The 131,219-nt window shown below is 35.5% G+C and overlaps 6 protein-coding genes across 6 annotated transcripts; 3 read left to right on the top strand and 3 right to left on the bottom strand.

Moving 5' to 3' along the window:
• Positions 1 to 15,896: 15,896 nt before the first annotated feature.
• On the top strand, positions 15,897 to 38,788 carry LOC138694679 (cytochrome P450 4C1-like). The gene is made up of 13 exons (XM_069818657.1): positions 15,897 to 16,055; positions 19,526 to 19,731; positions 22,951 to 23,057; positions 24,347 to 24,437; positions 25,764 to 25,949; positions 28,064 to 28,133; positions 29,664 to 29,790; positions 32,640 to 32,721; positions 33,017 to 33,126; positions 34,826 to 34,894; positions 36,570 to 36,738; positions 37,207 to 37,386; positions 38,488 to 38,788. The coding sequence occupies exons 2-13, from the start codon at positions 19,545 to 19,547 to the stop codon at positions 38,643 to 38,645; spliced, it is 1,536 nt and encodes a 511-aa protein (XP_069674758.1). The 5' UTR covers positions 15,897 to 16,055; positions 19,526 to 19,544; the 3' UTR covers positions 38,646 to 38,788.
• Positions 38,789 to 39,138: 350 nt separating this feature from the next.
• LOC138694680 (hemolymph lipopolysaccharide-binding protein-like) lies at positions 39,139 to 48,225 on the bottom strand. The gene is made up of 5 exons (XM_069818658.1): positions 48,178 to 48,225; positions 44,109 to 44,278; positions 43,437 to 43,554; positions 39,949 to 40,215; positions 39,139 to 39,411 (listed from the first exon to the last, which is right to left on the bottom strand). The coding sequence occupies exons 2-5, from the start codon at positions 44,274 to 44,276 to the stop codon at positions 39,263 to 39,265; spliced, it is 702 nt and encodes a 233-aa protein (XP_069674759.1). The 5' UTR covers positions 44,277 to 44,278; positions 48,178 to 48,225; the 3' UTR covers positions 39,139 to 39,262.
• A 5,345-nt stretch (positions 48,226 to 53,570) lies between these two features.
• Positions 53,571 to 63,961, top strand: LOC138695308 (hemolymph lipopolysaccharide-binding protein-like). Its single transcript, XM_069819737.1, has 5 exons — positions 53,571 to 53,611; positions 53,812 to 53,975; positions 58,116 to 58,233; positions 60,352 to 60,612; positions 63,718 to 63,961. Exons 2-5 carry the CDS (start codon positions 53,814 to 53,816, stop codon positions 63,864 to 63,866), a joined length of 690 nt encoding a protein of 229 aa, XP_069675838.1. The 5' UTR covers positions 53,571 to 53,611; positions 53,812 to 53,813; the 3' UTR covers positions 63,867 to 63,961.
• Positions 63,962 to 66,402: 2,441 nt separating this feature from the next.
• On the top strand, positions 66,403 to 81,387 carry LOC138694678 (hemolymph lipopolysaccharide-binding protein-like). The gene is made up of 5 exons (XM_069818655.1): positions 66,403 to 66,438; positions 69,579 to 69,748; positions 70,473 to 70,590; positions 72,721 to 72,981; positions 81,062 to 81,387. Exons 2-5 carry the CDS (start codon positions 69,581 to 69,583, stop codon positions 81,208 to 81,210), a joined length of 696 nt encoding a protein of 231 aa, XP_069674756.1. The 5' UTR covers positions 66,403 to 66,438; positions 69,579 to 69,580; the 3' UTR covers positions 81,211 to 81,387.
• A 9,877-nt stretch (positions 81,388 to 91,264) lies between these two features.
• Positions 91,265 to 100,898, bottom strand: LOC138694676 (hemolymph lipopolysaccharide-binding protein-like). Its single transcript, XM_069818653.1, has 5 exons — positions 100,796 to 100,898; positions 99,244 to 99,413; positions 95,609 to 95,726; positions 95,048 to 95,308; positions 91,265 to 91,520 (listed from the first exon to the last, which is right to left on the bottom strand). Exons 2-5 carry the CDS (start codon positions 99,409 to 99,411, stop codon positions 91,372 to 91,374), a joined length of 696 nt encoding a protein of 231 aa, XP_069674754.1. The 5' UTR covers positions 99,412 to 99,413; positions 100,796 to 100,898; the 3' UTR covers positions 91,265 to 91,371.
• Positions 100,899 to 112,429: 11,531 nt separating this feature from the next.
• Positions 112,430 to 129,682, bottom strand: LOC138694677 (hemolymph lipopolysaccharide-binding protein-like). The gene is made up of 5 exons (XM_069818654.1): positions 125,143 to 129,682; positions 122,550 to 122,719; positions 118,803 to 118,920; positions 118,242 to 118,502; positions 112,430 to 114,731 (listed from the first exon to the last, which is right to left on the bottom strand). Exons 2-5 carry the CDS (start codon positions 122,715 to 122,717, stop codon positions 114,583 to 114,585), a joined length of 696 nt encoding a protein of 231 aa, XP_069674755.1. The 5' UTR covers positions 122,718 to 122,719; positions 125,143 to 129,682; the 3' UTR covers positions 112,430 to 114,582.
• Between the last annotated feature and the right edge of the window lie 1,537 nt (positions 129,683 to 131,219).

Genomic DNA, 131,219 nt, shown 5'->3' with positions numbered 1-131,219 from the left:
GGACATGCATGCATCATTCTTTGTTCCACCCGCTCGCCACGTTGAGGCACAGGACATGAGCGGGACCTGAAAAAGAAAAGAGAAAAAACACTAATTACATCACTGAATACACGAAAGTTATGTGAACTCCATTCCATTTTCATTTGAGCACTCACCATATTCCCCCGTCACTTACATTTACACTCCGTCCATAAACTGAGATCCCCAGTCTGGTGGCCTGTAAATTCTACATCAAAATAAATGATTATCAATTGGGGGCGAGAGAAATGTTCGAGGCAACAAGAAAATTCCCCATTAAATCTAATGCAAGAAATTCTAATCCAAAATGGAAATGGGATGAATAAAATAAAGAGACTAAATAAGCTTTTATTTACAGTAATTACAATACAATATATTAGAATACAATTTATGTAATTGTGGTAACGACGAAAAAAAGATCACCAGTTGAATTCTCTTGAAGATATAATTAAGTTGTTCGAAGCTGTCGAGTTACTCTATACTGAAAGAAATACATAAATCAAGTCTATTCAAACATATCACCGACTCATTGCAAATTAAACACGCATGTGATTATAATTCTTATATTAATACTAAATCGAACATTATAAATGTAATATACATAATAAAAAATTTTTCAGGGAATTCTTTATTCAAGTATTCACCCTTGCAAAAAAAATGGGGAATGGGGGAGGGGAACGCCAAGTAATGAAACCCGTAGTTTTCTAAAACTAAAAAATTACACTAAAATCTACAGAAGAACTCTCCGTGCTAGAAGAACTAGCAATACATTTATACTTATTCTATACTGAAAAGAAAAATACACAAAATACCCTCCTATCGTAGTATCTCATTTTAATTATTCACCAAGTACTAAATTACATCCGAATTATCCATTTTTAGTCTGCTAAAAGATATGAAACTAAACTTCTTATTCTAATATTCACTGTTGTGAAACAGAACTTTCACTATAGACTAAAGAAAGAATTCACAAATACATAATTTAAGATATTTCCTACATTAAATGGATTAGTATATGTACTATAAAATACTCAAGTACCAACTCCGTCTATAGGCTGAAAACAGACAACACTAAATGTTATCCAGAGAATTTTAAGAAGGTAGTCTCTATAAAAATACTTTATCCTAACCACTGCTGCTTGCTGAAAGAAAATCTAGAACCTACACTAAATGGTCTTTCCGCATTAACATGCAAGTATGTACTCTATTTACTAACTCTGTCCTAAGGTTCAATTTGAACTAAATAACATTCCCGAATTTAAATACTGTCCCCTTAGACGGACTGCAAAGTTAGTGCCTTAAGTGTTGAAAAGAAATTTAATCTAATATTTATGCAAAATGTTCTCCTGAAACTCTTATGTCCTTTTTCCTTTAAATCTCAAATTTGGCAATGCTGAAGTTTTATTATACTCTAAGTATACTAATACTAAATTTTCGGAATTTATTTTAAATATTTCTCCGCAAGAGACGAGTTCTAACAAGTTAATACTGGTAAAATAATTACGCACCAATATTTATGGCGAGATTATACATACTAAATGCGCTACAGAATTTAAATATTGCTACCTCCATTCATGGGATGATAATTATTTCCAATACCATTTCGCTGAAAAAAAATTACTCTAATACTTGGGCCAAAAATATATTAAATACATTAAATTTATTAAATATCTTATTTAACTATTCCCCATGCGGTAAGAACCGCAAACTTGCAGACTCTATAATAAACAAAAATAATTTTCATTTAATGAGAAGCGCTGAAATTTATTTTAAGGTAGGCCTATGCCTGTATTCCAACTTATCTCCTGTAGTTACTATGCTGAAAAAATGCATTCAAATACGCAAAGAAACCATCACAATGTCATCATTGAGAAGCTAAAATATTTCTAATCTTAAATATGTGATAAAAAAGATAGACTGGCCGTTCTGATGCGAAGTTTCGATGACCACTCTACGTTGGACTGCATGTAGAGGATCCAGGTCGTCTTTCTTGAAGTAATGAGGGCTTCATTACGCAGCACATCGCATACGTCACAGTACAAGAGTTTCAATCTGCCACACACACAGAATGTCTTCAGTGCACAAAAATCCTACTCTTTTCACACATTATTAATCACAAATCAAGCCACAAATTATTACTATAGATTTTAAGTCCATTCATTGACAGTTGTCAGTGACCCCTACGTAATCTAAACATCGAAAAATTGAAGATTTATTCTAGAACAGTTAAATTATTTCAGTTTAGTTACAATTAAGAAAACTTTCCAAATATCACATGAATTTTAACAATATTTACAGTCAAACAAAAACTGTACATCTCCAAATGTCATCGCATTAGTTTCAATAAACTGAAGGGTTTAACCATGTGTAATAAAGATTGAATTATACAGGGTGTAAGAGAGTATACGTGCCATTATTTTAGCCGACTGTTCATGTCATAAGAAAAACTTCAATTTTTTTTAATTGCAATATTTATTTAATTATTAAAGTCTACAATATTAGGCGTTTGACAACGTTGCTGGATAGGAGGAGGGAGTTTACAAGTACACGGCACAGCTCAAGCGGATACAGACATACCGGTACAAAACAGATGCTCTGTTCTAATGCAGGGGCGGACCGTTGTTTACATAAACCGAACAGCAAATACAAACTTTCAACCTCATTAATAGAACTTTATGGTAAATTTCCAATTTATTTAACAATATTGGTCCATTTTTATTGTACGTCTAAAAAATAAATAGTTTACTGCACAAAATCATATGAACTTTTTTTAAATGCAACATTTCATCTCTCCCGCTGCCATAAAGCAGTACCATTTTTAAAGAAATTTCCGTTTGTGTTATTTTGGAAACAAAGTAAGACTTTCTTAGTCTAATAATCGTTGAGAAACTGCTACAAAAGTTGGCCGATTAGGTAACCATCATGGAAAACATTGACGGTACATCTTTTTGCCTCACTTGAATTACGAAGACTGTCTCCATAAATTAATAACATAAATTCCTAAAACTGTGAATGACATTGTAAGTTGTTTATCGAATACCTGGTACCGAACTATCATCCACTCAGCGGTAGAGCTATGGACAGGGAGCTTGAACTCAGCTGACATGTACAGTACGTACGTCTGTGCAGAGTACTGCCTGCTGAACACGTTGCTACGCATCTTACGCCAGAATATTAAATTTAAGCATGCAATTTTGTTTAATTTCACGAAAACTTAACAGAACACAAATATGTATTTAAACTAATATTAACTCTTTGGTAGATATACATAGGCCTACTGATGTAATTGTTTTCGTAATTTTACTAAACGATATAAGCAAATAACGCGAATAAAATAAAAGAAAACTATATAGTTCAATCAAAACTACCCTCCCAGAGACTAATCTTCCCAAATTCCACGTAGTTACTATTCATAGTTCGAAGTTTTACTTCAGTACCTTAAATTTTTTTAGTATTGACACAATTCACATTAATAATTTTTTTATAAAACTAAAATATTACAAACATCAAAATTTACAGTCCATAACTAGTATGAAATTACTTGAGCCTATCCACAACAGTAATAAACCCCCTTTCCACCAGTTTTTAGTTACAACCACTTTTTAAATTACACTTGGGAAAACATTAATCGAAAACTAGTAAATTATGCCATTACAAAATAAAATTTTACAACAGAACTTCCATTGATCACGTTCATACGCAATGTCAAATTCTCCAGAAATTTTAATCTTCAGAGCACATTTAAGAAAATTGTTACAGTGTCCTTCAACGAAAAATTTTGAATCCCGAACATTATACTAGTTTCACACAAAAGTAGATAAAATATTCCTATACCTTCACCTAAAGATGTTCTAAAACCAATCGAGCAGCCGAAAAGCAGGAACGACAGTTTACAACTGACGATTCCAACCGAGAAAGAGGCAATGAAGTGCAGCACTCAGCCTTAAATAGCGCACTCTTTAAGGCGTAGGAATACTTAATAAAATCGTAAAACTTATTAAAAAAAGAATCGTTCCATTAATTAAATCACACGTGTAGTAAGAATGATGTTTAACAAAACACGTCGTTACAATTAATGAAGTTGGTTAATCATAGTAACAATTAATTTAAAATAAATGCGTATTTTGGAATTATTTTTCTTCTCGTACGTGTGTAGCATGCAATCTTCTTTTATTCTCGTCCTCAGAACAATGTTGTAGATATTTATATTTGAAATTAATAAGAAGTAACCAATCTTTTCCCTTGTGTTACATAAATTACACAGAAGCCTTAACAATTCAAAATATAAATTTCTAGACATGTATTTATATAGATGTCTGTGTTCTCTGTTACTAAATGAAGGAATGTATGTATGTACTGTATGACTAATCTGAATAAAGAATACTTATTTCAAACATGTAGCGAAAACATGTAAGAAAGTGATTCGAGATCGAGACTCAGACGAACCTTAGCATATTTCTTTGAAAATATCAATGTATGTTTTTCAAGAATATCGCTTCCATTATAATTCCCACAAGAATCACCTTAATTTGTAAATTTGGAACCACATTCGTCGTCTTTGCATGAGAAACTTAATACATATAATATTTAATAGTAGCAGTAGTAGTAGTAGTAGTAGTAGTAGTAGTAGTAGTAGTAGTAGTAGTAGTAGTAATAATAATAATAATAATAATAATAATAATAATTTATTCCTAGAACAAAGATACATAAGTATTGTTTTGCATAAAAATCACTCTAGTACCTTCCAGAAAGAGTACATATTCGTGTTCAGGGGCGCTTCACAAAATTTTAAGGCAAGTATTTAATTAATTAATAGATTGGAAAGTAAAAAGAGAAAAAGAAAAACATAGACATTACAGTAATTGAAACTTTATATTTTCTGCCTGTTTAAAATAAGGAGCATTAGACATTGAAATTTGGGGAAATTAGCTTTTACCTTGTTATAGAGCCTTGGACCGAAGTTGCTATTATGATTATAAACTACAGTTATGGTACTGTACATTTAGGTTCTGTCAAGCATATGTTGTCTGATCTTTTAGTCCTATATTTGTGTGAATACAAATTAAATATATAATTCGGTTTTTATCTACGAAATTCAATAAGACATTGTTATCAAAATATATACTTTAAATTCAGAATACAACAGTTCTGAGGAATAATCAAGAAACTTTATGAAGATAATATTTTTTTATTGTTTTCTGTTGCAGTATTATTGGCATGAGGGAGTTACAAGAAGCACAACCCCATCCTATAATACCATATTGTAATAAAGCTTGTATTAATGCGAAGTAACTCAGTCGTAAAGTATGAATTTTCTTATATTTAATCAACAATCTATTACATTTTAAACCAATAAAATTATCAGCAACTGACCAGTTCGAGTCCCGGTCAGGCCTGGGATTTCTTCATTGAAAAATGCTAGTGACACTTATGGCGGACAAGCTCGCAGTTGGGGTTTTTCTCGGGGTACTCCCGTTTCCCCTTATTAGATATTTACATAACATTCCGTCATCATTCCATAGCATTCATCGGCTGGCGATGCACGGAGGGAGATGGCTTAGGAACGAGTGGGGTTGCATGCTTGAAATCTGGGTATGCAGCGAATCTTGGTGTAGTCAGTTGATGTGGATTTGGGAATACGCCTAGCTCGAGGCTCAGTGCAATAGATCTTGAAAAATCGCAGTGCTTGGTCGTAGTGTCCTCTTCCCGAAATTCCATTCCATTCTATTCAATTCCAAAAGTTCAACTAGAGATATCCATGATTTTGTACCTTACGTAACAACATTTGTGATTTAGACTTGTAAATCAGGATTCTTTTTATTGTAGAAATTACTGTTGATTGTTACTAAATATACAATCACGGTTCCTATGGTTCCTATTCCCAACGCATATGCAATGCAATGTAAACCGTGGAATGCATAGCCCATGAAGGGCAAATGTGGACTCCTGACTTCACGTTCACATGCTTCAGTAAAGATGAACGATCATCCAGCCAGAACGAGGGTAACGTGTGGTTAGCACAATGATCCCCCCCCCCCCAGCTAGTTTTCGTAACCGGATTTTACAACAGTATCTCTCGCAATTCCCCAAATTAATTACGATGTTGAGTGAGTATTTTCCCATACAATGGCTGAATCTTCATGAAAAAATTCCTTTTCCATGCGGACTAGAATTAGCGAGTGCTAGACATGATTCCTTAGACCAGTGGTATTCAATCTGTGCTACGCGTACCCCCAGGAATACTCTAAGTTGCAGCCACCGGCGTAGCTCAGTCGGTTATAGCGCTTGCCTGCCGATCTGGAGTTGCGCTCGGGTGCGGGTTCGATTCCCGCTTGGGCTGATTACTTGGTTAGGTTTTCCCCAACCGTAAGGCGAAAGTCAGGTAATTAATGTATGGCGAATCCTCGGCCTCATATCGCCAAATACCATCTCGCTATCACCACTCCCATCGACGCTAAATAACCGAGTAGTTGATACCGTTATGGCATAGTTGCGCCCCGCGCTCAAGTGGAAGGCCTAAGCATGGCATAGTTGCGCCCCGAAGAAATCGGATAGCAGAATGGATGGCATAGTTACGCCCTGAGGGGCATAGTACACACGCAAGTGATTGTCATAAAATAAATAAATTACTTAAAAATATTATAGGCCTAGTGGTAGCTGCACTGAAATCAGGTAGCATAATGGAGAGGGCATAGTACACACGGAAGTGATTGTCATAAAATAAATTACTTAAATATATTAGAGTCGTAGCTGCATTTTTTAAGAACATGCATTTGTCTATTTTACCGGTTCTGAATTCCTCGATCACGTGGTTTAAAAAACTGAGTCTTTCACGGTATGTCTTATTATTTCATCGGGGCGCAACTATGCCATGCCCCTTTTTTTCTACCTGATGGGAACGGGGCGCAACTATGCCCACAAAACAGGGACCCTTTTTATCTGCTGCATCTTACCTGACCGTGGGGCGCAACCATGCCCTGCCCGTTGATACAGCGTCGTTAAATAACCAAATAAAAAAACTTTGTGTTGCCTCAAGGGATACACATTTCGTTGACTACTTGTTTAAAAATGCTTACATATTTATTTGATTATACTTGTTGATAATTATTGCAATTTACATATTTTCCTTTTACAATATCCACTCTTGTTTTTTCCTTTCTTCATTAACATTTCATGTAATTAATTACTACTATATTGCATCAATAACTACTATATGCATGTATAGTAATAATAATAATAATAATAACAATAATAATTTAATCGGAGATGTCTCAACGGATACGCATTTCGCTGGCTACTTGTGTAAAAATGCTTACATATTTATTTGATTATACTTGTTGATAATTATTGCAGTTTACATATTTTCCTTTTACAATATCCACTCCTGTTTTTCCTTTCTTCATTAACATTTCATGTAATTAATTACTACTACATTGCATCAATAACTACTGTATGCATGTATAGTAATAATAATAATAATAATTATTATTATTATAATTATAATTATAATTATAATAATAACAATAATAATTTAATCGGAGATGTCTCAACGGATACGCATTTCGCTGGCTACTTGTGTAAAAATGCTTACATATTTATTTGATTATACTTGTTGATAATTATTGCAGTTTACATATTTTCCTTTTACAATATCCACTCCTGATTTTCCTTTCTTCATTAACATTTCATGTAATTAATTACTACTACATTGCATCAATAACTACTGTATGCATGTATAGTAATAATAATAATAATAATAATAATAACAATAATAATTTAATCGGAGATGTCTCAAGGGATATGCATTCGTTGACTACTTGTGAAAAAATGCTTACATATTTATTTGATTATACTTGTTGATAATTATTGCCGTTTACATATTTTCCTTTTACAATATCCACTCCTGTTTTTCCTTTCTTCATTAACATTTCATGTAATTAATTACTACTACATTGCATCAATAACTACTGTATGCATGTACAGTAATAATAATAATAATAATAATAATAATAATAATATTTTATTTTATTCATTGCCTTTTGTTATTAATTTATTATACAGTATAATTGCAATGCAGTTTGGGGTAGAAAGGTAAAATAAATAAATATATATATATATATATATATATATATATATATATTTGGGGATACGCTAGGAAAAAAAATTGAATAGCATTGCCTCAGACCACGACGCTGCTGCACGGGACCAGAACATGTGGCTCGTCGTGCACCCTGTACTGGCGCACTCAGCAGCCTACTCCGCACTTCCGTAGAGCGGCCATCTCCGCGCGTTGCCAGCTGGCATTCGAATGCTATGGAAAGATAATGGGATGGAGATCGGACGGAATGATGCTGATGCTGACATGGGGAAACGGGAGAAACTCAATACAAACCCCAACTGCGACTTTGTCCAACATATGTAGGTGCCACTATAGCTTTTTATTTTTAAAAAATTCTCAGTTCTGATAGGAATTCGAACATGGTGATGTTCCAGACCATGCATGCAATCACAGCAGGGAATTTTGCGTTTGTTTTCTTGTACAGGGACATCATTTTATTTTTACTTCAATTTTTATTGCACCTGTGTTTTTTAACGTACTTCACTCCCTCCCCTTCTACTAGTAAACTTCCAACCGTTCACGACACAGAGCAGAGGGCGCGTAAGCAGTACTGAGTTAGCGAGTATAGTACGTTCCAGAAATATGTTAGCGTTTTCCAGTGACGAAAGAGCTTTCAATATTGAATCATATTTTCGTACAGGTACTGTCGTCCGTTTACCTACGTCGCATCCCGATTTCCCCCACCTGCTTCTGTTCGCCCCTCTGTTAAGTCTAGTAGCTGGGCTATCTTAGCTCTTTTCTGAAAACATTAATTTCTGTTAGGAATTGGACGTCTACGTAATATTATACAAGTGTTTAAAATAACTTAAAAGGGCCTCGTTAAGTAATTAACTGTCACGTCATCCCCCCCCTTTCTACGACCCTGCGACATAACCACTTGAACGGACAATAGATAGCATTTCTGAGTAATTTTTTCTTTTCGGATCGGGCAGAAGTGAAGATTGAATTTACAGTACGTAAGGTATTCTTTTATAGAGTAGGTACGGAATTATTTCAATGACTTACTCGTACGAAGGACGAAACTGGTAATTGGAATTAGGTACAATAGTCTATAGTGCGATAATATGCACAAAAGAAGTGAAGCCTGTATCGAAATGAACGGCCACCATTTTCAAAAATGTGTTTAAATATCCATATTGTGATTATTTTTCAATTTAACTTCATTCTATATATTGTACGCTAATGTGCTGTAACAGTACAATATACACTGCATAATTAATACGTCCGAATGGATAGCTCAATTCGTGAGTAAAAACACTAAGTGTTAATACAGTACTGTATTTTGATTAAACAAAAACCTAATGAAAATTATTAAACTCAAAATTGCGGTATTTCCTAGTTTACATAAATGGATGAACTACTTTTCTTCCCTCCTATACCTAGTAAAGTGATTTGTTTGTATTTTACGCCGGTATCATCGAACTCCAGTCGTGGAAGGGATAGCAAACGGTGTTTCCTGTTTCAATCGTTAATAGAAAGGTATAGCCAGGTTAATATTAAAAATGTTAGTAAAAATAAAATGATGTCCCTGTATTAACTTGAATACTTTTATTTCGCATCTAATCCAGTTGTTGTGTAATTGAAACACGAATAACAAGTTAATCAGTATAATATTTAATATTAGAAATAAATTCTATCACCAATAATAATAATAATAATAATAATAATAATAATGATAATAATAATAATAATAATAATAATAATAATAATAATAAATATATTGGAGCGCGTGGTAGCGCCACGGTTCACGCGTAAGCCGAAATGTCGTGAGTTCAATTCCCGATGGGGTCATGGATTTTTCCATTGATCTAATCTTTCCGGCCGCACTATAGTCTGAGTTTACTCAGCCTTTAACAGAAATGAGTAGGCCTACCAAGGTATTCTTTGGACATAAAGATTGAGGGGAACGGAGGACTGACATCTCTACTGTCATCTAATGCTGATTTTCCGTAGAGGTGGGAGCCTAGTCTCCAGCCAACCTTTGGGCCTCCATGGACTGTAGTGGGCATGACCTTATCTTTAATAATATATTTCCAAAACATTCCCAACACTATGTCGGCGCAGGGAAGAAGTGTTTTCTTTGCGTAATGGCGAATTTAATTCTTCCTTCTTCGGAGTCAACTTTTGGGGTCTCTTCGGCATTTAACAAATAGACACACATCTTATCTTCCTTCTCTCATGCAGAATATCAGTTGTATAAAACAAGAATTACAAAAATATAGTACATAGACTAATAATTTAAATAAATGCCACAGCCTTTCTAATAACCCTCTGTGGGAGATGACAGACTCCCGAGGTTGTCACCAAAGTTCTGTCTACGCCAATGTTCCTCAAATTAAAAATGGTTGCTCCTGCAGTAATTATTGACCTATAATAATAATAATAATAATAATAATAATAATAATAATAATAATTCTTAGCGTGACAACCTATGTGGACGACATAATATTAATGGCCAGAAACCAAAGATGTTTAATTGAAATATATGAACAAATGAAGAACGAATCCCTACAATATGGCCTGGTAATAAATATGCAAGAAACAAAATATATAAAATGTATGAGAAATAAAAATAACCTTGACAATTTACTCATTAATAACGATGAGATTGAACAAATTAATTATTTTAATTATCTACGTCCAATGGGCGGCCGGGTAGCTCAGTTGGTAGAGCAGCTGGCTACGGACTGGAAGGTCCGGGGTTCGATCCCAGGTGGTGACAGGATTTTTTCTCGTTGCCAAACTTTCAGAACGGCCCCAAGGTTCACTCAGCCTTCTATAAAATTGAGTACCGGGTCTTTCCCGGGGGTAAAAAGGCGGTCAGAGCGTGGTGCCGACCACACCACCTCATTCTAGTGCCGAGGTCATGGAAAGCATGGGGCTCTACCTCCATGCCCCCCAAGTGCCTTCATGGCATGTTACGGGGATACCTTTACCTTTTTTTTTTTACCTTTATCTACGTCCAATAGTGAATGGTAATAACTCTATTGGAGAAGAAATCAAAGCAAGAATAGGCTCTTTTTAACTTTTATGTCTAACTTACACACTTTACTTGACTGAAAAATAATCATCTTCGAACTCTGTTACAAGCACAGGCAAAATTACAGATTATATTGGCGACATTTTAAAACACCTTCAGAGTGTCTACAGAGTCTAGTATATACAATCACGAAGCTTGAGTTGTGAGGGTGCTAAGAACAATAGACTGTAGGCTACCGATACTATTTCGCATTGTCTGTAATGAGGCGATATTAGCGATCCTAGTGGTTAGAAACTATCTATGGATGCATATTTACTATGTATTGAGCTTCGTGACTGTATATACTATACTGTGGAATCTACACTAGATTATAATCATAACTGAACTCCTCACGAAAGGTTTACTTTTTAAACAGAACATATGTATACTGTGTCGAGACAACCTGTTAAAATGCAATAAACAATACAAAACCCGCATCCATTAAACTTCGAATAAGCAGAGCTTCCTTCATGCGTCGCGTTTCCTTTTGTATACGAACCTGAAGATACATCAGTAGAGTAAACAGCTGACGTCATCCTGTAGTCAGTGTTTCTTAAACCTGTATTTTATACCAGTACCATTACTTGAATAGCTATCGAAAAAAATAATCGAAATGCAGTATTCTGGACACATTAATTCGCGAATAAAACATTTATTATCTTTGTGTAAAGTTACGTAAAAATCGTGCCTGGAAGTTTCTTCTTTTATCTCAAAAACTCGGATCGTTAATCTCGTTAATGGCATGCAGTCATATGTTCGCAAAGCATGCAATGTGTAAAACTAGAAACTGCTGGCGCGAAAATAATGCCTTCAGTCCTTTAAATTAGAGACGGTAATAAATCTACGACACGGGACGTATTTTCAGAAAATAATAAGAATTTCTATCGTCTCTTAAAAATGCATTGTCCTAGGTGTGATTTCAAACCGCGAACTTCGAACTCAATGATATTACGGTAAATACATTCGAGGGTAACAGTTATCGTGTCATAAAACTTGAAAACTTAGCTTCTATAGGCAGTCGGAGCTAAATGAATAGGCGGAAAAAATTAAAAATGCAAGATGAGACGTTGAAACACAAACTTCGCACGCAGTTACCTTGCCGATTCGGCACGTATTCTGAACGCATCCTCTCAAAAGAACTTATTAAGACATATTTGAAGGCACGTCATGAAAACACCACAGGGAGGGGGAGAGGTGCATCTGACATAAATACAAACTACAGTTTTGTTCTTCAAAGACTCCATTCAATGTCGCGACAGATTTTATTCTTTGGCACTTCATCAATATCCTTTAATTACACACCACTAGACGAACGCCTGCCAACTTAAAAAGTTGGTTCGGATTCCGAGAAGAGGAAAGGGATTCTTTTCTTTGTCGTAACTTCCAGAATGACTCAAGGACACGGAAAATATTGACTTCTTTAAGATGATTTACTCATTATGTTATGTATTTCCAAGAAATTGTTCTTTATCATGTTCTCAATTATATTTCTGTCTGTAGACAACGACAAATTTATAAACTGAAAGAAGTTAATTGAATTCGGAGAAACATTGGAATGTCTAATTCAATTTTATGGAGTAGGAATATTTTGCACAGCACCAAAAATTAATTTTTAAAGAATCGCTACAAAGCACTTTATTACATGGGACAGAAAAATGGAGTGACCAGACTACAAGCCGAGAGATTAATGGTAGTGTAAATGGATTTTTGAAGGAAAATAGCAAGAATTCGAAGAAAAGATACAATAAAAAGTAATAGAATCAGAGAAATTACGCAGATGAACAGAAATATTTTAGAAACAATAGAAGGAAAACATTTGAGTTTGTGTGGACATTTACGGGGGTTAGGTACAGCTTACAGCAGTAACATTTTTTTGGAAATATACAACATTTTTTTTCTCCATTACTGTATCTTGTACAATAATGAAAATTGGTAGGCCTATGTGTAAAACACTGTCCTTCTGCTATATCAGACGTCTCCAAAAGCCTACTCGCGAGTAAGCCCCTGAACGGAACCGAAGCCAGTACGTAATGAGAGCGCTCCGCCTCACCCATCCCCACCTGTACTGTACTCAATGTTTATGCGCAAACGAAGAGCAGTGGCGGACTGTCATTATTATTGTGTTGATCGGAGTGTTCGACCGTTTCACAATGTATTCTAATCATGGACGTAATACATTCAAGGACGAATAGGAAGAGAAATTTTTTTGTGTTTGTGGGCAGAATGTGAAATACTTAATTTGTTCGGAAATTCTTAAGGGTGTGTTAAAATTCAACATGCGACGACAATAATACTCGACTCTTCACAAAGAATATCATACAATTACAGGCATATTGGAACATGTAAAATAATTTATTTTGGGGCTATCTGTATAACTGTTGGTTATACATAATAATCAGTATATTACAATACGTTTGCACTCAGTTTCGCATGACAAACATATAGTTTTTCGTTTAATTTTAGATGAAATGCGTAAACCTACAAATATTTTGATAAATATAAAACAAGAAAATACAAACACAAATCACACACGTGTCCTCCGTCTTAAACAAAAAAAAGCTTCTTGCTAGCTATGTTCTAGCTTGGAATATTGGAAAATCAATGAAGCCCTTTACTTTTATTTTTTTATTGGGTTATTTGCGACGCTGTATCAACATCTAGGTTATTTAGCGTCTGAATGAAATGAAGGTGATAATGCTGGTGAAATGAGTCCGGGGTCCAGCACCGAAAGTTACCTAGCATTTGCTCGCATTGGGTTGAGGGAAAACCCCGGAAAAACCTCAACAAGGTAACTTGCCCCGACAGTGATTCGAACCCAGGCCACCTGGTTTAAGCCCTTTACAGAAGCATCATTTATAAAATCGTGCATACAGGACGTTACGAAAGTACTGTGTCCAGAACAAAGTCAAATTTTAAGAAAATTAAATTGTTTCCAATTACAGTTCAGAGAAGGAATTTCAAGATTGTAAATGCAATTGAATCTGAAGTCGAAATCACAATTAACCAGTTTGTAGTTTACTCACTTGGATTAGACGAAAGCCAGATAGAAATGACAAAGCTCACCTAGCCATTTTCATCCGAGGAGTTAATGAACATTTTACTGTGTCTGAATGTCTTCTAGAAGTAATTACAAAATAAACCTGGAGAAGATCTTTTCCAGGCACTGAAAGGCACCATAGAACAAAAGAAGTTGAATTTGCAATGGCTTGTGTCAATAGCAACAGACGGGGCTCCAGCTTCATAGTATGTCAAAATAATATACAAATGTATGATATTTCTTATTCTTTTGATGTTATTATTTGTAAACATAAGCAGACTGTTCCCGCGATCCCACACTGATCGCTTCTATCTGTTGAGGTACGAGTCTCTCCCCCATCTCTAGCCTTACAGCACACTGTGTTTGGCTGGCAGCATCGAGAGCACAAATGACGAGACGCTTTTTGGAGACCTCTGTGCTATATGAAAAAATATTTTATGATTTAAAAAAACTATTTATATTTATATTTTTTTCAAAATTCCTAACGGTGGTAGTTCACTGTGCAGTGATGAAGCTTTTCCCTCATAACTCATAAACTTGTTAACTTTTTCATGTTCTCTCTCTTTTATTTTATTGCTGAAACTCAGGTTTACAATATCATGCTCTTTCAACTACATTCCTTAATAAATAATATATTTTTTTTTATTTTGTGTTAGAAGAAAATACTGATATTTGACCATTTTTAAATTAATTTATTTTTTATCAGACAATCCATGAAAGGTAGAGAAGTATTCTTGCATCATATTGTAAATATGACATGCATATATGCACACAAAAATTTGATCACAGAATGTTGGATAGTTTTTTAGTTATGTGGGAAACGCTTCATCACTACACAGTGAACTGACTTTTGAAAAAAAAAAATGTAAATAATTTTTTTAAATAGTAAAAATATTTTTTTCATATAGCAGAAGGACAGTCTTTTACACATACTAATTTTCATTATTGTACAAGATACAGTAATGGAGGGGAAAAAATATTGAATATTTCCGAAATTTTACTGCTGTAAGGTGTACTTAACCCCTTAAAACGGATGACTGAGAACAGAATACCATGGAAGATACTGAATTGAACGGCGGAAGGGACAAGAAGAAGGGGTACACCACAAGAATGTTGCTTGGATGGGGTTCGACGAAGCATGCAGAGTAAAGGACTAAGTGATGATGACAGGAAAATTGGACGACAGCAGGTTGGTTTGGGTTGAAGGAGAGCCATTGTAGTGTAATGGAAATGTTTAATTATGGTTCTAATAAAACGATATTTCTAATAAAAAAAAAGATAAATTTAAAAATCGAACTCATTTTTATAAGACATGCTGGAACTTGTAAATTTCTGTTTCAAATACTATGAAGAGTCACCTTCGCTGTACGTTTTAAAACGTGTGATTCTTTCTTTCTTTCCTTCCTTCTTTCTTTCTTTGCCTTGTTTTACCTCCTCATTTGTACCGACTTACAGGTCAATGCGATGTAGGAGAGGACCAAATCTGGATTCTCTCACATTGCGAGCTTCCCTAACATCTGATCAGCCGGGAATCGAACAACGTACACCTGGTTCTGAAGCTCACGCGATATCTTCAGATCAGTCTGTGGCAGTCTGTGTAATACGTAAAATGTTCATTCATAGCTATAATTGTCATTTCATTATTGCAAAGACGTAATTTCGTCCAGGCATTTGATTGGACGAAGGTGCAGTCGATGTAGGAAATTCCTCTTCCTTTTCTGCGCTAGGCAGAGGAACACAAGGTTAAAGGCATTATCCTGCTTCATTTGTGCATTGTCTGGCCAAGGATCATGAGGCAGGGCTGAGATATCACACGGCTTGTCCGCAAGTGGCTGGTGACAAAATTAATTTCACATCTCAAAGTAAGTGGCCATAGAAATAATTTTGTTTAATCTTATTTTATTGTTTTATGTTTAATATACAGTGATATCCATATTTGACTTATTATGTTTTCTTTATCCGAAATAGCTGAAATATTTAAAATTGAGACTCACAGTATTACCAAGAAAGTAGTTTTGATATAATCTCTGTCCGTTCATCCTCCCGCAAGTCTGTCTCTATATAGACCTAATTTGTAGAGATTTTCCTCCGAAATTATTGAAAGGACTCTTGCCTTTATTTTCACTTATATCCAGTTTTCCGTAGCCTATACAAAATAGACATTATATCTAGATTCGCATTGTAAATAATTTCTTCCAATTTTGATAAAGATTATGTAGATAGTCTTTCTTTCTAACATATCACATTTCATTTATTAATCGAACATTTAATAAGAAATGAAATACGCACAGTAAAATTTTTAATATTTACTACCTTTATTAGTCCACCGATGTAACGGTTAGCGCGTCTGACCGTGAAACTAGTCGGCCCAGGTTCAAATCTTGGTTGGAACAATTTACCTGGTTGAGGTTTTCTCCGAAGTTTTCCCTCAACCCATTGAGAACAAATGCTGGGTAACTTTCGGCGTTGAACCCTGGATTCATCTCGCTAGCTTTATCACTGTCATATTACTCAAACGCTAGATAACCATAGCAGTTGATAAAGCGTCGTAAAATAAACAACTAAAATCTATTTTACTGACATTAGGTAGCCTGCCTCCATTCATAGGATTTAAGATTAAATTAACTTTGGGTTAACAGCGTCTTTTTAAGAGTTATTATGGATGAATAGATTTGCGACCTCGAAGTTGGATTCTTGCAGAAGTTTTTCTTCTTGTGGTTGACATTATTTGCTTTAATAACAACAAATTACTTAACACGCACATCAATCTGTTACAAATAAATTCTCTATGATATTCATTCATTCATTCATAGTGTTCTTCTCAAGGGCAGGGCTTTCACTGCAAACCCAGCATTCTCTAGTATTTTCTATTTTCTGCCTTCCTCTTTGTCACCTCATATGATTCTGTGATATGAGAAATAAAACAAAATTAAAAAATTAAATTATGGTAACTTTAATGAACGTAAAAATGTGACCAAACTTGAAATTGGATACTTTTAAGTAGGCCTACAGTATGTATATTGGACGTATTATGAGATTTATAAACAGAACATGACTCTAGAAGGAAGTGAAAAGAATTAGAGAAAGAAGAATTCAAATTATTACATTTGAAAATTGAGAAAGTGATTTCAAACTTTTAAGATGCATAACTAAAAGCGTTACCTCTGATTGAGATTCTGGCTGACGTGTAGACCACATCTATTATCAGGCAGTACATTTAACGTCACGAAATGTGTCGGAAGAACAATTGAAGAGTGGAAAATCTAAAGGAGCTAAGCGCCAAAATTAGAAAAATTGTAATTTTCATATCTAAAGAAGCTATACTCTGTAATTTTGGCGCTTAGCTCCTTTAGTTTTCCAATCTTCTATTTTTTTTATTCATCTGAAGTCTGACTAGTGTAATATGTAACTAGTCAGCAATGTATGTAATGAAAGGGGAAAGGAACTGGCCGCCCTACCCCATTATCGCCTGGCTTAGTTGTCTAGCGTGTGAAGTGGACAGACAGAATAATAAATGAAGTTGTATTGGAAAGACTGGATGAAGAAAGAATTATGCTGAAACTTTGATCAGAGAGAGAACAAGGAATTGGTTAGGTCACTGGCTTGAGAAGAAACTGCCTACTGGAAGGAATGGTGATTTGGAGAAAAGTTTGGGGCAGAAGAAGATATCAGATGATAGACGACATTAAGATATAGGCTATGAATATATGCGGAGACTAAGAGGAAGGCATAAAATAGGAAAGTTTAGATAATGCCCATGGGCAGAATACTTATGTATGTACGTATAAATATATATATATATATATATATATATATATATATATATATATATATATACGCGACTGCAGCCTTCTCCTGATTAGCTTTATTCCCCGCTGAATAACTTTTTCAATTGAAAATGTTTTTAATTAAGTAATAAACTTATATTAATTTACGTGCTTTATAGAGACTGGAAGAAGAGAGAAATATAGAGCGTCAAAGAAGATATCGGTTATCATGGACAGGTGTATGTTGTAGTCGTCCATATTCTGAATGGAGGATTCAGAGTTCGATTCATCCTCTAACATATTAAATGGATCGTCGGGAACTGAATACGTGCCTAAATCCACACCACAATCATTGTTTCGTGATCGCAAACATACTCGATGCATACAAATCACGTTGTTAATAGTCGACAGCCACCTCGATATTCACGCGATATCAGAAGGAAACAACCTTCACTGGTGGTCCTTCCTCTTCCATAATGAATACAAAATAAAATACGTCGTTTTTATGGACTCGGTACTCATTGAAATTTTGAATGGTTTATAATGAAAATAATACATGTGGTCTCTTTATTCGTCATCACCATTATTATGTGGTTTATTATTATTATTATTATTATTATTATTATTATTATAAAATTGGAAAACGTAAATATCACACATCGACATTAATGTGTGACATGATAGTTCTGGTCACATAGTAATCACCATAACTTGCTAACACAATACTAGCTACTGAATCTGAGATACCAGGTTCAAATCCAATAGAGGGCGGTGAATTTTAAGGTTTCCTCTGGGAGGAAAACAAAGATGGATGTCCTGTATCACAGATTTACGGCACATAAATGAATCCTGTTCCTGATAAAGTTCCCCAGAAAAAAAACTGTCGGTCATTTCTAGTCTAAGTTCAATTTCGACACCGAAAAAGTAGGTGAAATTGTCGTGAAATAAAATTATACTACTATAAATTCATATACTGTACCTACTTGTTACTCCGTCTTGACCTTGTGACTAAACTATAAATAACAATAATAATAATAATAATAATAATAATAATAATAACAATAATAACAATACTGGCTTTTAAGGAACCCGGAGGTTCATTGCCGCCCTCACATAAGCCCGCCATTGGTCCCTATCCTGAGCAAGATTAATCCATTCTCTATCATCATATCCCATCTCCCTCAAATCCATTCTAATATTATCTTCCCATCTACGTCTCGGCCTCCCCAAAGGTCTTTTTCCCTCCGGCCTCCCAACTAACACTCTATATGCATTTCTGGATTCGCCCATACGTGCTACATGCCCTGCCCATCTCAAACGTCTGGATTTAATGTTCCTAATTATGTCAGGTGAAGAATACAATGCATGCAGTTCTCTGTTGTGTAACTTTCTCCATTCTCCTGTAACTTCATCCCTCTTAGCCCCAAATATTTTCCTAACCAATAATAATAATAATAATAATAATAATAATAATAATAATAATAATAATAATAAAATAAAAAAATAATAACGTATCTGGGAACTTAAGAGATTTTATCCTTACATCACATCTAATTTCATTCCAGACTTTTTGGTGACGAAGAAATGCTGTCCTTGATTGTTGCTTTGGTGTTAGCCATCTTCTTGCTACTTGTAATTCTCGCCATTGTATTTCCTTATGACTACACATGGATGTTTAGGAAGGCAGACTCTAAGAAGATCGAAATGATTCCCGGACCCAAACCCATGCCATTATTTGGAAACATACTTCTGTTCAACGTTCCAGCTCACCGTACGTATTGTATCTTCCACTTAATAGTTATACGAGCGCTCGGCTTCCGGTCGGAAATACGCGTACCATACATGCTTGCATGGCCAGCGTAAACTCCGTCATTATCTATTTCTAATCTCCTGCACATTCTTAATCATATAATTTTTATTAATAATGGCATGCACAAAATTACATTATTTTATTTCATGGTAAGTACTAACTTGTGTTATAGATAGGGGCCTTACTTTTTAGTAATAGCGATAAGCGCGAAATTTTCCACAATACATTTTTGTTAGGCCTACATTTATCCTTCTAGATACCTAAAAATGCCATATTTAAACAAACTAAAGTAGCGAAATAATGATAAATTGGTGTAATTGTGCGAAATATGTCAATATCCATAAAATATATCCCCTCTACCGCAAAAACTACGAAATATGCACCAAGAGTGTATTCAATATTATTAAAAAAACATGTGTCTTTTGTTTCAGTTCATTTGTCATTCCCTTGATAACGTTAATATTTTTATATTTCCTCTATGTACATTCACTTTTACTATCTCTATGACTATGACTATCGAAAAAAGATCGATTTCTGTAGTACATTATGCACCTGAGGCTATATCCTACTATGATGCAAAGAGGTTGGTCATTGAGATTGTTAATAACTCTCTTTGTGGGTCTCGTAGTGAATATAGTTCATACACGTCTCTCTAGAGATTCTAGAATTGGAAATTTATCGCCTAACATCCTCTTTTTAGAATGACAAAAACCAAAATCATCCCTATCAATTTTAGAGTTGAGGAGTGTAAAAGTGAATATTTAAGTTTTTATGTGAATTGTTTGCAGATACCTAATGTGGACAGTGAGAGGGGATTTTCTGCGTAATACACGAAAATACTCGCTGATTATCGCACAAATCTACGTGCGGACAATGTAGAAAACATGCTTAGTTTATATTATTCTCACAAGTAATACACAGGATCTTTCATAAGTAATTGATCACTCGAAAAATTGACTAATTTTTACCATTTTTGGCTGTGTTATACATCTTCGCTAGTAAGAACCTTTCCCGATGCCGTAACTCGATTTGTTACGCGCTTGCCCACCAGAAGTCTCCACTTTTCCATGTTGAGATGAATGAAACTATCGCTATGAAATTTAAAATTTAGGTACACCACAAATTACGATAAATTGCAATGAACTTACACTAATTATGGCTCAGTTCTCAACATGTCTCCCGCCCCGAAGAATTCATAAGTGCTAGTGACGGACCATCTTGTCGTGCACTCTCGAGAGCATTTCAGAAGTAGCCATCTGTATCGTGCATAATCCTTTTCATTAATTCTCGGATAGTGCGAGGTTTATCTGCAGACACACAAATCCCCATAAAAATAAATCCAGGGGAGTTAAATCTAGAGATCGTGGAGGCCAAGCAATTGGACCTGTGCGACCAATCCGCCTTTTAGGAAACACTTTTTCAAGCAAGGTTCCAACATCCCGTGAAAGCCACTCGTTTGTTAGACCAATGCAAACAAGCGTGGCATAGAAATGGCGCTTTCTGGCGGATACATTTGAATAGTCGACTTGTGGAAGGCAAACGTGTAACTAAATCGAGTGCACGGCATCGGGAAAGGTTCTTACTAGCAAAGATGTACAATACAGCCAAAAATCGTAAAAATTAGTCAATTTTTCGAGTGACCATTTACTTACGAAATATTTCGTATATCAGCAAAAGGAAAAACAAGACTAACAAAAAGTTTTATATTAAACGTAAAATGATACATTTAATTTACAACTTACTTCAAGAAATACCCACTGAAATAGTGGCAGATTTAACATCGAAATCATCAATTTTATTTCAAAGAATACGGTTCTCAGAATTGCTCAAAGGGGTGTTCGTCCGCATTCACATATTCCCGACATATTTTGTTAGAATGTACAAGAATAACCCCGTTACAACATAGACGAATTTAACGAAAATATGAGAATATAAATTACAAGCATTACAGAAATAGAAGTTTTGCGTGCGGATAACAATTGCATCAAAAGCAGTCGGGAATATGTGAATGCAGACGGACACCACTTTGAACATCTCCTGTAACAGAGATTAGCATGCTATTATTAACCAAAGTTACATGAGTAAAAATGTGCGGGACGTTACGTATCGATCATGCCAACCATGCAAACATGCCTGATTCGCGTGTTCCAGGCCGGGAGCTGAATTTAACGCTCTGCACTCTGTATAGGCCTATTACCGCATAGTTAGTAAAAATGATTGAGCGCTCGTTGAGACCTGAAATAGCTGTATGTGCACTGGGTTGGGATCTCGGTTAACAAGTTAACGAATTTGCAGCTATTTCGTTATTTACGCAATACTGTTTCCCAGAAGAAAATCATTGTTCGACGGAAGGGTGTAACGTCTCTTGTTAATAAACAGGCACCTGAGTTCAAATATTCTACTCTAGGGCTATTTCTCTATGTGTATAGAACTTGATATTGATCGGTATTGTTATTGGAAATTATCGGAGGGACAGGGAGTACCTCTAAGCATGTCAAACCAGATAGGCTTTTGTGCAACCCTTATGAAATGAGCTGCCTGCGGATTGTGCTGCACGGCTTAGCTGGCTCCACTACCCGCCGCATTCCTCTTCAGCCATCAAGTTCGTATGCCATATCTCTGGTAGTGTTCTGTCATATCTCATAGATCTACCTGATTTGTCATCATTCTCGTTAGGGGTGAGATCCAGTGGAAGCTTTGGTTCCGCAGAGTCGTATAGAATCAACCATCAGTGCCATCTACTTATTTTTTAACAAACCGCAAATAACATCCACCACGGCGGACGGTCGATTCGGGGCCGGATTAATACAAGTAATGCCTAGTTTTTCAAGACGGATATAATAATAAAAGCGGAATTATGAAGAGTGTTGCTGGAATGAAGAGGGAAAAAAGTCATAATCCCGAGAAAACCCTCACAAATTTTGTTTTGTCCACCATAAATACAATTCCGTCACCGCCGGGATTTGAAGTCGGGCCCACGATAGTGAGACCAGCACTCTATCAACTGAGCTTCCAATTCGTCTGTGTGTAGAGCTTAGGTGATTTCGTGCATTTCCTTAACAGCCGAGCGACATGACATCCACAGCGCTCAATCATTTCATAACTGACTGTACAATATAGGCCTATAACGACTGTAATTTTCTTGAAAGCTTAAATAAATAATGAGGTTATGCATTCCAGAGTTACTCAACGTGCTTCTACGTCTTCATAAAGAGTATTCTTCAACTTTCCGCATATGGGTAATGGGATTTCCTGAAGTTTTTATTACGGACCCGGATGATATAGAGGTGAGTCAACAGGAGTATTTAATCAATATCCTACGTTTCTCTTTTCAAATTTTATTTTTTATAGACTACTATTGTACTGTAACAAAAGTTTATTAAATTCCTTCTATAGAATTTCTTAAAATAGAACACGCGAAAAAATAAAAAAAAAATAAAAATATTTATTTTTAATTGTGCAATATCCGAATATTCAGACATCTGCATCGGTACCAAGTTGAGGGACTACAGCAGTAACGTCAAAGCGCCTGTATTACGTGCTCGTACTACAAGCAATACAAATCCAACAAGTTCTCTTTCAGCAAAATAAAGTACAATTATCGCTGTTAAGGAAATTTAGTGCGGGTACTTGAGAGCACGCAGTCCAGGCGTTTTGATATCCTTGGACTACGCTACGGTGTTTAGTTGCTGGTAGAATCTGCAGCTGCTGGGCCTTTACATTGATAGACGGAGATAACCATGAGTCATAACCATTGACGATACTGTCTACAGAATTCATGAACAGAGAAAATGCCGTTTGGAAAGACATAAAATAGAATCGTTATAAAAATTATTTCTGAAGCGATACAAAAGTTCAGTTCCAATGTGATGTCAAAACACAGGACTTTTCTACAATTGTTTTTACGAAGGAATAAATCAGATTATCGCTTAGCTAGTTAAGTAGTAACTTAAATATGTTTCCAAATAGAGTTTGTTGCAGTTGGTGAAAGAAGCCACCATCTTTTCCGGCAATTCCACGATAAAATTATTATTGTCGGTGAATTTTCCATAAAACAGATTCCTTCAATATACCCCAAACTAAACTTCAAAAGTTGTAAGACTAGGTGAATGCAATTGATAAGAAAAACGTTATACACGGGAGATCATTCGTTCCTCAAGGTGTTTCTGGAGTAAAGCGAGTGCGTTCATGGCCGTGCTGCTGTAAGCTTCCTGTACGATTTCTAAAATATTTCAAGAAAGTCATCTGAAACGTGCTTCAAACTTGGTCCATTTGCACGTCCAAGTCCGTATGAACAGAAATAATACTCAACAATAAAGACTTTTCCCTCTATTGCGAGGACCATAATTACAGCACTAAGCTGAGCATTGAATTTATATTATGACTGAATACTGGATTGCTAGGCAAACATGCGCAGTAGCCAAATGGTAATTTCTGTACTTTTTGAATTGGTGCATGCTGTATATACTAAAATCTGATGTACCAGGCTTTTTCACTTTGATTGATTTATGTTCTTTGAACATCTCAATCTCCTAAGACAAACAACACTAATGTAGTATAATAAATTATGTTTCAGATTATTTTAAGCAGTAGGTCACACATTACAAAAAGTCTCGACTACAACCTCTTGCAACCTTGGCTGGGGACCGGATTACTCACCAGTTCAGGTACGGTATATATTATTATTATTATTATTATTATTATTATTATTATATATTATTTGAACTATGCAGAGTGAACCGTAAGTAATGAAATGACATTAATTTCAGGGGATTATTCTTTTAGATATTTCAAACAGAAAACTTTAATACAATTTTGCTCGTTTTCACTTCCTTTTGGAGTTAAACATTATTTTATAATATGAAACATTTTATAGCGTATTTCGGGAAAGTTATTCATTGAATTCCTAATATTATGCTGTGGCAATCCTGAAAACAATTTACACCGAATATTATAATCCCCTCCTTTTTCCGTTAGTGTAGGATTGCAATAAATATATTTTGTCCTATCTCTTACAATAAAACCCGTTTAAAAATTAGCAATATGTCCTTATATACTACTCTTCAAACCAGTCTATCCTTGTAATTTATATTAAATGTAAATATTTTGTATTGCCTCAACTAGTCATTATTACAACACGAAAAAGAAACTTCTAACTTTTTGTTTATCACTTACAGCAATCCAAAGTTAATAACATGACTTTCTATCCCCATCATCTTAACTACGAATGCAAATTTATATAACTTCTTGAAATGATATTGATTTATAATTCCGAAAAACTTTTTTATGTGGTATTTTACTGTTTAGCTGCAAAATTTTACTTTTTATAAATAATTTTCTTAAGTTTTGAGTTTCTGGATACAACGATATGTACGTCAATTCTTTTTCTGGCTGCAGAAGGGGTAAACAGTATTCCCAACTTTCCCCTTCTGTTCATTAACATCTATATTCCTAACAGCTACTCTAGATCATATATACCCAGATTGGTCGACCTTATAGACATTGACGGTAACAACTTTTATCAGGTTTACTCTGCTGCCATCTAGTTATTACATAAGGAATCACGTCATAACTCCCATTTGAACTGCATTAGCGACTGTACTGCCATCTCGTGTTCGTTTACGGCGGATGGGTGGCGATCCTGGGAGTTGTTCTCTTCAAGGTGCTGCCGATTTTAACATAGGGAAGAACAATCTGTTACATATATGATCTAGGCAGCTACCATATTAAACCCATCTGGTCTCACTTTGAGTTAACCCTTCTATATTCTAAAGAAACTATAGGCCTACCGCTAGCATCATTGCACAATGGACGGAAATACTTCAGAAAAACCGAATCTTCAATATCGTTGTTGTCTAGTTCCTATTTATCCTGAATGTATTTTGTATATCCTTATTTTCAACTTGAAATAACTAACCATTCGTGTAACGATGATTCTTATAATATTATTACAGACTTTTTAAACTGTTACTGGGAATCTTCTTTTGTTGCAGGTGACAAGTGGCAGTCACATAGGAAGATCCTGACACCAGCGTTTCACTTCAAGATCCTTGAAGAATACGTGCAAGTGTTTAATTCGAACAGCAGAGTTCTTATTCAGAAACTTCAAGAAAACGTCGGAAAACCTTTTGTGGATATCAGTTCTTACGTCACAATGTGCACACTGGATATTATCTGCGGTAAAGTACAGTGGGAATATGTTTACTTCATGACTATGGTTTTACAGTTTTTTATTTATTAATATGCATCTACAAGGTGGAAGTGAAATAACACTGCAGGTTTTTAAAGCGAATAGCTTATGTTGCATATAACAAAAAGTGTAATACCGTATTGGTAGGAAGTTCATAGTTTCCTTAGAAAAAATATGTTTTCCCAAATGTTTAACACCCTCTTATTCGGTAACTACTGCAAGTAGGATCGTGATTTTTGTCCATATCGATAGGAGATCTAATAAATAATTATTTATCCCTCTGGTATATTTCAATAACGTGGGCGGTTTTCGTGTAAATTAAAGTTAAAAATTACTAATTTGAAGCCACTGAACATGCGATCAGGTTGCAAAGTTGTAGTCAGAGAAGGATGTTCACCTTATCGCGACAGATCATTTGCTTTTCGTGTAATACCGTAACTTTTCATTGGAGTTCAAACTGTGTAACCTTTATAAGTGCAGGCCACTGGCCTAGCTCAGACAGTAGCGCGTTTGCCTGCTGATGCGAAGTTGCTCTCGGGCGTGGGTTCGATTCCCGCTTGGGATAATTACGTGGTTGGATTTTTCCGAAGTTTTCCTTAACCATAAGGAGAATTTGAGATATTCTATGGTGAATCTTCGACTTCATCTCGCCAAATACAGGTGAACCAGCCAGGGCTAGACTCCTAACCGCACTACGGCGGCTGATTCATATGTAACGACGCTACCATATGCGAGGGATTCGTTCCGCGCTTTTCGGTTAGTACTGCGTAATGATGTACTTACCGAATTCACAATTCATGTTCGAAATGACATCCTTGTGATATATGGCAGGCTGCACATCTCCTGAAGACTGTCTGGATATTTTATTTGATTTCCTCAAGTGAATGTGGGTTATTCGCGTAAACTTTACTTAACCACTGAGGTGGAACCATGCTTCGTCACTATAAAAATTAAGGTTGGGTCAAGTAGTTCATCATACACGGACTGTTGGAACCACTACTAAATCTAAGTCTGCTCTGATAATCGGGTTTAGTTAACTACTGAACTACACGAATTTTATAAGGTTTTAATTTTAATTGTGTCGTACCTCTTATCACTGAAGACTGTGACACCCCTACCTGCTGAGCTACACGGAGGGATGATGTCGTAGGACTTCTCTCTAGTCGGTGGCCAATTTCATCCAACATCTCCTTAGTGAGAACACACTTCACACATGTTCGTTTCTTATCCAATACTGATCCTGTTGTATGGAATTTCTTTACTAAATTGTAAATCATTGCTTTAGAAGGCTTTGGCGAATCAGGGAACGACTTTTGTTACAACTGTTCTCCAAGATTAGTATTTCACAAAGTTGTCGTAAATGAACACTCGTTGTTCAAGGTTATATTTCATATGTAACTAAACACGAAACGTACGCGAGCAAGAGGTCTGATCACTACGATAGCGCAGCAGTTACTATGCATACGCCTTTCCGCTGATGCCGGTCTAGCCTTGTTGACTCACTCTGTACTATCTTGCTATCACCAATTCCATTGATGCTAAGCAACTCAGTAGTTGATACAGAATCTTTTAATAAGCAAGTAAAAAGATCTGAAGTGCAGAGCCTATGAGAGGATCTTCCCTACTGTATGTTTCATAGTATCGAAGTCCTGAGCATAAAGCCTGCAGATAGCTTAGGAGAGACTCATTTTCTAAAGACGTTTTCTGAATTGGCCGTGTCCATAATCATTCCAAATGTTCGCTTTAGTTTTCTTCTGTCCAATCGCAGAAGAGATTTGAGAGGGTTGCGTCACAACTCTTGACAATTTTTCTAATGGATATTCAGACCAAATTTTCTCGTGTTATCTCATGTGTCATTGTTTTGTTGCAGTTCTAGCAGAGATTTGACACTAAACAAATGGTCGTTCATGTTTTAAAATGACACCTACCACATACGTATTATGGGGCACTCTCCATGTGCCTTTTGTATAAAATCTAAGTGTAATGTATAAAATTATTATTTTCCTGAATTGATAATAAATGAAATATTGTAACAGGTAAAATCTGAAGCGAATGTTACACGAGCTTCAATTTCATATGTAATATTGAATTATTCCGTTACAGAAACGGCAATGGGTATAACTGTTAATGCGCAGACTGGAGGACAGACTGATTACATCAAAGCAGTCAAAAGGTTAGAGCAGTGCAGGATCATGTCCTGCTCTTTAAGGACCAGTTGTATATACAGAGTGGAAGTAATATAACTGTGCAAATTTTAACAGCTTATTTCTTCGACAGAGTACAAAAAAAATAATAATAAAATATCATATTAGTCCCAAATGGGTACTTTTCTCTGAAAAAAATTCCCCTAAATGTTAACACTGTTTCACTCCATAAGTACTATCAGTACGATTTTGATTTTTATTCTTATCATTAGAGAAACTGGTAAGGAATGATTTATCCCTTTGCAGATTTTAAATAAAATTGATTGTTTTCTTACAAAATAAATGAAAGTATTAACAAGTATCGTTATTCTAAACTCTATTGCAGTCACCAAGGTACGGAATGCTGCTATTCCGACAGATTGCATGCGTGTATTCGTAGTGAGCTAGCAATGCGCTGTTGCCAAACTACACAGACTTTCAGCCTAATTTTCTAACTAACCATGCACTTAATTACAAAGTGCATAATGGGTTTTTAATATATTTTAATGTATTCTATTGCCATCTTCAATCTGCACAGTTATATCATTTCCACCCTGTATAATTAACCCGAGTTCAAGAAATGAAATTAATATCCAGTCAAACTGAAATTAGAGTTCTGGTTGCATAAAAACTAATCCAAGATAATTTTGCCTTAATGTAAGATCAAATCTAACTGGCGATTTTTCCCAGTTCAAGCTAATTGAACTTACTTTATGGGAAGCTAAATAATCTTTTATAGACATAAATAGAGACTGTTCCTGCAAGTAAAATAATAACTGAAGTTTATTTTGATTGCAGAGAAATGTCTGTATTAATATTTCACTATAATTATGCGCACAATACTTTAATACTATGTTGAAGGCCTATGTGTTGGATTCAAGGTTTGTTATTTCCATATTTTAGGCTTCTTTTTGTTTTCATAACACAACTTCACACTTTTCCAGTCTCTTGGAATTACATTCGTAGAATATTATTATAGTCTGTAGTAATTTGTTTCCGAAAGCTCCTCCTTTTGTCCGGTTGTTACTTTTCATGTCCCTATACCGTAATTGATAATTTATGTTTGAGAACAACTTCAATCAACATCTCTCTCTTTTTTCCCCCCTCCCCCTCCCAATTTCCCCCACTCTAACTCCCCTCTCTCTCACCCTCCTTCATATTTCGCGCAGTTTTCGCATGCTTTTTTGTGATCTTAGACCAGCACTAAACCAAGTTCACATAATCAGAGATCAATGTTACATAACATAATTATATAGAAATAGAACTCAGTTAATTTCCTGATCGTCCTTCAGAAACGAACTCCAATTAGAGATGAATAATTTCAAGGGAAAAATTGTTCGGGCCGGGCATCGATCTCGGAAGCTCTGGCTGAACGCATCAGCGCTCTACCGACTGAGCTACCTAGGAACTCCACTCGGCACGTCTCAATTTTTCCCCTTATATCCACACACCTCGAGTAGGCTGATGAGACGTCAGAAACCCACATCGAGTGTTAATTTGTCACATCTATCTCTCCACAGAATGTCAGAGCTGGTTGTGCATCGTCAGACAGCTCCTTGGTTACACAGACGTTCAGTTTTCAAACTGACACCATCTGGTCGAGAGCAAGGCCGAGTACTGAAGAAACTGCACGGATTCACTGAGCAAGTATGAGCTTAACAAGACATCTCTTCGATAAGAAATATGACCATAACATCCCACAGAAACTATTCGAGCAATTGTAACTCTTGACAGAAATAATTAAATAATTTCACAGCAGTAGTGAAGAACAACTTGTGATAAAAATTATGTTAAAAATGACGAGGTCATGTTTTTTTTTTAGTTATATCTCTATACGTTCGTCTTCTGATAATCAGAAAAGGCTAAGTTTATTTCTATTTATTTGTTAATTTAAATGTCACATAATTGTTTTCAAATTTGTTCTAGTAAATAACAAGGTGATATTAACAACAGACTCATGTCGAGTAGGATGAAGTGAAATTCAAAATAATGTACCTTGCATTTTACGGAACAATTTATGAACAAATAGGTCGAGTAGTGGTAATGACTCTCGATAGAAAAGCAGGCAAAGTTAGATTATTATTATTATTATTATTATTATTATTATTATTATTATTATTATTATTATTATTATTATTATTATTATTATTATTATCCCTGGGAATTTCCACGTATTCCTCGCTGTTACCCATAACTGTTTTTTTTTTTCTTTTACAACAGAGGGCAGTATCTTCAGTCAGTATGCTCACTTATTCGATAGATGGCTCATCAATCACGGAAGACGTTTGATAACACACGGAGTATGATGATCAAGTGTTATCGGCTTTGATAGGAAACTGATTGTGTTGGTATTATATCGTCATTTGCTTAAAGAGACTTGTGAAACTAAAAAAAAACCTAAGTCAGGTTAACCATCACTTGGTATCGAAACCCAGACCTCCCGAATACAAGACAAGCGTGTTAATCACCGCACTACTGTATTGGGAAGTTACTACTACCCACACTCATTTCAGTATCAGTTGCTGGAAATATTCTCTGTCTACATCTGTATTTAACTGGCAACTATTAGATATTATATAACTCATACGGCGAAGTTCATGGGGGTTTATGGAGGAATTTTGTTTCTATATCGATTTTCAATTCTTCTAATTGTACTTATAATGATTTAAGTGCGGCGTATGAAACATCACTAGACTGTGCAGTAACTAAAATTCTCCTGCACATTTAATTACTAATTTTTATGGAGCAGATAGAATACACTGCTGAGAACAATGATTTTAAAGTGCCACACCAGATCGTATAAAAATCACAGCAGTAGCAGATTACATATCACTGTATTCCACTAATCTACGGCGTAATAGAGTACACCGTGTATAAAGGGAACGCTGCTACTAGGCTATGTGAGTAGGATTATAGGATGGAAGTGGTGTAATTGTGCAGATTGAATGGGGCAATAGAATACATTAAAATAAAATAAATACAAAAACATATTATGCGTTTTGTAATTAAGTGCATGGTTAATTATAAAATTAGACTGAAAGTCTGCGTAGTTTGATAGCAGCGCATCGTCTATTTACCTATGAATACACAAAAGCATTCGGCCTCAATAGAAGCATTCCGTCTCTTGGTCACTGCAGTAGAGTTGCCAGAATTCCTAATGGCAGGGAATATTTAGAGTGTTGCCACGACTTACTCACGAAAATCAGGAGAAAACCATAGAAAAAAAACAGGAGATTACAGTAGATTAATTAAACATGAATTTTCTCTTCTTATTATAGTATTAATTACAAAACAGTGTATACTGTAAGAAAGATGATACTGTCTTATTACTATATAGCACATCCCTAACCAATGAAATGAAACAATTTTGCTAAATAGCCTATTACTACTGTCATCTTTACTCAGCGTATGTAAATAAGTCATGCAATTTTGTTTTTACACAGTAATGTCTCATTGACAATGTTTCGCATTAAAATGTATTAATCAGGAGTTTTTTGTTTATTGACAAACGATTGTAGATAGAACGAGATTTATTTTAAAGGTCATATTAAAGACAGTACTGCATTAGCTGCGATTATAACAGACGAAAAATGATCCCTTTTCCTGTTTTTGCATAACTACCAATTAAATTGTTCATAATTTTCCCACTCTGATTTATAATTTTGGGAAGAAATATTTACTCTTTTTCTTGCTGGGACACTTTCAATCATTTTGAAAGATCACTGTGCACGATATGTAACGCAAAAATACCATTACCTACACTTTATTCTCTCACTGTTTCACGTGTTCTTGCTCCTTTAATCATCATTGTGGCAACGCGTTATGAGCAGGGAGACATAACGAGCTAGGAGAATATTCTTACTTCTAGCTCGTTGGGGAGACGAATGAAAACATTATTTGACTTTTGTATAAGATGCAAATGTAAGACATGGTGAATAATATAATATGTAATAAATTTAAAATCCGGGAATAGTACCAGGTGATTGCAGCATGCCAAAAACAAAGGAGAAATTTGGACTTTTGACAAAAAAAAAGAAATAGAGCAGTAGATTCAATGGAAAAACAGGACATCTCCTGCTTAATCAGTAGGTATGGTAACACTGGGGAATAACGGTACATATTCAACATTTGTTTAATTTGCAAGAAAACCGTTCATTTTATTGAAAAACTGCAAGGGATTACTCATTCTTTATCAGTTCCTCTAATGATACGAATAAAAATCAGACTTGTATGGACAGTACTTATCGAGTAAGTCAGTGTTAACATTTAGGGGGATTTTTTCTTTAAAAGATATTAATTTGGGACTAATATGTTATTAGAATTTTTGTTGTACTCTATCCAAGGAATAGTCCGTTAAAATCTGCACAGTTATATTACTTCATCAAATAAATAAGCTTACGTATTGTATGTTTTGAGTTTACTAAGATTTGCAATATTTGAGAATCGTATTCGGCAAACTTACAAAAATATTTAATAAAAATATCACTGTTACACAGGTGATCAAAGAGAGACGGGCAGAATACAGAGCTGGAATTAACAGATTCTCGGTTGTCAACAACGGTTCATACGAAAATTCAGGTAATATTAATCACTGAGATTTCACGCTTATATTACTGTATAATGTTCAATAAAGTAGCTTATTTAGAGAGTTTCGATTACAATAAATTACACTTTCACACCAGTTTCCATTATGAAAGTTTTGAAGTATTGAAAGGGTAGAAACTGTTTTTCAAAAACAAAAGTCCTCTAGTTTTAAGCCCTCAACGATTTTTAAAACTTCTGATACATCTGCAATTTAGTGAAATGTACAGTACATTTAAAAGTTATTTGTAACGAACGACCAATACAGTATTGACTCATTTTATGTGTGCAGGTAAAAGAAAGCATATGACGTTTCTCGACCTGTTGATTGAAGTGTCAGAAAAGGAAGGATTATTGTCGGACACCGATATCAGAGAAGAAGTGGACACCTTCATGTTTGAGGTACCGTAACAACTTTGGGGGAGGGGGAAATGCTACTGTAGCTGCAGACTAAATGTTGTTTCTTACTAGCATTACATAAGTGATCTAGGGTTTTAGTCAACCTTACATGTGGCTGAGAGATTAAATGAAAATATGCCTTGTGTAATACAAAAGTTTGCTTTCCAACCTTCAGTTCACTTGCTGTGTGTTAATAGTGGCCAGCAGGTGCACGTTGGTCTCGTTAAGTGTAAGTTATTCTTTTTTTTACCTTTTGTCCCACCTACCTTCACGATATGGCATAGTTGCGCCCAGCGGTCAATTCGAAGGCCTAGGCATGGCACAGTTGCGCCCCGAAGAAATCAGATAGAAGAATGGACATGGCATAGTTGCGGCCTGAAGAAATCAGGTATCAGAATGGACATGGCATAGTTGCGCCCCGATGGGCATAGTACACACGAGAGTGACTGTCATAAAATAAATAAATCACTTAAACATATGATAGTGGTAGCTGCATTTTTAAGAGCATCTATCTATTTTGCCGCTTCTGAATTCCTCGATCACGTGGTTTAAAAAACGGAGCCTATCGATATCGGTAAGCTATCGATATCGGTAAGCTATCGATATCGGTAAGCTATCGATAATCACTGCATAAACATAGAAACACAGTTAATAAAGTACTGCCAACTTCATGGTGTTCATTTTAATGGTAGGCTATCGATATCACTGCATAAACAGTAGAAAAACAGTCAAAGTACTGCCAACTTCATGGTGTGCATTTTAACGGTGAGTTATCGATAATAACTGCATAAAGAGCAGAAAAACAGTTAACAAAGTACTGTCAACTTCATGGTGCCCATTTTAACGGTATCGATAATGAATATTAAATCGAATAAGAAATCAATGAGGTTGGTTGATTATGAGGCTAGAGTTTCCGTAATGTCTTTTTCTCTACCTATTTCATCGGGGCACAACTATGCCACGCCCCTTTTTTCTACCTGATGGGAACGGGACGCAAGTATGCCCACAAAACAGGGACCCTTTTTTATCTGCTGCATTTTACCTGACCGTGGGGCGCAACCATGCCCTGGCCTTTCCTTCACCCCAGGAATTGTGGAACCGGTTGTGGCTGAATGACAAGTAACAACCGATTCCGCGTGTATTTGCTTCTGTGATCCCTTACGTTTCGTTAAAAAAAATGTAATGAATCGACACCAGCTGATAAACTGATCATAAAACTGTGATATAAGATGACCAGACGTCCCGATTTGGCCGGGGCAATTTCGGTTTTCAGAGTCAAGTCCCTTTGTTTCCGCCAGGTTCGGCCGGGACGCTTGGATATTCCAGTTTTCCCCAAGTCAAATGAAAAGACCAATGATTTGAGATTGTAATACAGAGAGAGGCAGCGAAAAGTTACCGCACTATGCAGGGGACGTCGGGGAACATATTGCCCACAATTCATTGCTCGACTCACGGGTAAACTGTAGCAGCGCAGACGAATGTCAGCGAATCCTCGACCTCATCTCGCCAAATACCATGTCGCTATCACCAATCTCATCAACGCTAACTAACCTAATAGTTGATACAGCGTCGTTAAATAAACAATTAAACAAATTATCTGAAAAAAAATACATGTTATCCGAAACGGCTCCCCACCCTTCAGTTCGATAAACGGAACTTCAATTTAAGTAAAGAAATATGATATAATGATGTTTTCTTTCAGGGTCATGATACAACATCTGCGGCCATCTCGTGGGCCCTTTTCACCCTTGGATCACATCCTGAAATACAGGTAAAGATTATGCTGATATTAACCATAATAATATACTTCGTAACTACCACCGCTTAGGTTGATTGGTTGGACTTTTTTCCATATTTTTTTCTCAACTGTAATCCAAATAAGAGGTACTCTCATGGCAAATTCTCTGTCATATGAATATATCGCAAAAATACAATCTATCACCAATTCTACCGACGCTATACAACTTCGCACTTGATAAACATCGTCAAATAACCGATAGAAATAGAACATTGTAACGTCCTATTAGAGCACGATATTAGAAGTTTTCTTAGTTAATCAAGTTTTAAAAATTCTGAGATAAAGTCTGTAATATAGTCATTATTGGATTTACCTTTTCAAAAAATATCGTCATACGAAGCAGTGTCGGTACGCAGGTACTAAACATTCAGATTATTATTATTATTATTATTATTATTATTATTATTATTATTATTATTATTATTATAACGCAGAATGAATATGGGAAATGCCTGCTACTATTCGGTTGAGAAGCTTTTGTCGTCTAGCCTGCTTTAAAAAAAACTGAGAGTTAAAATTTATAGAACATTTATATTACAGGCTGTTCTGTATGGTTGTGAAACTTGGACTCTCACTTTGAAAGAGGAACAGAGATTAAGGATGTTTGAGAATAAGATTCTTAGGAAAATATTTAGGGCTACGAGGGATGAAGTTACAGAAGAATGGAGAAAGTTACACAACGCAGAACTGCTCACATTGTATCCTTCACCTAACATAATGAAGAAAATTAAATCCAGACGTTTGAGATGGACAGGGTATTTAGCACGTATAAGTGAATCCAGAAATGCATATATAGAGTGTTAGTTGAAAGACCTGAGGGAAAAAGATCTTTGGAGAGGCCAAGACGTAGGTGAGAGGATAAGTATAAAAATGGATTTGAGGAAGGTGGAATATGATGCTAGGCACTGGATTAATCTTGCTCAGGATAGGGACGGATGGAGGACTTATGTGAGGGCGGCAATGAACCTCCGGGTTCTCCAAAAGCCATTTGTAAGTATTATTATTATTATTATTATTATTATTATTATTATTATTCCATCCCATTATAACTAGGCTATATAAATAAAAAAATTATGTGTATAGATATTAGAAGTCTTTATTAAGCATGAATGCGTATAAATTTCTTCCATTTTTTTGCTCTGGATGTCTGGCTAGAGACCTTGTAGAGTGAGGGTGATTGTGAAGTACTGGTGGAATAATTATAATGGCAATGGTGAGGGGAAACGAGAGAACCCCGAGCAAAAAACCCTCGCACCCGTTTTATCCACCACAAATTCCATCAAACAGGGGTCAAACCCTGGTCACCACGGTAGAAGGCAGAGAAGCTAACCAGTCGGCCACGGATATGTGTAGATATAAGCTCAAGTTCTTTTGTAAAGAATCTTGTTCCCAATGGAAAGCGATGAGAATGTAGTGTTGACTGCTTAACATTTCCTAGTGCCAAGAAGATTAATATTTTAATTTTTGTGTATGTATAATTTTTGCTTTCTCTTTTGTAATGATTTAATTGTATGACTGAAACAAACGCGATTATTTTTTATTTTTCTGATGGTGAATTCGAAGTTCCTGTGTTCTTTTAACGCGGAATGTACAGTTGTATAGACTCCCATGTAATATTTGCCTGGACACTAATTTATTCTCTTTGTAGGAAAATGTAATAAGAGAATTGGGTGAAATTTTTGGAGATAGTGAAAGGGAGGCTACATATGAGGATCTCCAGAAAATGAAATATATGGAGCAAGTCATCAAAGAAGCTCTGCGGCTCTATCCCAGTGTTCCAGGCATCTGCAGAAAACTTGACGTGGATGTTAAGCTAAGTATGCTAAACTTTCAATATGCAATTATTTAACAATCAGTTTTTTTTAATATAAGATAATTTATTTGTGTTTATTACAGTACATCACAATTTTGCTAAATTGTTATAGAAATTAAAACATGATCTTGGGTTCATGTCCATTGACAGTCCCAAATTACAAACAAAAGAAAATAACAAATGTACAAGAATGTAAAATATTGATATTCCTATTACACATTGTCTCAAGTCACTACGTATTATTACATTATTGACTTAGGGCCTACCGTTACTGAAATTACGCAGTATAGAATAATATAAATAAAATGTATTTTTAATATGAAATATAACATTATCTTTAAAATTTCTTAGTTCTCCTTCATATATTTTGATTTCAAAAAATGTTTCGAGCTCTGCTTCAAAATATAGGAGACTGGACAATGACACAGGCCGTAGATGAGTTTCACCTGAATACTGTAAACATTTATTTCAGAAAACTACATGATTCCTGCAGGAACGTCTACTCCTATAATTCCATACATCATACATCGGAATCCAGAGATATTTCCCAATCCTGAAGAATTCAACCCTGACCACTTCTTACCAGAAGTAGCTCAAACACGTCACCCGTTTGCCTACATTCCATTCAGCGCGGGTCCCAGAAACTGCATTGGTAAGATATATTTTATATATTTTTATCACATTAATTATTATTATTATTTCACTCTTTTACTTCACTATTAGTACCACATTATATTTTGTCTTTTTAAGTCAGTGAATTTCATAGGATGTACGTAACAGGGTTCTAATCTCGGTCCTCTTAGAAAAAAAATGATCAACTGATTGCTTGAGCAGAGACATTCAGTTCTGGTTCGTTAATATTTCCAAATTTGTTTAATAAATACCTTCCTAGATCTTGTAATGGAGACACCTGTAAGATTAAATCAAAATTACCCTTGATCAGATGTGACATGCAAGGATATCCATTAGCATGTTTGATCGATGTGGGTAAGAAATGGTAAATATTGTCTGAAATCATCTTCTCCAGGTTCTGAGTTTTTTCACACGTAATAAATATATGCCATGGAAGTCATGTTAAAAAATATTATAATACTTGAAATATTAATTCGCCTTCGGCTGAGTTTTAACTCGTGAATCTCGCTTCTATTAACGTTATTTAATAACTTTTAATTCAGTTAAAAAGTTTTAAATTTTAAAGCATAACCAACGAAAAGGGAGTAATAAGAATGGACACTGATCGAAAATCCCTGCTCTGCTTTTTGTGCGCATGCGCTAGGCTACCGTTTTATTACACTTTCAAATGCTAGAGGTCAGTATAATCGAGCACCAGCGAACAGTGGAACAGCGGTGAAACAGCAATCCCTATTCGCTGGAAAGTCGGCTAAGAAGTATTTCTGTTGGTGCGATATGAGCGCCAGTTCTAGGGAAAAAGGCAGAACCTCACGTTTATGCCGGTACAGCTGGTTTGAAGGTCACTGAAATAAATCACTGCAATGTCAAAGATAACCGATGCGAAGTGTCCATACTTATAATCCCCTATACGCTGGCATAACTGTTTTGTACATAAATGTTTGAACTAAAGGAGGTGAAATTGAGAGCTGTGCAATCCATATAAAATGTAGGCCTACTCACTATTTTAAGGAACAATAATAGTGTACTGCACAAAGTTTAATCGCGCAGTTCAATATGCTATTTTATCTAACAGAGTTTTATTAAATTAATATTCTAAAGCTGTTCATTTTGTTTTATTCAGGTCAACGCTTTGCTCTGTTGGAAGAGAAGGCAGTGCTGGCTTCCGTGTTAAGAAAATTTAAAATTCAATCCTTGGACAGAAGGGAAAGCATCGATCTCATGTTACAGTTAATACTAAGACCAAAACATGGCATCAGAGTTAAGTTAACTCCTAGATAAATAACGTTTTTAATGCTACGTTGTCTTTATGTAAACAGAAATATTATGAAGAATTTGTATAAACTGAAGCTACCTTACTTCTCATGATTTCATGGAAAATAATGTATTGTCATGAATAAATAACATTCAATTAAAAAATGTTATATTCTATTTTAGTATTTATTTCGCCTAATCAATTGGTTTTCATTATTCGTCCTGAAAATTAGCCTATGTCTCAATAGTTATTCATTAAACAACGGCCACGAGTGAGCGACGAACTTACATTGTAGTGCACTATCCGGCATCTGAAAGGCGATGTTAGGGGCATAAGAACGTATCTGTATCTTTTCAATATAAGTTGTTCTAATTTCCTAATGTTACCATGAATTTTTTCCTCATACACTCTAATGACAAGAGTTTTAGGCTTGCACAGTGATTGTATTCAGAGTAAACTTTTGGGTATTCGACAATCACTGCAGAAGCCCGAAAACTTGTAACGAAACAAGACAAATAATTATAAAAATCTCTCGATATAGTTTTATTCACGAAAACTCAAGACTTCAGAATGAATTACAACATATGAGCAGAACTGACATTTCATTTTGTTATAATAATTATCTGTGAAAGATAAACAGTAACTATTTCTTACAGAAGAAACTAAATCTATTTGAACAACCTGAGTCCACGTAGTTACCCTCACGAGTTACGGCGCCACAGTTGGCAGTATTTCCAGAATTAGGTTCACCTGGAAGCCACTTCACATATCCTGTCTTATTTATCGGGTCTCCTGAAAAAGTTTAAAATTAATCATGTATCAATATTTTAGAAGAAAAAAGAGGTAGACTATTCCTGATCGAAATATGTATAAAGGAAACCCACATGACAAAGATGTATTGGCAGGTTAAGGAAGAAAATGATTAGAAGTCTTACGTCTGTGCAGAGTACTGCCTGCTGAACACGTTGCCACGTCTCTTACGCCAGAATATTAACAAATTTAAGCATGCATTTTTATTTAATTTCACGAAAACATAATATTAGTTTAAATAAATATTTGTGTGTTCTATTAACTCTTTGCTAGATATAATTACTGATGTAATTCTTTTCGTAATTTTACTAACGATATAAGCAGTATAACTCAAATAAAATAAGAAAAGAAGTATTTTTATGGAAAAATATCAAGATATGACCTTATGTTGTATGGACATTTTTTGATCCTGTAGATCATCCGCGTCGACTGTAGAAAGGACGGCACTTATACCCCTTACATCCTCTATATGTAAAAATTATTTTATTGATTCTTGTTTCGATAAGTTTCGGTACTTACCAGTTACCGTAACAAAGGTTCCTTCCTTGTCGAAGTCATTAATTCCAATATGTAAGTATGTTCCACCGACGCCACTTTCGTCCCACTTCTTTTTAAGGACAGCAAACTCCTTGTCTGAACTAAGAACAAGGAGATGTCCTCCTTCCTTCACACAGATCATCTCAGCATTGTACCATGTGTCAAGGGCCTTATGGAATTTGTAGAGTCCTAAACCAGGTGGCAGCAGCTGTTCATATCCGTCACCAGGTTGCGGTTGCGTCGGTGGAGCTGCACGAAGAAACAAGATAGAATACAGAAACAACTGCATGTGAAATTGCGATTACGAGCAAATAGTCATCAAGATCCTATGATACATGAGTAGTCCGTGACCTTACAAAATATCTTAGGCTTAACTGAAATACGTATTGCTATGTAATATAATATTACCTCAGATACATTTTCATTAGTTTTATCACCCTAACGAGATGGAAATTAATAACGTACACACATTATTTACACCTATTAATTGAACACTTCATCTGTAACTTCAAAGAAATACTAGTATCGGCAAGAAACAAATTTCTACCGTGACGTAAATCCAGTTATGGGACCTAAAAACCATATGATATAAAACAAATTAATGGAGAAAGACTTCCCCTCTAACTTTTGCAAGTAGGCTACATTGTAGGATTGAAGGGGAAAGAAGAATAAACGCATTTCTGAATAACTGTCATGCGAAATCTATCTGCAAGCCGAAATGGACCACATAGGTTTAAGTCCGTGAAGGTGATTCATCTCTTTGCTATCCACTACTTTTATTTGTTTATCCGATGTGGATTTATTCATTATTTATTCATCCAGTTACTTATTTCATTAATTAATATAGCGGAATTTCCACGTAATATAAAGACTGTCGTTTGAAATAACGCATCAGTATACAGAATGTTCCAGGAGTAGGCGTAATAGTAAGTATTTTACGGAGTGATAGCACAGTCTAGTATATACAGTCACGAAGCTCAATACGTAGTAAATATGCATCCATAGATAGTCGCTAGCCACTAGGATCACTAATATCGCCTCATTACAGACAATGCGAAATAGTACCGGCACAACTCAAGCGTCGTGACTGTATATACTAGACTGTGGTAATAGTGTGGACTAATCTGAGTAAAACAAGTTTCTGTAAACATGAGTTCTTTTTTTAATTAAATATCGACCTTAAAGACGGGACCATTTAACTCGTTTAATTCCCATTCATAAATATTAAACAGGGTGGATGGTAATCTCTGCACCAAAATAAAGCTGGTAATAGATCATGAGAAGAGATGAAAAATCTAGATAAGATTTTTCCTTTAACATTCACCGTTTTAGAGGAAATCGTTATGTTTCTGTGGAGCATTTGGCAACATCATGGCTGCTGCAATAAATTTTGCAAGCGCAGCCTGCACTCCTTACCTTCCCCTCCCCCTCTGCTGTACTTTGTTGGTAACACGCTACGTGTGCTGCGTTGCAAAATTTATTTCAACGATTTTCCCTCTTATTATTCAATTTAAATTCATGGCTAAATGGTTTAATTTGCAAAAAAAAAAAAAAAAAAGATTCAAGACAGTTACTGTTCAGATTATTTTTAACGGTGCTTCATGGAAGGAAAAGTGTGATAAAGGTTTTGTTATATTTAACATGTAGAATCACCTCTTAAATTTTGGTGCAGAGGTTATCATTCAGTTTGTATATCCACAAGTAAGGAGACTTGGCACGGGTCCTTGAATTTTGGTTTGTGCGCCCTATATATGCTATGATTATCCAGACAGATGGCCTGGGTGACATTCGTGAATCCGATGCAGACAAGTGGGCTGCTCTGTTTAAGCTCTGAGAGAGGCAAGTACCATTCACAAACGAGTACATGGTAAGCCCTAGGGCTCGGAGACTCAAACTCTTCTTATATCAGCATCGGAAACCTGTACTACCCTAAGACTTCATTCCTGCCTATTTTTAACTAATGTAGATTATAGATGAAGTAAGAGAGAGCTGAAAGTGTTGGTAGAATAAAATAGGAAAATTGGAGTGTCCGAAAAAAACATTTTGCAACATCTGCTTAGGGGTTAGGGTTAGGTTAGGTCATGGTGGCTGCGAGCGGGTTAGGACGACCCTTTGCACGTCGGCCATACTGAGGCCTATTGTGCACCTCGAAGTGTATGGGATGAATGAGAATGAGGGTGTACCAGCCCACCGGCCGCATGTGATCCCTCATCCGCTCACCCATGGGGGTGTCCTACCCTCCGCCGCTCTAAGTTCACACCGCCAAGGTGACCAAGCAGCACAGGATCCATTCCAAGGTGTCAAAGCGCCCTTGGAAGTGCTCATAAGGAATGAATCCTGGCATAAATATTGCGGACGGCTAGGAACTCAGGAAAGGTTGTAGAGAGGACGCCTCCCTCCCGTAAGCGGATGAAAACATGCGTCTTAACCTGAATATGGCTATTGAATGAGATGAGAAAGATGAATGATATGACATGAAAATCTAAATTCTTTTTCTACACGGAAGGGGAAGGGAAAATGGACCACGACAATGAAAATTCCAACCCGGCATTTGCCCAAGTAATTGCGAAAAACCACGGAAAAAAACCACAGTCAGGTTTGTTGATTCGGGAATCGAACCACGGATCTCCCGAATGCAAGTCCAATGCGATACGCAGAGTCAAGTCGCTCGGTTACCATCTGTTTTTTCCAATACAAATTCCATTACGACCTAGCCGGGTTATGATATAGTAGTCAATATGACGCAAAATGACAGCTAAGAAAATACATGGCAAACAAAAGAAAGCGAGACAAGAAATCAACCCTGTGAAACAAGGACCAATCTTTTATTTCCTAGCCAGAAGTGGAATTCAAGTCAATTTAATTAATAGTATTAAGGAAGGATTTGTAAGTTTCATCTTAGATCATATATGTGACAGATTGCTCATCCCTTTGTTAAAATCGGCAGCACTTTGAAGAGAACAACCGCCAGGATCGCCGTAAACGAACACGAGATGGCAGTACAGTCGCTAATGCAATTCAAATGGGAGTTATGACGTAACTCCTTATGTAACAACTAGATGGCAGCATAGTAAACCAGACAAAAGTTGTTACCGTCAAAGCCTATAAGGCAGAGCAATCTGGGTATATATTATCTAGGATTTCATCCACAATGATTCCATCTCTGTGGCAATCAGTAGCTGAGCGGAAAAACGTTGCAAACGACATTTTATTTCCTCTATCAATGTTTTAATATGATCACGTTGCACGTACCTACTCTGTTTTATATTTTAGTGAACTCTGTTGGTTGAAAATGAAAATATAACTTTCAATTTAGACTGTAGAACCTAGGAGGTTGTGGGAAAATGTTAATATGCTGAGTATAAAGCATTTCCTTTTCTGTTTCTGTATAATTTCAATTTGGCGTTTGTAACGTTTTTCCACTCAGCTATTCAATTGCAAAAATAACTATGTTGTTGTTTAAAATTTACCTCTTACTGTAGTCTCTATGTATACTGCTTCGGAGTCTATACAATTCACTGTAGAATGTTCCACGTCCAGTTCAAAAGGGCCCGCATAATTGTAGCTTGACTCATGGTTCAGTTTAATCTGCCTCATATAAAATTATTTACAAAATTATTTGAACTTATTTTTATAAATAACAATATTGGGGCAGCGATTGATCTTATGAGGGCTCAGAAATCGACATAAAACCTACTAAAAATTGTGTGAATTTGAATAGCCCTAGACGTGTATTAGCTTACTGCGTTAAATACTAAGTAGAATAGAAAAATATTTAATATATGAGTCAATACAAATAATTAATCACAAAATGAGATCATAATATAACACTACTCTAAACCGTGATTCTATACTGAACAGTACAAAAAGAAATACTAGTAAGCAGATATTAAATGGTCCAAGGTTCTAAAAATTTAACAAAATAAAAGTCACTTATCTTTCCGCACTCGCAGGATGTGGAACGGAGCGGCAGTGTACAGCGCAGATTCCCACATGCGAGCATGGAAAGATAAAATATATGGTCTACATATATCATATGTACCAAGCTATGAATCTCGTAGGTTGGTATAAGGGGATGCATGTCCATAGTTTGTACAGTTTCGCTCGCCGTAACTAAATGAAGTGTTATTTGACACACTCACCGTTGCAGTCCAGTGACCAGTATCATTACGTTGGCTCAAGATGGTGAGTTTAAGTGGCGTGGAAGGAGGTGCCGTGCACTGTCCTGCTGCTGAAAGTTCGACACACCAACAAAAAAATCCCACAAGCAATAGGCTACATAAAAATATCTTCGAATACTGCCTCTTCATTTCTGAAAACAAATAACTATCAGATTAATAAATATTTATTTTTACCATCACCACTCACATTACTAAAGCCACCGGCTTAGCTCGGGCGGTCCACATCTGTGGAGTAACGGTCAGCGCGTCTGGCCGCGAAACCAGGTGGCCCGGGTTCGAATTCCTGTCGGGGCAAGTTACCTAGTTGAGGTTTTTTCCGGTGTTTTCCCTCAACCCAATACGAGCAAATGCTGGGTAACTTTCGGTGCTGGACCCCGGACTCATTTCACCGGCATTATCACCTTCATATCATTCAGACGCTAAATAACCTAGATGTTGATACAGCGTCGTAAAATAACCCAAGGAAAAAAAAAAGCTCAGGCGACACGCACGTTTCCCTAGTGATCCTGAACTGCTCTCGAGCGTGAGTTCGATTGCCGGTTAGGTTGATTAGGCCTACCTGCTTGGGGTTTTCCAAGGTTTTCCCCAAACGTAAGGCGAATGTCAGGTAATGTATGGGGAATCCTCGGCCTCATCTCGCCAAAGTACCGTCTTGCTAATACAGCGTCGTTAAATGACCGACTGAAAAAGCACCACTTATACAATGACAGATTACAAATTCTAATCGCCCACACAACTGAACGCTGTCAGAAGCTGCTCCCATCGCGATCAGCTGATACTAGATTCAGAGCAACAGTAGATAACCGAGCTTACGCAGGCCTAATGAACGAAAATTAGACTTCACAATACTGTTTTCTATAATTGAGGAAGCCGTGGTTGCTATTTGTAATAATAATAATAATAATAATAATAATAATAATAATAATAATAATAATTTTATTTATTTCGAAGTTCCTCATTGCTGAGGTTTTCCTCGACAAAAAACAGATATAATGAGCAAAAAAAAAAATGCTAATATACTACATCTCAATTCCCAATTTAGATTTATTTAATGATAACATATACATAAAAAACGTTACATGAAAGTACCCCGAAAGAGCAAAGCTCGTGTTCGGGGACAGTTCCGTTTTGATGGAAAGACTTGAAAATGACATACAATTTTACATTGTTCACAAAACATACCTATTTTTTCTGAATTAAAATTTAAGATTCTGATTACACAGATTATACATACCGGTAATTCACAAAAATAGAAATGTCTACTGTTTATAAAATACAATTTAATATTCTTGCACTAAGATCACATTCTTAAGAAGTGTAGATAGAAACATACATAAATATACATACTTTGTAGACAAATACTTAAGAAAAAAGGTCACATAAAGATGATAATAATAAAGTTAGTAATAAATGAGTGAAAAAAGAGATGATGTTGAGATTGGTGATGGATTAATATTAACTTATTATTAGTAGCATAATTAGTACAGATCATGTTGATATAGTAACAAAAGATAAGATAGAAAAAATATACTTAGGATAGAAATAAACTTGTTTTACAATACATAGTACATATAAAACAGGGAAGTCTGTCATATTGTTTAATCCTAGATCTGAAAATTTCATTGCTTAAAGTAGTCAATTATGGATGAAATTTTATTATCGAATTATATAGACGTGGACCATAATTTGTACTGCGTAGTAAAGCAGCAGACGTGAAGCATTTAGGTTCAACTAAATTAAGAATTTTATTTCGTCTTGTATTATGATCATGTGACTGAGCTACAAATTTCATTCTACTTTTGATAGAATTTCATTAAAGAGTATTTATAAATTTGGTCAATTCTAAAAACATTCAATTCGGAATGGATCAAATTTGTAAAGGAACTTTTATTAAGATTGTTTTATCTTCATTTTCCAAAGTTTTCTGTCTGCTGTTATCTTATTCCCTTAAGTCCATGTTTCTGCATACCTCCTTCAGCCTCGTTCGACAGTTCCTTTCCTCTTGTGCTTTCAACCTCCCATGCTAGAACTGCCTTGGCAATCTGCTGTCAGTTATTTTCCTTACATATCCACACCATTCCAATATTTTCTGTTCAATTATTCCCAAAATATTGTTTTTACATCCATACTTTCTCTCATTATGATGTTTTTAAATCTCTCCCTTTATGGTTTCTTGGCTAAGAGCCTCCACACGTCTATTTCCGTAGCGAATAATTTATCCGATATTTCTTATTCAAAATCCACACTTCAACTCCGTACTCAGTCCGCCGAGTTAGCTCTGTGGTAGAGCTCTGCTTCCAGACTAGCCGGCCCGGGTTCGTTTCTCTGTGGGTCTGAAATTTTCATGTAGAATTTCAACCTCGGGACTAGGAGAAATGGCGATATACGAGTACAACTTCTAATCACTTAATTGTTCATAAAAAAAATCAGTGCAGATGAAGAGAAGGCATGTGTCACTGTTGATAGTGATTCATCTGTCGAACGGGGACGTTAAGTCTGACGGGCCCCTTGGTGCTAGTCGACAGGAGTAGGCTACGTGTTGGCACCGGGTTTCCCCTCCACCCTTCCTCAACTTCATCATCATCCTCACCCATATAATTCTCCACAGATACACATATTGCATAGCGTGGCCCGCCGAGCCGAGGTGATATGCAAGTGAAGTAGGCATTAGATACACTCATTCTGTACAACAAACAATAGCGCTCTGCTCGATTTACTTGGATGAAATATTGCTGCTCCATAAAATAGAGTTGAATTTAGCATGACATAATACCACAGTCTAGTATATACAGTCCCGAAGCTCAATACGTAGTAAATATGCAAACATTAGATAGTTGCTCACCACTAGGATCGCTAATATCGCCTCATTACAAGCAATGCAAAATAGTACAGTCACAGTCTATTGTTTCTAGCACCCTCAAAACTCAAGCTTCGTGACTGTATATAGTAGACTGTGATAATACGGTGCTTTCAACTAATTCCTCCACAAGTTAAGTTCATTTCTTAAGGTTCATTTTCGCATGTACGTCCTGAGAAGGATAAAAAGAATGAGAGTGGAACCACAGTCTAATATATACAGTCACGAAGCTCAATACGTAGTAAATATGCATCCATAGATAGTTGTTAACCACTAGGATCGCTACTATCGCCTCATCACAGACAATACGAAATAGTACCTGCACAGTCTATTGTTCCTATTACCCTCATAAACTCAAGCTTCGTGACTGTATATACTAGACTGTGGTGGAACGAAGAGAAAGTTGTATCGCCTTTACAAGCTGGCAGTGCGTTGCGGAGGGAATAGTTGAACGCACCATATTTTCATTCCTTTTCTTTATTCTTTTTCCCTTTCCAGGTTATAACTTCCATTTTTTTTCCACTGCTGACTCCAGGTAGAAAAAGTTTTACACATTTTTAATTTGTACTCCACCTAACTGTAATGTATTTTCCATGTTAGTTTTAGGTACTTCGTTATGCTATTTCAAACCTCACTGTTGATATTTATTTTTTCTAATAATTTCCTGCTCATGTATTGTGAGTCGCAATAATTAATAATAATAATAATAACAATAATAATAATAATAATAATAATAATAATAATAATAATAATAATAATAATAATTCACACTGATCATCTCTGTTCGTCACCACAGTACCTTCCATGCCATCCTTCAATCACATTTCTATGAAAACAAAATGAAGGAAGGTATTAGTGGAATAAAATTTGTAAAATTGAGGGAAAACTCTCATTCTGAAACTCTGTCTATCATGATTAACACTCCAGGAAACAACGAGTATCAAATTCAAGTTCGCATGTGATAACTCCGCGCTCAATCAGTGGGTCATAATTTAACGTGTGATGTAATCTTTGACACTAAAGCCACGCCGTTATTTTCCAAAATATTTCACACGATGACTTGGCTTCGTGTTGCTTTATACGTTGAAGATATTTAAATGAAAGTGGAAAATTATACATTCAAGATTGAAGTATTCTGAGAAAATCTGTTCAAATTTTACACTTTGGGCTTACCGAGCAAAATTGCGAATCACTGAACACTCGACAAGTGGCTCACCAACTAAATTTCAAATGCATTTATTTTAGCTTTAAATTCGCTTATCTGCAATGTGACCAGCCTCCTATCACATTTTTGCACTAGTCGGAAACAAATTGGGTCTTCCGCGGAGTGAGTGTGAATGATACCGGCTATCTCTTAAAACACATGCACGTCACACCCGTCGTTGTATTTAATTTCTAGTCCTACATTCAGGTGAGTGGACACTCTTTGCATAATTAAAAATAAACTGATTAAAAATTATTACCCTCTTGCCTCCGCTCCCAAGGTACATGGGTTCGAGTACTGCCCAAGGCGATGAATGTGAAGTGAAAAAATCGTGCGTAAAGCCTCCCTTGGATAAGATTTAAAGCCGCTGACCCCATGAAATACATTTACTGCAATTCAACGATTCAAGTTTTTATGAATGAAGATGCATAAAGGCAAATCACCAATATAGTAGTTCTCTGTATTACAAGCATGAAAGCTCAGAGGGTGGCACTCATTTCTGTGAGAGACTGTAAATCCCAGGCTGAAAGGAAAATCCATGACCCAATCGGGAATCGAACCCGCGACCTTCCAGATTGCAACGCAACGCCTTAATCGCGACGGGCCCCTTAATTTTCAACACAACTCTTCATAATAGACGTCACTTCGATAACAAGAGTATACAATTACCTATTATTGAGAAAAGTGGAAACAAGTCGATTCATAACTCTATCGAGCAGCACAGGGATAGGTAAACTCTATTTCATTAATATCGTCATATTTCTGAAGTGTTTACGGTCAGTACTTCATTCCCCTCCCACTGCTATGCTAATAGTGTGTGTATGTGTGTGTGTGTGTTTGTCTAATGCCTACCCACTTCACTTAACGTGATTCGTGTTCCATATACTGCGGATAGAGGACAGGACTGTGACCCAAGTTGCACACCACTTCGGCGGGCCACGTTATGCATGATGTGTATTTGTGAAGAGTTAATGTCGTGTACTAGGCGAGTGTATGGCAATGATAATAATAATGGAATGGAATTTATGTGAGGCGGGCACTATGGTCTAGCACTACGACCTGTTACGATCTTTTGAGCTAACCCTCAAGCTAGGCTCATTCCCAAACCCACACCGGCTGACTACACTAATGTTTGCTGCGTACCAAGGTTTCGAGCAGGCAACCCCCTCGTCCTTAGGACTGTCACCTTCTTGCGTCGCCAGCAGGTGATAGAGGAATGCTATGGAATGATGACAAAATTGAGAAGTGGTGACTAAATGATGCAGATGCCCAATATGGGTAAAAACGAGAAAACCCCGAGGAAAACCCCGCCCAGATATAGGCTTAACAACTTTGTTTATTACAGTAGTTATAGCATATACAGTAAATATAAATACCATATTTCAGTATACCATGGCAAAACAAGAGTCATTATTTACTTTTCTTAAAAATAAAAGCAGTAGCCGCCGATGACCGAAATCCTCTGTGAGGCCTGATGTAACTGTTCAAGTAGGCTATCTCCCATACAAAATGTTTATTATTGATGATACTTTATTATGATTGATATTATTATTACTATATTACTATTATTATTATTATTATTATTATTATTATCATCACCACCATCATCATTATTAATGAAAAATAAAATGTCACTCACCAAATAAGTTTCTGTGCTGTGAGTTTGTTTCAGTAACTATTTCATTTTTATAAATGAACGCATATTATGCTCAGCTAAAGAAGCACGTGTTCAAATTCCCTGGGAAAGATTTTTCAGAATACCACACTGTTTTCTCTCTCTCTCTCTCTCTCTCTCTTTCCCTCTCTCCTCCCTCTCTCCCTCCCCCTCCCTTCCTTCCCCCCCCCCTCTCTCTCTCTCTCTCCGACAGCAACAAGCACGATCAACAGAGAATTTTATTTCGCATCATATTACCAAATAACTATTTATGTTGGCCATACCAGGATACATTGAAAGCTCGCGTTTTAAGATCACCTTTCTGAAAAATTGTCAGTGATGGCGTAGATCTGTCTTTATTTAAAATTTCTTTTTTTCTTTCAATATTGTTTCCTTTCGAAAAAGAGTACTCTAACAAAGAATTAATTATAATATGAAGACCATAGAAGAAAAACTAGGTAAGTTACGTTTTACTGTTTTTGCAGGAGAGCAAGCTGAGAGTTTCGAGACCCATTATATTGTGTTGTCTTTGGCTTATCATTCTTCAAATTTCTTTGGACTTCTAAGATTCTTATTCTCTACAGTTAAACTACACAAATCTAGACTACCTGAAATATTACATGACATCTAAAACATGAAATCGATAATTTTGGACTTATCAGGTTTTTCCCCTGTGGTCTTCAATTATCATCATTATTTCTCGCATCTCTTTCGGTTTCTATTTTCCCGAAACACATAAGCACACTGGACACACTCATTACTGTACTACAGGGACATCATTTTATTTTTACTTCAATTTTTATTGTACCTGAGTTTTTTAATGTACTTCACTCCCACCCCTTCTACTAATGAAACGTTCCGGTTACGAGTTAGTAGCTAGTCTCTTCCAACACGTGTGGTGCTGTAGTGTGCTCGAAAAATGCTACGAGGTTGTGAATTTAATTGTAATTGTTAATTTGCGCAATTATTCAACAATGAATGGAAGTGAAAATATAATATATTTTGGACAATTTAGGAAACTCAGTTTACAAGAACAGATTATTGCTATACAGAAGGGAAGGCCAACCCCAACACTACCTGGTCTTACATGTATGCATGTAGGCTAATTTGTAGCATGTTTCATTCAAGAAGATGTCATTTCGTGCTGTTAACTTCTTTCCTCCTCTTAAGAAATATGCAGGAGCCGCCACTGGTCTACGTAATATTATACAACTGTTTAAAATAACTTAAATAAAAGGTCCTCGTTAAGTAATTAACTTCACGTGATTTTCTCTCATTTCTACGACCCTACGACATAACCACTTGGACAATCAGTAGATAATATGTCTGAGTAATTTTATCTTTTCGGATTGGGCAGAGGTGAAGATTGTATTTACAATACGTAAGGTACTCTTTTATAGAGTAGATACAGAATTATTTCAACATGAGTTACTAGTACGAAGAACGAAACTGGTATTTGGGATTAGGTACAATAGTCTATAATATGCACATTAGAACTGAAACCTGTATCGAAATGAACGGCCACCATTTTAAAAAATGTGTTTAAATATCCATATTATTATTATTTTTCAATTTAACTTCATTCTCTATATTGTACGCTAATGTGCTGTAGACAGTATAGCATACACTGTATAAAGAATACGTCCACATGGACAGCTCAGTTCGTGAGTAAAAACACTCATTGTTAATACTGTACTGTATTTTGATTAAACAAAAAATAATGAAAATGATGAAACTCAAAAGCGCAATATTTCCTAGTTTACGTAAATGGATGATCTACTTTTCTTCCCTCCTATACCCAGTAAAGTGATTTGTTTGTATATTACGCCAGTATCATCGAACTCCAGTCGTGGAAAGGGGTAGCAAACGGCGTTGATCCAGAGGTATAGGCAAGTTAATATTAAAAATGTTAGTAAAAATAAAACGATGTCCCTGTACGAAGTATAATAGTATAACACCCATGCATAAATCATAAACTGAGACATAAGGGAAGAGACGAGTGTGGGTACGTGCCTGCTAGACAGCGGAAATTTTTACGTTATTTATGGCTTATTTAAGAAAATGAGTCACCACTCACCACTGCTATTTTCACCCCATCCCACCCTTGAGACCGGCATTGACAAGAGACCGGTCTGGGAGAACAAGGAGAAATCGACCATTTTTAGGACAAAAATATATACATGCTAAACAGAATGGTGCAGAATTTTTTTTAAGTACCACAGTGACAATCATCTAATACTACATGTACAAAACTATTTGGTGCTAATATTTTGAACGATTCGAAATACTCAGGTCAATATAGGCTATATACATTGTAAAAGTGATCATTTTTGGTGTGATCTTCCAATATTAAAAATTCATTATGTCTACAATATATGGCCTAAACATAGAATTTGGCGAAGTATAATAATACTTACTTACAAATGGCTTTTAAGGAACCCGCAGGTTCATTGCCGCCCTCAAATAAGCCCACCATCAGTCCCTATCCTATGCAAGATTAATTCACTCTCTATCATCATATACCACCTCCCTCAAATCCATTTTAATATTATCCTCCCATCTACGTCTCGGCCTCCCAAGTATAATAATAGATGTATTTATAAAAAATCATAACTTTTTTGCAACAAAAATTTAAGTTCTAAGTGCAATTACATGATATTTTATTGTGGTCTTATACTTTTGATTGACACTGAATTATTTGTTAAGATCATACAGTAGATATTTTCTCTATTTATGAATTGTGTTACGTATTTTAGCTACTTTAGACTTATTATTTGTGTACCCAACTCCATTATAGTGAAAGTTTAAAAAAAAAAAACATAATGAATGTCAGGAACATGTAAATGTATTTAAATTAAACTCATCGTATTTTTCTAAACCAAAAATATTAATTTGTTTTCATTTTAATTTTTCAGATATTATTTACGGGAAGGACTGATAGAATCCTGATCCCACTGCCAACTTTTTATCGGTTTTCTAAAAGCCTTGTATTAACTATCAGATTATATAACGTTGGTAGAATTGATGATAGCGAGATAGTATTTCGTCGAGTTTGAGCCGAAAATTCGCCATTAGACTATTATTTTGGCATTCTCCTTACAGTTGCGGAAAATCTCAACAAACAAAAAACTACATAATCAATCCACGTGATCTTCAAATGCATTCTCGCGACACGAGTCCCGCTTGCTGTAGTTGGGCTACTCGTATTGCTTTAATAGTGAGGAGATGATAATGAAGCAATGGTGGAATGAAATTGAGAGATGAAACTATAGTAAGGAGTATCTGGAGAAAATCTGCTACTGTAGGCCTACAAAAGTTTTTCTCGTAATAAATTTGATCAGCTATGCTAGTTGTGAACCTGTAAGCCTAGAGGTTTATATTGTGCGCGTTATTCGCTTCTATTAGTGAAATTTGAGAGGAAAGACTGAACAGTGATTGAGTAGGGAACAGAGAGACAAAGAATGTGAAAAGTATGGTTTATATTTTCATTACTGTAGCGTAGCACCTGTCTTCTGGATTAATTATGTATATCTGAAAATAATTAAAATAAGAATGTGATTGAATTGCAAATTTCCGGAGCATAAGTATATCCTTAATCCTACTGTATATGACTATGACGTCAGTGCTTATAGGATGAGCTGTAATCCAGTCAAACGACTACTATATAAGGATCAAGAATTCCATCCTGTCTCATTCAGAGTTCAAAGACACACAGATCTTCTCTCAGCCCAGCTGCAGTACTTGTAAAGGTAAGCACTCTGTTTGCTAAATTATGTGACGTCATATTGAAATAGCTATATGCGTTTCTGTTTCATCACTACTACCACCACCATCATTTTTATAATAATAGTAATAATAATAATAATAATAATAATAATAATAATAATAGTAATAATAGAAACATCAGAAGTCGAGTCTTTCATAGCTGTAATTAATTATTTATTTTCAGAAATGAAGAGACTGGAGGTATTTCCATATATTCTATCGCTCGTGGGATTGTTTTGGTGGTTCTTCGGCGTGTCGGCGGCAGTGCAATGCACGTCACTTCCTTCTACGCCACTCAAATACACCATTGTGAGTGAACGTAATGCCACAGGGCACTGGATGTCTACGGTTAGTATAATATCATTTTCTTTCACAAATCAAGAAATTCAAATAAGTGGAATAACAATTATAATTTTCTTTAATATTATATGGAATATAGTGACCTTCTTTAAAAAAATACGATTCTGTCGTGAAACGTAGTTATGTTTTTCGTTGCAAAAAAATAAATAAAAAAATAAAATTGTACGCAAATATTATTATATCTGTACCAGCACTTCGTTCTTTCTCCATTCTACCTACTCCCTTTTCTTTCTTTCTTTCTTTCTTTCTTTCTTTCTCTTCTTCTTTCTTCCTTTCTCTCTTCGTTCTTTTCTATATTTCTTCCTGTCTGTTGTCTATCTTCCTTTTTTCCCGCTCTTTTAAAAGAATGGACTTTTCACTTCCTGGGATCAAATGATAATGACATAAATTGCCGTCTCTTTCCTTTTCTGGAAAGTACTGTATCCCGTCTTCCTTTTGGTGCGTAAATATTCGTTTTATCATAAAACGTTAAGGTAACATCCATTCAACGTAATTTTGTAATTCACCTGGTAAATTTCTGTATAGTTAGGCCTACTTGTACTTACATTATTCTTTTCTTATACCATAATTTTTAATTGTGTTCCTTAATATAATCCAAATTAAAGACACAGTTATCTCACATGCTTCGATTCTCTTTTATATCTATTTATGTAATTAACGTCAAGTAATGCGAAGTTGGATAAAATATTCTGTAGGCTTGGCTTTATTTCTTTTCTCATGTGTTTCTCCAGACATTCTAATGTACTATATTTTATTAAAGTGTACTTTTGAAATCACTTTCTAGGTCTTTGTTCACTTGTACACAGGGTGGAAGTGAAATAACCTAGCAGATTGAAAGGGACGATAGGGTACTTATTACGTTTTGTGATTAAATGCACGGTTAATTAGAAAATTGAGTTTGAAGTTTCAGCAGTCCAGTAACATCGTCGCTAACACACTGTTCTCGTGATACAGATGTAAGAGGTCAACGAACTCGGTGTGTCTCGCTAGATTAGCTGTTCTCTAGCGCTGTGTTGCGAACAACTCGCATCGTAAAGTGGTTTGAAATTAGAGATTTTTAAAAATTAAATTTACACGAAAACCGTCCACATTATTGAAATACGTCAGAGGGATAAATTATTCTTTATTAGTTTTTCTATCGAAGTGGACAAAAATCACGATCCTACTCACAAGTTGCCGAATAAGAGATTATTAAACATTTGAGAAATTTTTTCTTCTTAAAAAAACTATTAACTTTCCACTAATATGATATTATAGTTTTCTGTTACATACAACATGAGCTATTCGCTCTGAAAATCTGCAAGGCTACTTCACTTCCATTCTGTACAAGATGCGACTTATTATGAGTACTTAAACACCTATGCTTATTTGGTCTGTAATGCAATGTACAGTATGTTGTTTTATATTCAATTATTTTACATTGTATTGTGTATTACGAAAATAGTTATTATCATTATTAAATTACAACTACTACTACTACTACTACTATTACTTCTACTATTATTATTATTTATTTCCGTTTTATACTCACAACTTTGGTTTTGATTGTGTATATCTTCAGATTATAGATCTTACGAGTTTTGTTTAACTGTCCAATTCTTTCTTGTAAATGGCTCTGTTTACGTTTGAATGACCAGATTTTGACAAAGATGATGGTGGGAACATGTACTCTTGCTAAGGATTGGGACCGATGATGAGCTTATGTGAGGTTAGCAATGAAACTCCAGATTCCTTAAAAGTCATTTATAAGTAAGTTGTAAGTAAATTTCTTTATCATATCATAGCACATTTAGAAAAAAACTAAGACAATTGCTATAACCCCTCACAGAATGTGATTCATATGGATAAGGAGGAAAAGAAGAGAAAAACATGAAATTAATACCATTACCAACGTCTTCTATTGTGAAAATACGAAAAAAAAAAAAAAAACAAAATAATAATAACTAGCCAAAGGCAGGGCTGGAGAACAGGGAGAGAGAAGGAGGGGTGGAAACATGGGGAGAGCTTTGGTTCTCTTTTCACAGTCCATTGGCGTTGAATTACTTCTCCGTGACTCGTCAGAAACCATGTAGCAGTAGACACTGAATACAAATCCCCTCTACCAACCATGTCAATAACGCGTCGGGTTAGGAAGGGATAAGTGACGTATTTCGACTTGAGACGTCTGCCACAATTGTTGCCCAATTCTGTATGCCTGAGCCAAAGAAATTCTTCAATTTGATGTCAACTTAAATGAGACAGGAAATTTAAGAGAATATATAGATTATTTATTCGTTTTGCTATTAATTTATCATCAAAGTCAGATGATTATCCCATTGCTCTGTGCTGGCTTCTCTATCTTTCCATTGGACTATTCGTATCTCATTAACTTTCATGTCGTTTCTCATATCCTGTTAGGAAATTTACTTCTTCTAGATATGTCTTTAAAACATCTTAGGAATTGCATTTATGTTCCCGTTAACCATCCTTTATGTTTATTTTTATTATTTACCGGAGTTTTACTTCGTATAGTAATGAGTATTCTTTGTAACTTTACCTTTATTTTTATTTTTTCTTTTTGCGTCGCGCATGTCTGATCTTGTCTTTTCGACAGAGTGACCCGGGACATACCCTTGCACATAGACTTACTTTGGCTCATTGTGCTCCATATTATGTGCACTGTTCAAAACATACAGAGATGAGACTGCCTCGAGAGAAATAAAAAATAGGTTGCAGCCGCCGAATTACTCTTCAAGGAACGACCACTCATATAAATTGAAGGAAAGAAGGCAGAGGACGGAAACTGGAAAGTTTTCTTTTCTCAATCGTACTATCAGGGACTGGAATGCTTTACCTGCAGACTTACTAAAGGCTTTACCAACAACCAAAAATGTATTTAAAATAGGCTTAAGGACTTTACTAATAGACGGTAATTATATACAGTATTTAAAGGATGTAAATGATATGTTGTTATTGAAGTGTTGTATCAGTGAAGAATTATGTTGTGTCAGTGAAGTGTGTAGTGTAATTGAAACGTGTTCCTGTCAGTGAAGCTTTATAGTTTATAGTGGCAGTGCAAAGTATTTGAACAGTGAAATGTTTTTGAAGTGTTAGTGAAATCAGGATAGAATTAGTGAAATGTGTCGTAGTCCCAGTGCAGTGAGTGAGTTGACAGCGAAATGAGTGTAATGTTGAAAGGTACTTGTGCAGATATGAACATATCATACTCGTGGGTTTTAGTTCGATCTTAGTTTTAAGATACAAATTAGATTTATTTCAAATGTTATTTTAAGTGAACGTTTCATTTCATTTAGGATATTCCCTGTTGTTGTTGTTATTATTATTATTATTATTATTATTATTAGTATTAAATATTAGTATTATTATTAATTGTATTTTAATTAATAAGTTTATTATTGTCATTATTGAGTGTAATTAGTTACCACTGCCACCGGGTATATACCCATTGCAGTGTGAATAAATACATACATATAAAACGATTATTGTCCGACAGGTGGCTTGATGGCATTTTTAAATGCGATACTGAGGTGTGGGACATCAGGTTCCATTGTCAAACGAATACCTGATAAGCTCCAGAGCCAGGAGCCGCAAGCCCTTCCTATATCAGAATCGAAAACAGTAGTATACCCGCTACACTTCACCAGCCAACTTTTTAAATACTATAGATGACAGATGAAATAAGGAGAGTTGGAAAATGTTTGTGAAATGACAGAGAGAAACAGGAGTGTCCCGAGTATTCTCCTTTGAAAAGTCTGCTTTGTCCACTACAAATTCCATCACGACCTAGGCTGGAATCGAAGACCAGCTCTAGAGCCACGGACGCGTCATGACTGATGTTACAATAACTTGAGTTGTTCGCTATCTCTTTATTTGTGATATATCTCAAATATAAAAATTGTTGTGTAACCTACAAACACAGGAGACGAGGAAAATAACTTGCCGAGGAAAATGCCTTACAAGAACAAGAATTTTATTGTAAACAATATCACATTCCAAGGTTAGGATTCTGTTTGTATGTGAGAATTATTGTTGTCCATATAGGCTATTTTTCTCGAGAGGACGTTGTGCGTATGTTCGATGTTGCCGGAATACAGCATTTGATAATTTATTTGTTACTAATAATTTTAGATGAAACTGGATCATGAGGGAAGCGAGAATATCGCTGGTCCTTATGAAGTGGACGTGGAGCATTCCACAGTGGACTGTGGCGGGTCTGAATTGGTACACATAGAGACTACAGTAAGATGTAAGTGTGAAAATACAGAATACTCATTTTTCGACACTTTTGTTATAAACTACATCCATATAGTTGAACTGTAAATTTTAACGAATCTGTCAAGTCTGTTTCGCTTCAGGGAAGACGTAGTCCAAAATATGAGTACACTGTTATATGTAATTAATCACTGATCCCACAATTTGTGAGCTATTCATCTGAAATTTGGTACAGATATTTACAATGACAAATTGTATTGTGATATTTAACTACAGGAAGTCTAATTACAAACTCACCTAACCTAACCTGATATCGCAATATGTAAGGAATATTTTCTCATGATCTATTAAAGATATGATTATGAAATTTTGTACACAATTGCTCTACATCATATGTAACAAATCCCTGTCGACAGAAATTTAAAATTTTAATTTTTTTTTCAAAATAGATTTCGAAAAATGTAATTGCATTAAAAAATATATATAATTGTCACAATTAAATCCAGAAAAACTCGTTCCGGCACCGGGAATCGAACCCGGGACCTCTCAGATCTGCGCGCTGAGGGCTCTTTCCAACTGAGCTATGCCGAGACACGATTCGTGGTTCGATTCCCGTTGCCGGAACGAATTTTTCTCGATTTAATGGTGATAATACACATTGACTACTTCATAGTAGTCGTGTTAATATTCAGTAAGGATGGTGAGACCTCATATAATGAATAATTATATATACATATATATATATATATATATATATATATATATCTTTGCTTTGCCAACGTAATGCTCTTTAAATATTCACACAAAAAAAATTTTCTGCTGGGAAATTTACATTATGCAGTAATAAAGGAGTGTGCAAAATTTAATTAATTTATCTCAAATATTTTCTGAGAAAATGTTCTTTCTTTAATGAAAATTGAGTACTACGGATAACAAGTTGGAATATGCCACATGATTAATCTTTTTTTGTTTCTTGTGACCCACAAGAACAACAACAACAGGCACTGTTCATAGCACACGAAAGAATTGATAAATTAATTATTCTAAATCCTAAACAAAAATCATTTTTACAATCAAAGAAGGAGGTAACATGTACACAGAGAAGGGGCTTGGCACTTAACAATACATGGCTCTTTAAATTTTAAAACCCATTTAAGGTAACATTTGGGCTGTAAAATTTTGTGGAGATATTCCCAACACCATGTAATATTTTTAGAATAGTTTTTAGAAAATATGATTCTTGATCACTTTGGACCTATATCTCCCCTTAAGTATAGTCTTAAGGCACCAAATAAATGTATAATTTGTTTCACATTATCGATACATGCAATATAAACAGTTTTCTCAACTACAAATGCAGGGTTCTTGTCCAAAATTTTCAGCAGTGATTAGTATATAGGCTATAGTTATGTCTCATATATATGGTTCAACAAATAATTTAGAAAAGAATAGAATATAATGTCCCAACAAAGACCTATGTAATGTTTTTAGATTACGAGAAAGCTTTTGATAGGGTAATACACAACAAACTTTGGGATATGATGCCTGATAAATGATACCCAAGTCAGTCAGTGAGTCCACCGTTGACGGTCAGCATGTCTACCGTGAAAAGACCGAGCCTGGGTTCAAATCCCGGTTGAGACATGTTACCTGGTTGAGGTTTTTTCCGGAGTTTTCCCACAACCCATTAAGAACAATTGCTGAATAACTTTTGGCACTGGATTCTGGACTCATTTCGCTGGCATTATCACCTTCACCTTACTCAGATACTAGATAACCGTAATAGTTGGTAAAGGGTCGTAAAATTAAAAAAAAACGTTTAGTGAAGACAACAAAATGTTTATAAAAACACATGGGATAAATAGAACAACAGACAATCTAGGTATTAAATAAGGTTGCCCACTTTATTTCCGACAATATTAAACATTTTATACACGTCATAGGAGAACGTCAACACAAAGTAACAAGAAAAATAAACATGGATACTTAGACCTGCACAATAGTCACAAGAGGTATAATAAATAACATGTTCAGATCCGTATTAATAATATTATCTAACTTTTATTATAGTTACAGGGTTCTTGCACTGAACCACAGAATTGGAACATCATGATTAAGTTGGTTTTATGAAGTAACTTGATTTCTCTTGTAGCTCCACCGACACGACCACAGCCTGGTGAAGGATATGAACTGCTGCCTGGTTTAGGACTCTACAAATTTCATAAAGACTTGGATACATGGTACAACGCCGAGCAGACGTGTGTCAAAGAGGGAGCACACCTTCTTGTTCTGAATTCAGACAACGAGTTTGCTGTTCTTAAAAAGAAATGGAACGACAGTGGCGTTGGTGGGACTTTCCTCCATGCTGGAATAAATGACTTTGACAAGGAAGCCACTTTCGTCACAATAACTGGTAAATTATATTAGAAATATATATTTTATTACAATTAGTGGCGGCTCGTGAGTTATTAAATTGGGCGTTCACAATGATATATGAAAACTACGGTTTAAATGTTGTCCTTTTCTTACGTTCCTTTTTTACCAATAATTTAAGACAAATAGTTTCAAAATACTTGAAATGAAACTCATTTTGAAAAAGTCTGACACTAAATTTAAGTAATCAATATGAAGACTACTTACAAATGGCTTTTAAGAAACCCGGAAGTTCATTGCCGCCCTCACATAAGCTCGCCATCGGTCCCTATCAATATGAAGACTACTATTGGAAAAAATCAAATTATTATAGTAACAATGAGAAAAAGCTTGTAATTCTCTAAAGATGTATCTTGTAAGTTGTTTTCTATGAGTTACTGCAAAAGACTGCAGCATTGATTGATTCCCCCAACCGTTGAAGCTGGTAGTCTACATATTGTATAGCAGCCCATTTTTTGATCGCGATGAACATCGCTCCTCTCATACATTACCCAAATTTTCATGTGACTATTTCTTCCTGACGTCCCACGTGTCAACATCAAATTTACGAATGTCACCTTTTGGACTTGGACAATTATTGCACATATTATAGAGCACATAGTGGAACATTGTAAGCCTAAGATCTAGGATCCGTTCAGGTATTGGCCATGGAAAAGCTAAGACAACGCATTTCTGAAATTTTAGAACGTACGGAAGAGTAGTTAGTAGAAATTTGCCCGAGCAACGCGCGCGATTCACATGCGGGCGTAGAAGTCTATTGAAGCAAAAATAATGTAGACTACTTTCGAAAATCTACTGAATCATGTAGTTCGACTTTAAGACCACTAAGCCTAGACCTATCTGTAAATATAAACCAGGGATGTAAATGAGGAGAAATCGTGCGTGACATATTACGCCCCTCCACTGCACGGATGTGACGCTGAGAGAGGGGTTATTGATGTCAATGCCACGCGATTCTCCCTCAATTTCATCTAAATCGGTAGGAGGGGGTAATGAGAGGAAATCACTCTGCGAGTTACATTTTTACATCTCTGATATAAACTATACAATTTTCGACTGTAAATCTAAACATGGTTTATGTTAAAGGAAGAGTAACTATTTTTTGAGAACATAATTCCGTAACGTTCGAAACATGACCGTATTCTTATGATATTTTTTTTACTCGAGACGGCTGTTCTTCGTGAGTCATTCTGTATGTATTTTATAGGTAGAGATTTCTATTGATATGGGAAAACGTGAGCTACTATTTATTCTTTCTTGCTAATTGGTAGGCCTACATAAGTTCATTATTTTCATGATTATTTAATATACAGTAGCTATCGTTTTACTATTTTGAAACCTAGGATTGAATATTATTATTATTATTATTATTATTATTATTATTATTATTATTATTATTATTTAGGATTGAATATTCACAGTGATCTCGCCCTGCAGAGGTTTAATTGGTCAATATGTGACGCTCTGAGTCATCATCCCTTAATATTTATCTCCCTATTGTCTGAAATATATTTTTGGGCAATTACGTATTTTTTAAATGTTCTCTTCATTGTTTATATATATATTTACTTGTCCACATATTTTAAAATACAAACAAGATGATCACAAGATAACTTAAGTTCATATTTTTGGAGATGCGATATCCAGGTCACCATTAGAACTATAGTTCACGACTCCGATTCAACATTCTTGAAAAGTCAAATTTGTAAATCTGAAAGAAAAGCTATTCCACGATGTGAATGAAATTTGTCGACATTTTCTCACTCGTCAAATTCTTCTTTCACTGACCATTAAAATCACCAATCATATCCCACGGGCGCTAAACTGAATTTTTCACCACACGAATGAGTAGAAGTCAAGAAGATTTCATAATCTTAAGTGCAAAGAAGCTAGAAACGAAGTATTAAACGTCCAGTATTTTTATTATTTTAATATGAACAGATAACTGTGTCTAACATTTTGTTTTGTATTTTCAAAAATTAATATCTATAATAAGATTGATATTTTTTTCTATTATTTTCGTGATCAGGAATATTTCCAGACGGATACATATGCTATCTATACTAATAATACATCTGGAGCCGAAATTTTTCTGGTAATTTTCGATTTTCCAAAAATAATTGGTCCTAACATATACAATTAACCACCCTGAAACCGAAAATCGCTTTTTTGAAATTTTTGTTTGTATATCTGTCTGTCTGTCTGTCTGTCTGTATGTTTGTTACCTTTTCACGCGATAATGGCTGAACGGATTTCGATGAAAATTGGAATATAAATTAAGTTCGTTGTAACTTAGATTTTAGGCTATATGGCATTCAAAATACATTATTTAAAAGGGGGGTTATAAGGGGGCCTGAATTAAATAAATCGAAATATCTCGCTTATTATTGATTTTTGTGAAAAATGTTACATAACAAACGTTTCTTTAAAAATAATTTCCGATAACTTTTATTCCTTAAAAAATTTTGATAGGACTGATATTTAATGAGATAAATGAGTTTTAAAATTAAAATAACTGCCATCTAAGGCCGTGTAATGAATTAAAAAACAAATGACTTCGTCTATAAGGGGCCTTGGACAGCAACAATCGAAAGCTATGAAAGATAGCCTACAGATAACGTTTCTGTGTTTGTATGAAGTAATATCAGAAGCTAAATTAACCGATTTGTATAATTAATTATTAATTCACCATTGGAAAGTGTAGTTTCTCTAGATGGACATAATGCTATAATGTTATTACAGTAACTTCTGAGTGAATCGAGGACAGGTAAGATTAAAATAGCTTCTTATGCACAGAAAACTTGATAGGCTATTCTGTACATTCGTTTCCTGTATTTCCTAAAATAATTTTTATGACCAAATGAGTGATCTCTGGATCAAAATGATCGCATTTTAATTATGCAAATACAATTTAAATTAAGTAACATAATAAACGATTTATCCTTATATCAAACACGAATGTTCCCTGGATCAAATGTCCTATTTTAATTATGTAATTACTTTATATTTATTTCTAACGGGTGCAGCGGAGCGCACGGGTACGGCTAGTTTATTAATAATTCTGATTGATTTTTATCTTTTCCAGGAGAGTCACTCAATACAACAGGATATACGAAGTGGGTTCCAGATAAACCCAATACGGGAAATACTGCCAACTGTGGAGCCTTGAATCGGGATGGTTACTACATCGATTCCTATTGTGCAAATAGATTTAGTTTCTTCTGCAAGAAATAGTTATGAGATTCCTTTCACACTTGTAACTAATTTAAAATAATATCACAGCAGATTATAAACTCCTATATTTACTCCAATAAAGTACGTAAAATGTGGTTATAAGACTATTTTTATTACAATTTTAAATTAATTTGTAAATAGTTATTAAAGCATATCTAGATCACAGTTTCTATAAACGTATAGCCAGGCTCACAAAGACAGTATTTACTCATGTACTCATGACCCATCGTGTGTAGTAAGAATAACCGCACTCGAAATTTCAAGTTTTTTTTTTCTGAAAAATAATCGAAGATATTTTTAATTTAACATTTAAACATGTGGTTTTACAAATCACCGATTCAATTAGACCAGACTATTTCAGTGCAATATATCAGCGATTCCGAAGTGCTAGCACGCTTATTTTGGTGCCAAACAAAAGATCTCGTCTAGATCTGTCGATTTAAGGCAGATGTGTTCCCGACAAACCACACCCCTATTTTTTTCTTAATGTTGGTATTTTGACTTCGTCATTTACTCATATGAAGCCAGTTGTATAGGCTAATTTTGCGACAGCGTTGTTGCTCTCGTGCTTCATAGGAGGCTGGTCTACTCTACACCACAGGGGAGACGGAGCTCTCTGAGGAAACTTCTGTGTTACCTGGATCACGTGCTTGCACAACACAAGTCATAAATCGGGTACTCCGGAAATCGAATCCGGGTCTACAGGATTTTGAACAGGTCAATAATGAACAACCTGTTGTTTTTTGGTGGGTCAGCTCTTAGAAACCCCTTTACATGTAACTTATTTATAACGATATGTATTTCCTGCCTATCTTTCCGAGAACTTCATCCGGGATGGATCAATGAATTGTCTTATATTGGTCCATTGTGCTCCCTATATGCGATGATTATATTATTTCAGTCCGACAAGTGACCAGGACGGTCTCCGTAAATCCGATGCTATCAGATGGTCCATCTTGCCTCAGCAAATCTTATCCTCAGAATTTAGTAAGGGTCACATCCTGTAAGAACAGTTCCTAAACAGCAAATATTGCCGTCTGGTCAGTGTTGCCAACTGTTACCAGATATCACACGATCCTACGTACTAAATGACTTATTTACTTACCGTGCTTTATGTTGGAAGGTTATTCTAAATAATTCAATAATCTGTAACGTATGAAGAATATTATTACAAAAACAACCCTTGTCACAATTGTTATTTTTTCAGAAGAACAATAAAAAATAAAAGAATAACACGTCAGCTATTTCCGTTCAACTGGTGTTTTATCCTTGTGTCTATTGCACTTGAAATGGACCGTTTTTGGAGTCTATAAACGTTTAAAATAGTAGCAAATGTGTCCTTTCATTAAAAATGACTAGGGCTGTTTTTGTAAGAATGTCTTCATATTTTCGTAGGCAAACTATACGGGAAAGGGATCAACATGTCAAGTATTTTGTCTGGCAATACGAAATTCATTGGTTTGACTAAAAAATTGACTCACGAGACCTAACCTAAAATGTATTTTGTTTGACCACATGAAATTATTAGTACTAACTCCGAAAACTTACCTGACTATAGTCTTGAATTATAACCACAACCCAACACATAAAATAACTATTATGTATTAATATTAATACTGATATTAATTACTTATTAGTATGTTTAAATTTTAGTAACCGGCTCAGAAATCTAGTACAATTTTAATTTCGTGGAACTCCAGTACCGACATACCTGTTACAAAATCACTACCATTTGTAGTATTTGTCAGTATCAAAATTCGAAACGAAATTGGCAAAAGAAAATTCAACCTGCAAACTAGAAAATCACCACAATCCACTAGCACATGTAGTAATGGAGGAAAAATGGTTAGATTTCACCCTTAGGGTATGAAGTAAGCCGACCCAGACTATAGTACCTGATAAGCCCCAAGCCTCAAGCCCTCAAATTCTACATCAGCATTGGAAGTCCGTATAAAATTACTCTCAGTTCATTTTTACTATTACGGAGGATAGATGAGAGGAAGGGGGAGATGGGGAGTATTTGTAAAATGGAAGAAGGAAAGAGGAGTAACCTGAGTAGAGCCGTCTGCAATATCTGCAATGTTCAGTGCGAATTCCATCACGACCAGTCCAGGGATCGAATCCGGATCGCCTGGATAGAAGACTAGCACTGACGGCGATGATGGGAATTACAGAGACATGTTGATTTCAGAGCAGGTTATTGTTGCTATATACACTCCTTTAAATATAAAATTGCGAAGTCGAATGAGGGCTACTGTACCTGCACTACGTGGACTAAGTAAGAGACAGAGAGGCATTTCAAGGACATGTCTGTTTTGAGCACCTGGAGCGCATATTTCTGAACTAATGAATAAAACATAAAACACTAAAGAGTCTTACACTAATGAGAATTTGATAATTGCGGATTCATGGGATAAAGTATATGAATAATCCTACCCGTATGTTAGGATGAGTCACTGGGAATGAGCTCTAATCCAGTGCAACGGCTACTATATAAAGTTCAAGAATTCCATCACGTTCATTCAGAATCCTAGGACACAGAGGCCATCTCTCAGCCCCAGTATTTCTAAAGGTAAGTTATCAATTTATTACGTGGATTCTTGTCTGATGTATCTTTCGTTCAGTCGGTCAGGGTGGCGCAGTCGGTACAGTGCTGGCCTTCTGTGTCCGATGTTGCGGGTTCGATCCCGACACAGGTCGATGGCAGTTAAGTGTGCTTAAATGCTACAGGCTTATGTCAATAGATTTACTGGCATGTAAAAGAATTCCTGCGGGACAAAATTCCAGCACACCGGCGATGCTGAAATAACCTCGGTAATTGTGAGCGTCGTTAAATAAAACATAATAACCTAACTATATGTTTCTTTCGTCCATCAGTCTTTTTTTCGTTCTGTGTTGCTCAGTATACGAACAGGAAAGCCCGCTATGTATCCTCTCCTAAATCACACTGGATTGTAAGTCGATAAAAAAGGAGACGGTTAAACAGACAAAGAGAGAAAGAAAGAAAGAAAGAAAGAAAGAAAGAAAGAAAGAAAGAAAGAAAGAAAGAAAGAAAGAAAGAAAGAAAGAAAGAAAGAAAGAAAGGAAGAAAAAGGAAAATTGTTATCTTGTTAGAACATTTTTTGTATTAATTTTAGTTAGTTTAATTTTATGAGTACATGAGACGTTTCTTACTTTTATATTCTATTCCGAGGATTATACAGGGACATCATTTTATTTTTACTTCAATTTTTATTGTACCTGGGTTTTTTAATGTACTTCACTCCCACCCCTTCTACTAGTGAAGTTCCACACAGAACCAAGGCCGCATATAGTAAACAACACTGAGTTAGTGAGTATAGTACGTTCCAGAAATATGTTCACGTTTTCCAGTGACGAAAGAGCTATCAATATTGAATCATATTTTCGCACAGGTACTGTCCGTTTGCCTACATCGCATCCCGATTTCCCCCACCTGCTTCAGCTTGCCCCTCTGTAAGAGCTGGGCTGTCTTAGGTATTTTCTGAAAACATTAATTCCTGTTAGGAATTGAACGTTTACGTAATATTAATACAACTGCTTAAAATAACTTAAATAAAATGGCTTCGTTAAGTCATTAACTGTCACGTCATTTCCCCCTTTCTACGACCCTGCGGCATAACCACTTGGACGGACAGTAGATAGCCTGTCTGAGTAATTTTATCTGTGCGGGTCGGGCAGAAGTGAAGATTGAATTTACACTACGTAAGGTACTCTTTTATAGAGTAGGTACAGAATTATATCAACATGAGTTACTAGTACGAAAGACGAAACTGGCAATTGGAATTAGATGCAATAGTCTATAGTGCGATAATATGCACAAAAGAACTGAAGCCTGTATGGAAATGAACAGCCACCATTTTCAAAAATGTGTTTAAATATCCATATTATGATTATTTTTCAATTTAACTTCATTCTCTATATTGTACGCTAATGTGCTGTAGACAGTATAATATACACTGCATAATGAATACATTCTCATGGATAACTCAGTTCGTGAGTAAAAACACTTATTCTTAATACTGTACTGTATTTTGATTAAACAAAAACCTAATGAAGTCCACACCTGTGGAGTAACGGTCAGCGCGTCTGGCCGCGAAACCAGGTGGCCCGGGTTCGAATCCCGGTCGGGGCAAGTTACCTGGTTGAGGTTTTTTCCGGGGTTTTCCCTCAACCCAATAGGAGCAAATGCTGGGTAACTTTCGGTGCTGGACCCCGGACTCATTTCACCGGCATTATCACCTTCATATCATTCAGACGCTAAATAACCTAGATGTTGATACAGCGTCGTAAAATAACCCAATAAAAAAATAAAAAAATAAATAAAAATAATAAAAAAAAAACCTAATGAAAATTATCGAACTCAAAATCGCGATGTTTCCTAGTTTACGTAAATGGATGAACTACTTTTCTTCCCTCCTATACCTAGTAAAGTGATTTGTTTGTGTTTTACGCCAGTATCATCGAACTACAATCATGGAAAGGGGTAGCAAACGGTGTTTCCGGTTCTCTAAAGGTATAGCCAGGTTAATATTTAAAATGTTAGTAAAAATAAAATGATGTCCCTGTACAACGAATGCAACGAATTATAGCTTCATAATGTGAAGAATTATTAGTTAATAATTGTATGGGATATACGTTGTGTCTGCAAACGTGTTGTTAACACCACCGAAAGATGTAGAGCAACACATTCTTCCTCATTCTGTTTTGAAAGGCTTTCATCCTTCTGTTGGAATTTAAAAAATCAAGATGTGATGTGTTGTTGCCTCTTCTGCATTATCTTAACTGAAAGTGGAGGTACTGCATGGGAGCTCTGGAGTACCAACCTTCTTTTTTTCTCTCTGTCTCTCTTTTACGGAGGAGCGACGCGAAGGCTTCACTGAAACGTGAGGCTTATTGTGCTTACCACGCTCGTTCTGTGAATGATACTTGTAGCCGAACGGTCGCGCTCTTGTACACTGGCTTTCAAAGATACTTGTCCCATACAAATCGATAGTGATCGATAATTTGTTTGTGCAAGTGTGGCTTCTGTAGTTATTACTTCTATGAATAGATGGCGAAATAACAATCATTGTCGCCAATAGTAAATAAATATGCCCGCATTATAGAATTCGAAATTTCATCCTCCTCTAGTGATTGCAAAAACACTAGGGTTAGCGGGAAGCCGCTGATACTGTCTGTTGTGAGAATAATTCATACTTAATATATTATATCATCACTTTCCCCAATAACCGTCTCAATAGAACTATTCCAAGTTTGTAAATTTTTTATATACTTGGTTCTGATTTATACCGTGGCAGAGATCTCATTTCGGTCTTTTCTTAAAGTTGTGTGGGGGGTAGAAAGCTTCAGATGGTCCAACTTCATGTCAAGCGCACAATGAGACCTCTGCCATTCGTTGAATAGCAATTATACTTCTCTCCTCCTCTGCCGGCAATGTTTAGATCTTCTGCCAGATGTTATGGAATGAAATATAGATATTGGTGAGTTATAAGTAGAAGGCTGCATTGAAATTCACATGGAAGAAAATTTTTATTAGTCAGAATGTTCAGTGTAGATTGGCAATAATTAATTAGTGGGACGCAACGGACTGAAACGGTAATCTTAAAAATAATATAGTCTATTTAAGAAATAAAGATGGAAGTGATAACGACAGATATTATATTTATTAATCTGATAATTATTTATTTTCAGAAATGAGATTTTATTCCACGATATATAATATGTGTATTCTGTTACTCCTGGGATTATTTTGTTGGCGCTTCGAAGTGTCGGCGGCAGGGCAATGCACGTTACCATCCATCACGCCACTCAAGGTTACCACTGTGAGTCTGCGTAATGACACAGGTCACTGGATAGCAACGGTAAGCCTGTCTGCAATCACGACCCTTTAGATTACTTCGAGTGAAAAAATACAAATATTATTTTGTAAATCTATATTCAATCTAAAATTTATTTATGCAGGTGAAATGTAGATATAACACAAAATTTTAAAAGGGTATCGACATCGGGGGTAACATTGGTCCATTAAGGGTAACTTTGGGCCAATAGAGGCCTATTTGAATTTTTATTTCTCCCTCAAAATGTAGTATATCTTAGTATTTCAACTGTACTGTGTACATGACAGCTAGCTCCTGCCAGTATTTGTGAGAGTTATAACAATTCAAATATGTAATCTCTGTTGGGCCAAAGTTATCCTTAATGGGCTAATGTTACCTCCATTGACAGTAGCTTAAACACAGGTGGCATAAGTGGCTTATTTATTTGGTATCATAATGTGATATGATTTAATTAATCTATCGATATACCAATAAAATAATTGAAGACTTCGGGAGTAAATAACGATAACCCACATATTCAAATTGCATACATTTTAATTTTTACTACTAACACAAGAGGATTGCCATATTTTTCAAGCAGCATAATCCAATCTTTTGTTAACATATTTACATAATTATTTAACCAAATCAAAGATAATATGGCTTATAAGATGTTAGCAACCAGAAAACTGTCAATCTCAATTTTGAGGGTTTTCACTATTTACTCCCGAAGTCTTCAATTTCGTTTCATTGATTTTATATGAAACAGGTTAAAATGGACCATGACGCAAATCAGGACGTTGCGGGACCTTTCGAAGTGGATTTGGAGCATTCTATAGAGAAGTGTACCGATTCAGAATCCGTACACATAGAGACTACAGTAAGAGGTTAGTTTGGAGGCATTGAATATAAATAATGTTTTATATTTGTTACACATGAATCTATTTTTCCTGTAAATAAAAATTCATTTTTTCCATAGTGGTAAGGAACTTAAGAAATTGAAAGAAGTGCAGTAATACAATTTTTATGATATGGACAATATAAATTCGGAATTTTATGAGGTTCTTACTTTTGGGCACTAAGTATTTAAATTCCGATTTCCTGATCTAACTTAGCGTTGTTTAATATAAGATGGACGAAGGATGATTCAATTTGAGTAATATTTTGTTGTGTTACTCGAACAATACTCTATTTAAATGAACTAAAATGAGAACTTCGAAATTGTCTTTTCTATCATAATTCGGATGCATAAAATTTCGGTAAATTTTCATATCACATTTATTAATTAGTATTAATACTGTTGTGCTCTATTATGATTGTTTTATAAATACCTTATAAGAATGAAGCACTACCTTTAAAAATACGTATCACAAACTAATGGACATTTCTCAGTGGAATTAATTGCAGTACGTGAGATTTACCGATGCTATAGGCCTAACGTTGTTAATAAAAAACATGATGCTACGGTACATGCTACTGGAGCTTAATGACAGCTGTGGGCAGTGTGGGATGAAAATAAGTGCAAAGAGGATGAAGACCATGGTGATTGGAAGAAAAATAAAGAAGGTAAACGTGCGAATTCTAAATATGGCAGTGGAGCAATTGGACTACTTCAGGTACTTAGGGTGTGCTAAAAGCAGTAACATGAGCTGCTGATAGGATAATATTAAAAGGAGAATAGTAATAGCAAAAGAAACTTTTGTAGAACAAGGAACATCTTCTGCTTACCACTGGAAACAGAACTAACGTGAGACTAGTAAACTGCTTTGTGTAGAATGTGACAATGTATGGGGCAGAAGCATGGACATTATAATGAAGTGATGGAGAAGATTGGAGCGTGTGAAATGGGCAAACATAATAAGAAAGAATAGTGCTGAGACTGATCAGGGAGAAAAAAGGAAATTGGCTGTGTCACTGGCTGAGAAGAAACTTCCTGTTGAAGAGTGCACTGGAAGGAATGGTGAACGGGATAAAAGTTCGAGCAGAAGAATATATCAGATGATAGACAACATTAAGATACATGGATCATATGCAGGTACTGGAAGGAAGACAGAAATAGGAGATTAGAGAATGCAGGGTTTGCAATGAAAGACTTGCCCTTGTGCAAAAAACTATTAATGAATGAGTGAAACTCTACTTTGCAGTCATTCTAAATATTTCACAGGCCTAAGCATTTTATTTGATTTAAAGTGTTTATACCTTGAACTACGATTTAGTTCCAAATCCCTGACACCAGTTGGATCTGGCATTGCAATCGTTGATTTTCGTCAATGTAGAATAGAACATTCACCAAATCATCTATACATTGTAACTGAACTACAGAAAAAAGGTTAGAAAATGCCTCTTTCCTTGCCCTGAAATCTTGCACTCGTTCCAGTCTATTCTTTTTCGTTTTCGGAGGTTAATTTGCACTCTTTCTTGCACGCTACTTTTTCGTTTAGTTCCTCATTTCTGCATATTTGCTAGCAAAAAACTTCTAACATGTAATTTTACTCACTAGTTTCGGCTGCACAACGTCATAACCCTACAATGAAGACGCATTGCGTGGTGGCAACCCCATTCCCACTGATTTCTGCAAATTAGTGGGAAAACGCAAACATCGACAACTTCATTTACGCAATAGAAACGAACGTACACAATTTCCTAGTAACAACATGCAAATCCCTCTTAAAATGTTCGTCACAGAATTTTGTTGCACAGCTTTAGAATCGTATTTTTCCAAGTTTAAATTAAAATAACGACATATCCAATAGCTGTTGTGACTATACTTATGTGCTATTTTCGTCTTTTTATTAATACTAATATATTAATACTTAACTGAATTTGTATTTCACAAATCGTAAGGTATAGAATTTAGTATTATGATTAGATGAAATAACTAAACAGGACAGTTCCCCTTCTGACCTACATATACTGTAAGCGTCTTCTGTATTATAGAGTGGTTCAATGATTATCTTAGAGATCATTTATTAACATCAATCGCAATGTTCTGTAATGCATCTTGTTTCCTCGTACAGCTCCACCGACACAAGCGCAACGTGGAAATGGGTATGAACTGCTGCCTGGTTTAGGACTCTACAAATTTCACAAAGCCGCTGACACGTGGTACAATGCTGAGATGACGTGTGTGAAAGAGGGAGCACATCTTCTTGTTCTCAATTCAGAAAATGAATTTGCAATTATTAAAAAGAAATGGGATGAATATGCTGTCGGTGGAAGATATCTGCAAATTGGAATTAATGACTTTGACGCTGAGAAAACTTTTGTAACAGTAACTGGTAAGTAGCCTATTGAAATTTACTAACATTTGCCGTTAAAGGAAGTTATAGCTTGCAGATAACTTTTAATTTACTATCATTATGGTGATGATGATGATGATGATGATGATTATTATTATTATTATTATTATTATTACTACTATTATTATTATTACTATTATTATTATTATTATTATTATTATTATTATTATTATTATTACTATTGTTATTGTTGGACAATGATTCCAGTTTTATTCTCTTCTGATAATCAATAGGGTGTACCGAAAACACTTTTTTTTTAATGAAGGTGGCTAGTGCGGAAAAGTTGCGATCTGTGGCAGAAAGAGAGCAGGAGAAAGAAAAATAAATTTGGTCAATATCTTGTGTCTCCGCATCAATGCTGAAGATTCGAATTCATAACGCATACTTGTAAAAATTATTATAACGATAGTCTGTATACCTATGCAGCTACCCCCATCAGCCAGATCTTTTAAAAGTAAGCAAGTAGAGTACAGACCAATTATTTAGTCCTGACAGCTCAGCGACGCGAAAGATGGGAAGTAATAGGAATAGTGGGGAGAGTTCCGGAGGAGAGATAGGAGGGAGCCGTCAGTAAAGAAATGCAGTAAAGCTTAAGGCCGGTTACACACTATACCGAGAAATGTGTAATGTGAAATGTGTGCCGAGAAATGCGTTTAATCGAAAGCATTGTTTTAAATGGAACGTCACACACTACAACGAGTTTCTCGCTCACCTCGCGCGAGGCAAACACATTTCTCGCTCTGATCGCTAGCCCGGCGAATTTTTCAAGACACATTCGACCTCTGTCAACGATTACGGTTACAGTTACGCACAGATATCGGGAAAACATTTTTAGCTATTTTAAATTCAGAAAACAGCAAAATTGTTCTAATATGTCAGATCGGCCAATGAAATTTTTCGGTGTCATACATATAAGTATGATACACGAGACGATAACTATAATAATACTAAATTGAAGACGTCGCCTGAAAAAGGAATGTAACATCAAATTATATTAAAATATGTGATGTAGGTAGGAAAAGAAATTTTAAAGCATTTATTTATAACAAATCATTGAACTCAATGGCTGAATAAATTTTTATCCCTGTTTAGTGAAATGATTGTGACAGTAATGAAATATGCTCCTGAAATAATTTTCCTTTCTACTGAAACATGAATTTACAGTTTTGTTCGTTATGTCCTTATTCCGAGGAGGTCTTCAAATAAAAGAAGAAATATGGAAGCAGATAACCGATTTAATCAGACATTAATTAGGTTAGGTTTCTAATTTGCAATGCCAATCAACATGATATTGGCTATGAATGAAATTATGACTTCATGATCACATAATACTTAACAATAAAAAGATATGATTTTATATTAGATATTACTGTATGTATTACTTGCTAGTCAACACGATAATTTATTAAGGATTCAGTTTTCTTCATTGTACTCGTGATGAAGGGGTTGCATTATTGGACTGAAGAGAATGCTGTTCCTGGTCATGAAAAAGTGAACAGTATCATTCCGTTTCGCGATAAAGTGAAATACGATTTCGTAAATGCCGTTTAATATAGTGAGGGAATAATGGTAATTCTCCAGAAAAAATACACCAAAGAAGGCACAATTTTCTTTAATTTCACTGGCTTCTGCGAGTTGTATAACGAGGTAAAAACATGGTTTTGGTTTGCAGCCACAAATAATATTGTACTTTCAGAATAAAAAATCTTTCGATACTTGTGTATTCTAATGCGACTTTGTAGCCCACACTTATTAAAATTATACAGATTTGATTCTTCTGTATTTTAATGCATTGTTGCAGCCCCCCTCACTTGTTACAAATATAACACTCGTTAGGTCCAAGATGCAATACTATGAAAACTAGTCATTTCCCTAGTAACCCGTGCTGGAACTATCGCGTCTGATGTTGATAATTTTTCCAAATATTTTATATAATTGGGTGCAATGAAAGAAGCTCCAACGCCTCCTCTAATATGACCACATTGTCAGAGCCAGAGCCACTTTCGCATCAAACAGTCTGTCAAATACACTTATTGCAGTTTTATGCAATATAATTTTTTTTCTTTTCATGGTAATGGAGGAGTAACAATCAAAATCTAACCTCTCAAAGAAAATAAACAAAAGTTATATTTCATTAATTTATATTTTGCATCACGAAATTATGTAAACTACTTACCTTTATAGTATTATTAAACTGTTGGTTCTTGGTTTGATCCACTGCTATATTTTTATTAAGAAATTGGATGATTTATAAGATTCAAACTATAGGCTACAACATAATAAACATAGAAAAAACAAAACTATTTGTATATTAACATTTTATTTATATTATGCTAAGAATATGAATATCTCATTTATCTGTACAATGAATTGCATCTACGATACTGTATCATTTGTATAGAGTCCGAGGATTAGGAAGAGCTGTATCAAATTCTTTAACAAAGTTGTATGTGTTAGGGAAAAGAAAATTAATTGTTACCGGTAGGTACGTTTTCATCACACTGTTTCTTTTGCTTTTTACCATTAACCTTTCATGTGTCTCTTGAAAAGAGATACAAAAGTCTTTGAAATGGAACGTGACATATCACAAAACTCGTATTCAAACAAGATTTTTCTGTTTCACAGTTTCCAACACCTCTTTCAAGTCACCTACTGATTTCACCACTAGCCATTTATACTGTTGCAATGTCTTATTCTCTTTTTGTACACAAAACTACCCTTTCCTTAACTTCCTTATTCTTCTTCGATAAAACCCGAATTTAATTTTCAGTATCAGGTTCCAATGACATAATGGAGGTCCCAACTTCGTCTACAACTGTCACAGTAGAGCGAGGGAGAGAAAGATTTCAGCAAACTTTCGTTTTACTCTTCTTCTTTCCTGAAAATAATAATTCATACTACTTTATATAGGCTACAGTAGCGAATGGATATACCAATATTATTATGGTTAATTATCAGTGTAATGCTCATCTAACTAACCTTTGGTTCTTCAGGGTGCAAATATATACAGCACAGCCCCCAGTCTGATACACATATGATAAGATCGTGCGATCCATATCCTACTCCCTGAATTGACTGGAACAAATTGTGTTGCAACAACACGAGATGTCCGAACAGCTTTAACCTCAGGATCCTTTGGAAAGCTGTAATACAAGTTACATTTAAATATTAATAAACTACAGACAACAACAACTCCGGATACTTACGTACATAATGTCATTAGTCTCTCATACATACCCATGATAGGTTATGTTCTTGGACTCCTTATTTCCTCTGCCATACAGCACACAGATCAGCATATTTAAATTTATCAAAATATTACTGTACAAATTTAAAACAACACAACCATACTATAAAACACAATGATAGGTTAAATTAAGATGGCTACCGCGCGACACTGACAACTATTTTGTATTCTGTACTCTTGGTTCGATTACACATTTCTCGGCGCTGTGTGTGGACAATGCTGTCTCGCCCCGCTCGCGCATTTCTCGGCACACATTTCACATTACACATCTCTCGGTATAGTGTGTAACCGGCCTAACTGTACTGGAAACACAACGCTCTACCGCTCGCGTGACATCCGATCGCTCTGAAAGCAAACGATAGACTAACCTGAACACCCCTTGGCGTAACTTAATGGACTCGCCTGACCAAGGCGTACATTGTCGACGACTGTCAGGACTAAATAATCGAACTATACAAGAAAGAAAACTTCTGACCCAGTACGTTCTTGCTGCCATTAGGGTGGAGTGAGGGAAGAGAGGGATGCTGGCAGTCAGGGTAGCGTCTGCCCAGCAGTCGTATTTGGTAAGCTATGCAGGCTAGGTTGGTATCGCTGTTGTTCCTGTGAAATCGTGTATCATATCAGTGGTATAGTGGTAGATGTAATAGCTTTTGTTCCCCGCGTTGTCATGGCTGGAAAAAGAAAATTCCACACTCGCTGTGTTGATGAGAGTCTTTTGTTCGGTGCACTAGGACCGATAAGAGAGTCGCAATTTTCAACCTATAAGGATGTGATAACACATTTTCTTTGGATCAGAGAATTAAAAATAAACGAACTAGATGGAAAACACACTTCAGTAAAAGACAACGCTCATGCAACTGCCGTCAGACTTAACGAGGTTTGGAAAACAGCAAGTCTTCCTATCATCAGCAAGCGTAGTGTAGTGGAAATGATAAAATTGTATTATAGTAAATATCAGAATATTCTGAAATCGCACAAACGAAGTACTTAGGCCAACCCTAAGGACGCATGATTAGGCTCCATAAAGGTCCACAAGCACTTGGTTCTGATGAAGCCCCTACAAATACAGGAAGAAAGAACGGATCGATGGTGTATCGAAAAGGAAATCAGCAGGCCACTCTAACGATTAATTTATCTCTTCATGCAAATAAACTCCCACTCCGCCATCTAATGAAACATGGTATCACTACATGTCCAGGAATACATTCTAGACCTATTGGAGAAGAGTTATTCCATTGCGAGACAAAATCAGTGACGAATTTAAAACCTTTGAAGTACCCTAGATCAACAAAATTAACATGGAACGGATCTTCGATGTTAGTACTTACTAGGAGTGTCTTCTGGAGATCTCTCAAGCAATTCATTCTGGCTATTGACCGATAGAGCTTGAAAGGAAGAAACCAGGGCAAGTTGTTCAATCGCGATGGCTTACAACGCTTGTAAGATTCTCTGCTTGTATACGAGCCGTAGGAATTCTTCACAGAATTTCGTGTGATAGCTGAATCTGTCATACAAGTATATTCTCCCGTATGGTTTCGCATTAAACAACGTTCATCAAGTTGTGAAGGGGTCAGACATCTGTGGTGGTTCATCAAACTATCTCGCCCCCTTTATCGAGGTATAAAAAAGATTGTTGATCCTGTAATCAGTGTAAATGCTTACTTCTTCCATGCAGAAGATCTAATAATCGCTATGGTTAGCCTACAAACAACAGAAATAGCATCCTAATCCTTGGAAGGAAGAAAATCAAACAAGCTTGGGCAGTACCTAAAACTTATTATACTAGGCAGTTTCAGGTTCCACGCATTAACTTTGAAGCTGATGATTACACTTCAGTCGTGGAATGTTATTAATTTGACAGAGCCACTCCGCACTACACTCCTGAGCAATGAAAACATAGAACAAAATATAAAGACAGCCACAGTTACAGATCTGCCAAGTCACACACAGGCAGTTGAAATATGTGTAAAAGTGGTAACGATGCAGGTAAATCGGTGTGTGGACAAGAAGCTAGAGATCGCTACATTCGAGCTAGACTGCGGTCAAGAAAAGGAATGCCACGTTTCGAAACGGAGTCTGACTATGCAGTGTAAAACTAACAGTTGACACAGCAGTGTACTGCTAGGGATGGGTGGAGGGATGGGGCTGGAAATGCAGTCACCTACTCTTGGTGAGCCCTGAGTCATTTCTGAGTATAAATTTAGAGAGATAAGCGAAGAACTGCACTACAAAAGAAAATCTGAAAAACACATAGCGTATTAGGCTCGCGAAACTTTAGAGCTGATGCGGAGATACAGGATATTGTCGAATTACTGTTTTGTGTTTTTCTACGGTCTTTCTGCCATAAGTCGCAACTTTTCCGCACAAGCCACCTTCATTAAAAAAAAAAAAGATACGATATACCCTAATAACCAATTATTTAATTCTTTCCTTTGGGCATAGCTTTACCTTCGTTGATTATAAAAATACAAGCATTTGAATCATTCTAGTATCCCGTAGCTTGGGTCAGGGAGCTGGATTTAACAGCGATCTTATCCTTCCGCCACATATAGAGTGGAAGTGACATGATATCGAGGTCATCTTACCAGAAGGGCGTATCACCAAAACTGCAACTTTACATTAGATCCATTTAAATATAGAATAACTTTTCCTGTCTTTGTCTACATAACAGAATAGTTTCTATGATTCTTCCTCATGTCCATTTTAATTCTTAAACGTTTGTTTTCAAACATATATACAGTAGGTTCCATTAAAATATTTCAATAACACTGCATTTGTTGATAGATACGGCTGGTAAGATGTCTTCAGCTTCTAATGGTAATGGTGGTCCTTCAAAAATGAGTACTATGCAAGATTGGCAAGAAAGAAGCCCTGTATAATCAAAGTATATTGAAGAAGAGAGTGCCGTTTGATAATGAATATGTGTCCAAAGATTCTGAGTTTTGGAAAAAAGTTATATTTTCTGACGAGCGCAAATTTAACATTTTTCAGAATAATGGACGAATTTTTGTGTGGAGAACAAAGAATAGAGGGTGGGATTCGGAAAATACTCAATCCACTATCACGTCAGTAGATAGTGACGTTATGGTTAGGGGGTGTATGACAGCTAATGGGGTAGGTAAACTTGTGTTTATTGATGGGGCAATAGTTATATATATCTTGTAAAACAATTTCGAGAAAAGTGCAAACAAACTGGGCCTGGCAGGTCCAAATTTCACGGGAAGATCCCTGCGAGGAGAGTATGGTCCTTGTGGGGTAAGAGGAGAGTAAGCCAATAATTCAGCGATCTTGAAGGAGCAGGTGGATGGGAGTGATGTCATTGGCCGGCTGGTACAAACAAGGCTCAATCAATGGCCGGCCGGTTCAGGTTATAAGAGTGGAGGAAAAACTCGCATTCCTTGCTCGGATCTTCTCATGAAATGCAGACTGTATTACTTGTACTTCCAAGAGGACAACGATCCTAAAATACTTCAGAAATTGTTCATTTGTGGATCGTCTACAACACCTCTCATCAACTTCACATTTGTCTACAGTCACCAGATATTAATCCCACCCATCGAACATCTTTTGGGTGAATTGGGCAGAAGAGTGCGTAAACACGCCATTACTAACAAAAAAAATGTAATTGAAGGAGATGGTTCTGAAAGAGTCGCGAGAAAAAGGGGCTAAAGGCACTGGTAAGCTTGTTGGTTTCTTGAAAAAAGGCTTAGGATGGTTATTCACAGGAAAGGGAAGCTAACTAAGTACTAAATGAGTGATCATTTTGCGTATGAAAGCAAAAAAAACTGACTAAAATTGTACTATGCTATACTTGTGTCCACCACTATCAGAGACAAAAAGAAATATTATTTTATTTTCTGTGTTAAAGTAATTTTTATTTTGATTTTTTTAATATTATTCTATACTTTCAGGAGTGGAGACTAATTTATTTTCAGTTCCAATGTTATAGTATGTATAACAGAGTGAAATATAAAATTGTGAATCTGTATTCTGCTGATGTTATACTTCTGTCTGTGACTTTATATGAAGGTTGAAATAGTCCAGTTCATGGTTGAGAGATCCCGGCATCTCAGCCATTTGAAACTTTGCCTCCATTGACAAATAATTTTGCCACAATCCTATCAGATATTAATCTCTTTCTATACACTACTACCTCACTGAATTCCTCCCCACGCCGAGTGAGTCGAGGCTAGAAGATTTTAATAATAATAATAATAATAATAATAATAATAATAATAATAATAATAATAATAATAATAATAATAATAATAATAATAATAATAATAATAATGATTTATTTTAGCTGGCAGAGTTAAGGCCGTAAGGCCTTCTCTTCCACTCAACCAGCAAAAAGTGTATATACATATGCATGAACTTACAAAGAATCCAACAATTTGATTGAGATGAGAGTTACATGTATACAAAAGTTATTTACAAATTAAACAACAAAATACTATGAACTATTAATTAAACACTGAAATAAACTGTGTAGCAGAATTAAACTAAAATACATAGAATGTTAATATATTTCAAATAATATTAGATAATAGAAAGAGATTATTACGAGACATTTTAGTCACTTAACTGTAGAGATATTGGAAACAAATCCAACATATTTTTCCACCTCGACATTGAGACATAAAAAAACATCCTAAGTGTCACAGTGTCGTCTTACCAAATCACTTATTTCAAAATATAACATTTATTGAGATTTACTGTCAATGTCAGATACATTATCTGAAAATCGTAGCGTACAATAATCTATCCCTCGAAGCTGATAAAATCGATTAATTTTTAATCGTTCTTTTTCAGGAGATTTATTGAATGCAACAGGCTACACGAAGTGGCTTCCAGGTGAACCAAACTCTGGAAATACTGCCAACTGTGGGGCCGTAGATCGTAATGGTTATTTCGAAGATTCCTTCTGTTCAAATAAGTTCAGTTTCTTCTGTGAGAAATAGCTTTGGGCCTTCACAATGAATTATCTTATAAGGAATAAAAATATTTTATATTTTCATTAGTTATGAATCCTGAAGTTGACTTAGTTAAAATAATGTAAGGATGTATTTACTGTATGAACCGTTTGATTGCAATCTGTAATACTGTATACTGCAATACAAATATAATAATACTCCTGATCACATGTAACAGATTTATCAGCCTAATGGACTTCCAAGACGACATTTATCAATTTCACTATGCTGCCATCTAGCGGTTGCGAAAGAAATCACTTTATAATACCTACAGAATTACATGGAGTACTAGCACAGTCTATTATATACTGTACAGTCACGAAGCTCAATATGTAGGGAATATGCATCCATAGATAGTTGCTAACCACTAGGATCGCTAATATCGCCTCATTACAGACAATGCGAAATAGTACCGGCACAGTCTATTGTTCCTAGCACCCTCACAACTCAAGCTTTGTGACTGTATATACTAGACTGTGGTACTATCTTGCAACTGTACTTCCATGTAGCGGTCGTTACGAAATAGTAATATGCGTTACAAGAGCGGTATGTTGAAGTTTTCATGTTCGAGGAAAAGTTTGAAAAAACGAAACGTAGTTGAGCTTTTTTAATTTCCGAGAATTGAAAGAAAACATACCGCTCGTGTATCGTACATTATTTTGTGCGAAGATCGTTTATTACATACCTGAAAGAGGAATTAGTTGCAATGAAATCTCCATCTTGGTTTCTGTTCAATGACGGCAAATTTGCAAGACAAAAATATCTATCTTCAACATTGTTGCTTTAAAATGTTTTCTATGTTTACTATACTCCAGCAGGCCGTGATATATGTCTGTCTTTTTTTCCCCCCAGTCTATGATGAGTCTGGAATCTTGTTGATTTTTTCACGGCTTCCTTAACGTTACTTGCATCACGAATGCAGTAACTTTAGAGGAGTTGCAGAGTTTACTTAATTTTTGCAAATATTTAAAAACAATAATTAACAGTGCAATTTAGGTGAAATTGCAGTGGTAAGTTTCCAATTTATAATTATTACTATATTGAACGTCTCTAAAAATAATATGTTAAAAGCCTAAAGCAGTAAAATCAATATGTCACTTAAGCGGTAAGAAGAGGGAAATTGTTATGTGTGTTCGGTTGGGAATACTGAATGTGGAATTTTAGACTTTCCGCGGGTTGGTTTTGTGCGGAAACCAAGCAAATACGCACGATCTCGCACAAAAATACCTTTTCGACAGTAGAGGCTCTGGTGACTGTTCCCTTTTGTTGCCATTTCATAACATTGTAATATCCGCAAATACTACCACATTACACCTTCTCTTGAAACACTCCAATGGGTAAGATTACGGGATCGAAGATATATCCATCTAATTTTCCTATATCGCATCATCAATGTCTTCTTCGCCTATCTATATCTCAGTGCGTTTTAATTTCTTGTCCTATAAGCCTATAACAGCCTGGGTACTCGTTCTAAAAATAACCCTTTATTATCTGTGCCTTGCCATAAAACAGCTCACTATTCTTCCTCTTTCACAGTATCAGCAATTCGTTTCTGGAACTCCCTATGCAGCTCCTTCAGGAACTGTCGAACAATATTGCAATTTAAAGGTAAATTATTCTAACACATGACCAGTACTAAGTCACATAACTCCTAGCTTCAGATTTAATTTTCCCGTTCCTTTATCCTATCATGATTGTTGTATGTAGGCCTACTTTTAACATTGACATTATAAATCTTCATTGTAATCCTACAAATTGTTAGTACATATTTTACTCATTTTTCTGAAAACCTTTTCTTCCTTCCAAATTCATGTTTAATTCCCTTTTGTGTGTATGCGTGTATATGCAATTTTCCTCAGTATTGTATCGTTATAATTTACGTTTGAATTTATGATTCTTGTAATTTGTAATAGGCTATTGGTTCACTTAGCACTTGCATATTCATTGAATGTAACTTCTAAGCCTTATATTATTTTGTAATTATTATTTAGTATGTTTGCATTATTTTATTCAACTTGTGATTGTTTCACTATATCAGTTCTTTAGTGTTCTTAATATATTAGTCTGTAATTAATGAAAAAAAAAACTGATGTAACTTTGTGAACAAGATGTAATTAACATACAGTTTGTTGTTTTACGAATCATTAATTCTGGGCATTAATAATGAAATAAAGAGTAATAAACTCTGTAAGCCACATTTCACTCACATCTTACAGGTGCTGTTCAGAATGTCCACCATCAGCGTGCGTGCAGCTTTCACATCTTCTAGTCCAATTATGACGAACTCTGGCCAGTAGTTCTTCACTGTTTCGAATTTCTTCCGCGGCCTGGATCATGTCTGAGAACTCACGATTTGTGAACTCTGGCATCTCGTAGTTTTGAAATAAACTAAACTGTATCGCTGTACGTCCAACTGCACACTAATGCAATGTAAACATCACAACAGCTGATCAGTTGCGAGTACTAGGCGAAATGTCTGCCGTTCTGACAGCGATGCCAGATTGTGTACGTGACCCGACAATCAATGTTTCCAATGTTTCTTCACTCGAATAATTCGAAATCTGTCAATTTTCTAATTAAAATACTGCTGCATTGTGAACATAATAAACGTTCTCTTCGTTGTTATACAAGAAATTAAACCGTATTTTAACAGTATTCGTAAAATTCGCGATCGAAATGTCGGCATAAAAGTATTAGGGGAACGGAGGGTTGTACCGCTCAGAGGGCAATCGCGCTCATGCTAATATATCTCCTTGGTTTAAATTTTGAAGAGCTCAGGAGGTGATGCCATTTTGCGGACACTGTACTAAGTGCATAGTAGTTGAATGGTTACCGTGGGAAGGCACATTTCTTTGTTGTGAACGAGAATATTTTTGTTAGTATTTTGTTATAAGAACACGCATATTTCAAACTGAAGGTATGTGAACAAATATCCTTTAACATTATTAACAATTAATACGTTTATGTAGGGGATAAAGTCAGCTTCACATTGATATATTTATAAACATCTGTAATAAGCTTCTTTCGTCGCTACATGTTAAGAATTTCAATATTGCTATGGAGGGTTGTGGCGCTCAAGTGAGCGGTATTACCCTCCAGCTGAGGTTATTTCCTTGCAGAAAACAGTCCATTTAGGCCTATATTCTTATACTACTGCAATAAAATGTTATTTAAAGCATACAGTATGTTAAATATTATTATGCTTTCTATTTTAACGAAGTGCGATGTCTCTATTCATTCTATTATTAATTAATTTCGTAATTAGACTATTAACAGATGCCGAAAAAAAGAGAAAGGTGTACAAATAAGGCAGCATGGACAATTGAGACCATGAAAACAGCTTTTAGAGCAGTTTCTTCAGGAACATCAATTCGGCAATCACCTCGGCAATTCAATATCTCTTTCAGCACACTTAAGGACAGAGTAAAAGCGGGAAAGCCTTATGCCCCCTCTTTAGGTGTTTTCAGTGAGGAACAAGAAAATGAAACTGAAGAGTATGTTTTGACGGTTTCTAGATTATACTTTGATATTACAGCTTCCGAGCTCAAAAAGATAGTTTTGAATATGCAGAAAAACATGAAATAAAAAACAATTTTTCCAGAGACAAAAGGGAAGCTGGAAAAGATTGGTTTTATGGTTTCCTAAGACGGCATCCAAAATTGAGCTTAAGGAAACCTGAAGCAAAAGGCGTTAACCGTATTCTGGCATTTAATGAGGATGAAATTCAACGAGCCTATAGCAATCTTGAATCACTGTTTTCAAAATTCAACTTTCCAGCCACGAGGATCTACAATGTAGACGAGACGGAGGTCTCAACTCTCCATATTCCTTCGCGCATTATTGCATCTAAAGGGACGACACAAGTTGGCGCCATTACGAGCTGGGAGAGGGGTAAGAATATTAAGGTCTGTTGTGCAGTTAGTGCTGCGGGACATTACATTCCCCCGATGTTTATCTTCCCGCGCCAACGAATGTCACCTCAGCTACGTGTGATGGACCTGCAGGAGAACTGTGCTCTAAAAATGAGTGGATGACGTCTGAACTTTTCACAGTCTGGTTACAACACTTTGCAAAGGAAACCAGTGCTTCCATCGATAACCCTGTTCTCCTTATAATGGACAACCACAGCAGTCACACATCACTTTCTTCATATTCCTTTTGGAAAGAGAAAGGCATCCACATCATTTCAATATCTCCCACAGATTGCAGCCCCTTGCCCTCACCTTCTGTGGACCATTAAAATCATCGTTCAACAAAGAATGCGAAACTTTCTTGAAGACTCGTGCAGCTCAAAAAATTACTCCATACGACATTGCAAGCTTTTCAATCAAGCATATGGTAGAGTTTCTTCTATGGAAAAAGCGACCAATGGATTCAAAAGAAGTGGCATTTGGCCCTTGAACCCAAATGTTTACTCAGATGAAGATTTTATGGCTGCAATGAATTTGAGCCCACCAGGTGAAGATTCAGTTCTTTCATTGATTGACGACGAAAATCAGATTGAAGGAACAAGTCAGCAACTAGTATCAACCAGTGTGAAGGCAATATGTCACAAGAATGTACCCACAATATCTTCTGTACAGCCGACGACCTCTCAAATTCCATCGCATCCTTCTGCATTAAAACAAATCAAAATAGAAAATCAATACCAATCACCCAAATATCACCTATTCCTGGCCCCTCAAAAACCACCAGTGAAAGAAGATCCGGCAATACCAAACAGCATTCTGAGATACTTACAGCATCACCGATGAAGGAAAAACTATAAGTCTTAGAGAAGCGCAGAGCTGACAAACATAAGACTAAGAAGTCTGAAAAACCAAAATCAACCATTGCTCCTTTATCAAAGATCAGGGCAAAGAAAATTAAAAAACATAAGAAAGTTATTCGAAAGTACATCAGAAGATGAACTGGATGAAGATGATTTGTGTGACGATGATGAATTAGATGATATTAATCCAAACACACTTCTTCCAGAAGTGGAAGAGACTTGCGCTGTGTGTGGAGAATTCGGTGAAGATGGTGAAGTGTGGTGTCGGTATACTGTATGTGCAAACTGGACACATAAGGAATGCAGTGGGGTTAATCGATCACATAATTATAAATGCGATCACTGCACCTAAATACACATGAATGTTATTTACTATGTTGAGCGCCATCGCCCTACAGTGTCGGGCAATACCGCTCATTACTCATCTTCATTATTTTCCTAATAGTTCCCTAAATATAATATTTTCTTAAGTAATACTATTTCAGATGTAAAGAAAACTATTTCATGTCTGCATTTTGTGAATGAAGTATTAAGATTGACCATTGTTTTGAAAACAAATAATGGTTTTCCTAAGGTGAGCGCCAATACCCTTCCTTCCCCTATTTCTTCAAAAACCTCGCAAAAACGAGCAAAATGGTATTATACTTTTTTGTTCGTTATATTTCAAGGAATCACATCCTACAATTAATGTACTACCTTACCTTCCATCCTGTATAGGTTATGTTTTATTTCCAAATATTTTACATTTTAATTTCATTACCAATTCTTGAAATTAAACTAAATTCTGTTGAAACATGACTATTGTTGAAGTTCCTTTATTTTTAAAAATACAACTTTAAATTTTCATATTTCATTACAGTGAGATTATTACTTTTCATGACGGTATTAATATGAATTTCAGCATGGCCGAAATGATTATAGCTTTTATTTACTAATTTTTGGAGAAAATGAACATTATTGTGACCTTCAGCTAAGCAGAAGAGGAAGAATAGGTTAGATTTTATTTACCATTGGGATCCACTTTGATTTCGTGACCAATAAAATTTACAAAAAAAAATACATTACATTTCCTGCTTCGAACAAACCTGATCTACGAATTCAATTTAGCATTAGAAAAGATTTCTTTTCCACGAATTCACATCTCGGCTCAATATAAAATCATACTGCATCACATGGCATACAGGGACGTACGTGATCATTTAGAGTCCTAAATAGGTAAATACCACTGTTACACTAAATACTTCGTGTCAGACCAGCAAGTTACTGTGCATTTGGAATAGGGAACTATGTTGCTCATTTAACAATAGCTCTTGGAAGAAATATTTAAAGGACCGTTATATATTGGAACTCAGCAGATACAGAATTGTAAGCTTTAAACCACAAACCACTACCCCTTCTTGATTGACAGTTACCGCTTGTCGCTGGGTTCGTGCAAACGTATTACTATCCTGTTTGAAAGTGTCGATTGCCAATCTATCCGCTGTTGTAGTTTGTGTAAATATTGCCTGTTTTTTTTTCATCTCCAAATCGCTGTGTAAGAATAAGTCAGTGTAGTGCCTTCAGTTAATTTACTATTTCTATAAATGTATCCGCTGTTGTAGTGTCTTTTTTTTTGTATACAGCTAATTTTAGTTTAGTTTAGTTCATCTTAAAATCGCTGTGTAAGAATAAGTCAGTGTAATGCCTTCAATTAGTTTGCTCTTTCTTGTCGTACTGAAACAATGGAAAAGTCGCCAGAAAGCTTAAAAAAATTGCGAAGCCGGAAAAGAATATTGAGTTCCGGCGAAAGAACTATGGTGTTAAACGTGCATATGGAGTTTCAGTGCAGTAATTCTGCGTTTTCATATGGTGAAGAATCGGACCCCGACCATTTAGTCACTCGTAATGAGTGCACCTCTGTACATGTACTGTGACACGGTACGCGAGGGTAGACCAACAAAGGGGAACACAGTAAGTAGAACTCAGAATGAGAGTGACAATCCGGCATCGGAACTTGAATCTGGTGTGGCTTAGTGTATAAAGAGCCAGCACGTAAAGATGTAACCTCGGGTTCGACTCCCGGTGCCAGAGAGAATTTTTCTCCGTTCTACCGATTCTTCAACAGTAATAATAATAATAATCATCATCAACATCATCATCGTCATCATAATGTGTGCCAAGTTCTATTTTAAACTAATCCAGACATCTAACCAAATTTCTGGAATGCGAAAGAAAATGATCTCTGTCTGTAAATTGTGTAGTCAAAAAATATCTCAGGAGGAGAATGCTACATTTTCGTTTATTATTTTAATGTCATTACAGCAATAATAACATCACTTTATCCTGTCATCGTTTCCAAAAATATCATCTTATAGATAAAATAAACTTTAAATAAAAAGTAAAAATATTTTTTCAATAATTTTTTACACTTAGCCCTATAATAATGTAACACTTAAATCCAGCAGGCGTCATAGTAAGGATAAAATGTAACTGAAAACTTGGTAGCAGAGATATGCATTGGTAGTTCTGTACCATTGTTAATATCGACGTTTTACTTGAAAACTATACACTTTTTTTCACTTTATACCTACGATATAATGACAGCTTAGTCTATATTGGATCTCATAATGTTATGACTACAGATGAGATTTTTGCATAAAACATATTTTGTTTGGCTACAGATGAGATTTTTGCATAAAACATAATATTTTGTTTGGCTTTACTTAGAAATGCAAGATTAAGTACTGTATTTAGAAGGTTCGTATGTGGAACAGTGTTATGGCAGAATTTGGTAGCGCATAAAAATGCATATTTTGGAGTTTTGTGCATATTTTATAGGTAAAAACATATATTTGCATATTTTGTACTTATTCCCTATGGCGCTCAAAACAACCACACAACACACTTCAAGTGAAGTTGCCGTATTGCTGCTTTCGTGTAGATGGGACAGCAAATCAGAAATAAATTTCAAAAAGTTTTCAAAAATAATAAAGGCCTCATTGAACTGCAAAAAATTTCTCCAATGTTGGACGGGGAGCATGTAGAAACTGTAGTTTCGGGTAAGATCGTTCCTTTTTTGAAATTCTGTCCAATAATATCTTGTGACATAGAACGCAGTTTTTCGACACTTAAAATTGTTGTCGCAGATAAACGCTAAAATCTTTCAGCAAGCAATTTGGGAAAAATCATTGCCACGCAGTGTTTATACAAAATTGACTCATAAAGTTGCGATTACTGCAATTGTGTTGTTTTAACATACAAGACTATAAAAAGCAGACAATACATTAATATGAACATTTAATAGAGTAATATGATTTCTGTGAGGGAATATTTATTGCATATTTCTACACTTCTTTGGAAATATTTTGATGCATATTTTGCTGGTTTTTAGCATAAAAATCTCGTCTCTAGTTATGACACAATATGACAAAATTCCGTTGGACGTAGGTTACGGAATGAGTGCTAGTTCAAATTCTCATTGGAGAAAAATTTGTCTCGAGATTTCGGCCAGCCGGACGACATGTACAAAATCACTTTTTTTTTATAAGAGAAATACAAAATGTGCATTTACACGAAATTCTTGGAAATAATTTCTTGAAACATCCGAATATTTTCTATGTATACCTAGAAAATAGTAGAGTAAAATTACAGGTCTATGTCTACAGGTCTATGTCTTTCCTTCTGCATGTAGCCTTTTGATACTGTGTACCTCAGTGAAACGACCTTTTCGAGGTACACGGCTACAAAAACAAAATATCGAACTTGTTTGGACCAGAAGACGATATATGTCTTCAACTGACTTCTATGACACCGAACATTGACAAACTCTGTCGCAAGAAACAGGCACTTTCTTCACATTAACTTCGGGTGTACATGTAACATTGTAACATTTTTAAAATATCTTAAATACTTGTTAATGTCATTTTGTAGATTTAAATAAATTATATCCAATACTTTTTTACTATTGTTTCCTTTATTAATATATATATATATATATATATATATATATATATATATATATACTTCCGTTTATGTATCGTGTGAAATATGCTTCATAGAACGTAGACAGATAAAACTAAAAAGTAAACATTTCTTGGGGCTCCACGAGAAACTTTCTCTTCAAGAAGGGCTCCGTGGCTGAAAAAGTTTGGGAACCGCTGTACTAAACTGTGCTACTACTAAATATGGCAGATACACAGGCTTATGTAAACAGTGGCGTAAAAATAGTATGGTCTAATTGAATCGGTAATTTGTAAAACCACATGTTTAAATGTTAAATTAAAAATGTCTTCGATTATTTTTCATAAAAAAAAACTTAAATTTCGAGTGGGGTTATTCTTACTACACATGGGTAAATACTGTATTTGTGTGCCTGGTTATATGTTTATAGAAACGGTGATATAATCTGTTACTTTGTGCAGTTAAACATGCTTTAATAACTATTTACAAAATTAATTTAAAAATATGATAAAGAAATAGTCTTATACCGACTATTTCTTTATTATATTTTTAAATTAATTATTTGAAGCAAGTAAAGCGATCGGCTTGGAAGTAAATCCCGAAAAGACAAAGTATATGATTATGTCTCGTGACCAGAATATTGTACGAAATGGAAATATAAAAATCGGAGATTTATCTTTTGAAGAGGTGGAGAAGTTCAAATATCTTGGAGCAACAGTAACAAATATAAATGACACTCGGGAGGAAATTAAACGCAGAATAAATATGGGAAATGCGTGTTATTATTCGGTTGAGAAGCTTTCATCATCTAGTCTGCTGTGAAAAATCTGAAAGTTAGAATTTATAAAACAGTTATATTACCGGTTGTTCTGTATGGTTGTGAAACTTGGACACTCACCCTGAGAGAGGAACATAGGTTAAGGGTGCTTGAGAATAAGGTGCTTAGGAAAGTATTTGGGGCTAAGAGGGATGAAGTTACAGGAGAATGGAGAAAGTTACACAACACAGAACTGCACGCATTGTATTCTTCACTTGACATAATTAGGAACATTAAATCCAGACGTTTGCGATGGGCAGGGCATGTAGCACGTATGGGCGAATCCAGAAATGCATATAGAGTGTTAGCTGGGAGACCGGAAGGAAAAAGACCTTTGGGGAGGCCGAGACGTAGATGGGAGGATAATATTAAAATGGATTTGAGGGAAGTGGGATATGATGATAGAGACTGGATTAATCTTGCACAGGATAGGGACCGATGGCGGGCTTATGTGAGGGCGGCAATGAACCTTCGGGTTCCTTAAAAGCCATTTGTAAGTAAGTAAGTCTTATAACCACATTTTACATACTTTATTGGAGTAAATATAGGAGTTTATAATCTAGTGTGGTATTATCCTAAGATTAGTTACAAGTAAATGTGAAAGGAATGTCATAACTCTTAACTATTTCTTGCAGAAGAAACTAAATCTATTTGAACAATAGGAATCGACGTAGTAACCATCCCGATTCAAGGCTCCACAGTTGGCAGTATTTCCCGAGTTGGGTTCACCTGGAACCCACTTCATATATCCTGTTGTATTGAGTGACTCTCCTGGAAGAGATGAAAATTAATCAGAGTTATTAATAAATGGCATATGTATCCGTCCGGAAATGTTCATGATCATGAAAATAAAAGAAGAAATATCAATCTTATTATAAATATTATTTTTTTAAATACAAAACAAAATGTTAGACATAGTTATCTGTTCATGTTAAAGTAATAAAATTACTGAACGTTTCTAGCTTCTTTGTACTCAACATTATGAAATCTGTTTGACTTCTACTCGATTCGTGTGGTGAACAATTTAGTTTATCAAACCCTATAGAATATGATTGGTGATTTTAATAGTCGGTGAAAGAACAATTTGACGAGTGAGAAAATATCGACAAATTTCATTTGCATTCTGGAACAGGTTATCTTTCAAATTTACAAATTGGACTTCCGAAGAAAGCTGAATCAGAGTCTGTGAACTATAACTCTAATGGTGACCTGGATATCCTATCTCGAAATATATGAACTTAAGTTATCTTGTGATCACCTTGTTTGAATTTTAAAATATTTGGACAAATAAAAAAAATATATATATAAATAATTAAGAAAATATTTTGAAAAAGTATAATTGCCCAAAATATATTTCAGACAATAGGGAGATAAATATTAAGGGATGATGACTCAGAGCTCCACATAGTGGGCCAATTAAACCTCTGCAGGATGAGATCACTGTGAGCATTCAATCATAGGTTTCAAAATAGTAAAACGATAGTTATATTAAATAATCTTGAAAATAATGAACTTAAGTACCAATTAGCAAGAAAGAATAAATAGTAGCTCACTATTTCCCATAACAATATAAATCTCTACTTATAAAATACATACAGAATGACTCACGAAGAAAAGCCGTTGCGAGTAAAGAAAAAATATCATAAGAATACAGTTATATTTCGAACGTTACGGAATTATGTTCTCAAAAAATAGTTACTCTTCCTTTAACATAAACCATGTTTAGATTTACAGTAAAACTTGTATAGTTTATATCAGAGATGTAAAAATGTGACTCGCAGAGTGATTTCCCCTCATTACTCCCTCCTACCGATTTAGATGAAATTGAGGGAGAATCGCGTGGCTTTGACAACAACAACCCCTCTCTCAGCGTCACAGCCGTGCGGTGGAGGGGCGTAATATGTCACACACGATTTCTCCTCATTTACATTCCTGGTTTATATTTACAGATAGGTCTAGGCTTAGTGGTCTTAAAGTCGAACTACATGATTCAGTAGATTTTCAAAAGTATCATTTTCTTTGCTTCAATAGACTTCTACGCTCGCTTGTGAATCGCGAGCGTTGCTCGAGCAGGTTTCTACTAACTACTCTTCCGTACGTTCTGAAATTTCAGAAATGCGTTCTCTTAGCTTTTCCATGGCCAATCCCTGAACGGATCCTAGATCTTAAGCTTACAATGTTCCATTGTGCGCTCTATATACGAATTTTCCAAGTCCAACAGGTGACATTCGTAAATTTAATGTTGACAGGTGGGACGTCAGGAACAAATATTCACATAAAAATTTTGGTAATGTAGGGAAGACCGACTACCCATCTATCATTGCGATCAAGAATGGGGAGTTATAGGTACAATATGTAGACTAAACCTCTCTAACTAACCAGCTTCAACAGTTAGGGGAATCAATCAATATGCTGATCATACATAATTACCTTATCGTATTGGTTGGAAGATCGTCCACCTCTAAGAGTAAGTAGGCGTGAGACTAACAGTTGGTTGGTAATCCTTGACTCTATTATAGTTGTTGAACCTCGGATTATTATTATTATTATTATTATTATTATTATTATTATTATTATTATTATTATTAGATTGACAGTCACGTACCAAGTAAGAGGATATAGCTACTTTACTGTTCGGAATTGGACCTTCATTCATGTGAACTTTATTACTCAAAATGACTTAGAAACCGTTTTGTTCCTTTGTAAGTTATCCTGTGTAATTATGGAAATAATATGTAATTATATATTTTAATTTATTGAGTAAAAATATTTACTGCATTAGAAGCAGTACGTCGTAAGAGAAAGGATAAACATTCTTGTACTGCGGCAGAAGGATTTTATTTTCGTCTGCTTAGGAGCACTTTCTATGACACATCAGTGGGAGAAAGACCGTTAGCCACGGAGTAAGACTGGCCGACAAAGAGAAGCGAGATGGTGGGGGTAGCTTCCCTATAAGGTACCCTGTGTGCACATGACACTCGTGCACAGGCACCTTGTGAGGATGGCTAGTAAAGTTAGCGAGTTACAAAAAACTGCTGTTTTCTAACTTATCGTTGGATAAGAAGTTAGAATTAAAACAATATTGTTCAAATAATAAAATCCAAAAACAGATATTTCAAAAGAAAATTTGAATGTGATGTTCATGAAAGAAATGCATGGATTTTCGGCTGTGAGGCGATCATTCATTTGTACTATTTTCCATGACTGTTATTTGAGAAAGAAGATGATAAATCTAATTGGGTAGTTTGGTGTCGGTGATTTGGCGCACTTGTCATACAATAAATCAACATGAAAGCGCGCAGTCACACCATTATTGTCTCTTAGAGTTCAATATTTTAGGGAAAGTGGACTTTCACCATCAGCTTAATAGTACTTATGTCCTGAACATAAAGATACTTAATGAACAAATCTCGGAAAACCGATATGTGCTTTCTAAAATTGTCGACTACCTTAATTTTTGCGGTGCATTCAAATAGCACTTTGAGGCCACGATGAAAGTGCAGATTCGAGCACTCTAGGTGTTTTTGAAGTCCTCCTCAACTTCTTGGCAGAGTTGGATGCTTCTTTGAGGGACCATCTTTTTTAGTTGGTTATTTAACGACGTTGTATCAACTACTGAGTTATTTAGCGTAGATGAAATTGGTGATAAAGAAATTATATTTGACGAGATTAGTCCGAGAATTCGCTATAGATTACCTAACATTCGCCTTACGTTTGGGCAAAATCCTCAAAAAATCCCCAATTAGTTATTAGTCCAAGTGGGAATCGAATCCATGCCCGAGCGCAACTCCGGATCAGAAGTCAGGCGCCTTTGCCGACTGAGCTAAGCCGGTGGCTGGGGACCATCTTACCATCAGATAATAGGAATATAATTGGCGCTGCAGTAACTCATAGAAAACAACTTACAAGATACATTTTCAGAGAATTAAAAGCTTTTTCTCATTGTTACTACAATAATTTTATTTTTTCCTGTAGTAGTCTTCATGTTGATAGGGACCGATGGCGAGCTTATGTGAGGGCGGCAATGAACCTCCGTGTTTCTTAAAAGTCATTTGTAAGTATTCTTCATATTGATTACTTAAATTTAGTGTCAGATTTTTTCAAGACGAGTTTCATTTCCAGTACGGTATTTTGAAACTATTTTTCTTAAATTATTGGCAATTAAAGGTACGTAAGAAGAGGATAACATTTAATCGGTAGTCTTTTTTTATTATTCATGTACCATTGAGAACGCCCAATTTAATAACGCACGAGCCGCCACTAATTGTAATTAAATATATATTTCTAATATAATTTACCAGTTATTGTGACGAAAGTGCCTTCCTTGTCAAAGTCATTAATTCCAACATGGAGATAAGTCCCACCAACGCCACTGTCGTTCCATTTCTTTTTAAGAACAGCAAACTCGTTGTCTGAATTCAGAACAAGAAGGTGTGCTCCCTCTTTGACACACGTCTGCTCGGCGTTGTACCATGTATCCAAGTCTTTATGAAATTTGTAGAGTCCTAAACCAGGCAGCAGTTCATATCCTTCACCAGGCTGAGGTCGTGTCGGTGGAGCTACAAGAGAAATCAAGTTACTTCATGAAACCAACTTAATCGTGATATTCCAATTCTGTGGTTCAGTGCAAGAACCCTGTAACTCTAATAAAAGTTAGATAATATTATTAATACGGATCTGAACATATTATTTATTTAGTGATTAATTACATATACTGTGTGCTCCTATTTTGGGCTACGTCTTCCCTGAAGCGAAATAGACTTGACAGTTTCGTTAAAATTTACACTTCAACTATATGGATGTAGTTTATACAGTTGCAAAAGCGTGGAAAAATTAGTATTCTGTATTTTCACACTTACATCTTACTGTAGTCTCTATGTGTACCAATTCAGACCCGCCGCAGTCCACTGTGGAATGCTCCACGTCCACTTCATAAGGACCAGCGACATTCTCGCTTCCCTCATGATCCAGTTTCATCTAAAATTATTAGTAACAAATAAATTATCAAATGCTGTATTCCGGCAACATCAAACATACGCACAACGTCCTCTCGAGAAAAATACCCTATATGAACAACAATCCTCACATACAAACAGGATCCTAACCTTGGAATATGATTTATTATTTATAATAAAATTATTGTTCTTGTAAGGCATTTTCCTCGGCAAGTTATTTTCCTCGTCTCCTGTGTTTGTAGGTTACACAACAATTTTTATATTTGAGATATATCACAAATAAAGAGATAGCGAACAACTCAAGTTATTGTAACATCAGTCATGACGCGCCAGTGGCTCTAGAGCTGGTCTTCGATTCCAGCCTAGGTCGTGATGGAATTTGTAGTGGTATACTCCTGTTTCTCTCTGTCGTTTCACAAACACTCTCTAACTCTCCTTATTTCATCTGTCATCTATAGTATTTAAAAAGTTGGCTGGGTGTAGTGTTGCGGGTATACTACTGTTTCCGACACTGATATAGGAAGGGCTTGCGGCTTCGGGGTCTGTAGCTTATGAGGTATTCGTTTGAAGATAAACCTGATGTCCCACTTGTCAGTATCGTATTTAAAAATTCCACCAAGCAACCTATCGGACAATAATCGTTTTATATGGAACACAATGAGCCAAAGTAAGTCTATGTTCAAGGACCTGTCCCTGGTCCCTCTCTCGAAAAGCCAAGATCAGACATATGCGACGCAAAAACAAAAAAAAAAAATAATAATTTAAAGGTAAAGTTAGAAAGAATACTCATTACTACAGGAACTAAACTCTGGTCAATAATAAAAAACAAAAAAGATCATTAACGGGAACATAAATGTAATTCCCAAGATGTTTTAAAGACATATCTAGAAACAGTAAATTGTCTAACAGGATATGAGAAACGACATGAAAGTTAATGAGATACGAACATTCCAAAGGAAAGATAGAGAAGCCAACACAGAGCAATGGGATAATCATTCTGCCGTTGATGACACTGGCGAAGATAATTTATCATTTAATATCAAAACGAATAAATAATCTATGTATTCTCTTAATTGTCCTGTCTCATTTAAGTTGGCACCAAATTGAAGAGTTTCTTTGGCTCAGGCATGTAGAACTGGGCGACAATTGTGGCAGAAGTCACAAGTCGAAATACGTCATTCATCCCTTCCTAACCCCACGCGTCATTGCCATGGTAGGATAGAGGTGATTTGTATAGTGCTACATGGTTGCTGACGAGTCACGGAGACGTCATTCAACGCCGATGGACTGTGGAAGGTGAACCAATGCTTTCCCCATGCTTCTACCCCTCTCTCTTCCAGTTTGCAGCCCCACCTTTGGCTAGTTCATTTCTTTTTTTCATATTTTCACTAAAGAAGCCGTTAGTAATGGTATTAATTTAATGTTTTTCTCTTCTTTTCCTCCTTCTCCATATGAATCACATAGGCCTACTGTGAGGGGCTATAGCAATTGTCTTAGTTTTTTCTAAATGTGCGAAGATATGGTAAAGAAATTTACTCACAACTTACTTACAATTGGCTTTTAAGGAACCCGGAGGTTCATTGCCGCCCTCACATAGGCCCATCATCGGACCCTATCCTGAGCAAGATTAATCCAGTCTCTATCAACATATGCCATCTCCTTCAAATCCATTTTATATTATCCTCCCATCTACGTCTCGGTCTCCTCAAAGGTCTTTTTCCTTCCGGCCACCCAACTAAGACTCTATATGCATTTCTGGATTCGCCCATACGTGCTACATGCCCTGTCCATCTCAAACGTCTGGATTTAATATTCCTAATTATGTCAGGATAAGAGTACAATGCGTGCAGTTGTGTTCTGTAACTATCTCCATTCTCCTGTAACTTCATCCCTCTTAGCCCTAAATATTTTCCTAAGCACCTTATTCTCAAACACCCTTAATCTCTGTTCCTCTCTCAAAATGAGAGTCCAAGTTTCAAAACCATACAGTACAACCGGTAATATAACTGTTTTATAAATTCTAACTTTCAGATTTTTTGAGAGCAGACTGGATGATAAAAGCTTCTCAACCGAATAATAAAAGGCATTTCCCATATTTATTCTGCGTTTAATTTCCTCTCGAGTGTCATTTATATTATTTGTTACTGTTCCTCAAAGATATTTGAATTTTTCCACCTTTTCAAAGGATAAATTTCCAATTTTTATGTTTCCATTTCGTACTATGTTCTGGTCATGAGACATAATCATATACTTTGTCTTTTCGGGATTTACATCCAAACCTATCTCTTTACTTGCTTCAAGTAAAATTGCCGTGTTTTCCATAATCGTTCGTGCATTTTCTCCTAACGTATTTACGTCATAACCATAGACAAGCAGCTGATGTAACCCATTCAATTCCAAACCCTGTCTGTTACCCTGAACTTTCCTAATGGCATATTCTAAAGCACAGTTAAAAAGTAAATATGATAGTGCACCTCCTTGCTTCAGCCCGCAGAGAATTGGAAGAGCATCAGATAGAAACTGGCTTGTACGGACTCTGATGAGACACATTTTAATTAATCGAACTAGTTTCGAGGGAATACCAAATTCATTAAGAATATTGTATAAAACTTCTTTCGTAATCGAATCATGTGCCTTTTTGAAATAGTACAGGTAATAAAAGAATAGGAGCCACCGGCGTAGCTCAGGCGGTAGCGCGTTTGCCTGCTGATCCGGAGTTGCGCTCTGGTGAGGGTTCAATTCCCGCTTAGGCTGATTACCTGGTTGGAAGTTTCTCAGAGGTTTTCCAGCGGCAATGTTACCGGACTGCTGAAACTTCAAACTTAATTTTCTAATTAACAGTGCAATTAATCACAAAACGTAATAAGTACCCTATCGTCCCTTTCAATCTGCTAGGTTATTACACTTTCATTAATGTCTGGAGAAACACATGAAAACACATGAAATAGGAATAAAGCCAAGACTACAGAATATTTTATCCAACTTCGCGTTACTTGACGTTAATTACTTAAATAGGTATAAAAGAGAATCGAAGCATGTGAGATAACTGTGTCTTTAAATTGGATTATACAGTATTAAGAAACAGAATTGAAAACAATAGTATAACAAAAGAATTAATGTAAGTACAAGTAACTACACAGAAATTTACCAGGTGAATTACAAAATTATGTTGAAAGGATGCTCCCTTAGTGTTTTAAGATAAAACGAATATTTACGCACCAAAAGGAAGACGGAATACAATACTTTCCAGACAAGGAAAGAAACGGCAATTTATGTGATTATCATTTGATCCCAGGAAGTGAAAAGTTCATTCTTTAAAAAGACAGGGAAAGAAGGAAGATAGAAGACAGATGAGAAGAAATATAGAAAAAAAACGAAGAAGAAAGAAAGAAAGAAAGAAGAAGAGAAAGAAAGGAAGAAACAAAGGGGGTAGGTAGGATGGAGAAAGAAAGAAGTGCTGGCACGAAAATGATATTTGCGTACACTTTTATTTGAATTTCTTGGTTTGTGAAAGAAAATTATATTTATTTCATACTAACCGTAGAAATCCAGTGGCCTGTGGCATTACGCGCACTGACAATGGTGTATTTGAGTGGCGTAGAAGGAGGTGATGTGCATTGCATTGCCACCGACACGCCGAAGAGCCACCAAAACAATCCCACGAGCGATAGAATATATGGAAATACCTCCGAATATAGTCTCTTCATTTCTGAAAATAAATAATTACAGCAATGAAAGACTCGACTTCTGACGTTTCTAGTGAAGCACGTGGAAGATTCAGGGCCAGAGAGCGGCGCTGTATCTGGCAACATTCCCTCTCCCCTGTCTCCGGAGGCAACGGATGGAAAGACATCAGGCACCTAGAGATTTTGTAGGCCTATTTATTATAGATAGCGCGGGAGCATTACAATGCAACAAAGTTAAGGATCTACAAGTGCCAACGTCGCCTTCAGTTGTTTTGTAGGATCGGAAAGGCGAGTGACGAATTACAAGGCGCTTATAATCTACAACATGATTTGGACAGGCTATATAGATAGAAAATTGACAATTTTCTTCTGTTAAATTCTAATAAATGTTGCTTTATACGTATTCTATAAACAAGATAATTACTCAAAATTCGTAAGAAATTAATGGTGTGAAATTACTTAGAGTAGATTCATTTAAGGATTTGAGTATTTATTTTACGCATAACTTTTGTTTTAAAGTGTACTTAACTCACGTGGTAAATTATGCAATTATGTTAGCCAACGTTTCCGCCGTTCGCTCCGTGCCGGGCAGGTCCTTGGACTCTTGCCTCTGTAGGCATTGCCGCAGGGAGAAGGAAACACTTGCCCATGTCTGAGGGTCCTGTCCGCACGGCGAACTTCTCAGAAACTCACGCCACTTCATAGCTGAATAACGTAAGAAAATTTATTTTTCCGTTTATGAAGAAGTCCATGGCCTTGCCGTTAATGGTAGTTGTCGTAGGATCGACATAATCTCTTTTAAAGGAAATAGTTCTAAAGGATACACCCTCGATCCTAACATGAGATTTGAACATCACAGAGATCAGCCTGAGGAAGTGAACAACGAGAAGAGGAGCATTTATGAGCCTACGTTGGATTACTACAAAGCAAAATACAAGTTAACGGTGATACAGATGTTCGGATTGATGGTGGGAGCACGCGGCACTATTCAGTGGAAATTTGAAAAAGTCTCGGATTACCAAATAAAAAAATTAAAAGCATTGTTATCATTGCAATCAGGGGGTCCTTGCACATATAAAAATAATTTATGTAATAATTTTTAGAGGAAACATTTATATGTTATTTTGATCTCTGATTTCATATTAATTTAGTACTCTTTTTCAACATGTATTATATGTACATTTAAATCCTGAGTTATTATTCCTGTTATTATTGTCTTTTTCGGCAAACTGTAAATTCAGTAGATTGTTTTGCAATAACTGTATATATATTATTATTATTATTATTATTATTATTATTATTATTATTAATGTAAAAATGATGAAGGTGGTGGTAGTAGTGGTGAAACAGAAACGCATATAGCTATTTCAATATGACGCCACATAATTTAGCAAACAGCGCTTACCTTTACAAGTGCTGCAGCGGGCTGAGAGACGATCTGTGTGTCTTTGAACTCTGAATGAGACAGGATGGTATTCCTGACCCTTATATAAGAGTCGTCCGACTGGATTACAGATCATCCTATAAGCACTGACGTCATAGTCATATACAGTAGGATTAAAGACATACTTATGCTCCGGAAATTTGCAATTCAAGCACATTATTATTTTAATTATTTTCAGATGTACATAATTAATCCAGAAGACAGGTGCTACGCTACAGTAATGAAAACATAACCCATACTTTTCATATTGTTTCTGTCTCAGTTCCCTACTCCATCACTGTTCATTCTTTTCTTTCAAATTTTACTAATAGAAGCGAATAACGTACACAATATAAACCTTTAGGCTTACAGCTTCACAACTAGCATATCTGATCAAATTTATGACGAGAAAAACTTTTATAGGCCTACAGTAGCAGATTTTCTCTAGATACTCGTACTATAGTTTCGTCTCTCAATTCCATTCCACCATTGCTCCGTTATCATCTCCTTACTATGTAAAGCAATAGGAGTAGCCAACTACAGCAAGCGGGACTCGTGCCGCGAGAATGCATTTGAAGATCACGTAGTTTTTTTGTTTGTCGAGATTTTCCGCAACTGTAAGGAGAATGCCAAAATAATAGTCTAATGGGGAATTTTCGGCTCAAACTCGACGAAATACTATCTCGCTGTCATGAATTCTACCAACGTTATATAATCTGACAGTTAATACAAGGCTTTTAGATAACCGATAAAAAGTTGCCAGTGAAATCAGGATTCTATCAGTCCTTTCCGTAAATAATATCTCAAAAATTAAAATGAAAATAAATTAATATTTTTGGTTTAGAAAGATACGATGAGTTTCATTTAAATATATTTGTGCGAGATCGTGCGTATTTGCTTGCTTTCCGCACAAAACCAATAAGCGGTAAGTGTGAAATACCACATTCAGTATTCCCAACGTAACACACATAACAGTTTCCCTCTTCTTACTGCTTAAGCGCCATATTCATTTTACTGCTTTAGGCTTTTAACATATTATTTTTAGAGACGTTTAACATAGTAATAATTATAAATTGGAAACTTACCACTGCAATTTCACCTAAATTGCACTGTTAATTATTGTTTTTAAATATTTGCAAAAATTAAGTAAACTCTACAACACCACAAAAGTTACTGCATTTGTAATGCAAGTAACATTAAGGAAGCCGTGAAAAAATCAACAAGATTCCAGATGCCGACGTTATTACTGCAATATGTTATATAAATAATATTATTAAAATATTAAAATGAAAAATAAATCATTACATAACATTACCGTTTGTTTTAAGCTCGCATTTATAGACTGGGGGAAAAAAAAGACAGACGTATATCACGGCCTGCTGGAGTATAGTAAACACAGAAAACATTTTGTAGGAACAATGTTGGAGATAGATATATCTGTTTTCCAAAGTTGCCGTCATTGAACAGAAACCAAGATGGAGATTTCATTGCATCTAATTAGAAATTCGTCTTTCAGGAATGTAATAAACGATCTTCGCACAAAATAATGTACGGTACACGAGCGGTATGTTTGTTTTCATGTTCTCGGAAATTAAAAAAGCTCAACTACGTTTCGCTTTTTCAATCTTTTCCTCGAACATGAAAACGTCAACATACCGCTCTTGTAACGCATATTACTATTACACGTTCCTGACATTTATTATGTTCTTTTTTTTTTTTTTTTCATACTTTCGCTATAGGCCTAATGGAGTTGGTTACACAAATAATAAATATAAAGTAGCTAAAATTCGTAACACAATTCATAAATAGAGGAATTATCTACTGTATGATCCTAACAAATAATACAGTGTCAATCAAAAGTATATGACCACAATAAAATATCATGTAATTACACTTAGAACTTAAATTTTTGCCGATAAAAGCTACTGTATGATTTTTTTATAAACACATCTATTATTATACTTCGCCAATTTCTATGTTTAGGCCATGTATTGTAGACATAATGAATTTTTTAATATTGGAAGACTTCATCAAAAATTATCACTTTTACATAGTAGTCTATAGGCCTATATATTACGCTGATTATTTCCAGTCGCTCAAAATTTTACCATCAAATTTATTTTGTAGATGTAGTATTAGATGATTGTCACTGTGGTACTTTAAAAACATTCTGTACCATGTATATATTTGTTGTGCTAAAATGGGCGATTTCTCCTTATTCTTCTCATATTAACCTCAGATTGCTGAGCGCACCATCGGGACAAAAAAATCCGTACCATTTTGTTTAGCATGTATATATTTTTGTGCTAAATGGGCAATTTCTGCTTGTTCTTCCCATATTAATCCTAGATTCCTGAGCGCGCCATCGGAACTGGGTCTGACTTCTGCATTTCGTATTTTTCCGCGGGTTTTTTGAAGTTGCACTAGGAAAGTTACAACTGAGGCACATTTCTCGTGACCTCGTGACTTAGCAGGTATTCACTCACCCATCAGTCTTCACTTCTCCCAGACCGGACTTTTGTCAATGCCGGTTTCAAGGGTGGGATGGGGTGAAAATAACAGTGTGACTCGTTTTCTTAAATAAGCCATAAATAACGTAAAAATTTCCTCTGTCTAGCAGGCACGAACCCACACTCGTCTCTCCTCTTATGTCTCAGTTTATGATTTATGCGTGGGTGTTATACTATTATACTTCGTAGTACAGTAGTGAGTGTGGTCCAGTGTGCTTATGTATTTCGGGAAAGTAGAAACCGAAAGAGATCCCAGAAATAATGATGATAATTGAAGACCACAGGAGAAAAACCTGATAAGTCCAAAATTATCGATTTTCTGTTATAGATATCATGTAATAGCTCAGGTAGTGTAGATTTGTGTAGTTTAAGAATCTTAGAAGTCCAAAGAAATTTGAAGATTGATACGCTAAAGACAACACAATATGAGTCTCGAAACTCTCAGCTTGCTCTCCTGCAAAAACAGTAATACGTGACATCAAATTTTTCCTTGTATGTATGTATTTATTCACACTGCAATGCGGCAGTGGTACCGTAAAGAGGGGTGACTTTGAACACCGAGGTGACTTTGAACAGTAATTTAGCGCCTTTCTAAATTAAATGCTGTACCCAATTGCGATAAAACTGTTTAAGTTGTCAATAAACTAGTTCAGTTCTTTCGCAATAGGGTACAGCATTTAATTTAGAAAGGCGCTAAATTACTGTTCAAAGTCACCTCGGCGTTCAAAGTCACCCCACTTTACGGTAACTAATTACACTCAATAATGACAATAATAAACTTATTAATTAAAAATACAATTAATAATAATACTAATAATAATAATAATAATAACAACAACAACAACAACAACAGGGAATATACTAAATTAAACGAAGCGATCACTTAAAATAACATTTGAAATATTCTAATTTGTATCTTAAAACTAAGATCGAACTAAAACCCACGAGTATGATATGTTCATATCTGCACAAGTACCTTTCAACATTACACTCATTTCGCTGTCAACTCACTCACTGCACTGGAACTACGACACATTTCACTGATTCTATCCTGATTTCACTAACACTTCAAAAACATTTCACTGTTCAAATACTTTGCACTGCCACTATAAACTATAAAGCTTCACTGACAGGAACACGTTTCACTTACACAGCACACTTCACTGACACGACATACTTCTTCACTGATACAACACACTTCACTGGCACAACATAATTCTTCACTGATACAACACTTCAATAACAACATATCATTTACACCCTTTAAATACTGTGTATAATTACCGTCTATTAGTAAAGTCCTTAAGCCTATTTTCAAATGCATTTTTGGTTGTTGGTAAAGCATTTAGTAAGTCTGCAGGTAAAGCATTCCAGTCCCTGATAGTACGATTGAGAAAAGAAAACTTTCCAGTGTCCGTCCTCTGCCTTCTTTCCCTCAATTTATATGAGTGGTCGTTCCTTGAAGAGTAATTTGGCGGCTGCAACCTATTTTTTATTTCTCTCCAGGCAGGCTCACCTCTGTATGTTTTGAACAGTGCGCATAATCGAATTCGCATTCTCCTGTCCGTGAGTGTGTCCCATTTTAATAGTGAATTTTTCCGACAACATTTAAGAGCCCGTTTTTTAATCTTTTCCAGGGTCTTAATATGTTGTAATCTGTAAGGATCCCAACATGCAGCACCATATTCCATTCGCAGCACCATGTGGTCTTCATATTATAATTAATTCATTGTTAGAGTAACCTTTTTCGAAAGGAAATAATATTAAAAGAAAGGAAATTTTAAATAAACACAGACTTAAGCTGTCACTGACAATTTTTCAGAAAGGTGACCTCAAAACGCGAGCTTTCAATGTATCCTGGTATGCCCAATATAAATGGTTCTTTGGTAATGTGATGCGAAATAAACTTTTCTGTTGATCGTGCTTGTTGCTGTCAAAAAAAAGAAAGAGAGAGAGAGAGCAGTGTGATATTCTGAAAAATATTTCCAAGGGAATTTCAACACATGCTTCTTCAGCTGAGCATAATATGCGTTGCTTTATAAAAATTAAATAGTTACTGAAACAAACTCACAGCACAGAAACTTATTTGGTGAGTGACATTTTATTTTTCACTAATGATGATGGTGATGATGATAATAATAACAATAATAATAATAATAATAATAATAATAATAATAACTAATAATAATATAGTAATAATAATGCCAATCTTAATAAAGTATCATCAATAATAAACATTTAGTATAGGAGATAGTCTACTTGAACAGTTACATCAGGCCTCACAGAGGATTTCGGTCATCGGCCACTACTGCTTTTCTTTTTAAGAAAAATAAATAATGACTCTTGTTTTGCCATGGTATACTGAAATATGGTATTTATATTTACTGTATATGCTATTACTATTGCAATAAACAAACTTGTTAGGCCTATATTTGCTAAATTAAACTAACACCGCAAACTACGCCAATAAAAACATATCATACCTGACTTCTTAACTGTAACATCAAGCCAGTTTAAATTTCTGTCAATCAAGATCAGTCGGCAGACCACTAACCTTCAAGGAAACAACTACCGGTACCTGAAAACCTACATACGGTCATTTTGGGAGATCTCGACACTTTTAAGAAAAGTATCCATTGCGAAAACTATTCCTAGTGATAAAATTCGAACTATATGAGATCTGTGTTGACTGTGTTTTTAATCTCTGTGTAAGTGAATCTCGTGATTTCAACTTATGTTTTACGTTCACTAAAGGCAATAAACACAATGAATGTGAGTTACACTTTTCTTTTCGGTCATGAAATATATCATCTTCAGTTTATTTTATTTTGACTGGATGTGCGTAATATTAGATATACACAAATTATTCTGCATACATTTCACTGGTTAGTAAAGGCGTCAAAGTCATTACCCTCAAACAATTGCCTTTGTTTCAAGTGTGCTGTTATCTTTTGAATGAAGGTGTATCGCGGAGATATTTTGACACTGTGTTTTGGGGAGATATCGACATGTGTCGAGTTCTCCCTGATTTCGCCTGTGGTCTTCTAGGGGGCTGTTTCTATCAAAATGTTTATGTTTTTTGGTTTTAGAAGAATTCGCAATTCTTAATAGAGTGTTTAGTGGCCCTTTGTCCGTCTACCTGTTTTTCTCTCTGTGTCTGTCTGCATGTATGAAACTACCAGTGGCGTCGCGTGACATTTTGACATAGGGATGCGATTTTTTTAAATGAATAAAATACAGTAGTCTGCTTTCGTTATATGTGGGAGTTGCGTTCCTGGAAATAGCCGCTTATTGATGAACGTTTGAGTTGTATTTTCAATTTTTTTTTATAATTTCCTTGTAGCATAAGTTATAAGCATATTTACCGAGCCGAAGTCTGGCCGTGTTTACATAAAACACGAAAGACGAAAGTGCATAGAACGAGACCGACTACACTGTTGATAATACAATAAATAAAAATAAGCTTCATAGTTTTCTTTTACTTAACATTATTTCTTCAGGGAGCGAATTTGCAAAGATGGTAAATTGTGTATGATCAAGCACATTCAAAAGTTTCAATTTTGAAATTTCAGAAAACTTTTGAACAATATCAATTCTGAAAACGTGCAGGATTTCATTGAATAATCTCCTATACACAATTTTCTTATCCTCTCCAGGGATTGCATCCAGCCGTGATCTTTCAGATTGAGAATAATTTTCAGCAGCAAAATCATTCATGCGTTTCCAAAATTCCTGAAAGTAATTTCTCAGTCCTTGCTTGTACTCCTCGAAATTATGAATTTTTGTTTTACAAAAAGCAACATCTGTTTCATGCTCCCATTCACAATCTTCATTATCCATTATTGATTAAAATAAACATTCCAACTTTGATGATTTAGAGAAAAAATTCGAAGATCCAGCAAGATTAGTTAACTTTACTTTTACTTGTTTCATAAAATGGCAGACTGAGTTAAGACGAGGTTTAATAAATTTGTACGCGTAGTGTACTTACAGTGACTGACTTACAGTGGCTGCGAAATTTTGCATGTAAATCATTATGTTCTCCAGCCATCACATCCGCTCCATCATAGATTTGAGCAATAGCTTTTTCATTGCAATCAAAATCGTTAATGACTTCGAGAGCATGTTCAAGGAGAACATTTGCAGACTATGCTGACGTCTGTTCCTTTTTAAACTCCTTCAATGTCGCCATCTTCTGTTATTCTATATCGCAGAATATTAGTAATAACAAAATATGTCATGCAGCAAAGCTATAAAACACACAGCAAAATTGAATATAAGCACACGCGCGTCGCCAAATGTGGAACCTATATCACATCCGTTGCTCACGGTATAAGTGACGTTCTTCCACTCAGCGGTTGCCTGTTTTCATTTAGCTCTCAACTGATGCGACGGACAGTGTCACATTTTTGTCACGCAGGCACAGGACGGTTATGCGTAATCTACATTTCATTCTCTGCAGTCTGCACACTGGTATAAGTGACGTTCTTCTACTCAGCAGTTGAACGTTGCCTCGCTCTGCTCTGACATACTCCTACTGATGCGACATACACAGTCACATTTCTTGGGAGTAAGAACTCGCCGTTAATAAATTGGCACGGGCGCGCACCTTTGTCACTTCGTGTAATATATTTCCATTGCTGTAGCAGCGACATTTAAAATTTGAAAGTAATCTTAAAATTATTATTATTATTATTATTATTATTATTATTATTACTATTATTATTATTATTATTATTATTATTATTATTATTATTATGTGTAACAAGTATAACACGAAACACACAAACTAAGTACCAGTAAATAAAGATAAATATTATACTTTTTGTTGAGAAAAATTCAGGGGATGCGTCACATCACCCGCATCCATGCACGCTACGCCCCTGGAAACTACTCATCTTCCATTGAACCAATCTTAATTCAACTTTATATTTTAATTTTTATTATCGGACAAATAGAAAAAGGCATAACTCTCGATACAAACATGGAAGATCAAATAGTTCGGCATATCCTTCGCCTTGATTTTAAAGAATATATGAATTAACAATTAACATTCAAGTAGTCGCGTGGGGGTCATGTTGACCCCCAGTGTTATATGGCACTGTCACAATATAGTTCGTGAGTACTTAAGTGTTAACGACGTAAGAGAATTGACATCCTATGTACTGCAGGATAACATGTTTGAGTGCGATCTGGTTCTAGCCGAAAATTGATGTGAAATTCGCGTTGAAGAAGGCATTATCACTCTCCCATAAACTACCTTACCTTCCATTCTGTATGGGTTATGTTTTATTTCCAAATATTTTACATTACCAATTCTTGAAATTAAACCATATGCTTTACTATAATAATACCGGACAGCTGTATACTAGCAGCATTGGCGTGAGTGAGAAATATCGCGGACCTGACTCACGTTTTATGATCCCTCGGAAATCGAAAGTACGATTTGGAGCAATTTATAATGATGTAATTTTGTACCAATTATAAACAACACATGTACACCCTGACATTTTAACACAGCACTAATAAAAAAATTATTAACTAGCCCAGCAACAATATACATTGTAGCTGATTACAACTTGTTTCGCGAGTATTTCCACACCGGCCGCCTACGTAGCAGCACCAGCGTCGTTCGCGCGCAGAATAAAATTGCTAGCTGTCCGGTATTATTATAGTAAGGTATTTGATTAAACTAAATTCTGTTGAAACATGACTGTTGTTGAAGTTCCTTTATGTTTAAAAATACAACTTTAAATTTTCATATTTCATTACAGTGAGATTATTACTCTTCATGACGGTATTAATATGAATTTCAGCATGGCCGAAATGATTATAGCTTTTATTTACTAATTTTTTAAGAAAATGAACACTATTGTGACCTTCAGCTAAGCAGAAGAGGAAGAATAGGTTAGATTTTATTTACCATTGGATCCACTTCGATTTCGTGACCAATAAAATTTACAAATAATTTAAAATTACATTACATTTCCTGCTTCGAACAAACCTGATCTACAAATTCATTTTAGCATTAGAAAAGATTTCTTTTCCACGAATTCACATCTCGGCTCATTATGAAATCATACTGCATCACATGGCATACAGGAAAGTACGTGATCATTTAGAATCCTATATAGATAAATACCACTGTTACATTACATACCAGTCGTGCGTGCCTCTTCCAGTGAGCTCTATGCTCACTGGCCTGTTCCAAAACACCATTGTTACATTACATACTACTAGTATGTAGCTGTTCCAAAATACTACTGTTCCATCATACGTGCATGTTCCAAGATACCACTGTGCACCCATGCAGTTACATATGGTACTGTTATTTCGGAACTGTTATTTGGAACTTAGTATTTTCATGGAACTAGAACAGTTGGAACTGTTACGAGAAAAAAACAACTTATACCATTTCTAGAAGTGATCCAGTTGAGTGATTCCGCTGACTGCAGCGATGGTATAGAGCGATCAGCAGTAGGGATGATGGTGAGGGTGGAAGTTGTGAACTTCAAAGCTGCAGAAAGTTGCGCACAACGACACTTCAAATACCATTATCTAAATTATTTGCGTATCTGGCTTACGTCCATACCTTTACCTCAGTTGGCGGCTACCCTAGAAATACAGTTAAGTCTGCTCACTAAATATGTCCAGAGTAATATGAGAATTCCTCCAACTAATAGAAAAAACATAACCTAAATCTTCGACACTCAATATAATATACATATTCATACTGCCTTGTACTTGAATTAATAATTCTTTCTATTGTTTACTGTCCAAATGAATATCAGTCTTTCTTTCCTTGCCTTGTTTTACGTCCTCCTTTTGTACCGACTTGAAAACACAATGCAATACAGGAGAGGTCTCTGACCGTGTGGTGAGCACAATGCAGGGCCACCTCGAAGACGTCATAGGAGAAGTACAAGAGAAGGACAAATAACTAATCCCGTGAAATGGGGATAAATATCTGCCCATGGTTTTAAATCGAACCACAGACCACTTGGTTGAAAAGTGCACGCATTGTTTATAGAGCCATAGTTAGTCTGGAAGATTAAACAACGGTAATAATATTGCTATGAAGTACATATGGAGTTTCAGTGCAGTAATTCTGCGTTTTCATATGGTGAAGAATCGGACCCCGACCACTTAGTCACTCGTAATGAGTGCACTTCTGTACTTGTGGTTGGACATTGTGTCACATATACTGACATGGTACACGAGGGTAGACCAACAAAGGGGAACACAGTAGGTAGAACTTATAATGAGAGTGACTCAATCTGGCATCGGAACTTGAATCTGGTGTGGCTTAGTGTATAAAGGGCCATCACGTAAATGTGTGACCCCGGGTTCGAGTCCCGGTGCCGGAGAGAATTTTTCTTCATTCTACCGATTCTTCAACAGTAATAATAATAATAATAATAATAATAATAATAATAATAGTAATAATAATCATCATCATAATGTGTGCCAAGTTCTATATTAAACTGATCCAGACATCTAACCAAACTTCTGGAATGCGAAAGAAAATTACCTCTGTCTATAAACTGTGTAGTCAAAAAATATCTCGGGAGCAGAATGCTACATTTTCGTTTATTATTTTAATGTCATACAGGAATAATATCAATTTATCCTGTCATCGTTTCCAAAAATATCATCTTATAGATAAAATAAACTTTAAATCAGAAGTCAAAATATTTTTTCATTAATTTTTACATTTAGCCCCATAATAATGGAGCACTTAAATCCAGCAGGCGTCATAGTAAGGATAAAATGTAAATGAAAACTTGGACGCAGAGATATGCATTGGTAGTTCTGTACCATTGTTAATATCGACGTTTTACTTGAAAACTATACACGTTTTTTTTTTTTTTTCATTTTATATCTACGATATGACAGCATAGTCTATATTGGATCTCATAATGTTATGACCACAGATGAGATTTTTGCATAAAACATATTTTGTTTGGCTTTACTTAAAAATGCAAGATTAACTATTTAGAAGTTTCATATGTGGAACACTTTATGGCAGAATTTCGTAGCGGATAAAAATGCATATTTTGGAGTTTTGCGGATATTTTAGAGGTAAAAACATATATTTGCATATTTTCTACTTATCCTCCACGGCGCTCACAACAACCACACAACACACTTCAAGTGAAGTTGCCGTATTGCTGCATTCGTGTAGATGGGACAGCAAATCTGTACTAATAATAAATCTGTAGCCGAAAATTTTCTGGTAATTTTCGATTTTTCAAAAATAATTGGTCCTAACATATATAATTAACCACCCTGAAACCGAAAATCGCTTTTTTTACATTTTTGTTTGTATATCTGTCTGTCTCTCTGGATGTTTGTTACCTTTTCACGCGATAATGGCTGAACGGATTTCGATGAAAATTAGAATATGAATTAAGTTCGTTGTAACTTAGATTTAAGGCTATATGACATTCAAAATACGATATTTAAAAGGGGGTTATAAGGGGGCCTGAATTAAATAAATCGAAATATCTCGCTTATTATCGATTTTTGTGAAAAATGTTACATAACAAAAGTTTCTTAAAAAAATATTTCCGATACGTTTTATTCTTTGAAAAATGTTGATAGGACTGATATTTAATGAGGTAAATGAGTCTTAAAATTAAAATAACTGCCATCTAAGGCGGTGTAATGAAATAAAAAACAAATTACTTCGTCTATAAGGGGCCTTGGACAACAACAATCGAAAGCTATGAAAAATAGCCTACAGACAATGTTTCTGTGTTTGTATGAAGTAATATCGGAAGTTAAATTAACCGATTTGTATAATTAATTATTATTTCACCATTTGAAAGTATAGTTTCTCTAGATGGATATAATGCTATAATGTTATTACAGTAACTTCTGAGTGAATTGAGGACAGGTAAGATTAAAATAGCTTCTTATGCACAGAAAACTTGATAGGCTATTCTGTATATTCGTTTCCTGTATTTCTTAAAATAATGTTTATGTAAGTTACATCCGTTATCAACACAATTTTTATATAATATAATATAATATAATATAATATAAGTTATTTAAGTTATTTGAAGGGTTCAGAACCATAGTGCGCCAAGCGCCATTTACTGAATACGTAGAAAACAAGGGTTAAAATTAAGTTATTACCATAATTCAATGGAAACATATAGCAAGTAAAATAAAGTATACACATTAAATCTAAATGATGTCAATGTTCATTAAACTATGGTTGCATGTAACAAAAATTAAGAAACATGTTAAAGGAATTGTCATTGCACCAAATGAGTGGTCTCTGGACCAAAATGATCGCATTTTAATTATTTAAATATAATTTAAATTAAGAAACATTATTAAACGATTTATCCTTCTATCAAACACGAATGTTCCCTGGATCAAATGTCCTATTTTAATTAATATGTAATTACTTTATATTTATTTCTAACGGGTGCAGCGGAGCGCACGGGTACGGCTAGTCAGAAATAAATTTGAAAAAGTTTTCCAAAATAATAAAGGCCTCATTGAACTGCAAAAAGTTTCTGCAATTTTGGACGGAGAGCATGTAGAAACTGTAGTTTTGGGTAAGATCGTTAATTTTTTTAAATTCTGTCCAATAACATCTTGTGACATAGAACGCAGTTTTTCTACACTTAAAACTGTTGTCACAGATAAATGCTATAATCTTTCAGCAAGCAATTTGGGAAAAATCATTGCCACGCAGTGTTTTTACAAAAGTGGCTCGTAAAGTTGAGATTACTGCAATTGTGTTGTTTTAACATAAAAGACTATAAAAAGCAGACAATACATTAATATGAACATTTAATGGAATATTATGATTTATGTGAGGGAATATTTATTGCATATTTCTACACTTCTTTGGAAATATTTTGATGCATATTTTGCTGGTTTTTAGGGCATAAATATCTCATCTCTAGTTATGACACACAATATCGCATTGACACAATATAACAAAATTCCGTTGGACTTAGGTTGCGGAATGAGTGCTAGTTCAAATTCTCATTGGAGAAAAACTTGCCTCGAGATTTCGTCCAGCCGGACGACATGTACAAAATCACTTTTTTTTATAAGAGAAATACAAAATGTTCATTTACACGAAATTCTTGGAATAATTTCTTGAAACATCCGAATATTTTCTATTTATACCTAGAAAATAGTAGAGTAAAATTACAGGTCTATGTCTTTCCTTCTGCATGTAGCCAAAGACCAATACGAAAATACCTTATCTCCTTACCATGTAAATTTACATTTTAGAGACAATAGCGGATTATTATGTTTACCATCTCGTTCACGGCTGTGAAGTAACAGTCAGCACGTCTGACTGAAATAAGCGGATCCGAACCTTGATTGGAACAAGTTACCGAGGTTTTCCCTTAACCACTTGAAGTTGAATTGCTGAGTAACTTTTGGTGTTGGATCTCGGACTCATTTCGCCATCAGTTTTTCACATGACATTATCATCATTATCATAGTCCGGGTTATGTTCACATATTTTATATAAGAGCGCGACCGTTCGGCGACAAATATCACTCATAAAACAGGAGTGATAAACATATTAGGCCTCAGACTGCGGTATAAGCCTTCAGGTCTCTTCTATATAGGATAAAAAATTACCATTTCAAGTAAAAACATAATTTTATTATTTTCAAACTAAATACGTATATATACGTTTAGAGTGAACACAGTCTGAACGTGATTTCTTCATATGAAGAATTATTAAATTTATGAACACACCTAATGACGTTATTCTTCTACAGTATTAGTAAAGGAACAAAAATTCGAATACTGCTACTAGTGCAAGATAAAAATCCTACTACTAAATATGGCAGATACACAAGCTTATGTAAACAGTGGCGTTAAAATAACCTGGTCTAATTGAATCGGTAATTTGTAAAACCACATGTTTAAATGTTAAATTAAAAATATCTTCGATTATTTTTCAGAAAAAAAACATAAATTTCGAGTGGGGTTAGTCTTACTACACACGATGAGCCATGAATACATGAGTAAATACTGTCATTGTGTGCCTGGCTATATGTTTATAGAAACTGTGATATCATCTGTTATTTTGTGCCGTTAAACTTAATTTGATAACTATTTACAGAATTAAATTAAAAATATAACAAAGAAATAGTCTTACAACCACATTTTACGTACTTTATTGGAGTAAATATTGGAGTTTATAATCTACTCTGATATTATCCTAAAATTAGTTACAAGTAAGTATGAAAGGAATGTCATAACTCTTAACTATTTCTTGCAGAAGAAACTCATTCTATTTGAGCAATAGGAATCGACGTAGTAACCATCCCGATTCAAGGCTCCACAGTTGGCAGTATTTCCCGAGTTGGGTTCACCTGAAACCCACTTCATATAACCTGTTGTGTTGAGTGACTCTCCTGGAAGAGATAAAAATTAATCAGAGTTATTAATAAATGAAATATGTATCCGTCTGAAAATATTCATGATCATGAAAATAAAAGAAGAAATATCAATCTTATTATAAATATTATTTTTTAATACAAAACAAAATGTTAGACATAATTATCTGTTCATGTTAAAGTAATAAAATTACTGAACGTTTCTAGCTTCTTTGTACTTAAGACTAAGAAATCTTCTTGACCTCTACTCGATTCGTGTGGTGAACAATTTAGTTTATCAAACCCCATGGGATATGTTTGGTGATTTTAATAGTCGGTGAAAGAACAATTTGACGAGTGAGAATATATCGACAAATTTCATTCGCATTCTGGAACAGGTTATCTTTCAAATTTACAAATTTGACTTCCGAAGAAAGCTGAATCAGAGTTTGTAAACTATAGTTCTAGTGGTCACCTGGATATCATATCTCGAAATATATGAACTTAAGTTATCTTGTAATCACCTTGTTTGAATTTTAAAATATTTGGACAAAAAAAGTATATATAAATAATTAAGAAAACATTTTGAAAAAGTACAATTGCCCAAAAATATATTTCAGACCATAGGGAGATAAATATTAAGGGATGATGACTCAGAGCTCCACATAGTGGCCCAATTAAACCTCTACAGGATGAGATCACTGTGAGCATTCAATCATAGGTTTCAAAATAGTAAAACGATAGTTATATTAAATAATCTTGAAAATAATGAACTTAAGTACCAATTAGCAAGAAAGAATAAATAGTAGCTCACTATTTCCCATAACAATATAAATCTCTACTTATAAAATACATACAGAATGACTCACGAAGAAAAGCCGTTGCGAGTAAAGAAAAAATATCATAAGAATACAGTTATATTTCGAACGTTACGGAATTATGTTCTCAAAAAATAGTTACTCTTCCTTTAACATAAACCATGTTTAGATTTACAGTAAAACTTGTATAGTTTATATCAGAGATGTAAAAATGTGACTCGCAGAGTGATTTCCCCTCATTACTCCCTCCTATCGATTTAGATGAAATTGAGGGAGAATCGCGTGGCATTGACATCAATAACCCCTCTCTCAGCGTCACATCCGTGCGGTGGAGGGGCGTAATATGTCACACACGATTTCTCCTCATTTACATTCCTGGTTTATATTTACAGATAGGTCTAGGCTCAGGGTCTTAAAGTCGAACTGCATGATTCAGTAGATTTTCACTTTTTTCTTTTTCCAATAGACTTCTACGCTCGGGTATGAATCGCGCGCGTTGCTCGAGCAGGTTTCTACTAACTACTCTTCCGTACGTTCTGAAATTTCAGAAATGCGTTCTCTTAGTTTTTCCATGGCCAATCCCTGAACGGATCCTAGATCTTAGGCTTACAATGTTCCATTGTGCGCTCTATATGCGAATTTTCCAAGTCCAACAGGTGACATTCGTAAATTTAATGTTGACATCAGGAAGAAATATTCACATGAAAATTTGGGTAATGTATGAGAGGACCGACTACCCATCAATCATCGCGATCAAGACTGGGGAGCTATACAATATGTAGACTAAAAATGTCTATTTAACCAGCTTCAACGGTTGGGGGAATCAATCAATATGCGGATCATACATTATTAGCTTACCATATTGGTTGGAAGATCGTCTGCCTCTAAGAGAAAGAAGGCGTGAGACTAACAGTTGATTGGTAATCCTTGACTATTATAGTTGAGCCACGGATTTTTATTATTATTATTATTATTATTATTATTATTATTATTATTATTATTATATTGGTACTCACGTGTTTACTTGTTTGTACCAAGTAAGAGGATATAGGTACTTTACCGTTCGGAATTGGACCTTCATTTATATGAACTGTATTACTCAAAATGGCTTAGAAACCGTTTTATTTTTTCGTAAGTTATCTTGTGTAATTATGGAATTATATATATATATATATATATATATATGTTAATTTAGAGTAAAAGCATTTAATGCATTAGAAAAAGAACGTCGTAGAATTATTTGAAGAGAAAGGATAAACATTCTTACACTGTGCACAAAGATTGCATTTGTCGTCTGCTTAGGAGCACGTGGGAGAAAGACCGTTAGCCACGGAGAAAGATTGGCCGACTTTTACAAGCGAGATGTGGGGGTAGCTTCCTTATATGCTACCGTGTGTGCACATGCCATTCGTGCACAGGCACCTGTGAGGATGGCTAGCAAAGTTAGCGGGCTAAAAGACTGTTGTTTTCCAACTTATCGTTTGATAAGAAGTTAGAATTAAAATAAAGCGGTAGACCAACATCTCAGCTCAATATTTTTCAGGTAATAAAATCCAAAAACAGACATTTTAAAACAGAATTTGAGTGTCATGTTCATGAAATAAATGCATGGATTTGCGGCTGTGAGGCGACCAATCATTTGTAACATTTTCCGTGATTGTTATTTGAGAAAGAAGGTGGCAAATCGAATTGGGTAGTTTGGTGTCGATGATTTGGCGCACTTCTCATAAAATAAATCAACATGAAAGTGAGTTCAATATTTTAGGGAAAGTGGATATTCATCATCAGCTTAATAGTGCTTATGGCCTGAACATAAAGATATATAGTGAAGAAATCTCGGAAAACAGTTATATGCTTTCTAAAATTGTCGACTGCATTAATTTTTGCGGGGCATTCGAATACCACTTTGTGGACATGATGAAAGTGCAGATTCGAGCAGTATAAGTGTTTTTGAAGTCCTCCTCAATTCTCGGTAGAGTTAGAGGCTTCTTTAAGGGACCAACGTTTTTTAGCTGGTTATTTAACGACGTTGTATCAACTACTGAGTTATTTAGTGTCGATGAAATTTGTGCTAGAGAGGTGGTATTTGGCGAGATTAGTCCGAGAATTCGCTATAGATTACCTAACATTCGCCTTACGTTTGGGAAAAATCCTCGGAAAAAATCCCAATCAGTTATTCGCCCAAGAGAGAATCGAACCCATGCGCGATCTCAGCTCCTGATCAGAAGGCAGGTGCCTTTGCCGACTGAACTAAGCCGGTGGCTGGGGACCATCTTACCAGTGCTACCATCAGATTATAGGATATGAGTGGAGCAATCGGTCATTTGCAGTAGCCTAACTCATAGAAAACAACTTACAAGATACATCTTCAGAGAATTACAAGCTTTTTCTCATTGCTACTGCAATAATTTTATTTTTTCATGTAGTAGTTTTCATATTGATAGAGACCGATGGCGAGCTTATGTGAGGGCGGCAATGAACCTCCGGGTTTCTTTAAAGCCATTTGTAAGTAGTCTTCATATTGATTACTTAAATTTAGTGTCAGACTTTTTCAAAATGACTTTCATTTCTAGTATTTTGAAACTATTTGTCATAAATTATTGACAAATAATGGTACGTAAGGAAAGGACAACATTTAAACAATAGTCTTATTTAATATTCATATACCATTGTGAACGCCCAATTTAATAACGCACGAGCCGCCACTAATTGTAATTAAATATATATTTACCAGTTATTGTGACGAAAGTGCCTTCCTTGTCAAAGTCATTAATTCCAACATGGAGATAAGTCCCACCAACGCCACTGTCGTTCCATTTCTTTTTAAGAACAGCAAACTCGTTGTCTGAATTCAGAACAAGAAGGTGTGCTCCCTCTTTGACACACGTCTGCTCGGCGTTGTACCATGTATCCAAGTCTTTATGAAATTTGTAGAGTCCTAAACCAGGCAGCAGTTCATATCCTTCACCAGGTTGTGGTCGTGTCGGTGGAGCTACAAAAGAAATCAAGTTACTTCATGAAAACAATTTAATCATGATATTCCAATTCTGTGGTTCAGTGCAAGAACCCTGTAACTCTAATAAAAGTTAGATAATATTATTAATACGGATCTGAACATATTATTTATTTAGTGATTAATTACATATACTGTGTGCTCCTATTTTGGGCTACGTCTTCCCTGAAGCGAAATAGACTTGACAGTTTCGTTAAAATTTACACTTCAACTATATGGATGTAGTTTATACAGTTGCAAAAGCGTGGAAAAATTAGTATTCTGTATTTTCACACTTACATCTTACTGTAGTCTCTATGTGTACCAATTCAGACCCGCCGCAGTCCACTGTGGAATGCTCCACATCCACTTCATAAGGACCAGCGACATTCTCGCTTCCCTCATGCTCCAGTTTCATCTAAAATTATTAGTAACAAATAAATTACCAAATGCTGTATTCCGGCAACATCGAACATACGCACAACGTCCTCTCGAGAAAAATACTCTCTATGGATAACAATTCTCACATACAAACAGAATCCTAACCTTGGAATGTGATATTGTTTATAATAAAATTCTTGTTCTTGTAAGGCATTTTCCTCGGCAAGTTATTTTCCTCGTCTCCTGTGTTTGTAGGTTACACAACAATTTTTATATTTGAGATATATCACAAATAAAGAGATAGCGATCAACACAAGTTATTGTAATATCAGTCATAAAGCGTCACTGGCTCTAGAGCGGGTCTTCGATTCCAGCCTAGGTCGTGATGGAATTTGTGCTGGTATACTCCTGTTTCTCTCTGTCGTTTCACAAACACTCTCCAACTCTCCTTATTTCATCTGTCATCTATAGTATTTAAATGTTGGCTGGGTGAAGTGTTGCGGGTATACTATGCTTTCCGATACTGATATAGGAAGGCCTTGCGGCTCCGTGGTCTGTAGCTTATGAGGTATTCGTTTGACGATGGAACTTGATGTCCCACCTGTCAGTATCGTATTTAAAAATTCAACCAAGCAACTTATCGGCCAATAATCTTTTTATATGGAGCACAATGAGCCAAAGTAAGTCTATGTTCAAGGATCTGTCCCGGGTGCCTTTCTCGAAAAGCCAAAATCAGACAAACGCGACGCAAAAACAAAATAATAATAATAATAATAATAATAATAATAATAATAATAATAATAATTTAAAGTTAAAGCTAGAAAGAATACTCATTACTACAGGAACTAAACTCTGGTAAATAATAAAAAACAACAAAAATCGTTAACGGGAACATAAATGCAATATTCCTAAGATGTTTTAAAGACATATCTAGAAACAGTAAATCTCCTAACTGAATAAGAGAAACGACGTGAAAGTTAATGAGATACGAATATTCCAATGGAAAGATAGAGAAGCCAACACAGAGCAATGGGATAATCGTTCTGACATTGATGATAATGGCGAAGATAACTTATCATTCAATAGCAAAACGAATAAATAATCTATGTATTCTCTCTTAATTGTCCAGTCTATTTTAAGTTGGCACCAAATTGAAGAATTTCTTTTGCTCAGGCATGCATAACTGGGCGACAATTGTGACTGATGTCACAAGTCCAAATACGTCACTCATTCCTTCCTAACCCTTGGCGTCATTGACATGGTAGGGTAGAGGGGATTTGCCTAGTGCTTCATGGTTGCTGACGAGTCACGGAGACGTCATTCAACGCCGATGGACTGTGAAAGGGGAACCAATGCTTTCTCCATGCTTCTACCCATCTTTCTCCTAGTTCTGCAGCCCTCCCTTTGGCTAGTTATTCTTTTCTTTTCTTTTTTTTTTTCGTATTTTCACAATAGAAGCCGTTAGTAATGGTATTAATTTCATGTTTTCTCTTATTTTCCTCCTTCTCCATATGAATCACATAGGCCTACTGTGAGGGGTTATAGCAATTGTCTTAGTTTTTTCTAAATGTGCGAAGATATGGTAAAGAAATTTACTTACAACTTACTTATAAATGGCTTTTAAGGAACCCGGAGATTCATTGCCGCCGTCACATTAGTCCATTATCAGATCCTATACTGAGCAAGATTAATCCAGTCTCTACCATCATATGCCGTCTCCTTCAAATCCATTTTATATTATCCTCCCATGTACGTCTCAGTCTCCTCAAAGATCTTTTTCCTTCCGGCCACTCAACCGGCCACTTAACTTACACTCTATATGCGTTTCTGGATTCGCTCATACGTGCATGCCTTGTCTATCTCAAACGTCTAGATTTAATATTCCCAATTATGTCAGATGAAGAGTACAATGCGTGCAGTTCTGCCTTGTGTAACTTTCTCCATTCTCATGTAACTTCATCCCTCTTAGCCCCAGATTTTTTCCTAAGCATCTTATTCTCATATACCCTTAACCTTTGTTCCTCTCTCAAAGTGAGAGTCCAATTTTCACAACAACACAGTACAACCGGTAATATAACTCTTCTATAAATTCTAACTTTCAGATTTTTTGAGAGCAGACTGGATGATAAAAGTTTCTCAACCGAATAATAAAAGGCATTTCCCATATTTATTCTGCGTTTAATTTCCTCTCGAGTGTCATTTATATTATTTGTTACTGTTGCTCCAAGATATTTGAATTTTTCCACCTTTTCAAAGGATAAATTTCCAATTTTTATATTTCCATTTCGTACTATGTTCTGGTCATGAGACATAATCATATACTTTGTCTTTTAGGGGTTTACTTCCAAACCTATCTCTTTACTTGCTTCAAGTAAAATTCCCGTGTTTTCCATAATCGTTCGTGCATTTTCTCCTAACGTATTTACGTCATAATCATAGACAAGCAGCTGGTGTAACCCATTCAATTCCAAACCCTGGCTGTTACCCTGAACTTTCCTAATGGCATATTCTAAAGCACAGTTAAAAAGTGAATATGATAGTGCACCTCCTTGCTTCAGCCCGCAGAGAATTGGAAGAGCATCAGATAGAAGATGGCCTGTACGGACTCTGCTGAGACACATTTTAGTTAATCGAACTAGTTTCTAGGGAATACCAAATTCATTAAAAATATTGTATAAAACTTCCTTCGTAACCGAGTCATGTGCCTTTTTGAAATAGTACAGGTAATAAAAACAATGGGAGCCACCGGCGTGGCTTAGGCGGTAGCGTGTTTGCCTGTTGATCCGGAGTTGCGCTCGGGCGAGGGTTCGATTCCCGCTTAGGCTAACTACCTGGTTGGGGGTTTTTCAGAGGTTTTTCAGCGGCGATGTTACCGGACTGCTGAAATTTCAAACTTGATTTTCTAATTAACTGTGCATTTAACCACAAAACGTAATAAGTATCCTATCGTCCCCTTCAATCTGCTAGATTATTTCACTTTCATTCTGTATACAAGTGAACAAAGAACTAGAAAGTGATTTCAAAAGTACACTTTAATAAATATAGAGACATTAAAATGTCTGGAGAAACACATGAGAAAAGAAATAAAGCCAAGACTACAGAATATTTTATTCAACTTCGCGTTACTTGACGTTAATTACTTAAATAGATATAGAAATGAATCGAAGCATGTGAGATAACAGTGTCTTTAATTTGGATTATACAGTATTAAGAAACAGAATTGAAAACAATGGTATAAGAAAATAATTAATGTCAGTACAAGTAACTACACAGAAATTTACCAGGTGAATTGTAAAATTATGTTGAAAGGATATTCCCTTAACATTTTACGATAAAACGAATATTTACGCACCAAAAGGAAGATGGAATAGAGTACTTTCCAAAAAAGGAAAGAGACGACAATTTATGTGATTATCATTTGATCCCAGGAAGTGAAAAGTTCATTCTTTTAAAAGACAGGGAAAGAAGGAAAGTAGAAGACAGATGAGAAGAAATATAGAAAAAACGAAGAAGAAAGAAAGAAAGAAAGAAAGAAAGAAAGAAAGAAAAGGGGGTAGATAGGATGGAGAAAGAAAGAAGAGCTGGTACGAAAATGATAATATTTGCGTACACTTTTATTTGAATTTCTTGGTTTGTGAAAGAAAATTATATTTATTTCATACTAACCGTAGAAATCCAGTGGCCTGTGGCATTACGCGCACTGACAATGGTGTATTTGAGTGGCGTAGAAGGAGGTGACGTGCATTGCATTGCCACCGACACGCCGAAGAGCCACCAAAACAATCCCACGAGCGATAGAATATATGGAAATACCTCCGAATATAGTCTCTTCATTTCTGAAAATAAATCATTAATTACAGCAATGAAAGACTCGACTTCTGACGTTTCTAGTGAAGCACGTGGAAGATTCAGAGCCAGAGAGCGGCGTTGTAGCTGGCAACATTCCCTCTCCCCTGTCTCCGGAGGCAACGGATGGAAAGACATCAGGCACCTAGAGATTTTGTAGGCCTATTTATTATAGATAGCGCGGGAGCATTACAATGCAACAAAGCTAAGGATCTACAAGTGTCAACGTCGCCTTCAGTTGTTTTGTGGCATCGGAAAGGCGAGTGACGAGTTACAAGACGCTTATAATGTACAACATGATTCGAACAGACTATATAGATATAAAAAATTGACAATTTTCTTGTGTTAAATTCTAATAAATGTTACTTTATACGCATTCTATAAACAAGATAATTACTCAAAATTCGTAAGAAATTAATGGTGTGAAATTACTTAGAGTAGAATCATTTAAGGATTTGGGTATTTATTTTACGCATAATTTTTGTTTTAAAATGTATTAAATCACGTGGTAAATTATGCAATTATGTTCGCCAACGTTCCCGCCGTTCGCTCCGTGCCGGGCAGGTCCTTGGACTCTAACCTCTATAGGCATTGTCGCAAGGAGAAGGAAACACTTGCCCACATCTGAGGGTCCTGTCCGCACGGCGAACTTCTCAGAAACTCACGCCAACATCGTGTTCGCTCTTTCATAGCTGAAGGAAATTGATTTTTCCTTTTACGTAGAAGTCCATGGCCTTGGCATTAATGGTAGTTGTCGTAGGGTCGACATAATCTCTTTTAAAGAAAATAGTTCTAAAGGATGCACCCTCGATCCTAACATTAGATTTGAACATCACAAAGGTCAGCCTGAGTAAGTGTATAACGAGAAGAGGAGCATTTATGAGCCTACGTTGGATTACTACAAAGCAAAATACAAGTTAACCGAGATACAGATGTTCGGATTGATGGTGGGATCACGCGACACTATACCACGCTATTTAGTTGAAATTTGAAAAAGTCTCGGATTACCAAATAAAAAAATTAAAAGCATTGTTATCATTGCAATCAGGGGGTCCTTGCATATATAAAAATCATTTATGTAATAATTTTTAGAGGCAACACATATGTTATTTTGATCTCTGATTTCATATTAATTTAGTACTCTTTTTCAACATTTATTGTATACTAGCCGTACCCGTGCGCTCCTCTGCACCCGTTAGAAATAAATATAAAGTAATTACATAATTAAAATAGGACATTTGATCCAGGGAACATTCGTGTTTGATATAAGGATAAATCGTTTATTATGTTACTTAATTTAAATTGTATTTTCATAATTAAAATGCGATCATTTTGATCCAGAGACCACTCATTTGGTCATAAAAATTATTTTAGGAAATACAGGAAACGAATGTACAGAATAGCCTATCAAGTTTTCTGTACATAAAAAGCTATTTTAATCTTACCTGTCCTCGATTCACTCAGAAGTTACTGTAATAACATTATAGCATTATGTCCATCTAGAGAAACTACACTTTCCAATGGTGAATTAATAATTAATTATACAAATCGGTTAATTTAGCTTCTGATATTACTTCATACAAACACAGAAACATTATCTGTAGGCTATCTTTCATACCTTTCGATTGTTGCTGTCCAAGGCCCCTTATACAGTAGACGAAGTCATTTGTTTTTTAATTCATTACACGGCCTTAGATGGCAGTTATTTTAATTTTAAAACTCATTTATCTCATTAAATATCAGTCCTATCAAAATTTTTTAAGGAATAAAACTTATCGCAAATTATTTTTAAAGAAACTTTGGTTATGTAACATTTTTCACAAAAATCAATAATAAGCGAGATATTTCGATTTATTTAATTCAGGCCCCCTTATAACCCCCCTTTTAAGTAATGCATTTTGAATGCCATATAGCTTAAAATCTAAGTTACAACGAACTTAATTTATATTCCAATTTTCATCGAAATCCGTTCAGCCATTATCGCCTGAAAAGGTAACAAACATACAGACAGACAGACAGACATACAAACAAAAATGTCAAAAAAGCGATTTTCGGTTTCAGGGTGGTTAATTGTATATGTTAGGACCAATTATTTTTGGAAAATCTAAAATTACCAGAAAAATTTCGGCTACAGATTTATTGTTAGTATAGATACATTTAAATCCTGAGTTATTATTCCCGTTATTATTGTACTTTTATTTGCCATGTCTTTTGCGGAAAACTGTAAATTCAGTGGATTGTTTTACAATAACTTATAATTATTATTGTTATTATTATTATTATTATTATTATTATTATTATTATTATTATTATTATTATTATAAAAATGATGGTGGTGGTAGTAGTGATGAAACAGAAACGCATATAGCTATTTCAATATGACGTCACATAATTTAGCAAACAGAGCGCTTACCTTTACAAGTACTGCAGCTGGGCTGAGAGACGATCTGTGTGTCTTTGAACTCTGAATGAGACAGGATGGAATTCTTGATCCTTATATAGTAGTCGTTCGATTGGATTACAGCTCATCCTATAAGCACTGACGTCATAGTCATATACAGTAGGATTAAGGATATACTTATGCTCCGGAAATTTGCAATTCAAGCACACTCTTATTTTAATTATTTTCAGATATACATAATTAATCCAGAAGACAGGTGCTACGCTTCAGTAATGAAAACATAACCCATACTTTTCACATTCTTTCTCTCTCTGTTCCCTACTCAATCACTGTTCAGTCTTTCCTCTCAAATTTCACTAATAGAAGCGAATAACGCACACAATGTAAACCTCTAGGCTTACAGGTTCACAACTAGCATAGCTGATCAAATTTATGATGAGAAAAACTTTTGCAGGCCTACAGTAGCAGATTTTCTCTAGATACTCGTACTATAGTTTCGTCTCTCAATTTCATTCCACCATTGCTCCGTTATCATCTCCTTACTATGTAAAGCAATAGGAGTAGCCCAACTACAGCAAGCGGGACTCGTGCCGCGAGAATGCATTTGAAGATCACGTGGATTGATTTTGTAGTTTTTTTGTTTGTCGAGATTTTCCGCAACTGTAAGGAGAATGCCAAATAGTCTAATGGTGAATTCTCGGCTCAAACTCGACGAAATACTAACTCGCTATCATCAATTCTACCAACGTTATATAATCTGATAGTTAATACAAGACCTTTAGATAACAGATAAAATGTTGGCAATGAAAACAGAATTCTATCAGTCCTTTTCGTAAATAATATCTCTAAAATTAAAATTAAAATAAATTAATATTTTTGGTTTCGAAAGATAGGATGAGTTTCATTTAAATACATTTACACGTTCCTGACATTTACTACGTTTTTTTTTTTTTTCAAAGTTTCGCTATAATGGAGTTTATTATATAAATAATAAGTCTAAAGTAGCTAATAGTACGAGTACATTATGCTACGAGTCTATAATGATAGTAATTAAGACGCGAGTATGTTTGTTTATGAAACGAGCTCAAGCGAGTTTCATAATTTTCATACGAGCGTCTTAATTACCATTATAGGCAAGGTTCATACGACTTTTTATGCTCGACCATATTTCTAACTTGAAATTATTCATAAGTATTCATTTTATTCGTATCTGACTTAAGAGCGGAAGTGACCTTTTGCATAGCTCGTAAATTGTGAGATGTGCACAGACGCGAAAGTATTGATTTTTTTTTTCCGAGGAACAATGTCATTGACCTTGATATAACCTAGAGAATAACATGAACTAATTTTGATATAACCTGGAAATTGATTTAGAATTGAAAAACGAGATGACAAATTGAATTTATTTGAATATTATTTACAATTAACGCTAATTATTATAGTAACAGAACATAACCTTCTGCGACAGTATTGGATTTCCAGCCTCCGTGACCTTTCCCTCGTTGTCTTTCGATTGCATATCCGAGAATAATTGACAACCTGAACTTTAATGAATAGGTGTACCTTAATGACATGCATTAAAGGACTGCTACCAGGTGTATAATTACTACATTTCGGCATGTTCGAGCATAAAATACATTACCACAATTACCACAATTCATAAATAGAGAAATTATCTACTGTATGTTCCTAACAAATAATACAGTGTCAATCAAAGTACCTATAAGACCACAATAAAATATCATGTAATTACACTTAGAACTTAAATTTTTGCCACAAAGAAGCTATGATTTTTATAAACACATCTATTAGACTATTATACTTCGCCAAATTCTATGTTTAGGCCATGTATTGTAGACATAATGAATTTTTTAATATTGGAAGACTTCATCAAAAATTATGACTTTTACATAGTACTCTATAGGTCTATATACTGCGCTGAGTATTTCCAGTCGTTCAAAATATTACCACCAAATTGTAGTATTAGATGATTGTCACTATGGTACTTTAAAAAAAATCTGTACCATTTTGTTTAGCATGTATATATTTTTTGTGCTAAAATGGGCGATTTCTCCTTGTTCTTCTCATATTAACCCGATTGCTGAGCGCACTATCGGAACCAAAAAAAAATTTCTGTACCATTTTGTTTAGCTTGTATATATTTTTGTGCTAAAAATTGGTGAATTCTCCTTGTTCTTCTCATATTAACCCCAGACTGCTGAGCGCATCATCGGAACCAGAAAAAAATTCTGTACCATTTTCTTTAGCTTGTATATATTTTTTGTGCTAAAAATTGGCGATTTCTCCGTGTTCTTCTCATATCAACCCCAGATTGCTGAGCACACCATCGGAACCAAAGAAAAATTTCTGTACCATTTTCTTTAGCTTGTATATATTTTTTATGCTAAAAATTGGCGATTTCTCATTGTTCTTCTCATATTAACCCCAGATTGCTGAGCGCGCCATCGGAACCAAAAAAAAATCTGTATGATTTTGTTTAGCATGTATATATTGTGGCACTCGTCTGGAACATTCTGGTTGCCTCGGGAGTGTGCGCGCGCACCCAACGAGAAGGAACGCGCGGGGAAACGAAATTCGAGCTTCGGAACGCGCTGTAGCGCGGTACGGGGCGAGGGGAAAGAGGACTACGGGACGGCGCTGAGCGGAGAGAGCAGGGGAAACATTTGGAAACATTGTTGTGGAAGTCCATAAATTTCGCGACACAGAACATTCTAGACGTTGGTGGTAAATAAATAACACCGTGATTTGCCGACGGAAATCAGTCAGTAGCGAGAGAGTTAGTTTCCAGTCAGCCTTCAAGTTTTGTCTTGGACAGCGGCGACGTATCCAGAGAACCTGGGTTCGATGTGCAGTGAACTTGAACGGTGAGTTAGAAGAACTAGCCAAGGCAAGCGAATTGTGAACTGAGAACTGACAGTTTTGTTCTGCACTTAGTGCTTTGTGAACTTAATTGAAATTGGGGGTAGATTGTTGTTCTTCTCAATAATACACGTGTATTGTCATTGTCGTCGTGTGGAGTGCAATAACGACTATTGCGTTGCTGTGTTGAATGGAATATCCATTGTTGTAGGGTGAATTGTTAAGAATAAAAGTCACATTGTTGTCGGGGCGTGGTGGAAAAGTAGACATAAAAGTTACAATATAAGTGCTAAAAATTGGCGAGTTCTCCTTGTTCTTCTCATATTAACCCCAGATTGCTGAGCGCACCATCGGAACCAAAAAAAAAATGCTGTACCATTTTGTTTAGCTTATATATATTTCTTGTGCTAAAAATTGGCGATTTCTCTTTGTTCTTCTCATACTAACCTCATATTGCTGAGCGCGCAATCTGTACCATTTTCTTTAGCATGTATATATTTTTGTGCTAAATGGGCAATTTCTGCTTGTTCTTCTCATATTAATCCCAGATTCCTGAGGGCGCCTTAGGAACCGGGTCTGACTTCTGCATTTCGTATTTTTCCGCGGGTTTTTTGAAGTTGCACTAGGAAAGTTACAACTGAGGCACATTTCTCGTGACCTCGTGACTTAGCAGGTATTCACTCACCCATCAGTCTTCACTTCTCCCAGACCGGACTTTTGTCAATGTCGGTCTCAAGGGTGGGATGGGGTGAAAATAACAGTGTGACTCGTTTTCTTAAATAAGCCATAAATAACGTAAAAATTTCCTCTGTCTAGCAGGCACGAACCCACACTCGTCTCTCCTCTTATGTCTCAGTTTATGATTTATGCGTGGATGTTATACTATTATACTTCGTAGTACAGTAGTGAGTGTGGTCCAGTGTGCTTATGTGTTTCGGGAAAATAGAAACCGAAAGAGATGCCAGAAATAATGATGATAATTGAAGACCACAGGAGAAAAACCTGATAAGTCCAAAATTATCGATTTTCTGTTTTAGATGTCATGTAATAGCTCAGGTAGCGTAGATTTGTGTAGTTTAAGAATCTTAGAAGTCCAAAGAAATTTGAAGAATGATAAGCTAAAGACAACACAATATGAGTCTCGAAACTCTCAGCTTGCTCTCCTGCAAAAACAGTAATACGTGACTTATCAAGTTTTTCCTAGTGGTCTTCATATTATAATTAATTCATTGTTAGAGTATCCTTTTTCGAAAGGAAATAATATTAAAAGAAAGTAAATTTTAAATAAACACAGACTTAACCCTTTCTAACCCAAATTAAATTTACAAGCAATCCATGTTGAAACAAATAGCTGTATTAGGACCAATTCAGTGACCAAGTTACGGGAGTGGCAACATTTGAAACAAAACTATATTGATGAAAATGTATTGAAATAGAAGTTATCCAGCAAAATTTACCTTCATATGTAACACACAAGTATATAAATGCTATTAAGTTAATTATTGCCATATGGTATCTATAGGTAGGAAGGGGTTAAGCTGTTACTGACAATTTTTCAGAAAGGTGACCTCAAAACGCGAGCTTTCAATGTATCCTGGTATGCCCAACATAAATGGTTCTTTGGTAATGTGATGCGAAATAAACTTTTCTGTTGGTCGTGCTTGTTGCTGTCAAAAAAAAAAAAAAAAAAAAGAGAGAGAGAGAGAGAGAGCAGTGTGATATTCTGAAAAATCTTTCCAAGGGAATTTCAACACATGCTTCTTCAGCTGAGCATAATATGCGTTGCTTTATAAAAATGAAATAGTTACTGAAACAAACTCACAGCACAGAAACTTATTTCGTGAGTGACATTTTATTTTTCACTAATGATGATGGTGATGATGACGATGATGATGATGATGATAATAATAATAACTAATAATAATATAGTAATAATAATGCCAATCTTAATAAAGTATCAACAATAATAAACATTTAGTATGGGAGATAGTCTACTCGAACAGTTACATCAGGCCTCACAGAGGATTTCGGTCATCGGCCACTATTGCTTTTCTTTTTAAGAAAAATAAATAATGACTCTTGTTTTGCCATGGTATACTGAAATATGGTATTTATATTTACTGTATATGCTATTACTATTGCAATAAACAAACTTGTTAGGCCTATATTTGCTAAATTAAACTAACACCGAAAACTACGCCAATAAAAACATATCATACCTGACTTCTTAACTGTAACATCAAGCCGGTTTAAATTTCTGTCAATCAAGATCAGTCGGCAGACCACTAACCTTCAAGGAAACAACTACCGGTACCTGAAAACCTACATACGGTCATTTTGGGAGATCTCGACACTTTTAAGAAAAGTATCCATTGCGAAAACTATTCCTAGTGATAAAATTCGAACTATATGAGATCTGTGTTGACTGTGTTTTTAATCTCTGTGTAAGTGAATCTCGTGATTTCAACTTATGTTTTACGTTCACTAAAGGCAATAAACACAATGAATGTGAGTTACACTTTTCTTTTCGGTCATGAAATATATCATCTTCAGTTTATTTTATTTTGACTGGATGTGCGTAATATTAGAGATACACAAATTATTCTACATACATTTCACTGGTTAGTAAAGGCGTCAAAGTGATTACCCTCATACAATCACCTTTGTTTTGAGTGTGCTGTTATCTTTTGAATGAAGGTGTATTGCGGATATATTTTGACGCTGGGTTTTGGGGAGATATCGACATGTGTCGAGTTCTCCCTGATTTCGCCTGTGGTCTTCTAGGGGGCTGTTTCTATCAAAACGTTTATGTTTTTTGGTTTTAGAAGAATTCGCAATTCTTAATAGAGTGTTTAGTGGCCCTTTGTCCGTCTACCTGTTTTTCTCTCTGTGTCTGTCTGCATGTATGACACTACCAGTGGCGTCGCGAGACATTTTCACATAGGGATGCGATTTTTTAAATGATTAAAATACAGTAGTCTGCTTTCGTTATACGTGGGAGTCGCGTTCCTGGAAATAGCCGCTTATTGATGAACGTTTGAGTTGTATTTTCAAATTTTCTTTATAATTTCCCTGTAGCATAAATTATAAGCATATTTACCGAGCCGAAGCCTGGCCGTGTTTACATAAAACACGAAAGACGAAAGTGCATAGAACGACACCGACTACACTGTTGATAATGCAGTAAATAAAAATAAGCTTCGTAGTTT

The sequence above is a fragment of the Periplaneta americana genome, chromosome 2, assembly GCF_040183065.1.
Source record: "Periplaneta americana isolate PAMFEO1 chromosome 2, P.americana_PAMFEO1_priV1, whole genome shotgun sequence".
Classification (NCBI taxonomy): domain Eukaryota; kingdom Metazoa; phylum Arthropoda; class Insecta; order Blattodea; family Blattidae; genus Periplaneta; species Periplaneta americana.
Note: the sequence above shows the minus strand (reverse complement) of the source record. Positions and strands in the feature narration are given on the sequence as shown.

What these genes read in the sequence shown, in the direction of transcription:
- LOC138694679 (XM_069818657.1), top strand. Translation starts at nt 19,545, where the DNA reads ATGCTGTCCTTGATTGTTGCTTTGGTGTTAGCCATCTTCTTGCTACTT. An exon ending in TACATCAAAGCAGTCAAAAG is followed by an intron (nt 28,134 to 29,663) that starts GTTAGAGCAGTG and finishes ATCTCTCCACAG; the next exon opens with AATGTCAGAGCTGGTTGTGC. An exon ending in TGGACACCTTCATGTTTGAG is followed by an intron (nt 33,127 to 34,825) that starts GTACCGTAACAA and finishes GTTTTCTTTCAG; the next exon opens with GGTCATGATACAACATCTGC.
- LOC138694680 (XM_069818658.1), bottom strand. Translation starts at nt 44,276, where the DNA reads ATGAAGAGGCAGTATTCGAAGATATTTTTATGTAGCCTATTGCTTGTG. An exon ending in CATAGAGACTACAGTAAGAG is followed by an intron (nt 40,216 to 43,436) that starts GTAAATTTTAAA and finishes TTCTTCGTGCAG; the next exon opens with CTCCACCGACGCAACCGCAA. An exon ending in AACCTTTGTTACGGTAACTG is followed by an intron (nt 39,412 to 39,948) that starts GTAAGTACCGAA and finishes AAACTTTTTCAG; the next exon opens with GAGACCCGATAAATAAGACA.
- LOC138695308 (XM_069819737.1), top strand. Translation starts at nt 53,814, where the DNA reads ATGAAGAGACTGGAGGTATTTCCATATATTCTATCGCTCGTGGGATTG. An exon ending in CATAGAGACTACAGTAAGAT is followed by an intron (nt 58,234 to 60,351) that starts GTAAGTGTGAAA and finishes TTTCTCTTGTAG; the next exon opens with CTCCACCGACACGACCACAG. An exon ending in CACTTTCGTCACAATAACTG is followed by an intron (nt 60,613 to 63,717) that starts GTAAATTATATT and finishes TATCTTTTCCAG; the next exon opens with GAGAGTCACTCAATACAACA.
- LOC138694678 (XM_069818655.1), top strand. Translation starts at nt 69,581, where the DNA reads ATGAGATTTTATTCCACGATATATAATATGTGTATTCTGTTACTCCTG. An exon ending in CATAGAGACTACAGTAAGAG is followed by an intron (nt 70,591 to 72,720) that starts GTTAGTTTGGAG and finishes TTCCTCGTACAG; the next exon opens with CTCCACCGACACAAGCGCAA. An exon ending in AACTTTTGTAACAGTAACTG is followed by an intron (nt 72,982 to 81,061) that starts GTAAGTAGCCTA and finishes GTTCTTTTTCAG; the next exon opens with GAGATTTATTGAATGCAACA.
- LOC138694676 (XM_069818653.1), bottom strand. Translation starts at nt 99,411, where the DNA reads ATGAAGAGACTATATTCGGAGGTATTTCCATATATTCTATCGCTCGTG. An exon ending in CAGGCCACTGGATTTCTACG is followed by an intron (nt 95,727 to 99,243) that starts GTTAGTATGAAA and finishes TAATAATTTTAG; the next exon opens with ATGAAACTGGATCATGAGGG. An exon ending in CATAGAGACTACAGTAAGAT is followed by an intron (nt 95,309 to 95,608) that starts GTAAGTGTGAAA and finishes TTTCTCTTGTAG; the next exon opens with CTCCACCGACACGACCTCAG.
- LOC138694677 (XM_069818654.1), bottom strand. Translation starts at nt 122,717, where the DNA reads ATGAAGAGACTATATTCGGAGGTATTTCCATATATTCTATCGCTCGTG. An exon ending in CAGGCCACTGGATTTCTACG is followed by an intron (nt 118,921 to 122,549) that starts GTTAGTATGAAA and finishes TAATAATTTTAG; the next exon opens with ATGAAACTGGAGCATGAGGG. An exon ending in CACTTTCGTCACAATAACTG is followed by an intron (nt 114,732 to 118,241) that starts GTAAATATATAT and finishes TATCTCTTCCAG; the next exon opens with GAGAGTCACTCAACACAACA.